Raw genomic sequence first — 106,286 nt, 5'->3', positions numbered from 1 at the left:
TGACTTTGTTTACTCGAAATTGGATTTTGTCTCGGTTGAATCTAATATTGCACTCTCGTGCCCTTGTCAACACCTTGCGTAAGTTCAAATCATGTTCTTGCTCATCTCTACCTCCAATGATGATATCATCGAAAATTGGTAATGCACCTGAAATATCGCCAAAGTGTTTTTTAGCCATTTTCTGGGCCACCTCGAGCTCACTAGCGCATGAAATATCAAATGGCATTCTCTTAAATCGATATCGACCAAAAGGAAAATTGAACACGCAGAGAAATGAGGATTCTTCTGTAAGTTATTGTAAATGAAGTCTCATTCTTTGCAAGCGAGGAGGTACTTTGAAAAGAGGCTTTTTGAAAATACTTTCTAGGAGCTTTTCTTTCAAGATCGTTAAGAGTTCCCTTGAGTTTGTCTATCAGTCTTACTGGTACATTCTTTTGTGGTTGAATAGTAGGGTGACTTCTCCCTCAACACAACCTAAACCTTTGAAAACATCCTGAAATTCATCCAGAAGGGTGAATTTTTCTTAAACTTCAGCAACACTAAGACCTATTTGTTCTACTTTGTTATTCAGGGTGACTAGCTCTTGGTCTAAACATGATTCTAAACCAAGGAGGGGTCTTACATTATCTCGGAGTACATAAAACTTCAAGGGTGTTGAACCCTTAGTCTCCTTTACCTTCGTATCAAGAAGGCATTTGACCACAGTATCTAGCTAGTGCCCCCAAATGACTTGAGTAGCATGTCTTAGTGCTTTTTAGACTAACAGATGTACATGCAGTCTGATTACACTCTGGTTAGACTGTTTACGGTTAGCTCTCACTAATGATGCTGGGTTTCGCCTGTCCTAACTCAGTCATTTCATTTCCGTATTCTTCGTTTCGGCCGTTTCGCGTGGGTTATTTTAGCGCTTTCGTTTCGCTCGTTTCGAGGTTTTGTTTCCTTGTTATAACAAGTTCCATTCACTTGGCGAACTATCAAAGAGAACACTACCTAAAAATAAATACTTCTAAACATATTCTACATTCGTGGTGAACATTTCAAAAGAAAGGGCTTCGATTCGTGTAAATATGTTCACTTCTTTACGACCTCTCACCGAAATACAATCCCGAAGCCATCACATCAATCACTTCAGTCTGTGTAGAGCGGCTTCCGTGTAGCTAATAACCTAATAACTATATATGTAAAAAACTGCTAAATAGCACACCAAGAATCATCTTTCGTGCAATACACGAAACTGAACTCAGAAGTCGGAGAACGACGAACCAGCAAATCAAGTTAAGTGTCATGTCATGTTGTCTGATTATCAAACAAAGGGCAAGTTGGAAAACGCGGGGCCAAGGTCCCGGGGTACTGGGTCCCGCCATGGTGCAGTCTCTTGATCCGTGTCTTCCCGATATCTGATCAGGGTTTTTGGCAGAAGTTTTCCCAGTACAGGCGTCCAATAAAGCATAACAGGCGGCATAAATTAAAGTGAGGCACGATTCGCCCGAATGGCCAAGTCACCTACAATTTTGAAATTGTAGGTTGCCAAAGATGCGATTTCACGCATTTTGGGGGGCAAAGTGTTACGAAAAATGAGTTGTTTACGATCAGAAAATTATATATAGCAAGTAGCGCTGTTTCACCTTTTTAATTGAAATACTGTTTTCTCCTTGAAACGTCTCAGTCTGCAAGTCTTTATTTATTGTTATATGTGTACAAAATTTAATGACCGGAGCAGGTGGCTACATTCGATTTTACAGCCGGTAGAATTCCGCCGTTCTACTGAGAACCCTGTGACTGATGTCAGTTGACATACCAGCAACTAACCATTCCAAGTGCTTGGAAACTGCAAAGTTACTTTTTAGAGTGACAAATAGCCATCCACCAAGTCTGTATGGGCAGGTGACACTTAGTCATCCCCCCCCCCCCCACTTTGGGCTCTCAGTTATGACTGATCCCCCCTTCTGTCATCCTAAATATCCAATGATACCCCACAAAATCCTCCGCCCCCCAGGCGATAAATAATGACCGGTTCCTGATGTACAATACGAAAGAAGTAATTATAAACCTCAGTGCAGTGTGATCATTTATGAATCGCTAGTGAGGTCCCAGTCGATAGTTAATGTAAAGGGAATAACAGTATGATTTCACTAGAACAACATTTTTTGGTAAACTCGTGTGTAAGGAGACACCAAAAACGAAATCCACATTCGTAAGAGTGGAGATTATTAACCGCGCGGCCATGGGCCGAGCGCGGTTCATGTTCTACCCTTGGTTTATTTTTTTTAATTTTTTTTTTGTCGGAGACCAGACGCAGATCTCCACTCGGCCAACTTTGAATTACGCAATCGGTAATGTTTACTCGCCAAACCTTGTTTCTTCAGGGTCAACAGAAATCTCAGATTACAAAATCACGCCGAACCTACACGTTGCAAAAAAATCGCTTCAAAACCCTGACATCGAAGCGATATATCACTTTAGCGTTAACAGCTACCTCATATCGGCAGTATTAAAATCTATTCGTTAACAATCCAGCTTCATCATATTAAAATTTCAACGAAATCGAACAAAACTAGAACTAAATATTATTAGATTTTTTTTGTAACCTAGCTTCATTGCGTGAGTCGACAAAGGAAGCGACGGTCGCCCATAGCCACCGAAACACATTAACATAACCAGTGAACCTACGTTTCGGTCAAAAAAATCCAGGATTATTGCCTGAAAGCTGAAAATTCAAGAGGAACATCTTTTTCGAACTTTTCTCAAGTTATTTAGACGAAAAAATGACCTCGGTGGACTCCAAAAGAGAACGAAACAAAAAACAGAACGAGACAGTGAGAAGAGCCGATAATTTATTCACCGCGTGGCCTTCGTTACGTTCACGTTAAAAAAACCTTACTTCTGGATAATTTCAGCCTTACAAGTCAGCAACTGGTCCCAAATTACTTTCTGTATCCTTACAAATGTCCTGACTTCCATCTCCGAAAGATTTGGTCGCAATTTTTTTAGCAAATAAACATTTCGACGACAGCAATCACCATTACGGTGGCTTGCAACTAATTCGCTAGCTTTACAAAACCCTCCCGAGGGGGGATATGACGAAAAGAGCTGAAAAATGATGACCGGAAATAGAGTAATTTTCTCAGCTTCCAGTGTGCCAAATTTGTTGGAAATAGGTTCAAAACCGATATTTTTTTTTCGTTTTTTTTTCTTCGGGTCACTCATGCTACCAAAACAGTTAACTTTTAAAAGCGCGGTTGTAAGATCTTAAAGATCTTGTTTTTTTTTTTTTTTTGTCGGTGACCAGACGCAGACCTCCGCTCGGCCAAACTTTGAGTCACGGAACGTGTGATGTTTTTCCGCCAGAAGCTGTTAAAACATAAATACACGGACAATTTTACGGATATTGTTTTCTTTTTTGTGGGTAAAATATATTTTCTTTTTTTTTTATCAAAGCGTTGGATTTAAAGGGAGTAATAAATACGGTGAAAAAAGGTATTACGTCAGCCATGGAATGCGCTGACGTTGCAGCTTTCACTTTCGCTACGTGACAAATAAGATCGTGTTTACTTTGCAAGTTTATTTCGGCAGAAGCGACGGTCATTAATTTATTTGTAATTTTGTGAGTATTTCTTGTGGTTTTACGCAAATGAAGTAAATCCTTTGACTGTTTCATCACATCCAGTTCACAGATCGGAAGGAAAATTAAATATTTGCAAGCCAAGCAAAGAACGTGTCAGAACGTGCAAAGATTACGTCATTGGTAGGGAAATAACCACCGTACTAAAGATAGCCGTAGATAACGCAATTCTTGAATTATGTGACTCGTGTGACTTCTTTGCTAACCCTTAACTCAAGGGAAAAAACAATTAAATTTAATCGTGACTTTAAAGAAAGAAAGCGGTTTGTAACAGTGTTCGTATCTTCATGACCATACATATCCCGAAGAAAGTTCCAGATTAAGACTATTACGTCATCGGAGATGTCACAACGGCTACGACTGATGGTGCGATAATAGAGTTTGTGTTGATCAAGTGCTGTGATGTCTACAGTAATCAATGAATCATCAAAGATTGCTTTGGAATATGCACTGCGTTGCGACTGTAGTACTAAGAAAACAGTTAAATTTTAAACGCGCGGTTATAAGATCTAACAGATCTTCTTGTTCGCGATGAAATTAACGCAAGCAACTGCAGTACTGTGCCGACTTCTGTTTTATTTGAAAGAACACCAGTTTTTATTTTGGAACTGGAATTTCAAGAAGGTTACTGTATTTTCTCGTTCAATAACCCTTTAAACCCCCTTAACTTTTGCTTCAAATTTGGCCCGGTTGGGCTGGGCATATTTTATTTGTTTTTTCCTTATGTTCTATGGTAATTTTTGTCGCCATTTCTTGAGGTCCTACTTGCGGGTAACCGGCTTTTAATCGAGCAAATACGGCAACTGTCGCTTTTCATGGTTAAAGATATTAAGTAAAAAAATCCTTATTATTTCGATATTTAGTTTTTAAAGTTAAACTAAATAAATCTACACAAGTTATTGCGAAAAATAAAATAGATGCCCGACGTAAGAGAAAACCACTGCACGGCACGTTGGCTCTTGAATGGTTTTCTTTCTCACGAAATGTTTGAGAAACGCGTTTCACGCCGAGATAATGAATTGATTTTCATTGCAATTTAAAACTAACAAAATTTCGACTTCTCATTTTCACTATTTTGGCGAAAAAAAATGGTTCCCCGTGTTTTTCACTTAGACCCCGTGTTTTCCACTAGACCCCGTGTTTTCCACTAGACCCCGTGTTTTCCACCAGACCCCGTGTTTTCCACCACATCGCGTGTTTTCCACCACACCCCGTGTTTTCCACCAGCCCAAGTGTTTTCCACACCCCGGGACCCCGTAGCTCGGGACCTTGGCCCCGCGTTTTCCATCTACCCAGTTGCAATTAGAAATTTACTGAACTGAAGGTAAATCAGTTTGGACGGAATATGACAATTTGACAGAGTTTTTCGTCCTGACCCCAGAGACACACAACAAGTATAAGTTTGGTGAACCCAGCACATTAATTATCATTACAGTCATTCATTTCAGTCGCTCTGCGTTAAATCTCAAGACGCTCAAGAGTCTTTGAAGTTCTCTCGTTTCGTTTGGTAATGTTCTGAACGTAAATTGCAAATCAACTGAAACTGAAAGTAAAATTGTGCGAGTAAAGCGTTAACTTATATGATCCGCCTACGATTCCGAACTGACTGCAAATAGACCACTTTCGATGTATTAAAATTCAGCTTGATTGTGAGGGTTAGACGACACAAACAAAAGAAATGAATAAACATGGTCATTCAGTTTCCTTTGTTTGTGTCCTCTAAGCCTCGCTGCCAAGCTGAATTTTAATATATCGAAAGTGGTCTATTGAAAGACTTGTGGTCACGAGATGACTGGATGGTCAAAAGGTCAACATGATATGTTCAAAAACAAAATTACAACTTCAGCGATAAAGGTCGTAATTCAGACTTCAGCGGGAAAAGTCTTCACAGCGGTTCACCGGTTTGTTGTCGAAACTTAAAATGTACAGCTGAAATGCTGCTGATCTCCTCATCTTCCGATTAACGAATAACTTTGTATCATCAGTGAAGATTCATGAATCAAGTCCTGAGACGGGAAAAACAAAAAGGTCAACCAGACATCTAGAAGTTTCCTTTCACTAACTTTAGCTGTTACAAAGAACATTGTTTTTCCTTCCTTTTATTGAGAATCTTTTAAGGCTTCCTCACAATTAGGCACAAACAAAAGTTTAGCTTGAGAAATTATCCGTTTGGGCGTTATGTGGAGCTCGCCTTGAGCCAAGAATGTTGCTGATTTCCGGCGCAGGGTTCACTTTTACGTAAACAATGATGAATAGCTTCACAATGCTTTACATCAGTTCACAATTTTTCATCGTCTTATACCAAGCAGTGATCAAATCTTGTAGTTCTCAGCAAAAGAACAATACAAATTTAAACATGCCGGTTGCCGAGGCGAAATGGAAAGATGAGGTTACGATCACCAAAGGAATTAACTTTGACACAAATTTTCCCGACTGGTGCAACACGAATGGTATGGAGACAAGTAAGGAGAGTTTGTAAGTTTATCGCCGGGCGGAAATTGAACGGATTAACCATTCGAACTCTTATCTGCTACTTTTCTGATAGCGCAGCAAATCATAATGATAGAGTTTTCTTTGATGTGTTTGCTGCTGGTTAAGGAAATCACCCAACATTGTGCGACAAAGATCGAGAGGAAGAGCACTGATTTAGCGGTTTATTGAGTACTGTAAGCTACAATTAGAAATTTACTAAACTGAAGGTAAATCAGTTAATTTTGATAATCTGACAGAATTTCCCCCTCTGATCCCAAAGAAGCATAACAAGTATGAGTTTGGTCAACCCGGCACATTCATTATCATACTAATGCACTGGTTCAATCAGAGGTCTAAAATTATTTTGATAAAATTTGCAAAGGGTTTAACAAATAAAACTTGTACGTACTTGCAGTCGCTCTGTGTTCAATCTCAGGACACTCCAGAGTCTTTGAAGCTCTCTCGTCTCGTTTGGTAACGTTCTTGACGCAAATTAATTGCAAATCAGCTGAAACTGACAGTAAACTTGTGCGAGTAAAGCGTTATATGATCTGTCTACATTCCGAACTGGCTGCAACTTGAAAGACTTGTGGTCATGATATGACCAAGAATCGAGAGACCACCTTCACGAGATTAATCCAACTGAATACGGGATTCCTGTTAAGTGTTTCGCAGTTGGAAAATGAACTATTAGTTGTTTTTTTTTTGTTTTTTTTTTTCTCTTTTAATAAACGTTTAAAAAGTAAAATGACAGTTGTACGCATATAGCGCAAGTGTCTTCTGAATTTCAGATGTGCTAAAGTCTGTTGCAAATTAAATTATGAGCAAAGCAGTCGATCATACTATGAGGAGAGTGCCAAAGGAGGCGGGGGAAGTTAATCCCATTTCCTATCCCACATCCCATTTGCGAGAGGACAAAATTTTATGTTAGAACTGTTTCGCGGTCGTTATTGCATAGCTATTGCCTCAGCAGTCGCAAATTATTGCCTGATGCGATAAGGTAAGGAATGCGCAGTGAAGATGTGACTGCAATTACTGAGAACCTGTCGGATACAAGCCTGGACACAAGCTGGTTGACTCACCCATGGTAGCTACTTTTGAGAAGCTCATAAATAATAGAAAGAGTGAATGGTGTCTCCCCCTACCCCCTCCTCCATGCCTTCCCGACAAAAATGAATTGTACTCCCTTACTGCAAAGAAACATTACAATTGCGTTTAATATTTTGCCTTCAATACACAACCGAAGGCTGTGTCAGTTACATTACACACTCAAAGGTTATGTACGTTTTAACTGACACAATAACGTTTCAACAAAGTGGATAAAAGATACATCAAATAACATCCTACATGCGCCAATGCCGGACACTTAAACCCCCAAAACCTCTAATTAGGAAAAAAGGGACCATGTATCCCCGACCAAATGCAGTGGCGCAACCTTTGGGGTTTTTAGGTTGATATACAAACAACAGAAACTAAGAGAAATAACTAAGAAAATAATTACAGCTTAATGTTGTACAGCTAGAGAACGCTACACACTGTCTAAGTCAATTGTATCATTTAACCGTCACGCAATTTTCTATCAATCTGATATGAATTTTAAAAACAAAAGCAAGTGTTGAATGCCTTAAGAAAACTTGATCATGTTTTCCTTTTGAAAATCAGCCACAAGCTACAAGGTAACCTACGCCATGACTGTGTGATAATAGGTTTTTGGCCTGGGAAAGCACTTCTGTAAAAACCTCGGGAAACTCTCTAGCTGCGGGGATCAGTACAGGAATCTGTTACGGGGAATTATCTTCAGAGACATCAACAGCACTCAGAACGTAGGTCTAACGATATCGTTTTAATCCAAGAACATATAACCAATGCGGGATAGTGGTATCCGGCGTCCCACCACCGGGGGCGTGACCGAAGAACAATTTACAAAACACCTGTCTTTATGCTAGGCTCCAAACAAATGATCTTATGTTTCGTTTAGATATTCAAAACCCCTATTGGCTGTCAATGAGTTCATTGTCGTTCTAGGCTATTCCATCATAAACAAGTCAGTTATTCTAACTACTTACAACTTCAGGTAGTTCTCACTACAAGGCGTTCCGCACGATAATACAGATAGACAGGTGGTTACCATGATGATTTTTTATAGTTAAGAAAATCGGCAAATTCTCCCCTCACAACGGAAGGCGATACAAACGTTAAAAGCGTTACTGTTTTGTAAACATGTTTAGTTTTCGTTTTATCCTTGCCTAAAATTTCTCTGTAAATTTAAGTGAAGGGCAATTCTTGTTTAATTGCCTGTTGGCAATTACCTACCTTGTTTTACATTATTGGTTGATCATTCTTTGTCATGTAAGAATGTTATGGTTCTTCCCGGGTGGTCCACGGCTCGTACCGTTCGAGAACCAACAGATGCCAGTCAGTAATTAATAGCAGTTTAAGGGGGTCTTGTTCTCCCGCAGGCGATCAAAAGGAAACCGAGATTTGAGCTTTGAGTGCGGAGACATATCATTTTTGTTCTTCAAACACCTCAGTTAAAAATTACACTTGAAAAAGTACTTAGAAGTACTTTTTAAATTCAGGAAGGTAACTTAAACTTATAGCCAAATGTATACTGATAGCTTGACCTATCTTCATCTGTAGTCATCACAACTAGAGTTTTATTAAGAGTTGAATCAGTGAAGATGACTGTTGGATGATATCCCACAAGATGTTGCTCATCCATCCAGTTGAGAACTGCAGTTGTGTCATCAAAATAGTGGCTGCTCTTGACCTCAGGTATCTTTGTCGTGACAACAAAATACTGCCTCAGTCCAGTGCAGTAACATATCCCTGTCACAGTGTATCCTACTTTGATCTGCTCATTTATTTCATCGCACATCTCGTTCCATGTATTACAAGTGAACCACTTTTGTTGTTTGTCCCTGTATTCCTCTGTGCCCTTTGTCATAACAATGTAGAATGTTGAACCCCGGGCGGCACATGAAGTGATCTCAAAGCTATCTTTCCATTTCTTCTTTATATCAGGTAAGTTCGTAACAATTGCTTGAGCTGTGCCATATTTGCCCATGCGAAATACTGCAAATCCTAAATTCTCATCACATGCAAGCGAATATATTTGTTTTGAATTTCCATTTACCCGATCCTCACTTTCTTTGACCAATTTAAGAAAAGAGTCATAGTCCTTTAGAATCACCCAGGAAGCGACCAGCCTAGGGCTGTACCTTTTTGAAGAAGCAAAACACCCACTGAAGCGTCCATTATAGAAACTTTGGCAGACCAAAATGTTTTGAGATTTGGACACATGGCTTTTGATAAAATCAAAGCTGTCAACGGCGTCATATCCAGTAGTAATCGGAAAATCTCTCCTGTTCCCTCCACTGTACATAGGTTCAGTTCTAGGACGTTGTTTTTTTCCAGTCATGAACAAAGTCAAATCTCCACCTTCGCCTAAGTAGTATTTGAAAAATCAGTTAGATAAAGTTTTCATAAATGCATTAGAAGCATTAGATAAAGTATTCATAAATGCCGTAGCTTATTTCAGACACAGTGATAACAAGAATATTTCAGGGCTGTAGGCAGACATTTATCAGAGCAGTGAGGCAAGTCTTGTAATCCCGGAGGACACAAGTCTCTAGAGGACTGTGACATATTCCTCCAAATCTCCGAGAAAGAAAAAAAAGAACAACGGAAGCTCTGAAGTGCTACGTTTTGACATCCCCCATTTTAAAAAAAAAAAAAACACAATGTTAGAAAAACATTGTTCAAATTATTTCTCGCTACAAGGCGCTAAAATATGTTGATGGCAATGCTATTTTTTGGTTGCGTTTCCTGTTATAAATCACTTTCTTCTTCATGTCACGAATCAATCTAATAACCGGAATTTGAGCCACTCTGGCTCAGTATTTTCCAAGATAAATATGAGATTAACATTCGTTCCTGATGAAGAGCCTATGGTTGTTACGTCAGATAGGTAATGACGGAAATTACAGTCGGGTTTGGATAGCTGCAAACTCGTAATTCAAACATTTGAAATTTTTTCCCAGCTTTCACAATTCATTGTGAAAAATAATGCCCCTAATCCCCCCCCCCCCCCCCCCCCACTCCCCAACCCTTTCCACTTTGGTCTGGCCGGTCAAGATTAAATATTCTACTACAGTGGGGGACACTGAAAGCGTTTAAGTTGCCTTGACTCACTTCAACCAGGGTTGGTCAAAACACGTAGCGAACTAACGCTTCGAAAACTTGAACTCGTGTGTTGCGTCTGGTTCTTTCACTAATGGACGGGCCATTAGAAGAGCGGATTTAGAATTAATCCGGTACAGATCTCTCAAGCTTAACAGTTATGTTTATTAAATTGAAGACTGTACAAACCTTTCGTATCAAAAGCTTTAGAATACTCCAGGCATGCTGCCAGGCAGTGGAAACCGGTGATGTTCTTTTCTAGGCAGAAGTTGGCCCAATGGCCACTGTAGCAAGCATCACTGAAGATCATTGGGGTGTAAGCTCCTTCAGGACGCATATCAAAAATTTCTTGAATACTGATTGTCCCATCAGCAAAGCACCAGTTTCCAGTCCCAATTTCTCCATGCCCAGTGTAGTACAGGATAGGTTTAACCTGGTTACGTCTGCATGTATCAAAAAGGCTCCTGATATGACCAGAGGCTGCGGACTTGGTTAGATAAAGATCTTTCACAGTGTTGAACAAATTAATTCCAACTGCAGCTTCCATGTTGGCTAAATCATGAGCAACACCAGAAAGAAATGTCCCGCCTTTGGCTCCAGGAGTGTCTCTGGTCCTTCTATCGGAAATGTCAATGCCGCTTGGAGGATTTGAAGCACCTGAGAGGAGTAACCACTTGGTCTCAATAGAAGTTGGTTTCCACCGTGGCCATCGGTCAATTCGACCAACATTGTGTCCCTGTACAATTGCGGAACCAGCAACATTACAAGGCATGGTTTTTGTACGGGGATATGAAACTCTTGATCCTGACATGACAGTCGCTATTGTCTGCACTTTTTCTTCACCTGAGATAGACAAAAACTGGTAATTTTTCACAATATTTCTAATTTTTTCTCAAATTACCTAATTTTGACCTGAGTTGTTTTTTCTGTGCACGGTTATATGCACATAAATCCACATTCCTGTAAGTTCTGTAAGGATACGAAAATGGCCACCCCGCTTGATTTTTGCAGGGGCATGTCACGGCCAGCAAACTGGTACCGTTACTAAGACATGTTATAAGATATGTGCGTATGTGAGCAGGCCATTTGCGCTGGATCTTTTTTTCCATTCAGTCACCGTACTGCGTAGGCTTCGCTATTTTGTGCTCTCAGCGTTGGATTTTGGTGAATTTAAACGCTTCGACGGTAGCATTTATCGAAATCTGAGGGAATTGTCCTTATTTAATTTATATGTTCACGAACACGACTTTGAATCGCCCTGGCTTGGGATGTAAACCACGGGAACAACTATATTTTATTGGCTGTATTTTGATTGCATTTATGGATATTTATTCGGTCGAGTATTGTTTGGAATCGGCGGAAAAGTACCCTGAAGGTAAGATCCATAAAAGTGAGCCTGACCCAAGGAACCGCAATGTAAACATACTGTCTAAAGAAAGTCGCACGGAGTTTGTCTACCATAAACGAGCACGCGAGTTTGCTTATATTTGTGCTTCCAGCTTAGAATAATGTGCGTAAAAAATATACTTCTACAGACATTAGCAGTTGATTTAAAAATATTTAGCACGAAATTTGAAGGCTAATGTAAGTATTTTAGTTCTATTACGGTAAGTTTGTGAGTCTACGGAAACTGGCACCGTCACGCAACGTATCAACAAACCAGTTTACTGACAGGGGACCTCCTAACTCGCATGGACTATATCTGTATGTAAAACCTCGGTTGTTGATGAAAAATGTTGATTTTAGCAACAGACAGAGGCTGAAAGTCAAATACAAATCGTTTTATCATGCTCGCGCTTGGCGAAAGAACATTTTTCCGACTTCCGAGCGCAAATTTTTTGCCCTACTGAAGACTAAAAACCTACCCTAGAAGCATCATGAAGCAGGGTCGTCTAAACAACTGGCTCCCCCTGCATTGTCATCAGTCTATAACGAACACATTGAAGACAACTTTTCACGTCAAGAAGTTTGTTTGTGCAAACGAACAACGCACAACACATTTTGGAAACTACTAGTACAGGTACGTGCTCGACTTAACGATGAGATCCCCCCCCCCCCCTCCCCCTTCACAATGTTTCGAGACGCTCAGCCGCCTCTGGCGCCAGTAAATTTATCAAAGGCTAACAAAAGAATCGGGCAATTTTTTCAAGTGTATTATTACGTTGTCGTAGTTGAATTCTTGTCCGAGGGAATTTTCCCTTGGTTTGTTTTCAGTTTCTTTCATGTGTGTGTTACATCTCTAGTAGGGAATGGATTCCACGAGATGTGGAGCGCATCGGACATATTATGACAGTATCGGTACATGTACTTACAAATTTTATCCTCAGACAACAATAAGGGTTTCCGGCTTCTTTGTTATATTTCTCAGAAATTGATTTCGTTACCTTTAAGGTTATGATTTTCAAATCAATGCAAACTCATGGAATTTGAGGCTTTCTAGCAATCAACAACAGGTCCGGCTGCTGGCCAAAAAAATTTGTACTGGCATGAAAATGTCGAGTTACAGGCGAAGTAACTTGAGAACACACTACTGAACACCAACGAAACCTCTTTAAAAGTAAAGCAAGGAAACCACCAGGTCAGTTCGATGGCATGTACTGCATGTAGAATCGGAAACAACCAAACAAAACCACCGAAACGAGCGAAATCAAGCGAGCGAAACGAACGAAGCGAAATAAGCGAGACAAAATCCACTTGCACAAGAGCAAAGAACCATGATTAGTGAGTGGCGTAACTTGTTACAATTAGTTTTGATAGAATTTGCAATGGAAGTTAAACAAGTAACTTGGACGTACTTACAACCGCTCTGTGTTAAATTTCAGGACACTCAAGAGTCTTCGAAGTTCTCTAGTTTCGTTTGGTAATGTTCTGAACGCAAATTGCTAATCAACGGAAACTGAAAGTAAAAATGTGCAAGCAAAGCATTGTATGATCCGCCTACGTTCCCAAATTGGATGCAACTTGAATGACTTGTAGTCACGAGATGATCGGACAACCAAAAAGGTCAACATGACATGTTCCCTCTTTCGCTTAGTCCGTCGTTTGTGACGCGAGAGAAAACAGCGAGAGAAAACCACGAGAAAAAAATGGCCTCGCGAACTCCTGAGGGCGAGAAGCACACGAAAGGAGGAGAAAGAGACCCATAATAGCTCTTAACGGGCGCACGTGGTTTTTCCGATCACGATTTTTATGAGTGAGAGCGTTTACTCAACGAAACTATCACCACGGAAAGACCGCAAAACTCAAGGCTGAAATTGCAACAGAAATTAACAGAAAAAACAACGGAGAAATTGGCACCAACTCCTGAGATAATCTCGGCACCCCAAACAATGGGCACCGCTGCCACATTTCACATTTCAAAAATCGACAACAGGGCCTCGGATCAAACTTTTGAATGAAAATCATTGAAGTCGTGCTCTCGGATTTTCATATATTGAAGGCTCGCAGTGTCTCGGTTAATCTCCGATTTTATCATTGCCCACCTCAAGACATTTAAGTATATTTCGTTTCTCTGTTTTTCCAAATCGCTTAGCCACTTTTAAATTGAATACAAAATTTAGTTGGAATGTTGTCACGATCCAAGGATATCCTTCTTCTCGAGGATGGCTTCTGCCATGATGCACATCAGTTATACTAGTGAGTAATCGCTACAGAATTAAACCATATGTTACTTCAGTTCAGTACATTTGAAAAATTTACTTACCAAGTTCAACAAGTTAACTGACCACGAGTTCAAAGGAAACTGTGGTCCGACAGAAAGCGCTCACGAGCCAGAAATGGGAAGAACCTAATGTAGCAAAGGTGAAACTCTATCACGTGGTTCAATTTGTCACGAGATTCACTTTGCATAATCTTGCCGTCATCTAAACAGGAAGTTCAAATTATAATACGAAAATTTTTCCTTTGTTGATCATTTCCCAGTCAGAGAAATAGGTGATGATGAATGACTGAACCATTAACTATTACCTAAATTAAAAAAGTAAAAGTACAGTTGTGCACATGTAGGACAAGTGTCTTCCGAATTTCAAATGCGCTGCAATCTGTTGCATGTGGACATGCATGGACGGTCGTCGCCGCCAAAAATATAAAGAATGCAAACAGTCATTCAGTGTGGGCGGTTGTTTCCGTCAAATATACAGACAATGCGACCGGAAAAGTCAGCGGTGAACAATCAATTCAATAAGGACAATAGAGAGTTTATGTCACGGACCTATGAGATGATAGTTGCCCTTACTGTTAGAAATCACGTTCTAAATGACCACCTCAGTGTTTTTTGAAACATTTATTTTAAATAGGAAAATTTTAAAATGTTCCTGGCTAACTATCAGCCCATAGGCCCTTAGTCTGTTAGAGGAGTTCGCCGGTACGAAGAACAGAGTGGAAAAAGGCTCGGGATATGGGGTGAGAATGGGCGCTTTCTTCCCTACATTCCCCTCGTTTTGGTGTTCGTTTCGTTCGCCTTTCGCTCATCTCCATGTGATAGCTTAGCCAATCAGTTTGCAGCATTTGCATTAGTGTATCGGTAGAATTCTACAAAATACATATGAAATTTTTATGAAGAAGCCAGGTAGTGCTTAACAAATATTTAAAATATGTATTGCATCTCGGCCACGTGGTCTGTCTTTCATTATTACTTGTCAGTCTCGAGTCATTCACATTTTGCTGACTAGATCCACCTTGACAGGCCCGTAGAGAAATTTACGAGCAGCTCAAACTGGAAACTCAGGTTTGGTACCTTTTAATAGGGCGATAGACGTCCAGGGTTGGGCTGAGAGCGGGAGAAAGCTGACAGTTCACTGAGTTCGGGTTTAGTTTATAGAGACGTATGCGTCATGAGTAGTGACGTATCCAAAGCTTACGTTCCTCTTGAACCAAGAAGCTCCTCAACCGAATTAAAGATGAAATATTTGGGAGAAACAGAGATAGGAGAAATAGTACTGCCCTATCTAGACCTATATACTGCCCATAGCTTTTAGTTATCTCACAGGCTGCCCCGACGTTGAATAGGCGAGTTATAATTGGCTTTGAGCCGCCTCCAGGAACAAAATGACGCAAACAAATATAAGGTAAGCTACTTTTGTTTAAATTATTTTCTACGCGTAGCACTTAGACTAATTTTCGAAGCATTCTCAGACATTTCCTTATAAACAGCTAAAATGGTTGGTAAGCCGTGGTTATTCCGGCTGGAAAGCCTCCGCATCTTGCGCATCCTTGTACGCATCTTTCTCTATTGAAAGACCACTGACGAAAAAATTCGCAGACTCTGAGGTTGAAAAAAATGGCGGCAGTCGGCGGCAACAGATGAAAACTGCTTGTCCTCAATGATCTTCGCCAAGCCGACTTATCATCAGCGTATTGTGCGCCCAATTTATTCCTAAGTTAAAACCTTTCACAAGAGTAGCAATTTCTGACGTTGAAATGTCCTCAAGACACACAACAACACGATCTTCTTGTGGTAAAATTCTCTTCGCAAGTGTAAACTTGCATGTAGCAGCTCTTTTCCTGAGCGTCTTCTCCCTTACCAAAGCACACGATTGCCATCGTAACTTGGAGACGGTATGGCAATCAGATGTGGGGTCATCTCCTGTTGTATCAAGCTCGTTAGTGGCAGATTTTAATGGTGATAACGTGAAAGATGTGTTGGTAGCTTCTTTTAATGGTCAGGTGTCAGTCGTAGATGGACGGTCAGGTCATAATCTTCCAGGCTGGCCAGTTACTCTTCCTGGAAAACTGTTATTTGCGGCACCTTTGTTGGTATGTGAAAGATTATCCAATCCTAAAACCTTAGATTTTAGCGTAAAACAGATAACCAAATCTCAACGCTGAATAAGCACTTGAATATGCACACTTACATTATTTAACTGAATTATTTGTTATTTAGACATTGCATGCTTCCTCTTTTTAGTAGATATTTTTCTGCTGATATATAGCTGGAATTTTTCTCAAACAGTGCACACTATCGTTGCATGGTTACTTCAAGGTCACCCATCATCTAACTAATGTCATAACATAACTAAAGCAAAGCGCACACTCTGACTGGTTAATTTAGCGTCTGCTATTTGCCCATGGGTGTACACTGCTGACGTGTGTGCTAATGTTTAGAAAGCAACTCTTTTGACAGACATTGTTTACAAAGTAATGACTGACATCCTTCAGCCAGAAATGCAAAACTGTCTTCACAGTTGTCTGAAGATGAAACGTTATCGAGTTACTGGTGTGCAGTCGGTTGTCATGAATGAATTTTTGCACGCTTGTTATCTCTTGTCATGTAAGACTACAGGAACATTTTTTTGTGATGTAGCTCAATAAAAGGACTTCTGTTATTCCAATGTCTCAATGTTATGTTATAAAACAAATGGTAAACGCCATAGCATGCACTATTGAGTTATGGATGCACTTGGGAGGTTTGCTAAGCACTCAAGAAGCTAGAGTCGCACTCGGCTATTGCCTCGTGCAACTCTTATGCTTCTTTCGTGCTTAGCAACCTCCCACGTGCATCCATAACTCAATAGTGCACGCTATGGCGTTTACCATTTGTTAATTAGTAGAATTCTACTAGTACACTAATGCAAATGCTGCAATCTGATTGGCTGACTAACGGCACATTATCAGTTATTTGTGTGCAGTGGCTGGAGGTCACCTGCAAAATGGCAATGCTTTTTATTTTTCCAAAGTTTTGGAGGGGCATTTTGATGTAATTTTTTTCTTCTTTTGTTTTAAATACCACAGCTTAGGTATGTACAATATTTAAATGGATGATTAAATTCCTCTGAAGATTAAAAGAAGGACATTTACGGTTTCTTTAATTTAAAAAAAAATGGAAATTATGGGAAAAAATGATGTGCATATGCACTCAACTGAAATTTCAAATGACAATTTAGTTCAATCGCTTTTTTTAAGGTGCAAAGTATTATACTTCGAGAAATAATTAGAAAACTTTATTTGAAGTGAATTTCATTCACAATTCTACTAAAACAATTATACTACATGTATAAGCTACAGATTTCTATTAGGTCATAGTTAATATCCAGTCCCTCAAGTCTCAAAGTTTCAATTGGCTTGCCTTGGGAAACATTGAGATTCTAGGGAAAACAGAATAAACTGAAGTATTTAGGCTCACGTGGGCAAGTAGGCAATTGCTAATTCTCATCCCTGAAAACTGACAATTCATAAGATACAAAATTTCTTTAAAATTGAAGAACATTTCAAAAGAATAGTTACATTCTAAGCTGAACAATAACAAAAACATGATAATAAACTGTACTGAGAAGTATTTAAGAATAGTTATGACTGAGGAGGATAAAAATGGAAATTTAAACTTTAAAAAAAAAATTGCCAATGTGTGGTCAGTGGTGTCCCTCTTTGAAATAAATTGCATGCTGTTGTAGTTGAAATTAAGGAATCAAGAATATGGATGAAATCTGTCACCTTGATCTTAATTTCACAATCATCCATGTGAATCCAATCCAATCTGGAATCTTTGTGTTTCAGTATGATTATGACAATGATGGAATGCGTGAATTGGTCCTAGCTACTGCTGATGGTGTTGTGATCTTTGTGAAGAATGATGGCTCTTTTCTGGAAGGAGAGACATTTAAGGTAGGGCAGATCATTACATTAATGATGTGAAATAACCCACAGAAAATATTTGCTGTACTTGGCAGCTGAATTCTGTCTATTAGTGCTGTCATCAACCAAGATATGATTTGAGAATAGAAGAAGTATAGAAATAACAAGAGCTGCAGTTGTGTGTTATGTACACTGTGCATGTTTTTCAAGTGTTCTGAAGACATCGCAGCATTGTAGCTAATCAGAGTGTCCACAGAATCCACTCTACATTATGACAAGGTATTGCCCAGAATTATCTCAATGCTCTGGAAAGTTACTGCATGTCTTGGCAATGAATATCTGAGTCACCGGATTCCATGGATCCAGGTCAAAATCACTTTTAATTTTTGCAGATCTCAAAAGGACATTCAATAATAAAATTAATGTTGTCAACCAAAATGTTAAAACACAAGTGACTGGCAGGTTAGCGGAATTGCACAATACCATGATTCAAGATTAAAAATCATCCAATACTTCAGTGCCTCCAGCCCCAATGCCCCCTGCCCCCCTTGTGATAATGAAACCATGAAACCACTGCTGTTTTGATATCCCTTGTTAGGTCCCTCCTCTGGTCATGAAGAAAGATTGGTTTGTTGTAGATCCTCAACAGATTGGGAACATTGACTATGTCAGTTCTATTTCTGAACCCAAAAAGGCAGCCAGACTTGCTTTCTTCTCGGAGTTTGACACTGACCTTCCACAGGTATGAAAAAATGGGTTTTGTGTGAAAAGATCATCTTACGCAAACATGGCAGTGGGTGTAGGTTAACATGAACTTCTGGGAGATGTTCATGCTGGCCAAGTTCCATGTTCCCAAACACACTTCTCATTTTTTTTTGGGGGGGGGGGAGGTTGGGATGTAATAATTGTATCTAAGAAATAGGAAATATGTACTGTATTTCTGTTGAGTTGTAGAAACAGTCAAGTGAAAGTTTGGAAGGGTGAGAAATGCTGTGGGAACACAAGCCAACAGATGAGTGTTTCCACACCTTTTCAAGTTCTCCCAAACTTCAATGAGGGCTCTAATAACTTGATAGAAGCACGGACAACATGCTTTCTTTTTCTTTGAGAAAATTCTGTGACAAGAAAAGAAACCAACTTGTTTACTTTGATTATCAAAATGTAAATTATCTTTGCTCGCACCATCATTATGTCAACAGCTTGAGCTAGTTCTGTGTTTCCATCAAGTTTTGTATAATAACCCAAATTATTCTCGCATTTTGATTGGTTCTCACCTATGATCTGTTAGAGGTCAGACACATGATTGACGTCATTATTACAAAGTTTTTCCCTCCGTTTTTTTAAAATGGCAGAAATTTTCAAGAATTTGAGATAACATTTTACGTGACTGGGTGAAAGACAAGGTACAAAAATGTCTTGTCTAGGCATTGAAGAGGTACGAGAAGCAGGAAGAAGAAAGAAAAAGCTGTATCGTTTTTACAAAATGACTAAAACAAATCCTTGAGCAGTCTCAGTCGGCGGTTGAGCCAGACTAAACCAAGCACAAAATTGGTCTTGAAATTACTTTAAGGTAAGAATCCATTGCTTTGTCTTGAATTTAACAAACCAAATAAACAAAATGTTTATGAGATTAATTTATTTAAAAAATTCAACTTTTCTCAGTCTCAAAATAATTGTTGGCACAGATTGACGTCAGGAATGAAACATCAAAACATCACTTCTTAAAATCTGTTAAAATAAATACATAACCTTTTTTTCCAACACAAAATATTTCAGGGCACAGCAGTGAGCAAAGTATAGCTCACTACAGGTCATGGCCAACTGTATCACAGCTATAAGGTGTTTCAGACACTATATCAAACTGATTTGAGAATCACCAACCACAGAGGACACAAATGTCCATTGTCACTAATACTCCTTTCATTCAAAACTCAAATTAAATGGCCTCCAGTGTTGACCACAAGCGCCAGTTTTCCGAGCGTATTTTTTCAACTTCTCCAATATTCAAGGTAACATCAAAGCTTTTCAGCTCACAGGGCTGCTTTGATGACAAAAATGGATCCAGCATTTTCTTTAAGATTTGTAGATTTCACAGTTCCATTCTGCTTTCACTAAAAGTTTTCATTCCATGCAAAGCGACGCTCAAGCCAAGTTTGACAGTGGCGTGATTTTCCTGGACCAATCACAATTCTTTGCCCACATAGCAACCAATGGGATTGCTTCATTTTTTAATGACAACAGATTACGTCAAATTGCTAATTTCATGTTTGCCCAAGAGGGCAAAGGCCGGCTTTCAACTTGTGTTGAAAGATTTTGAAATAATTAAGACTGCCTCTGCTCAAAGTTCGAGCAATAAGTGCAAAAATTATTTACTAAAAATCTACTTGTAGCAAGATAACTTTTGGAATACTGTTTAAAACAACTCACGTTAGTTAATTTCTCTAAGTGACCCCACGATTAAATTCTCAAGCATTCTCGAGAAAATTAAAGTCAAACCTCGTAAGAATGCTTAAGGGCATATATAACTTTTTGGGCCAATTTTCATTTTTTTGCAGGATCGAGCTAATTTTTGGCAGACTGACTTGTTTTGACATAAAAAGGCATGTTCTGTAATTGTTTTTGTTGATCTGTGCTTCATTTTCGACAAATAACGTAGTAAAAAAAACTCAGTTTTCCAAGTGGCATCTTTTGGAGTGAATCCTTCAAAGGTGGGTTTCTCCACAACTCAAACTTAAACGGTTACTTTTAGCAGCTTCAACAGCACTGTTTGTTTTAAATAGATGTTTGGTTTTGAAAGAAGTAGAGAAATAGACTGGAAAAAAAATCAACCGACCTTGTGTCAGACCGGTGTCACAACAAAACAAACTCGAATCTGGCCTGTTCAGCATCTTATTCGCTTGCCCTAACGAAGCAACAGTAAGAGATGGGCGTAATTATATGAATCATTAAACTTGTGTTGGTTCAAACAACTAGCAGCAAATGCCACACTTCGGTGACTTCATTGTTTAGCAAAACAAAAGGTTCCTTTTGTTTTTCGTTCAACAAAAGATTTCCAAAAGGTGTCCTTGGAAAACTGAGTTTTTTGCATATGTTATTTCTCGAAAAGGAAGCACAAATCAGGAAAAACAGTTACGGAAAGATGTTATTTATGTCAAAGCAAGTCAGTCCGCCAAAAATTAGCTCAATCCTGCAAAAAAATGAAAATTGGCCCAAAAGGCGATATACCAGTACTCCCTTTTTGCATGAAATCCTTCAATTTGAATTGTGGATGACAGGTTGAAAAACAAGAAAAACGTTTTGGGTTTGGCTTTAGCCTGATAGGACTTTAGGGTTTAGCAATTTTTGGTCTCATTCGTGTCTTCCTGTTACTGATATACTGAGTAATCCCTGGGCATGAAGTAGTTTAGCAATAGCAAATCCTTTATTTTTAAGTACACTTAGATGGTAGGCACAGTATGGTCACTGCATGACAGGTTTTAAATTAAATTATCAATTATACCCAAATGCATCCTTGTTACACAGGAAAAACAGTGGAATTCAAACACAAGCAGTTCTGCAGACACCTTTTGGTCCAAGTACCATGGAGGTTTCCGTCCATCAGGGTTATCATTAGATGGCACTAGTGTGTATATTGACCCACACATTTTGTCAACTCCATTCATTGCAGACTTCAATGGTGATGGATCAGAAGAAGAGCTTGTCATTGTCACTAATTTTTATTTTGAAGAAAAAAGGTGAAAAACTCAAACTAGATATTTTAACTCGAGTTTCCATGGTTTTCATGTGAATTGATAACACCTGTTTGAGTTTTGCTCCTGCTCCCATGATGTGTCCAGCTGGGCTACACTTACATACACAGAGCACATGCAGCACTATCATAAATATGATATAATAAATTATGATATGTGATAATTTAAACCATAAAATTGTGACAAGACATGACATACTGGTATAAAGAACAGTGATAACAGTTGGAATCAACAACAATCTAAACTTAGTAGTGCACTGCACCTTGGTTCCTCAAAAATGCTTTCAAAAAATTAATATGGGTAGTTATTTTGCATTGGATCTGCTATTAAGGAATCTTGGTCAAACTCTTTAGTCTTGGCATATCAACAGAGTTACCCAGAGTGCAAATAAGTTACAGTCATTTTATTAAATGTGTAATTAGTTAGAGTTTCACAAACATGTTGCACTCTCTACACAGTCTGTCATCTTCATCCGGTCAAGGTTTGCCATCAGAGGAACTTCAGAATTATCTTGGCAGTGCTGTGATAGTGTTCAACCTTGACAAAAAGGAGCTTGTTTTCTCTTCCATTTTGGATGTGTCCAGGGTAAATATCTTTCTGTATTGTTGATATTGCTCTTAGCTGGAAGGTTATTTAACAATGATACTAATGGTAAAACTGGCTGCCATACAACCAACTTGTTAAATGCACACATCTCATTAAAAACAAACAACAACAGCAGCAGCAACAATATTTGCACCCTTCACATAAGAAAAATAGATTAATTTCAAATTTAAATAATTACAGATAGAGAGAGTACAGCCACTTAGAAGAAGCAAATGTTAGTCATGCTAAGTGGCTGGGCTACTTATGTTAGTCTAAAAAATATATTGTTTTTGTGACCATTTAATACTCTCACTGTCATTTTTCACACTACACTACTTAGTATATTCATGTATATTCATATATGCATATGGTTCAAACATTAGGATTGACAGCCAAAATATTCTACATGTATTTTTTATTAAATATTTAACTAGGGAATGCTTTTTTTTTTTTACAAAATCCTTTGGTAAAATTTTGCCAAGCATTAATCTAATTTAACAGTACTGATTACCCCAATCATGTCCGCAGTTGTAATATAATCAGGCTTGCAAAAATGTGTCAGGTGGATCAGAGGAAAGCATTCACACTGAGCCACAAACTTGTAAAGACTGCAGTTTTGCACTGTGTGCATCAGGAAAATTACCCTTTTACACCGTAAAAATTGAATTCATTGTTTCCTTTTTAACCTGCAGGAATCCAGTCAGTACCCTGCCTATGTGCTGTCAGCTGCATCTGTTGTTCCAGGTGCTGGGGTTGTCATGGGGACATCATCAGGAAGGGTTTACCTTGTAAAGAGCTCAACGAAAGAGCCTCAATCTCTTAGTACCATGGACAGCATTCCTGGCCAAGTAAATAACTAGGTTGTAAAAGTAACAATTAATATATAGAGGATATTACACGGTGGTGAGAAGATATGAATTTTATGTTCTCGTGGCAAGAACAATATCTCACTCGTTCGCTTCGCTCACTCGTGAGATATTGTTCTTGCCACGAGAACATAAAATTCATATCTTCGAGCCAACATGTAATGTTCTTTTTATTATATGGAGAAACCAATTCAACAAAAGCAAAAGGCGGGAATCGTGAGGTCATTGAACGATATGACACTCACAAAGGTGACATACGGAAAATACGCCACTCGGGTCCCAGATGAAGTGGCGTATGGAATCTACGAGTGGTTTAGTTACCAGTAAAACACTCTTCTCCATATAATAAAAAAAAATCTATGCATTCTGTTGCAAATGGCGTCCTCTGATTGACTACACTACTCACTATCTTTTCTGTGTTTGTTGTCCGTGTTAACTGTTGTCTTTATTAGAGGGGTTAATTTTAGAGAAAATATATACTATTATGAGCTTTTTGTCAGGACAAACAAATCTGCCCGTTATATAATGGTGTCATCATTAGGTGGGTGTCCATAGAGTAGGGTACCAAGTTGTAAAATAATTACTTGCAAGATGCATAGTGAACTGGGATATCCTGCACAGGGCACTAGCATGTAGCACTTGAGAAGACTTGGTTTTTAATCCTTAATCTGGCTAATGGTGTTCTAAGCAGAAATTTGTGAAATCAAAATTTTGTTTTATTTATGGTACAAGGCTGAATTTCCTAAGCTTGTCTCTAACATGGCATGTGTATGTGGTTTTCAGGTCATTGCATCAGATGTTAATCAAGATGGTTTGTTTGAAATTCTGGCAATAGACAACAGTGGGAATATTGCTTGTAAGAGCCTTAAAGGGAAAATGGTCAGTGTTGAATTGTTAAATTTCCTAGTAATTTCTTTTTAGTGATTTAGCACAAAATTTAATTACAGAAAGTTTTTTGGTTCTTGCAAATAGTGTAGTTTCATGTAATGTAGGCATTTGCAACTCTTTTCAATAACAGTAAAAAACCACCTAAAAGAACCTAGTTTTTGTTTCAAGTTACACGATAAAGGTTCTTACCGGTATATACATTGTGCCTCCTGGAAATTTAGGTCATTCAGGTTCTTTACATTCTGCTCTAGATGCTGCTCAATAAACTGCATTATGACAACCTAACTAATAAGAACCTGTCTCAATTTTAAGCTGAACAGGTTCTAATCCAATAGGGGTTTAAATGCCAAAATTGTAGTCTACGGGGGTTTTAATTAGTAGGCTCTTATAAGTGGGTTTTACTATAGTAAATGTTGTAAACATTTTGTTTTGCTTTTGATACTTTATGTCAGGTGTGGGAGGCTACAGTTTCTAGTTCAAGTGCTGCAGGGATCCGTGTAGCTGATGTGGATGGAGATGGTTTCATGGAAGCTGTTGTTGCTACATTTGATGGGTAATTTACATAATGTATATTTTACTGTTTCATTGACTTGTCATGATCTGGATAATTATACTGAGTACAGTGTACATCAGGATGTGGTTAGGTATAAATTTCATAATTAAACAAGCTTGCGTTTGGGGTATGACAAAATAAGTCTATAACAAGAGGAAAGAAAAATCTCCTAAACTGGTTTGAAAAATGTGAAATCAAAGAACAAATTCAACCCACAACATACAATTTTTTCCAAAAATCAATCTAGAAAGTACCTTATACATGTAGTATGCATTGATCATTCATGAGTGTCCAAGATAATATTTGGTCCAAGGTTATTGTGATTTAATTTGTAATGATTTTGGTCATACATTTTTCAATTTTATGACCACTTCTTACCTTTGTCCAACAATTTTAATCTGCTTCAATGTATCCATTACTTTCTTTTTTCCTTGTTGGGGGGGGGGGGAGAGGGAGGAGGCAGTACAGATGAGGGGACATTTACACATAGTTAGGTTTGTGTCTGGAACGAGTGGAACTCAATAATGATGCAAACCCCTAAGTTTAGCCAATCAGAATGCAACATTGGACTAGATAAAATTTTAACTTTTTTTAACTTTAAATTTTAATGTATGTACCTTTGCCAATCATAAAATCAAATAGTAAACCTCCCATGATAAGAAAGCCAGAAGAATATCAATTCTCAGTCTTTTCTGTATCAACCTGAGTTGCTGCCAGCAGCTTTAGATCTGCACTGTCAAATGCATAAGGCAGATACATGTATTCTCCCAACACAGACCTCACTGGTCTAATACGATTCCTGCATTTTATATACACAGTCACTGTTAATTTTTTTAAAAAATGTTTAAAAAAAGAACATTCATGTACCAGGTATGTGTGGGTTCTTGAAGGAGATACAGGGAAGGTGTTGGAGGGGTGGCCTGTCAAGCTACCAAGTGAAATACTAGCAACTGTGCTGGTCACTAAACTTGTCCCTGGAGAAAGCAGTGCCTCAGATATTGTAAGTACATGTATTGCAAGTACATTGTACTGTAAGTGGTGCAGTGTATTAAATAAGGCAGCCTTAAGTAAAAACCTGTTCCATCTTTCACACATAAAGTAACAGAACAGAATCAAAACTGATTGCTGGACTTGAAGGTGTAGATGATTGAGGATTTGAAGTCATTTTGATAATATAATTTATAATCATAAGAAGAGACTAGTCTACAGATACAAGGGAATCACTCTTTCCTTGTGAAAAAAAAGAGTAAGAGTGGAAAAAAGCCACACAAAATCTGGCAGTCTTGTACATCATACAGCTGTCTTTTCATTTTAGGAATGCACATAGTATACAAAACACTCAAATACACCTACAGCTTTCTTCAGTTATTGGTTTGAACTCAGATACAGCTGTAAACATAATTATTTAGTGACTTGCTTCCAGGACCTGGTCAGTACACAGCCATACAGTGTATTCATACAGATTTCTACAAAAGAGTAATAGTGTAATTGAACTACCAGCACAACTTCAGGTTTGAAGCAAATTTGGGCATTCTATAAACTGAATCTCCAGCTTGGCGAACAAACTTACCCGCCTACATCCTGGTTGCTTTTTAGCTTTGCATATTAAAGGAAACCAGTACTGAATACTGATATACAGAACTAACAGTAAATTTAACTCTGACGTCATTGATTCTTTTAGGTTATTCCCCTTGTTGACGGCCAGATTGCAATCATCCGAGGTAGTGACCGCTGTACAGAGCTCATCAATGTTGGTAAGACTGTGCTATCTGGGGCTGTTAGTGCTGACTTGTTGCCAGGGCGACCAGGTCTGGAGCTGATATTGGGTGCCGATGATGGAACCCTGCTGTGTTTGGCGAATGCACCAAACACAGTTACACATAGGTAAATTGAAATTTGTAATGGTAAATTGCTACTGTGGAGTGGTTTTCAATTGAGTGTCATGAAACCAAAACCAAATCAATCACTCTGGCCAATGACAAATTTCACAGACAATCCAGTGAACCAATCAAAACTGGAAGCTAATACATGTAGCTGACCTGAAGTGCGGGAAAGTCAAAACGCGTGCGAACGAGTCACGGTTGGCCTTCGTTTTACTTCTCAGATTTGATGACAAAGAGACAAGAGTCTTTTTAAGCCAATCACTCAGCGCGGTCATTGAATTACTTTCGACACTCAATTCTAAGTTGACACGCATGATTGTTTGTAAACACTCAACTTTTTATAAAATGCCTTCGGCATTGCCTCAGTCATAACTTTTTTCTGGCTATGGCCCTGACTGTTTACAATTAAATTTTTATGTAAAAGTTATGACTGTCTACAGTGTACAATTTACAATTGATGTACAGCTCAGTGTTATCTGCCACTTAGTGCATGCCAGTTGCCAATAGCTTTATTACAAACACACCATTTACTTCTCCATCATGAAAGCCAAACTTTCATCTATAATTTCTACAATTACTCGTGTGTTGATTGTGCAGGACAATAAAATAATGTGTTATTCTAGAGTTATGGCAGTAACTAACAGCGCTTAATCAAAAGTAATCTATCTTGTCACTGTCAGATTTTGAATTATCGTGGAAGCTTAATGTTGATTGAAAATACCAAATGTTGCAAAGATTGCCGAGACATCATGACTACTGTTATCAGCATAACTATTATACACCGTCTGACTTGGGATTTATATTAGTCTTCCTGCAGATATGAATGAACTATTTTCCTGGCCAGCAGAGAATTCACCCTGCAGTGGAGCAACATTTTTCTCTGGAAAGGTAAGCTTTTCTTTATCAGCTTAAAAACAAAACTGATTATTGATTATTTTTTTGTTAAAAAATAATTTATTTTTCAATTTACCTATATGTAGCAGGCGAGAACTGAAGGTTAAGAAATTGAATTATTGGCGCTTTAAAATTCCATGAAAGTAATAGTTCAAAGTTGTACCGCTTGAAAGAAGTGTGTTATCTTTGCTGACATTTATAAATTTCCGTAGAACAATCAACACTACGATGTTTGTTGTTGATCGTCATTATAACTGAGTCTTGTTTTCATGAACAAGGTCGGAGTGAGGTTCACTCCAAACTCTCAGCAAAACACCGAGATAAGTGGGAGATCCTTTCCTGTGGAGTTCGAAATTAAAGATGAGCAGCCACAAGACGTAAAAGGAAAAGTTTACAACATCAAGGTATGTGTAATTCTTCAATAACTTCAACTGTTACAGAAGTACAATTTACCCGTCATTACAAGAAAGCTCGCAATAAGCTTAAAGCACTTTCACTTAAAGGAGGACGTCAGATCACTCCCGGGGAACTCCTCAACGTTCTTTGGTGGCGTTGTGCGGTCCAAACATTGAAACCTGTACCGTATTTCAGACCAAAATCTGTGATTTCAGACCTGAGCGAATTGACTGCCATTTGCGTAAGCATTTGAGAAGGGCTACAAATTTGCTAGTGTTGATGCGGTTGCAAACAAAATACCCAATACTAAGCCAGAGTTAAAACAGTATCCTATATTAGACCAAAATGGTCAAAATCTATACTATTTTTCACAACCTCGTTCCTTTTGGAAGATGAGAGATCCTGTGAAAGAGGTTGTATTTTTCAGACCAAAACCGCTCAAAAACCATACCCTCTGGGGCCGCACACAGCTATATAGCCCATATAAGGGAGTAGCACCCCCTCCTTCAGCCCCCGGGAGATCACTACAGGGTAATGGACTTCATGGATGTGTCACTTGTCGACCGACCAACCAACCTACTGACTGAGATTAATCTAACAATCAATCAATAATAGATTCTTACAACAGAACGTTTTTATAGATTATCATTGGAAAGCAGGTCATGGCTTTTAAGAAGAGCTACAAGTCTCCTGGAATATACACTGAACAAGTCATAGTACCATCACAGCCCTGCAGAGCTACTGTGTCGTTACAACTCACCACTGAACATGGACAGTGTTTCCACAGCTCTCTGCATGTAAGGTAAAAAAGCATTCTCTATTCGCACCAGTTTCTTACTAAGCGAGTAGAAATAAGAGCTCTGCATATCATTTCAGCCCAGTTTGCGTAAGAATCCTTTGGCTGTTAGCAGCTGCAACATGTTGTCTTTCTTTCTCGCTTGCTTCTCCACGCTACCGCGCTTCTCATCACCCCTACCTGCCTTTCCCTATCCTTTTACACTTCCAACTCACTCCAGCGCGGTCGTATTTCGCCATCTCTTATTCAGCGAGCGTGAAAGGGACTGTACCGAATAGTATGCTATTGTGAACAATAAGGGCATTTTCGTTTGAAGATACACAAACCAGATATACAAACCTTTTGGGATAATTGTTAGCATTGCAAATGTGATGTGCAACTTGAAGCAGTATTCTATTGTAAATCGACAGTAAAGGCTCCACGACCTGCACGCAGTATTTCAACGTAACACATTCCAACACTGTTGCGCACATGTTACAAAGGTTTGGCCGCCTTGCTGCGGCATCCAACATCTTGCAACAGGGTGGCCAAGCGCGTGAAACGTGTTGTGTGTAACGATGTTGGAATATGCTGCGCTAAAATGTTGAGTCCGTTCGGCCGCACCTTAGCACGACTTTGAAAAGGTTGGTAAAAAGCCCAATTTCGTTACGTTATAAAAATTCTAACATAACTCCAAGGTTTCGTTTAGTGGACTTGAAAAAAATGAAATCACATTGAGCCAGGTTGAGGGAGGCACGAGAAAATAATTTATTCTGTTTTAGTTCCCCCCCCCCCCCCCCCCACCCCCCGTTCCCCACAAGTCTTGATGCCATGTAAGAATTGTAATATATCGAAATTGGTCCATTAACTAAGAGCTTCACGAGTTTGTCCTCAGCGTACCGAGTCAAGCACGGTTAGCATAGTTTTGTGCTCCTGCTCGTTAACCCTCACTAGTTACGTGTCTACAAAGAAAATGTACCTAGAAAAGTTCAAGGGATGTGTCATTTTGGAAAATTTCAAAGTGTTGCAGTAATGAAATAAACACCTTAGTGAGTTTGGAGACTCGAAGGTCCTTATGTACCAAAAAGGCCCGTTTGAAATCTGGAAAGTAGAGAGTTATCTATAAAGTAATTTGGAATGCTGGAGATCAACCAATATTTTTTTTCTTCTGAGCAGAAATGGGGGGCCACAAGAGGTAAAGAAAAAAAAATATTTGGCCTCGGTTGGACCCACGACGTTTACCTTTCCACGAATTACCACCATGTTTACCCACGATATACTCACATCTGGCCTTGTAGCTCAGTCAGCAAGGTAAAGGTCGTTGATTCTCAGCAATCCAAATCACTTTAGAGTTAATTCTCTACTTCCCAGCTTCTAATATCAGCGCTGCCAAGCGTTTTAAATCCATTGTAACGGTTACTGAGTAGGACACACTGACATTTGCGTAAAAATGTCATTAACATGTGAATCCATTTGACTCGTGACAGTTTTAACCTGCACTTCAAAGACGACTTGGCGTGGCAACTGCTGGTGCCATTTATAACAACTGGATGTCTTCTGCTGGTTCTTCATGGCTGGACACAACTAGATACAGATATACTGCCAACAATAATGACCAAGAGAAAGAGATAGCAATCAACATCAAACAAACAAACATGGATGAACACAACTGAGTGCGGATATCTCTTCCTGCCAACAATAATGACAAGAGATAGAGTTAGCACTTAACATCAAACAAACAAACATGGATGAACACAACTGAGTGCAGATATCCTGCCAACAGTAATGACAAGAGAAAGTTAGCACTCAACATCAAACAAACAAACATGGATGAACACAACTGAGTGCAGATATCCTGCCAACAATAATGACCAAGAGAAAGAGATAGCAATCAACATCAAACAAACAAACATGGATGAACACAACTGAGTGCGGATATCTCTTCCTGCCAACAATAATGACAAGAGATAGAGTTAGCACTTAACATCAAACAAACAAACATGGATGAACACAACTGAGTGCAGATATCCTGCCAACAGTAATGACAAGAGAAAGTTAGCACTCAACATCAAACAAACAAACATGGATGAACACAACTGAGTGCAGATATCCTGCCAACAATAATGACAAGAGAAAGAGTTAGCACTCAACATCAAGTAAACAAACATGGATGAACATAACTGAGTGCAGATATCCTGCCAATAATAATGACAAGAGAAAGAGTTAGCACTCAACATCAAGCAAACAAACAGGGATGAACACAACTGAGTGCAGATATCCTGCCAACAATAATGACAAGAAAAAGAGATAGCACTCAACATCAAGCAAACAAACAGGGATGAACACAACTGAGTGCAGATATCCTGCCAACAATAATGACAAGAGAAAGAGTTAGCACTTAACATCAAACAAACAAACAAACATGGATGAACACAACTGAGTGCAGATATCCTGCTAGCAATAATAGCCAAGAGAACGAGTTAGCCAGCTCTGATTACACGATCATCAGTTGTTTCCTACGATTCGAGTCCGATTTTACAATAACATCTTTTCCAAGCTGAAAATGATCACGAGGGAGAGACAGGTAGTCAGAACCAGGCAAGGGCTAAACGACCGGTTATCCTTGAAGGAGGACGAATGTGAATTGAGGTTCGTAAACGAGGACTACTTAACTTGGAGAAGATTTCTAATAACAGCGAACCAGTAATTGCCCGGGATAGTAATGGCATGATGCCATTTCTGTCGCAAGCAGGAACGACATTGAGATAACTGACAGTGTACAAGGGCAGCATACGATAAAGATCAAGAACAAAGGACATCAAAGCCTCGATTACCAAAGTTATTGACCATGTGTCGCGTTTTCTCTTTCCTTTTGTTGTTGTTGTTGTTGTTTTTTTTTTTTTCATTTCTTTGAACATCTTTTACTGTAATCATTATCTGAATGCCGTGTAGATTAAAATGTCGTGATAGCTGTCTGACTGATAATTGAAACAAAAGGTGAAAAAGAGATACACTGTAATTTGTATTCAATTGATCCATTTCAGAAGTTGTCTTGGTAGAAATTATTTATTCATTTATTTAAATAAGAGAAAATATAAAACAGCTGAATTTGGATCAAGGAAGGAGTTTCACAACTCTTTAATTTCACCACAAACGGCAGAAGTGCATCCATTCCTATTTTCGGTCTGTATAGTTTGTTAGTTTGATCGATTGAGTCTTTAATTGTTTGTTTGTTTGTTTGCCGTAATTAATTCTTGTTAAGCTCTCTCTACCGAGTCCCCATTTAGAACTTCCAGGCTCAAACTATATGAACTATACCCTTTTATTCTGAAATGAACAGCTGCGTTCAACCCAGGGGGGTGGGGTGCTTTGGGAATTTCTGGGTGGGGATGTGCCGCTGGGACCCTGGAACCCTTAGCCTATACCAGAGCTAGATCAGCTAAATTTTGCTACCCTATACTAAACTCCCCAAGTCGCCCCCATCTATCGACACTGTTGAGGCTGATTTGCGTAAATTTAAACTTGCCGATTTGATTTTTTTATATCTTTGAGTGGAAATTCCTGGTTTCCTTAGTCTAGATAAAATCTTCAACCAACTTGTCAGTTTTGTGAAAAATGATACCCTTTTCTAGGTCCAAACGCTCTGATTTATATACCCTATCCTAGAGTAAACTGCTTGAAAACCATACCTTTCACAGCGGCACATACCTATATAGCCCATATATGGCAGTGCCCCCATCGCCCCCCGGGCGTTCAACGCTGGTTTCCAAAAATATCCACTGGTTGGTCTCTAACTAAAACAGTTTCATTGATAACTGCAAAACTGAACAGGAATTTTCGGTGCCATTTCTCCATAACGAAACGTACAAGGAAACATATACACGTTCCCTTTGTTGCAAGTCGTAAAGGTCTGTACAAGCTCTAAAGTAACTGTTAGTCAAAGATCAACAAGTCGATATCAGTGGCGGATCCAGACCTTGAGCTAAGGGGTGCCCGGTTTTGTTTTGCTTGCCCTGCTGGCTTTCTTCCTTCTGTGATTTCTTCTTTTTTCACCCAAAATTAGGGGGCCTCAGGGCCCCCGGACCCCTGGGTCCCTCCACTAGATTCCCCACTGGATATTTCAAGGAATGAAACTAGCGATTACTAAAGTCTTCAGAGCCAACATTTTCCTCGCACCAAGGCCCCGCCGGCTACGAAAAACGACATGGGGCCTTGGGACTGAACTTGATTTAGCATCAAATATTTTTCGCTCTTTGCATGAGGTGCGTGGAAGCTCGGAAGCTCCGCTTCTTCTTTCAAACTTTGGCTAATGCCGTGTCTACATTACAAGAAATGTTCCCAAACATGTTCCAGACACAAAATTTTGATGGTGGAATCTTATGGAGGAAAATTAGCTCACCTATCCAAGCGCCAGAAACAGCAAGCCAACTCTGACAAGATGCAACGTGTGTCTTTGACCATGCTTGGTATGTACATAAATTAGGTAATGAAAACTTTATGTTTTATTGCTACTTCTGAGTATTTAAACGGTCGAAAAGATTTTACATACTTTAATACATTTATTTAGCCAAAAATATTTCGATATCTCGTGAATTACAACTCGGTAAATCGAATGTTAAGAGCGGGGGGCGGGGGTGGGGGTAAGGGGAAGGGGACTCCCATGTAGAACCCCTATGAGTTACCAAGCTCCTGTTTTCTGGCCGTTGAGGTACCAATTGGCCTAAGAGGTACCAATTGTAAAACAACACATTAATTAACACTTACATAATTTTATTAGCGATAAAGACGATTCAAACTTTCTACTCGTAAAATTTATAGTCAAATATCCCCTGTCATTTTTTTTTTCGGCGCAATACCCTAGAAAGTACTGCAAAAGCTCCTGCTGTGGGCCTTTTGAGGCTAAACACCTTATGGGGCATCAAAACTGCTTTTCCCCCTAAAAGGAATGACAAACATTCCCATCCTTTTTATATAAGTTCCCCCGGGATGTTAGGCCACAGTGTTTCGAGTTTATAGAGAAAGTTCTGGCAGCCCAAAGGGCCACCAAGCAGAGTCCCATACTCAGACCAGAGCAGAGGCCCAGTTTCTTATGGCTATCATGGCTAGCGCTATTGATCATGGGCGCATATGCACGACAACAATGGCGACGGCAACAATGGAGTCTCGCAAAATGGCTGCCATACTCCAGCTAATAGGCTGACAGAGACATGCAGCTTTGGTTTAAAGCATCCTTCTTCGATATGGGACATCTATATTATGGTCAATTGACACCTGCCAAAACAAGGTACCCACTGACCAGTATCACACGACCATATCGGAGGCTCAAGTTTAGAGCACACCAAGATCACATGTTTTTTTAAGTTGTCTCTGTCCAAGTGCTGGTTTTTTTATTGGATCGCAGGCTCATGTCAGGTTAACTAGTTGTAAGCAGGACTGGGTTATTCGGAAGGTGGTTACCACCAACTTAGGACCAAAAGTTAACCAAAGCATAGACTTTTCTTGTATACAATGTTTTTCATTGCTTTTGTTTTGTGTAATTTAAGATTATTCAAACTCAAAACAGAAAGCCAAACAAATATACAGAAAACTTCACTGCAAAGTTACAAAACTCTAATCAAAATGCTTGCTTATCCTGGGTTAGCTTAATCGGGCTTTGAACAACCCAGCCCAGGAGTTCTGCTTTTAGGCTTGGTTAAATCTATATAGAGACACGTGGCAGATGGCTTCCCTGAGATGTTAGAGTGATTTAAATATGACAACAAACTTGGTAATCAAGTGATTAAACAACCCCATTATTGAATTTTGTTATCACAAAATAGTGTGATTTGTCAGTACCTCACAGATAGATTATTTGCCTCACAGATGAATTAGTTGCCTCAGCCTTAAAAGTGGTAGCTGGCTTATAATGTACATAGATTAATATATTTGTGACCTACTAAATTCTATAGCCTGATTTCTATAACTGTATTCTTTCAGCTCTTCAGCCGAATTTCCGTAGCCCTGGCGAAGCAAAATGCTGTGACTCTCCCAGACTTCGTATTATCCAAAGCGCATACAGTCCAACCCCCATCACATGTACAGTTGAAAATATTTACGATGTTAAGGCCTGGCTTCCTGACTTTTCATCAAAATTCCAAGGCTACAGTCATCCCCATGCCTTCCATTTCAAGTTAAATGATAACAGAGACATGGAGATGAATAACTGACCCTGGGCAAAAGCTGGAAGAAAGGAATGGCTTCATTATTTTATGAGACATTCCACCTGGGAAACTGTGAGAGAATGTCCAACCCTTAAAAAAAATGAAAGACTGTAGAAAAATGAAAACTTAGAATGTCAACAGTAGAACAAGAACGGTGGGAGAAAATGATGAGGGAAGAGGAGGAAAGGGTGACATTGTTGGATTCCCTAAATGAAGAGGATTATGCTGAGGCAGGGAAGACATTTGACCTGTTGGGGTTCAATTACACCATGCCAGACCCTGAACCTACAGATTAGGAATACAAGGAAAGGAACACAAACGTGCACCATTTGATAGAGAAGGAAGAAATCTTAATGCATGTAGGTTTAATTCCACCAGTTATATTTGTATAGGTAATCACTATACATGTATATAGAGAAAAACTCACTCCTGCAAGTTAATTCCAAATTGAACGAGAAAAACCGTATGATTACTTCTTAAAAATATAACCATAAAAAAATTTGCATGGAGGAAGTGCTGGGAGATGTTTCTTGAAGCCATTTTTTCTCATTCGAGAGGTTTCACTATCATTTTACGTGATATCACTGGCTTAGAAAATTTCCTATTGTCTTTCAGCCAATTATAATCCAGAATTACAATGTGTAATTTGCACTGGAGTTACACTTTTTGCATTGGTGTCACACTTTGTGCACTGGTGTTACACTTGAATTGCACTGCTCTCAGCCAATCAGAATCAAGTAATTTTTTCATCTATGTTTTTTACAATGTTAAAGTATGCCAACAGCAAGAGATCATAAGTAACTCGACAATATGTTTGTATCTCTCATCAGGGTAAACAAGAAACACATAAAGACGTGAAATACATCAGACATGGCAGGTTAGTCAGAGTTTTTCTGTATAGTCACTTTGAGGGACAGGTGCAGTGTACCATTATAGGATGGAATTCAATCTTGAGAAATCCAGCAGATTGCGTTTTTGACAGGATTGTTACGACGTTGAATGACGGCCGTTGGTGTCAAGATTATTTGGGAACATCCGTGCCCTTTTTGATTGGACAAAAAGACTTTTAAGTTTGTTTTTGTTTTATTTTGCAAGGATTTGTCAACTTAAAGTGGTGCTTCTTCTCCTTACAGCAAAGTCCTAGTTTCTTAGGTTATAAAATATTGGCCTTCATAAACTGAACAGAGCCTGCATGGCAAGCGTTCTGGAGCGAGTGCAAAAAAAATTTATTAAGCAGAGGGTGGTGGGACGAGCGAAGTGACGCTTGCCCACAAAGCTCACAATTCTGAAAAAATGCTCACTGAATTTTATGGATGAGTTCATGTATTGATTGATTTACAACTTGTCACCAATCGCTACCGTTATATTTTTTGGAAACCTTTAGAATGGCACTAATTTCAAATTGATTTAAACTGAAAATACACCAAGTGTTCGGGAAAAAAAGAAGTGCTTTCTGTTTAATGTTGACAAGTTTGACTGCAAGCTTTTCTAATTGCACAATCAGTACATTGTCAAGCAAACAGGTGATGAGTATAAAGATAATCATCAATAAGGGAATGTATATGAGAAAGGATGAAGAAAGCTTCACGTAGATGCAAAGACAGTGCGAAAAACGATACAAAGACTTTTTTGTTTTTTTTCTTTAAAGGATTTCTCAGTGACCAGACGATTGAGGGGAGATAAAGGCAAAGACAAGACACTGGAGGCAATATTAAGAAGACAGGACACTTAGGACAAGACATAGTATGCAAGGGACAAAAGTAGGAGGTGTAAAATAGGATATATTTTTTTGTGTGGACTAAACGTTAGGATCGGCGATGTTCTCCTTGCAATCAAATAGGACATAAAGGTTATCATTAAAAAAGTGAACTGGCCCAAAAAAATGATTTACAGTTAGGTTTTGCAGGAGATGTGTCATCAGCTTTGCTTTACAAATTTTAATTTTTCTTTTGTCTCTGTTCATGATGCGAGAACGTGGTGGATTGTGTGACTGACGTACGTGACTCTTGAGCATCAGTAATGCGGCGTTACACTTGCGGCCGTTGAGAATATGTTAATAAACCATTGTTCGGGAATTTGAATACACAGCATTGCAACAGGAGATTTAACTGTGAATTTAGTAAATAAAGATTGTGAAGTGCCTTTTGATATTCTGTTGGCTTGTTTAGACGAACGGCAAGGCAGCAGGGTAGCAAAAGAAACTTTATATTATTTATTTTCTGAGTTAGCAGTTAAAATACGGCAGCATTTTCTGGCGTTGAATAATTCCCGTGAAAAACTTTATTAACTTATTCTCAACGGTCGTTAGTGTAACGCAGCACCACTGTTGTTCAATAGTCACGTACGTTTCTATCGTATCATTCACCGAGTTCTCGTTTTGTGAGCTTCGAAAGTCTTTTATTTTCCTTGAAAAGCAAATCTTTGTAGTTAACCTTCGTGTTTAGAATCACAACTTTTCGCTAATTTTCTCTCATCGATCAATTTCTGATTGGATTGCCTTGTTTGTCCAAAATCTCTCATTCAACAGCGATTGTAAATTGTTTCCTTGAAACCAGAATTTATAAAAAATGTCGCTGCTATTTCAAGCGTATTACGTCCAGTTAGTTTTGTACAAAAACAATTTCTCTTGTATATTAAATGTTTTGCAAAAATTGTGTTGACTGCCTAAATTTACTCATAGGTAACCCTTGTCAACATTTTTAATTTTCCCGCCAAAAAACTTAGAAAAAATACGGGCGCCTAAAATACGCATGCGCCAATTTTTTTAATTATTATTTTCCGTGTCGACCCTTGTTGAAACTTTTTGTTTTCCCGCCAAAAAACTTAGAAAAAATACGGGCGCCCAAAATACGCATGCGCCGTTTTTTTTTAATTTTTTACTTGTGATAACATTTTCAATTACTTTCTGTTGTTCTTAACTGTTATTCAATAAAGTATTATTTCATCCACTCTAAAAGTAATAAAGACGACATTCAAATTTGTTTTGTTTTCTTTTGTTTCTTTTATTGACATCAAAATAACTTAAATTAAATAATGGCAAATCAATAACTCACAAGTATTGTTAAATGATTTTATTGAAATCCAATTAAATTAATTAAAAAGGTGTGATCAAAAATTTTGCCCTATATGTACTAAGACTTTTGGCGGGAAAATTGGAAAAAATTTGCACAGCGTTTCCCCTGACAACTCTTTGACAAAAATTTTAACAGGGTACCCCCTATAAATTTTCCCGCCAAAAAAACTCAACATATACCATCTTGAACACTGCCTAACGAAAACTAAGATTTTGAATCCAGTAAACATCTGTTTGTGTTCAAGATAGTATATTCCATGATGATATCTTGTTAAATAGTCAGCCGTAAAACGACGAGCAGCTGGAAACCTGTTAACAGAGATAGAAGAGTAAGTTAAAATTTCTACAACTGCAACGTTTCCAAACAACATTAGGAAGGTGAAAACATTTCTAAATCGGAGTATTTAAGAACGTTTATATAGCCGGGTAACTTGCACTCCAGGTACATAAACTCTCTTAACTACTGCGATTCTAACATGTCGCCACCTTCTTAAGGGTTGTGTAGAAACGTTGTAGTTGTAGATATTTTAAATGGCTCGTCTCATTTCTGAATATAGATTTCTAGCTGCCCGTCATTCACAGCTTAACTATCTAACGTGATATCATCATGCAATTATTTCAAGAAGATAGCAAAGGTAAGCCATGAACTCGATTATTCCTACGAAAAAATAAAGAAAACGCGAAAACTTCAATCTAGTCTTAGCGTTTGAACGATTATAGAGCTTCCGTCACTTTAGCCGAGATGAAAAAGCAAAACCCGACAACTTATAGGCCAATTTTTAAAAAATGTTCATGGCTTGCTTCGTTATCTTCCAGAAATTACTTCCAGCGAGGTGTTAAAGGTTAATGTCTGGTTGTCAAGCTTTAAAATGTATCACTATGCATCCTATGGCTCCTTTTTCATTTGCAAACGTAAATTATAACCTTTTAGAACAGACGATTGCAATAAAGCTAATAGAAAATGTTTGGTAAATTTTTATCCGTAGCAAACAATCGCGATAAAATTTTAGAAGAATCTGCAGACAATTGGAGTTGCGTTCGTGATAATAAATATAATTAGTGAATACAAACTATAGCGGTAAAATTTTCAAATAATCAGACAACTGGAGCTAAGAATTGAAAATCAAAGATGTAATGTCTGTCAGTTGCGGACGAAAGTTATTAGGACAATCAAACAATTGGAGCTACAAATTTTTGAAAAGCAACAAAGTTTGTGAATATTTTGGCTAAAAATATTTGTCAGTCCAAATAGTAGCTTTAACATTTTAAAATATTCAGACAATTGAAGCTACATTTCTAAAACACATTATATTTGATAGTTTAAATGAAAGCCGAAACAATCTGAAAAATCAAACAATGAGACCTACGTTTTTGAAAAGTGATAATGAAAAAAAGTTGCTTGATGCCAGACAAAATTCAATACAGCCTCGCTGAAAGTTAAACAAGAGGATATATTTGGTTTCTGATTGACCGTTTTGCACTTATTTCTCATCTGAAGAAACAAAATAGCAACCGAACGTTATCCGTACATAAATGTATAAGAGAATATCTGCCGATTAATGTAGTATTTTCAGGAAACGAAGATCAATCCAGAAATCCAATATCCTCTTCTAACACTACATATTTTCAAGGTGGCTCTGCATGTACACATTAAACGTCAAAAAGTGTTCGCGCTTTTTGCCACAGCGCATAAAACGAAAAAAAAACGCAAGAAACACGAGCTAAATAAAGAAGAAAGCACTAAATATGTTGTGATCATATCAACAAATGTTTCAAATGTTCTAAAATTAACTTGAATAAAGTTGCGAACAAATTCAGAGTTGCAAACGAATCGTTAACGATTCCTGGAATAATCTGAAATTTTTAAAATTTCAAATGACGAGGGAACGAGAGTAATTGTTTTGAGCAAGGAAAGTGCTCTTTCAAATAACATACACAATTTGCATCAGATGAATTTTCGTGAATTTTCCGGGCTATTCAACTGCCAATCGAAGAATCGATAAAAAAAAAATCGATAAAGGCACTTCTTTAATTTCGTAACTGAAAATGCTAAGATTTGAAAAGTAGAAATAATTCTCCGACAGCATAAAGTTTGATAGCTCGACTGAAACAGTTTTCCACGACAAGTTATTGAATTTTGTTTTTGAGCAAGGGCATTGCCCTCCAACAGACAATTCACATTATAAATTGAAACTAGGCCTTGGTAAAACATAGTGCTTAATGCAAGACAAATTAAAATGTTCAGGCTTCAATTGTCTCCCATTAAAACTGAAAACAGAATTTGCTATGATGATTGACATAATCACGTAAATGGTAGTTACTATCACGGTTTGATTTCAACATGCAGCGCCACCTTAAAATACTCTACAAAGGCCATCGCCTAGAAACAGGTTTTCAAACTTAGGAGAGTTGAGGGATTGTACAACAACTTGGAATTTTCCAAAACAAAATACTAGTAAGAAAAACAATACTAGACTTTGACGAAATGCACGTAGTAAAGCATGCAAAGACCGAACCGATAAATTACAAATTAATCCAGTTGAAGATAGCTCGAGCAAAGAAATAAAACTCTCCATAATTTGAAAACATGTACTTAATGATAGCAGAAACCAGTTTGAACCTTTCCGTCAAAAATGGCACAGTTAATATACAATCACTACCGAATTTAATTTTTTCGTGCCCCAATGTCACCTCCGATGCAAATATTTCGGCCGAGGAAAAACAAAACGATTTTGAACTCGATGATATCTCTTCTAGATTCAACACTGCCATTTCTTATTGGAGAGATTTCAATTTAACCGAATTCCCAAATGCTATTCTTAACTTTGTCTTCATCCTCCCCGCTTGAATCCTTTTAATCTCCTTGTGTTTTCATGACTCTCCTGTTTTCAGTCGTTTACTCCCTGAAAATAGAGAAGATAAAATATTGCGTAAGGAGCAAACTCAAGTGTGGAAAGAAACGAGTAAACGAAGAGTAAAGATTCACAATGAAGTGTTGATAGACGAGCGCGCATTGACAAGTACAAGACAAAGATTGACAAAAAAATGTTATTTTTATAAAGAAGGCCAAACTCTCGTAGAAAAATTCCGCTGCGAACCTAGCGTCTCGTGTCGTTCCAGAACTAGCTTCTCTCGTAAATTTTACTCTCTTACTATAAAGCATACGGTTGTTCTGAAGTTCAACATTAAATGTAAACCGAGTCCGGCAAGCGGACGTTGTAGTCAGACTTGGAGCCGGTATCTTAGGTTGAAATATTACCTTATAAAGGTAGAATGCAAAGAAATTGAGGCTAACCATTGGCAAAAATGGATGTCAACCGACTTCTCGTCCCCAAACATCGACGCCATTTCTTCTCGTGTAGAAGGGAACAGAACACATTTTACTCCGACGGCAGATACCTCAAAATGACAAACAAGGACCTCAGATCAGCAATAGTCATCATGAATATGGAAAATAACATTAGACCAATCAGCTAAAAGACATGCCACGAATTTTTAATGACAATACCCTTTGCACGCTTTCTCGGGCAAAACGTTGCATTTCCTTTGTTTATATGGAGCTCACGTGAACCCGTATGGACTGAACAAATAACTGAAAAGGTCATTTTTCAAGTATAATAAACCTTTTTTTTTTTCAATTCTTGGATGCGTATCTCTCCGGCTAGTGATGAATTTGGTAGCGTTCATTTTAACATTCAAAGACACAAAAACTAATTAACGACAAAATCATTACAATTTTTCTTTCCCACTATCCATTCATCCTCACGCTGCACTAAAACCGCCGTAAGGCCGAAGTACAATTTGTATTCACGAAAAAATAAAGGCCAAATTAAAAACCAAGGTAGTCTAAATCATTAACAAGGCGGAGTCTCAACGAAAAATCCTTGTTCTAAATTTAGCTATAGCTAGTTGTGTTTCGTGTTTGGCGGCAAATGCGACCTGTGACCACGTGACATTATCGGTGCTTGTCTAACTAGTGCCAGTCCCAGACATAGTCGCGCTTGCGGTGAAATTTGCACACAATTTTGATGATGAAGAAAAATTTCTGCTTTCCCCATCACTCTACCTGTGCATGGAGGGAACTCACCGGAAGTCGAGGGAAACGTGGGGGGATGTGAATAGCGGAACGCACGGAGAACGTGCGATGAAAGCTTTCATAGCTGGTGACGGTTTGTTCTGAGCCAGAATAGAAACATTAGAAAACTCAGGTTTTCGATCAGACGTACATCTTTATAAAATTTGTTTATTAGGTCCACTGTTGCCCTTTTTTACAAAGATTCGAGTTTATTTTGCTCTCGTTTGCACAAGCTGATCCACTCATTTTAGCCTATGCATATTGATTACCAGCTCAAAAGAAACGGGGACTGACGAGACGAAGGGAATGCTAGATGGGAACTTTACGGTAAGCCAGGTTTGATCGCTTATTTCTTGAAGTGTTTTTATTACTAAATAAGTTGAAGTAAAAAGGAAATATAAAAAATGTCAGTGTGAAACAAAAACAATATGAGTTTGACACGAGCATGGAATAAAGAAGAAAAAATTAGTTCCACGATCTGATGCGCATCTGAACTTTGCTTGGGTGCTTTTACTTCATGAAATGACAAAAACCACCTGGATACGGAGGATTCATAATGAACTTGGCCATTTACTGGGGTCATATTTACTGGGTTCAAAGGTTCTTTGAGCTATTGGCGGGTAATCGCGTCCACGCGAGACTGCGCTTTTGGGCTCAAATGGATCTTAAAAAAGGCGGATTTTATGTCACTCGCGTGACTGCTCTTTCAAAGGTTGCATTGTGTTGTACCGCGCTTTTCATGTGGTTTTACTTAGCGGCTAAGCTGCGCTATGGCCTCATGGTTAGTCATGCGCTGGTCTTCGGATCGAGCGGTCCGAGTCCGCGCCCTGGCCGGCGACATTGTATTGTGTTCTTGAGGAAGGCACCTTACTTTCACAGTGCCTCTCTCCACCCATGCGGGTGTATAAATTGGTACTAGCGAATTCAATGCTGGGTGCCAGTGGATGGTAACCCTCCCATCCCGGGCCTCCCATCCAGTGGGGAGTATAAGTACTCGTAGTCTGTTCATGCTACTGAAACCGTAGATAAGCTCAGGCCTGATGGGCCGCTTGGCTCGTATGCAGACGTTACCTTATCTTCACCAAAATGCCTTTATTTTCACGAGCGAAAATGCAGTTCAACTTTGACAACGCGGTTTTAAGCTTTCTTATGCTTCGTGTTCTACGTAGTCTACTTGCCTTAGAAAGGCTTCAATTTACACTACATCACTATTGAGATATTTACACCTCTCATTACCAGTAGCTTTTCAGTATCATGCACTTAACAGGCTTTTCTTTTTTCTTCATTTTAACGCCTACTGTCTACTACAAACTGTTTCTTTATTAAAATAAAATTCGTAATAAATAACTGTCTATTTATGGCGACGCCTCACAGGATCAAACCTAATGCAAAATAAGTAAAATCAGCAGCAGCCTGTGCAGCAGGCATTAAACGGGGGAGAGGACCTGGAGGAAGGGAGAGTAGGGAGGCGTGGGGGGAGAGGAGGAACATGTTCCTTCTCCTTCTTTGCCTCCCCTCACCCTCCCCTCCCCTGACCATCACCGTTTACGCCTACACCGCAGTCTTAACTCGACAGCTTATCCTTCTCATTTGTATTAAGTTCAGCTCCTGTGAAGCTTAGCATTTGATCCTGGCCTAACTATACCAATGATTTTCTACGTAAAAATGTATGGCTGCTCAATAATGTAAACATACAGCAGTCTACAGTCTACACGTGACAGACAGAAGCAGCTGAAAACGTGAAATGCTTAAATTATTTTTTGACACACAGTCAATTCATAATGGCCAACTGAAATTCGCTCTAAGTCCTAAAAGTAATATACAGTCAGATGTGTTGTAAAAAATTAACACGTCTTACAGACGGATGATGAAAACAGAGGATGTCATCAACTTAGAGATAAACATCTTACGATGTGCACTGTCACATCATCTTCTCTATAACAGTAAGAAAGTCACAATGTGCAATTCCAGAAAATATCCTTACTCCCCCACAGAAGGGATTGGCATTTCCTGGGGGGTGGGGGGTCCTGTAAAACCAAAAAATTCAAAGAAATGTATGAAGCTCAATTGGAATTTCCAGAGGGGTGGGGGGTCTTGAAAAAATAGATATTTTCTGGAGCTGCACAATCCATGACAAGCATTTGTGTCAATATCTCTCCTATGCAACACAAAAACAACTATGAGAAACACAGACACCACCAAAGCCAAAACTTACAACAAGTGTGTCATTAATGAAATATTTACAAATTAGCCTTGTTTCATGTATATCTATCTACAATCCAATTTCTACAGTCTCAAACTCGGCCTGTCTAGAGTGTTTTCACATGACGTCGCGGCAGACATACATGTATTGGTGTCCCAAAACAATGCAAAGGCGGCCATGATGGTGTCTCAAACCAATCTTGCAGGAGTTGAACTTTTTTCTTACGTAAGCAAAAAATGTGATGGCCACATCGGTGAAAACACTATAACTATTATGTCTGGTTTAGGACTAACACTTGCAGCTTATTTAATGATCAGTATATTCCACATGTCTTGGACCCTTCCTAAAGGGGTTGGTGAATGATTTGTTGGACCTCTTCTTCCTGTCTAAGGTTCCTAAGACAAATTAAAAAGGATTTTAAAAAATACAAAAAGCTCTAGTTCAGTAAAGTGTATTAACAATAGTTTTCTGTGATTTGGGTTGCCTTGCAACAACTTAGGTGAGAAGCTGGGCTGAGAAGTGGACAATATTCAGAGCAGGTTACTGTTATGTTTTTTTGTCTGCGATTATGTACATGAAACCATGTTTTAGTGATGCAAGCCAGACTTAACATTGTCAAAAAATGGCAAAGTCAGTAATTAGCAGAGTTTACAATTTCAATCAAAGTAAAGATGGCATTGTGGCCTAAATCCCTTGCAGATTAACTCACGATGCCAGTCTATCACAGGGTTACCCCCCAGCATTTAATGTGCTGGTACCCCGGGTACAACCAGGCGCTGAGATTTCCCAATCCTGAGCCAGGAGCTAGTGACACTCCTAGAGTAAGAGGAGGGGGGGGGGGGGGAGGTACTGAGAGAGTGAAGCGTCTTGCCCAAAGCTAATTTATTATGATGAATCCACTGATATGGAAACCACTGTGTTAACTGTAAGGCCAGTGAACCTATGAGCTAATCACAGGGCAGAAAATGAATATTTAATGGTTTTGAGCATGATACATAATATACCAAAGACATGTTAAAGAAAATCAAAAGAATAATGCAAAGCACAAACCTTCAAGAGTGGAGAGACTGAGTCGTTCCATTCTACAACTAATTTTGCCACCTGTTCAACAAAACAAGCCATGAGAGGGTTAATGAAATATCACGTTTACTTTGGTGGGGCTGATGTCAAACCTCATTTAAACAACTAGGCTTAGCTATACTATTTCAGATCTGCCAGGCAACTTAAACTTCCAATTTGGTCCAGAACCATACAGCCATACAATACAAAAAGCACTAAGGGTATTAAATGATTTACAATACTTTATCTTATTTTAGCCTGCTTACTAAGTTAAAATGGAGAACAGACACTTTTTGAGAGCCTAAGTGATGCACACTTAAGACACAAATCAAAACACTAATTCTCTACAGGTTAATGTGATTTTTAAAGTCGAGGACCAGATAGAGCAATGACTACCTTGCCACTAGTAAAACAGATCGAAGGACATCAATTTGGCCCCAAGTCTCTTACATCTGAAGTTAAGTTACAGTTAACGGGTTAAACAATGTTCTGTTCCTTTTTACTCTTTAAAAATCGTATGCCTCCATCCTTATATGGGTACATGTTTACAAAACACAATGCTGCTATGTTTAAGGACACTTGTGCATGTCTCTTTTAACCAGGTTCCACTACTGTATGTGATTATTTTTATCTTCTTTATTTAAAAAGCAATTGAAATATAATCAGATTTGACAAGCAAATAATATTTGGACTCACCTCGTCCATCATCACGGCAATTCCTGTTGATAAGTAGTAAAGAGAATGACAGTGTCAACCTTTGATAAAGGTCTTACTGAACACTATTTACTAAAACTAACTGTTAAAGTTTCAAGTCTGTCCTAGTTACAGGGATTATGCATGCTTATCACTGGGTATGCTTGTTACAGTGGGTGAAAGTTAATCTCAGTTGCAAATACACTCAACAGCTTTAGCATTAACATGAAACATCAGTTACGCTTAATGATTATCATCAGGTCTCATGTATTGTAATACTGTTTGTGACTGGTAAAATAACTACCTTCATTATCACTTACCCTCCAGGCTCATCACAAAGAACACAGGATTGTACCATAGCATCCATCATTTCTGCCTGAAAATATAATCAAAAACAATATTACAATAAGATCACAATATTGCCATGAAAAGAACAGCACCCAAGGCAGTTGATAAAAACTACAGTGAGTGTGCTTGTTACAAATATTCAATCAATTGACAAGTTTTTTTGCCACAAGCTTTTTTGAGCTTATACATGTAGAATAGTAGGGAGTCACCTTCCCCATAAAAGATCATGTGATATATTTTGCAGTTTATCTACAATGTAATGTTTCAGGAAATAACCTCACCACTCCCATGGGGAGGATATTTGGTTTGAACCCCCTCTCCCAATCCCCTAGTTCTGGAAATTCCAATTTTCATCATACATATATTCCTTTAAAAAGTTTGGCTTTTAAGCCACCTTCCCTCACTCTTGTAATTTCCAAAAACCCTCCTTGGGGTGGGTATGGACATTTTCTGGAACCACATTGTGTTGAAACATCAAGGGGCTCAAAACAGTTTCCTACAGAATTTTTTTAACCTTTGCCAAAAGTTGCATCTCATCATGCTTATTAAAATTTGATAAATAAAAGAATTAACTGTGCTGTTTTTGAATTATAAGTCCCTAAAGCTGTAACTAAGGGTGATTTAGCAAGTAATACTGTTGCTATGGTTACCTGTTGTGTCCCGAAAATGATAACAATGCGTTCACCAATGATTGGGCAGTTTTTTGAAACCATGATTTTTAGCATCAAGTGATAAAGAGTGGTTTATAACGACCCATCAAAATCTAATTGCTGGAAACTGTTTTGAGCCACCTTAAATGCATCTAATAGTAATTATTATACAATAGATGAAGATTTTGGTAACTTCTTGTGATCACTGAGAATAGAACTGAATTGTTTTCTAGTATACAATCCTAGAGCTCGACTATTAAACATGCTGAATTGACATGATTACAAAGAATCTTGCTAGTTAACTGGTCAGTAATTGTTTGTCCTACCTGTTTGGAGAAAATCTGCAGCCTTTGCGCTTCTGTTGGATCACTGCTACCTTCTGGAGGATCAAACTCCAACCAGAATGTGTCCATGCAGCCAGGTTCAAGAGCTGGAGCTGGGGTATAATCCCATGACAACTCCTCAAATGCCAGGCTCAAAAGAATATCCTTTACAAAAACAAAAAGAAAACAAGCAATTTTAGCATCAATGTTTACCTCTTAGAAAAAAATAAAGATATATATATAGCTAAATATCATCTTGAACTTGAATAGAATAAATCTTTGAGAGTGCTCAACCCTGAGAGGAGCGGTAATTATAATGGTCAATGGTAGTAAGATTCGTTAATATTGCTTGATGAGTGTGGTCATTCTTTGTCCATACGAAACAGCGTTGTCACAATAAAACGATGAATTGAAATCTTACTACCACTGACCATTATTTAAGCAATAGACCACAAGTTTTTATGGTTTATAGGCTGATAAACCCACACAGGATGTTGGAAGAACACAAGACGAATTCGTAAATCACGAGCTGCAGGCAAGTGATTTACATCTTCTTTGAGTGTTCTTCCAACATCCCACGTGGTTTATCAGCCTATAAACCACAGAAACTTGTGGTCTATCACTTTTATATAATAATTCAAAAGACACGTGAAATTTCCATGAGTTTGCTGGCACAATAAACCATAGCTGATTGACCAATCATAGTGCACACAATGATTTAATTATTATATAAAGCTAAATATCATCTTTATGTTAACTTTGTATTTTTGACATTGAAAAAGTTATGATTCTGGGAAACTCTAATGCCAAACAGTCAAACTAAAAGTTCTAGTTACAAAACATCACCCATTTCATGGCATCATCATGGTAATCACGTGATTTCAAGTGCAATTAAGAAAAAATTAGCACAGGTAAGAGTTTTAAAGGCTAATAAAATTCCTTACACCTGTAGCATGAGTGCAATTTGTTGTCTTTGGGTTAAGATTTACACTTGTAGTCATTTATTCCAAATTGCATGAGAATAAAAAAATGATTACTTGTTCATAATTGACTTGAAAATAGACTATTAATAAAAGGTCTTTGGCTAACCATTGTCTACTGAGCCAGGCTGCAGTGCCCTGGGCCTACCAACTATCTTCGAAAATTTCTGAAAATATTTGCAAAACCTCTGAAAATTTTGGAAAATCATCTTGAGGAGATCTTCAGCAATCTTTGGATGATCCTTAGAAATCTTTGAAAGGGTTTGGGTGATCTTTGGAGGCTCATACTGTATTCAGAAGGGATCAGGTGATTATGGAATCATTCAAAAAAGCTCTAATGTTATTGTCTTCTGTTGTCTTCTGTTAATTGTGCGGCATCTACATACATTTTTGTTGTCATCAATCACATGGACCCGCTCTCTGTTAATGGCAACTCTCACAGGCAGGTCGGAATTCCCCAAAATGTTTGAAAACACAGAAGACGAGGGACGTTCAATTTGACCTCGGAAGAAAACACTCCTGTTTAAACCAGAAGAGAATCAGTTAACATAAAATTTAACATAGTATTTAAAGTACAGTTTTATGAATAGCTATATTTTATATGTAAATGCTGATCGCCAGTTAATACCAGTGATCCAGTGATCACTGATTGGCCTTTCAGGTTAAATAAAGTCTTTTATTTCATTTTATTTAAAACATGATCAGTGCCAATAACAACTAGCACATGTATTATATGTGTAAATTTATTTAATATTAATATTAAAAAACCTACCCATAGAAGGAAAATCCCCAGCAATATTCCAAGAACATTTTATGGCAAGCTTTGACATCTCTCACTTTGTTGGAAACATCTTTATACTGCTGCAGGAGCTTGAGTTCCAGAGATGAACGAGGTGACCGACCACGAAACGACCATGTGGATTTGCACACCCAAGCTGGTAGGTAATCCGTCAACTTGCTCCTACAAAAAACAGATTGTGTCTCATTATGGAGCAAAATTTTTAACATTGTCATTGCTGTTGTTGATTCAATACAGAGGAAATTAAACAATGACACTAAAATAATGATTGTCTACTGAGGCCATGAAAACTATTCCATGTTATGTGTATTAACCGTTTGCAGATTACTTGTCAGATACCATTCATCTTTAATTCTCATGCTTTGTGCTACACATACATTAACTTTGCACTTTGAGAGCTTTCAAAGAAGGATTGAGTGGGAGTAAATGGGATAAAAGTTCATGAGGATGGAAAGGGCAAAAAGCAGTGTTCTCAAGATGTTGGTAACTACACAAAAATGTAAGAAAAATAGTGAAAGATAACAGAATATTTTGCAACTGGTAAAGCACAAAAAGAAGGGCCGCACTAGGGTGGGTGGTACCCACGCATAAATGTGACAAGAAAAGAAAGAGTTGGAAAGTTTGGACTCAGTCCTTCCCAGCCTTTAACCCTAACCTTTAAAAACACGACAAAAGTAATGCACAAGATTTGAACACTGTACTTAAAGCCATGATGTAACATAATAATTGTATGTCAGAAGTTGACAACAATAAAGATAAAAACTTACTTGAAAGCACCAGACGTGTGTACTTCAGGATCAAAAATGCCATTTTCAATGAAAGCAAGAATACCTCCCAGTGTCAGAGCATCTTTTGTGCTTATAGGATAGTTCCCACTCAAAACATTGTATTTAGCCTGGAAAAAAAGAATGAAACAAGAGAGTGTTCAAAGTAAAAGAAAAAGAAATCGAGGGGATCATGTATTTGACAACAAACACACATCAGTTGAATACTGTGCATGTGTGTTGTGATGCCTACCTAAAACTGATCATCCTTTTTCAAGCTTTTTATTAGTGGTGTCTTGCATTCAAGATATGTACATGCAGCACGTCTGGTTTAAACTACAGATAACTAAACCCTCATATCAAATTAAATCTTATAAAACTGGCTATCAAGCTATCCCAGGAATTTTGAATAAAAATGAGTTGTTGAATTTTTTATGACCTCTAAATCTGAGCTTCCTAGTCACCTTTTGAAATTTGTATACTGTTGTGGAGAGACGCACTGTGAGAGTTAAGTGTCTTACCCAAGAGCATAACACAATAATATTACCCCAACCAGAGCTACAACCCTGACTTCTCAATGTAGAATCCAGTGCACTAACTACAACGCCACAACTCCTCCTTAGTCATGTCATACTCATCTGTCTTTTTATTGGTTTTTCATGTAACATAGAACTACTATTATGATAAAGCCATGTATTTCACTAGCAAATCGTGCAGGGTTCAATGCAAAATTAAAAACTAAATTAAACCCATGACAAACACACTAGTTACCTCTTCAAACAATCTTCTGATAATTCTGTCATCCCTTATCTGCATGAAAAGAGAGCAATTAAGTACTCACTTATGTTGCTTCATACTCATGTATTCAGATAACAATTACAGGTATGTAATCTAATAATAACAATTAACAAATTATAATTTTTGATCATTTAGTTTCAGTGCTACTGCAGTCCAAAAGATAGGACTGAAATAAAGTAACAAAAACAGCACAACATGTATTTTAGAAATTACCACATAATCTTAAAACAAATTATATTTCTTTATTTAATTCAACAGAATAAAAATTATGAATTGGTAGTAATTGTTACTTACTCTCTTTTCCTCTGCAAGGGGAAAAAATGAATTCCTCTGGTAAGACAGAATTGGCTCATCTGAAGAAAGAAGAAATTGTCAATGGTAAAAATTAGTGATCATTGTAGGGTAATAAAATTCCAACCAGTTAGGTCAGAGAGAAATAAAATCAGAATGTATCCCTACAAGAAAAAAGTGCAACAGTTACACACCTTTTTCAGCCACCTCTTCAGGTGTATTGGTAAACTTCTTGAGTAACTCTGTCCACACCTTACGTAATCTAAACGGCCTGTGATGAGCCTTCAACTGAAGCTCTGCAATAGAACAACACAGTCAAAGCAATATAAGATACCTGACAAAAAGTCTGCAAGTCAAACTACATTAGAATTAGATTAGATACATAGATAAATTAAAGGCACCTTGTCATTCTTTCAAGTTTAAGTAATGTCCTTGAGGACTTGGCATAATAATATACTGTCAGAGTTGATAGTTAACTCTTTCAAATCATATTATTTTTTATCAGATGTATAACATAGTTTTGTATCTACATGTACTTACGTAAGAGAGGTGAAATAAGCCACACACAGAAAACCTGCGAGGCTACAGGAGGAAGAGACAGATTTTCTGACATGATTGTATTGATAGTTCCTGCGACAGTATTCTTTCCTTCCTCAAGATTCAACAGACGGCCTGACTTTTCCACTAAGAATACAGCCACAGTCAATGCTGAAAGAAAAGTCAACAGGTTTAAAATGCAGTGCTTGTATCGGCATTCCAGATAATTTTTTCAGTGTAGGGTGTCAATAATGAATTCCAACAAGTCAATTCCCACTATTCCCACCAATTCATTATAAATTTTCTATTACTTTGTCGGGTCATGTAGCTGACCTTGTTGGGGTTTAGAACTGAGACCCCTCACTTATCTGGAACACTGACTTGTATGTGGCTGGAACCATTACTACACTTAAGTGTCTGCCTTCAGGAGGTGTTTGATAGTGGAAGTTCATTTGTACATGTAAGACTGTGAGTTAAAATTGTTGAAGAGACCTTCAACAGAACAAACATGGCCAAATATTTTCCATTAGTGGATGTTCAGAACAACTAAATGATTAGAAGCCTCTGTTAGTACTAATGCTTTATAACAGATTTGTTGGTTTTGATTCTTGCAATTGTTCGAGAGATAATGCCTTTTTATGATTGTTTGACATGTACAAAATTAACGTACATTGTTTCCTGTTATTCTCTTTGGCTCACACATCACTAGATACTGTTTACATTTGTCAAAGTGCGGTATAATGAAGCAATTTTTACTCACGTTGGTGGGGAAGCGTTCCAACATAATCAGATCTGTTTCCCCATGAAATGGATTTCTTGATAGCAGTATTTGTCTTAGGCCTTTTCACAGCAGCACCTTCCTCAGAATGCAGCCTTTTGAAATCAGGATGCGCTATGTTTGCCTTGCCCACATGGGAAAGTTCTACTGCCTGAGCAGCCATTGTGGTCTAAAAAGAGAAGAACACAATTAAATGAGCCAATTTTCTATCATCAAGGTACTGTAACAAATGGAATGTTGAGCCTCAAATTTCTAGTTATATTACAAACTCATGAAAATCTGATTTTAGCTCAAGAATTCTAGAATTCTGACATTTGTATTGTCATGTAAATCATAGATTGCTTTTGAACAAGTGAAGTACATTCTAGAACACAAATATATGTTGTCAAGTGCACGTTACTGACAGGAAACCTTGTGGGATTGACTCCATTAAAGAAATCACTATAATCAACATAATTAAAAGTGCTTGCAGCCAAAAAAAAAGGCAACTTCAGTAACCTGGGAAATGGAACCTTGATCAATTGTTCATTTCAAAGTATGAAAATCATGATGTAATCACACAACTTTATAAGTTGCTGAAGGGATCAAATTATTGTTATCTTGCAAATGCATCTATTAATCAGTTCACCCTTGATTAAGTTTATTCTATTCTTGAAAGATCTGGGTCTACCCCTTAGGCTTGAGAATTCTTTCTTAACGAACTTTCCTTAAGCTGATATTGAAAGCAGAGTATAAGAATTACTGCACCTCACACAAGAGCAGTATCTTCTAACTTAATGCACCTAAACATTTTTTAGGAGAGTTAAGAGGAAGGTGGGGAGGGGGAATCTTATCACCAAGTCAAAAAAAAGTGTTGAAAATGAAAATTTGTGTTCACATTTCTCGAAAAAGTACTCTATAAATGTTAAATAGAATTATTTATGCTTCAATCATGATTTAGATTCATACATGTACATGTGGGTCACACAAAGGCCAATCACAAAGTCACAAAATAACTCACTGTCACTTGATAATAATGATAGTTTAAGACTTAATTTATATTTGTATGTGTGTAATAATTCCTGTATATTCACAGACAAATTGTAAATGGTTTCTATATTAAAGGGCTCTTTTCCATAGCAGCTGTTTCCCAGTTTCACTAGCAAATTACCCAAAATTTGTGCTTTCCCTAAGTTCCTTTCTTTGCTCTTTGATTTTCCCATACACTCATCAAATTTCAAGTCACTCTTGAAAATTTTCCACAGACAACAACTTGAGCTTTTCCCACATTGGTGGTTTGCATGGCCTTCTAAGAGTCGGAAAGATTTTCAAGCATAAAATTCTTGTCAGACCTTCATATTTCAACGTTCTAGGATTGTACACACTGAAGTTCCCATTTCTGAATTTATGCAGGATTCATCTGTAGGTGTGTTTTTAGACACCACAAGCAGTTGAACTTGTCAGTCAAAATTTTCTCCTGATAATTTTAGTCTAATAACAGAATATTGTTCCTTTTTGGGATAGCATAATCAGCATAGACAGAAAAATGCTGATACATGGTGGTACCTAAGCACATCCATTGAAAAAACCTAAATTACATAGCCAGACTGACTGGCAATTTCAATTTAGTATTTTAAGAGCCATTAATTACCAGTGCAACATCCTGTCGCACTTATCTTGGACAAGGATTACAGAATATTTGTAATCAATGCTTATATGTGTTAACAAGGGTATTTTTCTTCTGGCTAATGTTTCAGCTGCTTCAATTAAATTCTCAATAATTGACTAAGCTGAATACCAAACCACATTGTAAGGCACATTACATCATACCATTGATTCAAACTTTCAGTAAAGTTCCATGAACCATCTTGATAACAAGAGTAAAACCTGGTTCTTAAGATATTAAGTTGAAGAAACATTAGGTACTCGGAAAAAAAGGTTCGTACATCAATTGCTTGTCATAATAAGCTAGGCCAATAACCGTCAACCCACTGCACGGGTTGATCAAAGCTTATTCCAAAAACGCCCACATCTACCTACCATGATCCTTATACCTGGTGTTTCCACAAATTGTCAAAATTGGATCTACTCTTCTACTATTTTATACCGACAGAAAACGCGGTAAATGCCTATTTTTGGTATAGCTGTCAACGATGCGTGCGTAAAGGTGCAGACATGCTAATATCTTGACATGTTGTGTAATCCACATAGTGGTGAATTCAATATTTCTCAAAGGGGAGCTTTGCTACATGTACATAAAGCAGGCTTACAAGTATTTTAGATATTGGACTTCAGTTCGATGTAAATTCAAGTTAAATTTTTAAGGCTTAGCATGCTCTCCATGAGTCTTTGCCCCCTAAATATGAGCCCAAAATACGCGAGATACTTCAAATTAAGCTTAGAACTGAAAACTGACTTGAACTTCGTACTCACTAACGAAAGTCTGTCGACAATTCGAGACGACTAATGGCCTCGCTCAATGGCATTTTATGGTGAAGGCAACATGAATTTCGAGCAGTTTTTCGTCACTCATTTAAACCCAAAGTTTAAGAATAAGTAAGCACCTATTTTCGCCGACAAATCTTTCATGTTCCTGACTTTCAGACACCAGCAAATACAGTATACACAGGTATACAGGAAGCTTGAATCGTTAATATGTTTATACACAAAATTAACATGCAGATCTCTCCAGCTTTGTCATCTGAACACGATCGTAACACGCTAAGTACAGAACTCACCTTGAAGAGAAAAACTTAAACCACAATTTGACCAAGAAATAGAGGGAATTCTTCCAAATGTCCGCGAAGAATCAGCCGCTAAATGAGATGTTCCGTTTGGCTGCGGATCTTGAAGTCAGGCGGATACAGCACTCGTGACCTTTTGGGGCCAAGCACTATTTTGACGAAAATGTCACACCCCCACAGCTATATCAACTGACCATTACTCGTCAGAAAGTACGGAAAACAACTTCAGCCTTATGTTTTAGGCCAAAACAAGAATGCTATCGTCTGCTTCAATTTTGCGAAGGTGCTGAAATTGTCAAAGCCGTTTCCATACCCATAATGCCGTTTGTTTAGTGGGACTTCTCCCCTCTCTACCCGTGAGAAAAATGTTCGCACGTGAGCAATATTGTGACGGTGCTATGGTATTTTTCGCACGTTACATCACGGAAGCTCACGGAACCGGCGCAGGTACACACCCCTGTGTTTGTAAAATACGTTGAGTTATGTGCCTCAAGGGCCAAGACGTGGGCAAGATAACGTTTAGAAATCGATAGAAAGCTGATCCTATTTGTTTTGGCTAGCAAGCTTCTGGATATCAGTGAGCATCACACCCTCACCCTTTGGAACGTTGTTCTGTTAGACGCGGAAAATTAATCACAAAATGCATTTTTCGCAGTATATTTAAACGTTTACAAATTTTGTTGAATAAACCGTGCAGAACGGTTTTCTGTTGACTTTAATAACATATTTACACAGAGGTCAATACACCAAGAAACTGCCTCAGCAGCCCTCGCTCAGCGAAAATTCTTCCTCATTGCAAAAAAAAAAAAAAAAACGCGCTCAATGCAAATACCAGGAGAATATAGACAGCCATGTCATTTATGATGTTCGACACCGGAAAAAGACAACTGAAAAAGATGCAGTTATTAACATTTTGAGCATACTTCGTCGTGTTTCGCAATCATTAGAACTTCATTTAACCTGTGACGTACATAATGAGTGACGTCAAAGTCTAAACATATAAGGAAATGGCATGACCCGTGACGTATTTGAGTTCGTGACAGAACTTACTATGGTATGCAATATCAAATGTTTACGACATGCGATCTGAACGTAATGTTACGTAAGAGAGGAGAAAGCGGTTCAAAGAGCTAGGGATAAGACAGTTCTGCTAGAAGTTCATAAATCACTATGTACGTTATGTACTGGCTAATAATCTCTGCCTCAACTTTGAATGTTTGTTATTCATTTACTTTAATTTATCTAACTTCTTGTTTTTCCACGAAACTAGCTTCGGTAGATGTCTGTTCGCCAGCTGAATGGGCTAAATTTAACCAAAATATTTTCTGCTAAATATTAGATTAGGTGTATGAACTCTTTTCGACTCAGCAGGTTCTCGTTCACAAACCTCCACATTTTTCAAATCTCTGTTTATCCGTATTTTGTTGTGTATCGAAATAAAGAAACTTGAAGCTCTCGGAATTCAATTATAAAAAGATCCCCCAGCCAAATTTGAAGCTAATTAACTGAAACTTAAACCTCCCATCCTTCCTTTTGTTACATTAATTTTCTTGATCTAGATTCTTCCGACAAATGTAAGTTGCCCCGTAAGGCAGGTAATGAAAAAAACCTCAAACACATACACAACAGGGAAAGTGGATAAGGACGCGACCAAAATATTCTCACGTATACATTTTTTTTTTTAAATTTGCCATGCCGTGGTACTATAATGTAAACATCAACTTTTGCCAAAAAAGCAAAAAACAAAAAAAAAGAAAACGGGGGTCACCGTGCTCATTTTGAGATAACCCGCAATACAGACCATGCGTTTTAGAAGACATCGTTATTTTGAGACGATAATAATTTACAACTATCAGCAATAAAAGAAGCTACATAAGGGAAATTTAGATCAGGTGAACACACTCGGTTCAACAAAACTAATTCATTGGTTAAAACGTTTGCAGCTGATATCGTTCTTTGAGGAACAGCAGGCCTTGGAAATAATCCACATTGGTCTTGCCCGTCCAGAAGAAAACTTCGGTCGCACGAGAGCAGAAAAGGCGAAATATTTGTAACTTCTCACGATACCGATTTTTTCTGTTTACTTTTTTTATTATTAAATGGAGAAAATTAAGAAAGGACTGAGTGATCCATGAAAAGAATTAAAAGAGGGGTCAACAACCATTTAAGAGAGTAAACTGCAGGGGAAGTTAACGCAAACGGTGCGGCAAGCCTTTTACTTGCCTGTTTTCTTCATCCTCTATCCAGTAGTCTTGTTGCTTAGCGACAGTTCGTTAGTCAGTAGATTTTCAATCCAAAAAGATTTATATTTTAGATGAAGTATTACTGTACCCGAGAAGCATTTCTAGATTGAACGGCAACTATTTGGTAAATTAAGGCTATGAGCCACATACAATGGAGTTTCTGAAATATAAAATTGTTAGTGAATTATTTTTCTTTTAAATTCAAATTTTCCTACAGACGTATCGCACATAACGCTTCAAATTTAATCAAGTTAAAGGTGATAAAAACCGGAAATAGCGTTGTGATTATTCGTGTAGATTGCAGTGTAGCAATATCGTCCCGGAGTCCTCGATGGTTGTAACTGAAGAGGCAAAGATATACCGCGGAAGTTTTTATTTTTTGTCAGGGAGAGGGGCGGGGAGGTGGCACACGTTGGAGGGCTTCTCGCTCATTCCTCGCATCACTCGCTCATCTTCACATAGAGTTACTTCTCCGAAACGCAAATCCATGAAGAACAATTAATAAGGCGCGCACTTTTGATCTCTGTGGTGTGCAGATAATTCATCCCCTCTTGTACGGTGACTGGATAATTTGGTTCCCAGGGCACTTATTTACTTTCAGTAGCTGAGAGAGGGCACTTATTTTCTTTATTTTTTGGCATAAACATCAGATGCGAAAAAGCTTTTTGATGAACAACGATAGATAGTAGAATTCAAGAACTAGGCGTTTTCTGAGTAATGACTCCATTCTTATCATGCTAGTGCTTATCCAAAGACAATATGTTCAATATTACTCTAACATAAGAATGCAGACTACCTAATTGAACGTCTTCACTGTTACTTCCGAGATTGGACAGGGGGTACTTAAACAGAAGGAGCTCTTATAACGACACGGAAAAAGAATAGTTCAGTTTACTTTCAAACTGACGTCATCACCCTCAGTGCCTCTCTTCAACTAACCCAAGAGTGGCCAAGAGTATAAACTGGGGTTACCTGTAAATCCAATACTTGTGAGGGGCGAAAGAGTAGCCCTGAGGGAGTAGTGACACTCCTAGTTGGTCACTTGATGCTAAACGGAAGAAACCGGCTTAAGCTCCGGCGGATTTAAGTACCTGACTCCATGCCGTTTAACCCTTTTTTTTTAACTCTGAACAAGAGTACTATGTTAATTTGTTGAGAACTACTTCTTGTATAATGGCTGGGATCTAACCACTTCCCTTCACTGGTATGACAATTATTCACTTCCTTCAGCTTTGCTTACTTGCCCTTCTTTCCATTATTGACGTCACTTCCCACTTAAATTTATTTTTAGCTTGAACGGACATTCAAAGTGCACTGAAGTGGAAACGATACTAAAACTTATATAGAGAAACCATGATGCAAGACGAAGTAGCTAAGAAATGATCAATTTTGCATTACCATAGAACTAGCAATATAGTGCAATTGTTCACGAGACGTTCTTTTGTTATTAATCATTTTCTTGTTTATTGATTGATTACCTTCCTGCTATTAGCAATCCAGCTATTTTAGGCCGAGATTTCAGGAGGCTATGAAAATTTAAAAACTCTAAAAACCCAAGTATGACTGAAATCCGGTGTCACTAGCAAGGTGTTTCCATAGCAGTAACAGCCAAAGTATCAGAATAATTTCAGTTGTTCAGGCACGCAGCGGCTGTGAAATCCTTCTACGTACAGGGTTTACTAAGATCGCTTTTTCTTCACAAACCGAGTATATAGTAGATTTCATCTGTCTGACGTCAAAAATCGACCGCAAAGCAGGAGATCCGGCTGAGGAGAGGGTGAATATAAGCTAAATAAAGTATGTGTAGCGCCAAAGGATATGATTTTTGAATCGTTGTGGTCTGAATCGGGGTAAAGATTTCGATCATTTGGTCTGAATAATGGTATGGCTTGTGCCAGCTTGTTGGCCAGCAACATTTAGCTTTTCAGAGATCGATTTCTGGTATGCATAAGAGACGAGCCCTACTGTTGGTGGTTACTAACAACGTATTCATGTACGCACCTCCCATTAGTCTCCTTCAAAAGGCTAGCGATACATTCTCGACCCAGACCTCTTCTTCTTGGTGCATAATGAAGAAAATTGTACTAAAAACTAAAAACACATCTTTCATAAAATTATACGTACCGTTTAATATTGCTTTGAGTTATTTTATTACAATGCTCTATAAACTTCAATTTTGTAAATTTATATTACATTCGTCTTTCTTTTTCCGATTGATCCATTGATTTTTCTTACAGGTCTTAAAATAAAAAAAACATTTCATTCGGTGAATACATTTTATCTTTGTACAAAGAAAAGAATAGATGTTTAAGTACGTTCACTTCAAGATACTTCCCTTGAAAATGGAGCAGACATTTTATTAAAATGAATGACTTACTATACTGCATAGTCTACTCTTGAAATATCCTTTCAGGGGTCAGGCATCAAACGTCACAAAACGAGATAAGTAAAATCCAGCACGACCCCGTACTTGGACTTTCACAAACACATATGTTTGATGTAATCTAAACGAAAAAAAATATATTCAAACAGAAAAAAACCTTCCACAATTTAGAATTGACTTGCTCCAGTCGATATGGATAACTTTTTATTTCTCGAGAAGTTTCTTTGTTTGGAAATAACTGCACGAGGAAAGCAAATTCATATCTTAAGAATGAGTATACAAGTTTATTTTAACGATAGTGGAAAACCAATGTAAAAATTTGTGATGCTGTTTGATTTTTGCTTAGTTAATAAATTTTCCATGAAGTATAGCGCGTACAGATGGTGTGAAAATTAATTTCATTTGCTATGTGTCTATATTTCTGATTAACTTTCTTTTTAAGAAACAGTTGTACGAAAGAATCAAATCTGTATATCACAAAAAAGGTTTTGTTGCCGAGGCAACCGTTGCTTAGGAACAGAGAACAATGTTGCCTGTGTCGCTACCAATCAAAAGCAGTCGATTGAGTGGCAGGTAACCGAGACACGTGATACCACCGCGGAATACGTCACTGCTCAACTTGTAACTAACGTAAGGATCCTGTGTGAGAAGCAAAACAATAAGCTGTGTAAGCTGAGACAGAACTATAAATTAGTTGATTGTCAAATATCTCCTGTCGTATGTTTTTGGCAGTCAATGCCTTAAAAGTACCGCGAAAACTACCGCTGTGGACCTTTTGAGGCTGAACACCCATGAGGTAAACAAAACCGTTTTTTAACCCCTAAAAGGTATGAAGAACACCTCCATGGTCCCCCTCAGGGGACAAAAGGCAACTCGCAAATGGCCTGAACGCCGAAATGAATAACAATCTATGTATACTAAGCATTCGAGTGCTCCAAACGGAACTGCCCAATAAGACACAAGAATGGTACTCTTGATCGCAACCGTTACTTGTGACGTCACACAACGTTTTCATCATTGCGTAATACACAAAGTCAATAGCGTTGTGTGACAACCTAAACGTGACATTTCCCATTGTCACCGATCAGACGTCCCGGGAGAGAGATCAGTACGCGAGTAGTGGCTGTTAAGGTTGACAAGAAGGGCCAAGCTCTGCTATAAAAAATAACTTACAAACTCACCTCCGATAGATCCTCTTGTAAGTTGTGAACACCAATCCTGCCGCTGATACTGGCGGAGATCACCTGGTCACGCCACACCAGTAGGGAGGGGAGAGGGTCGTTAGGACCTGCCAAATAACAAGCAATTATACCACTTGTAATCCCACCCCAAGACAGCTCATTAATTCAATGGGTCACTACCGACTTCCCTCAATACACCGATGCACACCTCTTTCACTTGAAATGAATTCACTGAAATGTCTATTTCATGGAAATATGATTTCATTGCGTCTCATTATCATATAGGGGTTTATTACCAACTCGCAACGTGCCCAGCTTCCAGATGGTAGAGCACTGCATCAGTATCACAGAGGATTGGGTTTGAATCCCGTTTAAGCCTGTATTTTTTTCCAGGCTGTATTTTTGCAATTACTTAGTTACTGCTGAATATTCCCGTAGATGGTGGTGGTAGTTACTATCCCTTTTAACGCGTTGGTGGAGAGAGGAACTTGTGAGAGTATTTAAAGTGTCTAAAAAGGCAAAAAATGCTCGAGCGCAAGATGAACAAAGGATGATGTCTTTGTTTGAAGATTACGATCTCTACATCAGTGTTAAGGCTCACTAAGTGTTTACCTTTAACTGCCTTCAGGCGTACCCCGTCATCTTTCCACAACGACAATCCCGAATCAACAGAAGATGTTATAAAAGACGTGCTTGAAAAGGCTTTGACCTGCAAGAAAAAAGCTCAATATGTACCATAGATTTTCTGAGCTTTTTTGATTAACTGACCAGCCTGAGAATCTACGAGGTCTACCGATAACATTTCTAGAGTTAGCAGCATTTTGTCATGAAATGAGATCATTTCTGTGAAAACTGAGTGGAACCAGAACAAAAATGGAGCTATCAAGAGGCTGTGAACAAACTCGAGCCCGCGAGCAAAGTCTCTTGTGATTTCTCGAGGGCGGTAACCGTAATGAGCAAGCTTTTAACGCCTTTTTGGTGGAGAGAAGCTTAATCAAATCAAAATTCAGCTAACATGTATGAAAATAAGTGTAGTGGATGTTCATTTCAAGGACAGTTTTCAACAAAATTTTATCGAATAGCTTTAAAAGATCTTAAAACAAACACAATATCTTCCAATTAATCGTTTTCCTATGCAGAAAATAATCTGGCTCACATCTTAGAAAGGGGAGGAAAGCTAAGTAGAAAGGAAAAGAGCTAAAATAGGATTGCGGTCATAGGGAAGGACCTTAGAACAGGAAAGGACACAGCATCACCTGTTAGACTTGTTATACCTGAAAGATGTCGCCTGTATGAGCCCGCCTCTGACTACGAAGCAGTCCACCCCGAATATCCAGCACAGAAGCAAGGCCGGTTGAGAAACCAAAAGCGATCCATCGTCCATCAGGACTACAACAAACGTCACGCACTGTGCCTGAGAAGTCAAGCAGAGAAAATAAAGTGTTTTAAATACATTTGTAGACGTAAAAGTGGCAAAGATTTGAAGATAATCTTCCTGTCTGTTCGGGGATCCCCCAGTTAGGAACAAGTCAGATTATTAAAGCTGAAGACACGCAAGACTTCCTCAAAAAACACCGTTATGTGAGTCACGCAATCTCCTCACAAATTTTAGCATCCCAAAAAGTGCCTGAGAAGTAAACAAATGTAAATTCCATTTTGATTAATGTTGGTCACTTAACTTCAAACGAGTTCTTCAACGTGAAATGTTGTGTTGCCTAGGCTTATCTAGCAACAAATTACTCAATTTTAGAGCGAAATACTTATGCAATCTCAAGTATTTCTATGAGATCATAATAGAAGAGAGTGACACTAAATAACATACCTGGTACACTACTGGTCGTAACTTTCCACTCCATAACAAAACTATGCTGACGAACGTCAAGGAATCTGGCATGACAAATTAAGAAATGAGAAGAACCGAATCTCAACAAATCTAAACATTTTGAATCAAACCACAACCAGGTAACAGACCAGGAAATTTAAAGCGTGTTTAAGAGATAACTGATTACAAGTCACATCGCCAGCTGTGGCTTTCCGTGTGCGAAAACGTTTCGGAACCTTCGAGAAACGGGTCTCAGGTCACCTCCATTCCGTACTTTTCTCTTATCCTTACCTGGCAGTTCCTTCAGCCATGGCTGCCACCACGCATTGACTCGGCGCTGGTAGTGTTGCCATAGCAGCTATGGGGTTGTTCCTTGCCTGGTCAAAGACTCCGAGACAACGACCAGAGACTGCGTCCCATAACTGAAACAAGAATTGATCTTGAATGAGGTGAACGGCGATGATACTGTTCAAAGAAAGACTTAAGCGCGGCAAGTGAAGTTAATTACTATTAAACTGGTTGATAAGGGCAGAGGAGGGACAGAAGGTGAAGAATAAGAAAAAAAAAAGGCAGCTGTGAAAGAGATAAGAAACAAAAGACATTAGAAAATAGCCCAAAGAAAAACCGCGCGCTGATTGGCTTCAAATCGTGTTTCTACTAAACAATTAGATTATGAGCTCGAGATTTCTATTGCGTGATAGCTGACGAGGACGCAGCCCTCGTCAACTATCACGCATAGAAATTGAGAGCGAATAATGTAATTGTTTTAGTATAAATCTACTAGTCGTTCAAAACTTTATCTAAATTCTCTTCACAGACACTTCGAAAACGCCAAGAAGCGGCCGCCAATTTGTTAACAAGCGCTCACTGCTAGGTTACTCACAATCTACAGCGCAATAGATAGTGAGTAGCCTAGCCAAACAGAGAACGCCATTCGTGATGGAACGCGAGTAGATTTATGCTAAAACTCGACAGAAACACGGTACATGCTTTCTATTTCTCGACGAAAAATGTTTAGGTATATGACATATGATCTTCTCTCTCACACACACACACCGTCCACCCTCTGCGACAAGCTGAGATATATCGGGTTTAAAGAGTTTCTACCTTAACCGATCTATGGATTTACATAAATAACTGCGCCATGACGACACATAATGATAACATACATGAAGGCTGCCGTCACATGACACGCTTTGCCGCACGGACTCCACCATACCCACGTGGAACACGGGTCGCGTATGACGGTAATATGTCCACGAGCTTGCCGACTGAGCGGTGCCATCACCATGGTTGCTTAGTGACCACAACTTGACAGTTTTGTCTTTGCTGGCTGACAGGAAACAGTGTTCACTGTCCTGTACATACACTGAACGGACTGGACCACTGTGACCTGCACAACAACAAATTATGCGAGTGTTAACCTGAACCCATGCTCAATGGTGTGGATATAGTTTATACTCCAACAAAACGGCTATCAATATTGGGCAAAATTTGATATAAATTAGCGCCTTCGTCTGCATTTTCAGAATGGTGCAAGGCCTGTCCACAACACACCAGAGGAATTTGAAGACGGAGATTTCACTCCGAGAACACATCAAATGTTTTCGTTCACACTACGTCGGAGGAATTTGAAAACGCAACAGAAACCGGTCATTTAGGATTTGTATTTAAGGTAAACTCGGCCAGAGAAATCATATTATTATCGCGATGTCATCGTTTTCGAAAAGCCCCGTTTTTGTTCGCACACTAAACCGCAAAGCCGGCGTTTTCAAATTCCTCGGGTTTGAACAGCGCTTTCGAAGAGCTCCGTTTTCGTAACGGATTAGCGTGGATGGTAGGCCTAAGGTAAGGTAAAGTCTGCATGCGAGCCAAGTGGCCCATCAGGCCGGAGCTTATCCCGGTTTCTGTAGCATGAAACGACTGGGAGTATTTTTACTTCCCCCTGGATGGGATGCTAATCCATCCCAGGGTTACCCCCAGCATTAAGTTCGCCGGTACCCATTTATACACCTGGGTGGAGAGAGGCACTGTGAGAGTAAAGTGTCTTGCCCAAGAACACAACACAATGTCCTCGGCCAGGGCTCGAACCCGGACCGCTCGATCCGGAGACGAGCGCACTAACCATGAGGCCACCGCGCCTCCCATATGGTAGGCCTAACCGTAGAAATAAAGTTGCGTTTCCAAATCCTTTTAGCATGGTGTGGACGGGACTTGAGGGAATAAAAACGGGAGAGGACGGAAAAATACAACAATGTGGTCATATACAATTACAACAAATAATAAACAGTGGGAAAACGATCTCAATAAAAGGGATCTCTGCAATCTGCTGCCGAGAAAAAGAACAAAACAAAAACATGAGTTCGACTCCCGTGTACAATTATTTTATGGATTTTCTTGGGGTACTTCTTCAATTAAATGTAAAGGGTCACTTTCAGTTGTAATATGACATGACTTGTTCAAGACGATAAGCAGCTATTCACGGGAAACTTACCAGTAAATGTCTGCAGTTTGACTTGTTGAAGACTGAACTTGTTTCCTACCTTGCCCTTGACACCTAAATTAAACAAAGTAGCATTGGTGTAAAATTTTGAAATGTGAACATATTTTCGTATGCGCATCGGGTTCACACAATCTTTCTCATTCTTCTAAACTCGCCCAAGCATGTGATATCAACCAATTTAAGCGCGCGCTTACGTTTAAATTACGAATACTTATACGTACTGAGTTGGTTTTCCCAGTGAGTAAGCCAGCTACCACGGAGATATTGGTCCGAGGAGGAAGACGAGGGCCTGTCAAAAGAATAAGAATTCCAAATGATTTGACACCGGGCAAAGAAGCTGAACTGGAAAACTAGGTCGGCGCAGCAAGCTAGAGGACTGTAAAGTATTCTACGACGTTTGCAGACAGAGATTCCCTTATCTTTCAGCTCGTCTCTCACCGAGTACAAAGAAAAGGGAATCTTGCAGGGTAAGGCTAACTAGCTTCTTAAACTGAAGGTACTCGCCAGAAAGAAGAAATTCCTTTATGGCTGAGATCCAGGTTACAGGAGTTCAGTCACACGACGGCAAAACTACTAGAGATCAAATGGTTTACGATATCGAAAGGCAAACGGACCTTGGGTGGGTCTAACGAAATTGGTTTAAAATTACAGTGATAGGTTACATGTATAGCAAGAAATGATTATTAAGCTAAGAAAACATCTTTAACGTTTTTTCCGACCTTGACTGCACATAAAGTACATTGGGAAGACCCGGTGTACTCCAGCGTTCATAAGTACAAATCTTCGGGTTCTGTAATCTAATTAGTGAATGAAGCAAGGTGAAGGAGAGATTACGCTGTGGCTAATTAGTTACAAATTAGCGCACCTGTATCAGTTTTTTTAAAAGTATGCTCAGTTTAAAAAATGCGGCAAGAGATCATCAGGTTTATGTCCCAAAAATCAGTTCCTACATTCAATTATAACAGCGTTAGAAGACACGCATTTGAAACTTAAGTAATAGATTACAGTAAGAAGCCACGAATCTGAATAGTTCTTTCGTGGATTTCTGTTTCCTGACAAGACAAGATTGTGTGAATGCTACCCTTGAAAGGAAAATTTTTGGTTTTTTGAAACCTAACTTTTGGAGGTTTATGACCGTTTTGTTTTGTCGTTAAAAAATTACTTTCCCAGTTCTGGTTTTCTATTAATAGTAAACCCCATTAACAGTAAACTCCGAACGATTTTCATTTGAGTGTCGTAAAACCAAAACCAATCTAACCAATCACAAAGGACAGACAATACAGCGAGCCAATCAAACTCAAAGGAATTACATGTAGCTGACGCAAAGCGCGGGAAAACGCGTGCGAGCGAGGTACGATTGGTTTTGGTTTTACTTCTGATTGGATGAAAAAAGCCAATCGCGTAACGTAGTAAGTGCAAAACCAACCAGTATTCGACACGCAAATGAAAATCAATCTAACCAGCAGATATGACACATCTTGCAATTATCTGTGGCATTTTCTCTTTTAACAGAACTTACAAGTTAGTTGGCACGTCCTTTGCTTTGGAAAGTCTTCTGCCTATAAACCACATGGGTGGCTTAGGCTTTTTCCTGATCTTTCCTCCTTCTTTGCCTCCTTTCTTTTCCTGTATTCGTTCATCAGCAGTGTTATCCAAACCACGTGAGCCAACCGCAGGAGAAGAGTCCACTTCAGATACTTCAACACCAGCCATGTGGTTACCATTCTCCTCTCCTTCCTCCTCGTCCTCGGATGCCCTGGTATCTTCACAAGTGGGGTGAGACAGCTGGACATCATGACTGCAGCACAAGTTCCAGATGAGGTCGTGATTATGCAGCGAGCTCTCCATGTATTTGCTTCCCATGATGCCGCACAGGGGAACAAAAGCGTGATGAGCTATCGCAGCAGAGAATGTCTGGCATAATTCCTCATAAACCGGTGTGTTGTACAAGTCATCTTGAGTCTCGTTAGCGCCGTCGTTTTCCTCCACGCCTAAAAAAGGAAAATATTATAAATGCAAGTTTAGTGCGGTCAGCAATGTATTCTGAAACAAAATTGAAAGAAGTGAGGAATTCCCATGTTTTTGTGGTTCATCTGCTTTTTCAGAGTGTGATTTGATTTCATTTTCACTAGCTGTAACTCTCTTCCTCAGATGACGGATGGTACTTTTTCCCCCTTCTGATTTGGCTCAGACACACATTCTTTTCTCTTCCCATTACTTGCAAGAATCAGGAACCTTATCTGCAATGAAGAGGTCAGCGGTTACCATTCATACTAACAAATCACGCTATATACACTCACCTGACGTGTCCATCTCATCCCTCCCCTCTGTAGCTCCTTTGAATTCCTCTCTATCACCAAAGGCTGCTTTGCGCTCCACAGGCAACGATTTCCCTTCAATCTGATTCATCGTAATCGTTCTCATGCGCTCCAGCTCAAAACACGAGAAAAATTGCTGCAAAGGAGCGGTCATGTTCTCTCGGGCGAGCTCCCTTTCAAGTTTTAAACACACTACTGTTAGAACATCTATGTAGCTCCGACAGATTGCCTGGCGTGCTGTTACACCGCCTGGGAATGTCAGGGTGTAGGATGACAGGATACGGATGACTGGCTGAAAGACACCAGTCATGAGCTGAGATTCAGTGTAGCTGGACAGAGTGTCGCGAGATAGATAAGGAATGCAGTACTTAAGAAGCGACAGGACCCCGGCAAGGGCAGCTTCTCCTCTTTGTGTCACCTTGGTTTGTACTCCTCTGATCTAAAGAGATTTAAAAAAATATATGTTGACGAACAAAATCTGTGTCTCATAACCAAGGCTTTGAATTATCAATCTCTTAATCGATGACTGTTAAATCTAAATTACGGGAATAACGAAGAACGGCTACAACGAAAACCGGATGTAACGAACTAAATCTTTGGAACCAAGCAAAACAGAGATGCGCTGTAGCATGCTGTCACAAATCTCATCACGATGGCGACGGCGAGAGAGCTGCTGATCTATTCAGTTAGTTTAAAAATACAGGGATATCGTGCAGTTCCAATTAGAATATAGATAGTTCCCAGTCGTGGATGAAGCACGCATACAATTTGGTAATTTCACATTGTTTTTTTGGCACAGGACGACTGCACCAAGATAATATACCAGGATATCATAGCGTTCGTGCACAGATATTGTTTTCGCGTCTCTGTTTTGTTGTTGCCGTCCTCGTCGTGGCTTGCGGGCACGCCCTAATGATACCATCACTAACTACTTATTAACCGCGAGTGAGGTCTTCACTGGAAAATCTCAAACCTCGGCCTTGCCGTATCGACCGAACGATCTCTCGTCGTGGCTTGCAGGCACTCCCTAATGATACCATTAGGTACTAACTATAGCGATCATCATACGAAACGATTCTTCACCTTCAAGTATTTAGCGACTCACCATTTTATTGATATAAGGCAGGTATTGATTCAACATGAATGCTTCTCCATAAAGCGTACAGAAATTACTCAAACAGTACAATAACCACTTGGCATTCCTATCGTTGACCGTTTTGGCATCATCATCATCGTCATTCGACCCCACGTATCCCATGTAGCAGTGCGGTAACATGGTCAACAACTGACTGGCAATGTACTTGGATGTGAGGACAGGTCCCAGACGAGGGGCCAGCCACACGATGCTCTCCGCTGCGATGCCTGATATGGTTCCAGGTGTCAGCTCGTCGTGTTGTTTTTGGGCCTTATTTTCCTGCTGAATAATTTTAGATTTATGGGAATTATAGAATGTTTTTATTTGATAGGCGGACGGTTGGTCCTTTGTAACCTCTTCGTCTTCTGGATCTAAAATCACATTGCTTTGTGGATCATCGTCGCCAGAATAATCTTCCCCGTCTTCTTCAAAGGCCAGATTCTCCTCGACCGGTAAGCGTATCTGTTCAAGGCCGTCTTCTCCACTGCCCTCTGCTTCTTCAATTTCCTCATTATCATCTTCAGTGAGCTCGTCTGGATTTTCGTCCTGACCATCTTCCTCGTTGAATTCACCCCTCACTTCTTCTTCGTCTTTCGGCTTTTCTTGCCGTATCACATTTCTTGCCAACATGTTCACTCCAATGTCGTATCCTGTCTTCTCTGTTAACGATTCAAAGGTGTCGTTTTCCTTCGCGCTTGATGCATCGAACTCTTGCAATTCTACGTCTCCATTTCTCACATCAAGATCTCCCTGTTCGCTAGGCAGCACGTGCGTTGCTACAACATTGCCATCGTCGCCTTCAAACTCTACAGGCGTTTGTTTCTCCTGAATTGAACCTGATGCGGGATCATTCCCTGACTGAAACTCTTGGTCGTCAACGTCAACAGTGTCATTATTGTCGGCGTCGCCACTGCCTACACCAGCAGTGGTCGAAGTAGAACAGTCTTCCCCGTCAAGCGATGTATCACCAACACCTTGTTGTTGAGTAACTACATCACGGATGTTGTCCATGCCGGCAACCTTGCTTGACCGCCTTCCGTCATCAATTTCATCAGCGACAGGAACATCATCTTCATCACCATCTGAAATGTGTCCCTGGAACAATCGTCCATCCCCTTCCTCGTCTATAATGCCTCTGGGTAAGAGCGTCACTTGCTCGACAATCTCGTCATCTCCAACTTGATCCAGATTTTGGCGGGTCACTGCGAATTCTCCTTGGGTGTCAAGATCTTCGATATTCATTAATCCAATTTGAACGTCTCGATCTTCGGATCCTTCTCTCAGGAAGTTGCCTGGCAAATCCAGATCGTCCATGTCCAGTGTAACATCTTTTGCATTGTACTCCGTTTCTGGAACAGGAATCTCTGAGGTAACTCCCTCTCCACTGAGGATGGATAGTCCATCCCCCCTCCCAGCTTTTGACTCCATTTTGGCCTTGAATGCCACAGCATCAACAACGAAGGTGATAAAATGTTTCAGAAATCCGTCCAGTCCAAAGCGAACTATGATCTGAGACAGAAACGTCTGTTTCGTGATAGCCTCGTACATTTCCAGGGCGTAAGAGTCGAACAGGCTAAGCAGGCATTTCAAGAATGTCTTCACTGTGTTCTTTGGGCCAAGTGCTTGCGCTAGCATGTCAAACAGCTGCGTACAAGCGTGGAGGCGCGTCTCTAAACAAGTAAATAACGGCTCCAAGTGGTACAGAAGTAGCTTGATGCCTTCATCATCTACAATAGGAAGCAAATCAGGAAGAAACGACGCGGCTATGTCCACTTGCTCCACAGTGTAACCAACTTCATTTCTCAGAAATGTCAAACTGTCCTGTGGTTTCGATTTTTGAGCGTTGCCATCTGCTTTTCTCACGGAGTGGTAGAAAGCTGCCAGGAACTCGTGCAAAGCGCTGAAGTATGAAGGAAAAGGGAACAAGCCTAGATGAGGCTGCAGCAGCAGATCAGCTGTCAGAGGAGGTAGCCATCCATCATGGGAACCTGTGTCACCTTCAGCGGAAGAACAAACGCCTTTGAAAAGAGCGTGAACAGCAGCTCGAGCAAACCTAATAAAGACAACAACAAGGTCGATGGCATGTTTGAAATCTGACACTGACTCTGGTCAGTACTTATAAAACGGAAAATAAATAAAAACGCTTTTTAAAAGAAAAAACCTAGATTATCAACTCGACAATACTTAGGGTAAACTATGTTCTGCGTCAGTATTTGACAAGCGGACGTTTTGAATTGACATGCACTCCAGAGTATAGAGGACCAACATGAAAACCAGCCAAGGCTGATGTGACTTCCTCTCTAAATATCGTAATTTTAACTTAAGGTTAAGAAAATCCTGAAAAGTTAAGTTTATGCACAGAGTATTTCACTAAATGACTATCGTTCGTCTAGTTATCAGCTTATAACTTGGTTTGCCACTGCTCTTGTATAAAAGTTTTCTTAGAACCCTCTCATCGATTTTGTTAGTTGAGCTCTTCCAAACCTTCAAAAATCACAAGCAGCGAGGTTAGACTTTTGCGTTCGACCAGTGTGAACGCCCACATGACAACAAAGGCGATCCTGTTGTAAAATATCGCGGCATCCTCAGTCGCAATTAGCTTTAGTGACAAAATGTTTTCGGCTCGATTCACAAACCTGGGAAGAAGTTTGCTGTTTGTTTCACAAAGTTTCACAATGGCTGTTTCCCTCTGTTTTCCTGTCAGACCACACGTTGATAGCTGTACTTTGCCAGGCATACACATCTCCACTATCGCACATCCGAGGCTAATCATGTCAGCTTGAACCAGTTTACCAAAATTGTTCTTCTCTGCAGGCTGTTACAGGAAAAAAAACAGTGACATGAAAAATAGGAATCTCTAACATGTCTTCTACGCTCTTTGACGGTGGCCACGAAAATTCAAGAGTGATCTAAACAACATTTCTTCGTATCGTTTTTAAGGATACAGGTGATGAGATAAAGAAGACCGTCAATGGATGTACATCCTGATTCTCATCGCTACCATTGAAAGAAACGTATCTAAATCAGTAAAGAGAATATGACGAGTCTGACGAAAACAGAAACTGCTTCCTAAAAGATTTCTACTATTTACACTTGCTAAGATTGTTGCCAGCTCAAAGATATTGTAGAGTGTGTACTAGTCTAACCTGTCCTTCTTCATTGCTTCCACCTGCTACACTTCTGGGGCCAAACTGGTTCTTGAACTTTTCAAGAGCTTCAAACCTTTCCAACATCTCTAGCGGGTTGTAATTCGTGGGGACGATTACTGCCTCAAACTGTGCGCCTCTCGACACCTCCTCCTCACTGATAGCCTCTTTACCTGGCACTGCTGCTGCTTTGCTGTTATGGTCTTCTCCATTGTGTTTCTCTTTCGGCTGATGGCCAAGAAGAAAATCATTCTCGTTGACACTTTCAACAGACATGACAGAATCCTCCAGTGCGGAAGACTTCTCTGCCGTGTGCTCGCTGTTAAGGCGGACCAAGCTTCGTATGACCTTGCCATCTACCATTTCATGGTCTCCTCGTCCAAGGAACAAAGTGCTCGAGTGTGGCAAACGAGGTTGCGCTCTCTCTGGGTGAGGCTCTGTGAATAGCTGCACGACGCCGTGATTGCTGAGGGACTGATGTTTGTCAATGAGATGGAGGTATACATTCTTAGCTTTCACCGCTGCCTTACCAGCAAGTTTGTACCCAAATGTCAGATCAATCCAGTGATGGAGACCAGCAGACACTGCGTCGCTTTCCAGAACAGATCTATGCCATTGAATGAACTCCTCTGCAGATGTCGTCCATGATGGTAGTTCTAAATCAGGAAGGTCGTCATGAACCGACTCGAAGATAGAAGCATCAGAAAAGAACTGTGGAATGCATTCATCTGGTGTCCAGTGGTACAACCTCTCCATACTGGATGGATACTCATTGGCAACCCAGTTAGATCTCACGTGATCGCAAAGGACTGATTTAGGAGTTCTTCGTGCCAGATACACGTGATACGTAATGTCAGACAGTACGTCCGACACGTGATGTGGAGGCGCGCCTTCCTGGCTGTCCAACAGCGCAGCTTTGTACGTTACATCAAGCTGCCTGTCTCCCTTGTTGAGGCGGAATTTGGACTTCTTCAAGTCTCTGTACCCTCCGTCTCGCACAGAGAAGTCCGTCACCCATGGAAACACTGGATGATAATTTGGATCTCCGAGCCGACGCCCAACTAAGAAGTTCAGAGCCATCAGGTAATCAAAGTTACTAATTTTACCATGCACCCATAACTCCACAAGATTAGGCAAATCATCTCTAGTGTAATTAGAAGCCAGTGAATCATTTAGGCCTAATTGTGGCTTCGTGGCAGCTTTACCGCACGACCCGACTTCACCTCCAGATAATGAAAGGTCCGAACTGCAAGTGTGGAAAAAATCAGGTGACTCAAGATAAATCCACAGTCCTTTACTGACTTTAATCTTGTGAAGGGTTAAAGCACCGTGGGCAATTCCACGGCTGTGGTACCAGTGAAGAGCATGAAGAAGCTCGTAAATCATAAACAAAGGCCTGATGTGTGAGCCTGACAACACAGATGGGCTGAACGTTACCATGTTATGAAGGCTGTGTTGATAATACGGTTCCACAAGAAAGTAAGCCGATTGTCCTTCTAGAGCGCAAACAAATGGAACTACATTCTTTTTCATTACAAGCGATAATGACGATCCCTCGAATTCTTCTTTGAAATCGTCAAACGCATCGCGTTCAGCTGATGACCCAAAATTACCATGCTCTGAACTGTCTGGATCTGAGAACAGATGTCTTGCAGACAGACCATATGCATGAAGCAGCATTTCATCAAGAACATTCTGCAACAAGGACACATTAAAATAAAATTCTAAGCATCAAACAAGAACATTAATTTCCAAGTAAATAATGTAGCTGCATTCGTTAGTAGCACCCAAACTGTTATTTTGTGTCTGAAGAATTCCAAATTTTGGGCTAAGCACATAGACACGGAAAATCAAAGTTATTTCTTCGCATGCTAAAGTACTTATAATGAATCTGGGGACTTGTGAATGCCTGTAACCCTAAAAATACAGTTGCTTTAAGCTTAGTGCTTTGCGTTCTTGTGCTGCAGGAATTTATTTTAAGCAATAAGACCTCAGAATTGTTTGGCTTTTCACTCTGAGAAAGGATACATCATACTGGAGCAAGTGTTCTTGCTACCATCTTGTTAGCAACTATGGAATGACATGCTCTATAAGCTAAGCAATCAAAATTGACAGGTGTTTGGTTATGGGAAGTTATAAACACGGTGTTTGTATGTGGTTGACAACATGAGTATCATTGATAGGGCCTTGATACTATGGGTGAACTTGGCAGTTGTTGTTGAAAACAATTTTATGTCATGTGGAATGACTTTAAATCATGGTTAGTAAACCATACCGTAGAATGTGGCTTGCTTCATTGACCAACCCAACACACATAGTAACTGAGTGAGTGAATGAGTAATATGCAAGTAAATGGCAGAGATGTACAAAACCACTTCTGAACTACAAGCTTTCCACAGATGCTTTCACTCAAAAACTAGGACTTGCTGAGAGAGAGAACCCAGTGGCAGATCTAGGGGAGGGGCCCAGGGAGCACGGTGTCCCCCTTATTTTGGGTAAAAAAAGAAAAAATCACAGAAGGAAGAAAAGCCGGCAGAGCAGGCAAAACATTTATACTCAAGACATTCTCATCTACATTGTATAGCCCAGAACTATTTTAGGCAACTTTTTGATTTGGTTTCATAGTCACTCTAAGAACTGACTTGAGCCAAGTCTAGATATAAATGTAAACAGATAGGGATATTCTAGGTAGTGTTACCTTATCTGATGTTTTCCCCACAGGAGCTGGAAGGACACAGTGTGCAGCCCAAGGATAACTGTCCAAAGCACTGTCCCAGCTGTGTCGGAGATTATGGACACCCACACACTGCATGAGCTCGGCAAATGACAAGACAGTACCTTTACCTCCATCATCCAATCCTCTTTCAAAAGCATCAGGAAAGCTGAAATTTTTAAGGATAATTTGATTAATAATATTAATGATTAATAATTAAACTTATTAACAACTCAATTATGAGCTGATGATTTCTATGAAGTGATAGTTTAAGGCTGAAGGCCTAATCAACTATCAACTCTCATAGTTCACCACTAAATTTTTTCCGATTCTTATTGGTGTGTTCATCCACAGAAAGACACTATCAGCCGACAGTACCCATCCAAGGAAAATACCTGGATGGATTAAAGTGGTTGTCTGTGAAAATGTTTCTGTAAACAAGCAGGTTTATAGAAAATAAACAATTGAAATTGTATTTAGAGCATTTTTGCCTGTTTTCATTTTCAAATTTTACATTTGGCTTTCACTGCTTTCATCTAAAAAAAAGTTGAAAATAATTCAATATCATTTTTGAACTGGTGCGCAGAAGAAAATTTAGTGGTGAGCAATAAAGACAATAGAGTATTTATGTCTCGAAACTATCCATCTGATAGTTGCCTCCTGAAAATTTGATGTTCTTAAAACTAGCATATTTGCCCTCAAAGCTTCACTTCTCAGGCAAATATTTCTTTTAAGAACATCAAATTTCCGTGGGGCAAATATCAGGCAATAGTTCCTCAACAGAAACACTCACTATTGTTTAAATGGAAATCAAGAGCGAATTATCTAATTGTTTTAGTATCAGTTCTTACTTAAATTTTTTTCAGCTAACCATTTCCAATTGTTTCTGTACATCATATTTAACTTTACACTTAAGAAAAATCATGCAGACTGAATTGTTGTTTGTAATTTCCTGTTGTGTATATGCACACATCAGTTTTTTCAACATGTTTAATTTTTTTACAGTCACAAAACCATGAATGCCTTCAGTTAAGTCTTCTCCAGAATTTAATCATCCATTCTTCCACAATAACAAGAAGATGTCACTATTTTACAGACGACCTCCAGCCACTGCAGTGTAATGGCTGATAGAATACAAGTAGCCCAGACAATTAGATTGCAGCATTTGCATTAGTATAATATTAGAATTCTACCAATAAAAATTAGAAGTAGGTGCCTTGATCTCTTTATCATGCAATCAAGTTCAAGCCCTAGCTCAAGTTGTTGTGCTGTGTTCTTGGGTAAGACACCCCACTACCCAAGTGACTCTCCCTGTTCAAAGCCATTCATGGATGGGGATCTTGCAACAATCTTATCATAATGTTCTGCAAAGATCTCTGCTCGGATCCTAGAATTTGATGAGGATTTCACCAGGATATAAAAAAATTCTTTGAAGGATATCCCACAATGATCCTTGATTATCCCTGTAAATCACTGCAAGGTCCTTAAGACTGGTGAAGGATAATCACATAAACCTTGAGAAACCTTAACCAGTTTCTTTGGAATGAAGCGACTAGGAGTATTTCTTCTTAAGAGGGAGTAGAAACCCTGGGGGGTAACCCTGCTGGTCCATTGCAGGGTTACCCCCCAGCATTAAATTTGCCAGCACCCATTTATACACCTGAGAGGAGAGAGGCACTGTGAGAGTAAAGTGTCTTGTCCAAGAACACAGCACAGTGTCCCCGGCCAGGGCTTGAACCCAGACCACTCAATTTGGAGATGAGCCCACTAACCATGAGACCACCTCACCTTCATTTGAAATGGAGAGCACCTTTTGGAGGAAATTAACAGTTATAGTCTATTTCTGTCAGAGACTTCTGTAGCCAAGTATAATACTGCTTACAATAGGGAGTTTAAGAAAACCACGATGGCAACGGCAACGGGAATGTCGCTAAACAAAAGGTTTAATGAACAGAACAATGGCTCTGCACGTGCATTATAATTCTTGGTACATTTCTTTACCGTCCTCGGCAAAACAACAACACAAAATGACCAAATTCTGCATTGTCTGGAGAACGTGAACCACGATGGCTAATTTTTTAAATTTTTATTTCAAGTTTACAGCTGTGTCCCAGATTCAGTTTCATGAAAGTTTTGTCAGTGATAAACAAAGTAAATGACTTTAGAGTATCTCGAGATGCGTAGGTAAAATATAAAGTCCCTTTTTAATCGACGTTGTCTTCGGCATCGCCATCGTGGTCACTTAAACTCCCTAATATTGCAAGTAAACCTGAATTTCCACTTAAGAGTGCCACCAACATCTTTTTTTGGAAAGTTACTCAAACAATTTACCATTAATGAATGAATATCTCCTCCATACTGAGAGACATAATGTTAGTATCAAGTGTCTTGTCCTAACTCACAATAAACATAGACTAAATGGCCAGGGAATCATGATTCATAATCCAGAAACCAACCAATTTTGGTTGTCATGCCTCCCCCATAAGAGAAGAGGAGATTACAGAATGATATTAACCTTTTCCTTAATGGAGCCTTCCTGATTGGCTTCTTAATAATCTGGATACTGATTCTGATCCAAGGGGCTGCTGGTTCAGGGTGTGATGGCTGCAAAATGAGCTGATGTTCATAGGCACTCCATGGTGACACATGTTCAGGCTCCTCCTGCAATAGGACCCCTGCTATGTACCTCTGAAGCCAGCTCTCATGGACCTGGATAATAAAAATTTGAGTTTGGAGAAGACATATGAGACAAATGAGGCACCTTCTGCTTTATTTGATCAAACACTAACAACATTTCTTCCTCCTTTTTGTCAGGGAAATGCAAGAGATAGAGGTGTAGCATGATACTGTCTTGGGCATTGTGAAGAGAACTGTGCATTCTTCCAGATGACCCAAAAATCAGTACCCTGTTTCAGACCAAAAGAGGAACGATTTCCCGTTACCATTCCAGGCCAGTGTACAAGACTTGCTCAATTTCAGACTAAGATGGTGAAACTCCATAGCCTATTTCAGACTAGATTTGTTCAAAAGCCATACCCTTTGATGACACAAAAACCTATATGGCCTCAATCAGTAAGTACCCCTCCACCACCACACCACCACCCCATAACTCATTGACACCTGCATAATTTCTGGAAACTATATTTATTTAAAAGGAACTGGATATTTAATTATTGTACAATAAATTCAAAGATCTATTCCTTGAAATTTAAACTTCACTGAAGAAACTGAAAGTATAGTTATCACTCAGGAAATGTGTATTTTTTTAAGAAATACACGTGCCTCTCAAAAATTATTTAACTGATAGAAATTTTGGGCCTGTCATATGTAGTTCAGGTAACGTCTGTAAAACCTATATCATACAGATCGACATTCAACATAAAAGCCGGACTGTTTCTCAAAATAAATAATTTAAGTCCTACCTCAACTAATCCCTCGTATAGCAATTATGTGTGAGGTTTTACCTAACCTGACAGAGGCTTTCGCAAAAGTACACACAAAAACCGAAATTTGTTTTTACGGAAGAGAAATCGCACAAGATATTATTGTTCATCTTCACATTCCATGACAAATCACGCTAAACGAAAACACGAAAACTCACCAGACAGCAAACACGGCTGTCACTTTCGTCCAAGCAGTGTCGAATACATGATCGTTCTATACCAAGTTCCTCTCCAACCAGTCTGCATGCTTCCTCTGTGCTTAATTTCTTCTCCATAAAACAGAAAATAAATTATCACATTGTGCATTGAGGACAAAAACAACACGAAATCTGTACTTTCATCATGGCTACCACCAAGGTCGCCCCAGTCTTTTACGGAAATAAGTTGCCGGGTTCGAGACCGCAGCGAAAGTTTTATAGACAAGAAGAAAAGCACGAATTTAGACTACTTCATTTGCAAAAGTGGAAAAATGCCTGATACATGATGAATGCTACCCTTTACTGCTTCCAATATATTGTTCTGGTTAGAATGAACAGCTGTTTTTGCTTCTCTAAACAGATTTAAACAGTGACCTCCGGTAACAGCACTGGTTGCAGTGACAAAGTCACGCAACGTTTTTCCTAATTTAGCTAGACTGCGTGACGCAGATCAACCTCAGAAAATGTATTTACCAAGTACTTCCGCTGTGTTAACTGTGCCTGGTGCTTAATTAACAAAAACCACCAGAATTTTCTCAACGATTTTAAGACATGTTTTTCTGCGCACCCCTCCCCCAACCCTCTCCTACCAAAAGTCATCGAGTGTGAGGAAAAGAACCAGAACAGGCGCATGTCCACTTGAAATGTGAAACACATGTTGTATTCAGGTTAGCCATTAATTTTTCTCTGGACTTAACAGGATGTTGTGGGGAGCTGAGTAACCAGACAAGCGCTCATATCTTATCAGTTTGATTCTCAGTCTAGGATTCATGTATCAGTTGGGAATGTTGCTGGCTCTTTTTACCAGTATAAAGTATTTGTCTCATGAAAACCAGCTTTTCCTCCCTAAAAAAGGAACTCAATTTTTGTTATGTGATTGAAATTAAGACTATGACCTACACATTCAGTCCTTCAATCTAGGAAAATGAAAAGAACAAGTAAATCAGTATCAGTCGCTGTGCACTTGGTAAGATCTCTGCAATAGATATTGCTGTATCAGGAAGCAAACTGATGTCTGTTCCAAGCCCATGGATCACCACAGCCAGAGGGCTCATTAGTAGCTGTTCATTACTCAGGATATAGCCTTAAACGATAAGGAGAAACTGCTACTGATACTCATCATGAGGGGTTGCCTCCAGAATTTTGTCACAGTTAAAGGTGCCTTGATTTGCTGATGTCAATATGTTGTTATGAGTGGAGAAAGGAACTAAGAAAGTCAAGTGCTCACGTCTTGCCAAACAACAAAACAGAAAGACCCCAGCTCAACCACTGTGCCTAAATTATATCAAATAAAATAATCAACAAGTTCCCATAAAAAGTAACATCCAACTATCAAAAAGGCAGAAATCATGAACCAGTTTTATAGGAAAATTTTTTTAATATAGCTTTGACTCTTCAGGTGAGTTTAACTCTGATACATATGAGATAGCTTCTAGTCAGTTACTGGGGGGGACAGTCTAAATGGTAACACTGGTGCCATTTCAGTCACACCATTCAGAGGTTAAAAAACATGTAATAATCAGAGAATGTTTTAGGGTTCTCAAAAGAAACTCAAACTAACTGATTTTTCAATAGATCGCTAAAGTTGCCTGATGACTGTGGTAATTCTTTGGCCATAGGAAACAGAGCTGTAGCCATTAAGCAATAAGTAACATCTGAAGATGGGATTAAAATTAAGAAAATTATAGTTACTGCTCTTGTAAAGTTGAGCTCTCTCAGAAAATTGTTCTACCCAAGTATCCAGAATATAGCAAAAGATCTGTATGTAACCCTCTTATACTGTAATGTAGCTAAGATTTGAGACAAGAGGAAATATATTCACTATGGGCAGGTGCTAACAGGGAGAAACCTTCAAAATCTACTCTGTGTTCAGGCTTCACAGCAGTTAAATTCATGCCAAAGCCAGGTATTTCATCCAGGTCCTGGTGTAATTAAACAACAGTGGAACCTTGAATTAATGAACCTCTATTTAACAAAGTCTTCAGTTTAACGAACCAATATTCTTTGCCCCAGTAATAGCAGAATATATGGAAAGAAAAGAACCCCAGTATTACAAAACCTCATAATAGGGAAGATATTTTTCCAGTCCCTTGACCCTTCATTATATCTAGGTTCCACTGTGCATTCCTGTTATAGGGTGTTTCTTGCATGCAGAAAATCCTAACCAAGTAACATTTAATGAATCACTCAGAGACATTAATTTTGAAAGATTTAGAACATGAGACGCATCCATTTCCCAGTCAGCAACAAAAGTGGATGAACCACATAAATTTTTACTTGATGAGAACTTAAGGTATTTTCCCTCCCTGCTAGCACAACTGCAACTGCATCTATAGGGACGATTTTATGAAAACCCAAGCATTAACTTTAGATATAATTTGTACACTGTGAATTGCATTTTGCACACACAATCCCATGCAGTATTTGTACATTTATTTGTGGAAGGGAGGGAGACAATTTGTGCAATTTAACAAACAGATTCCATGTTGCCATGTGTCTGTTCAATGATTGATCACAGAGCATGAGATCAAAATGTGATATGAATCAAAAAGTGGCACAAGAGGTCATAGTTGAATAGGAGTCTGTCACTTACTTTCTTACCACAGTTTGACATCTTCTGCGATCTATTACTGAACAGATACACTACAACATGGAATGTATCTGTTTTATATAATAATTGAACCTGGGGACATGAAAAAGGCCTACATTTCTCACTTAGCAGAAGTCAGCATTGTTGTAGTTTTGGCTTGTAAAGTCTTTCATAAACAAGTGTCCTATGGCACATACATTTAAAAGTATGAGAAGAAAGATGTCATTTCAGATAAATTAATCATTATTTTGCTAACTGTCTTTACTATGAACAAGTCTTGTAAGCTCACGAACTTGAGCTGCATTAGTGTCTACCAAAAGTTCCAACTCCTTGACTTGACTTTGCAGTTCAAGTAATTTTTCATTTTGCTCCTGTTCTTTCATCTCCTCCTTCTTCTTTCCTCTGTTATATTCTAGATACATTAGCGTAGCTGCCACACCAAACACCAGTGTTTCTCCTAGGAGCTCAGCACCGACATCAATTGCTGCTTGTTCACTTAATGGCTGCACTTTATCTGGACCTGAAAGCCCCATTATGCGCATCTTGACATTTGTCTCGAGCCAATGATAGCCTGCCAAGAAGTTCAAACATGTCATGAAGGCTTCCAATATTATCTATTTAACAATAAATTATTAGACTACAAGCTCACGTTTTCTATGAGCTGATGGGCAGAGAGGTGTAACCCAGTTGACCATTACTCGTAGAAAACTAGTGAGACAATCTCAGATAGTGCAGAGTGCAATTGATAGCTCTGGAACGGTAGTCCCATAAGTACTCACCCCTGTTCAGTTCACTTCTGGTTTGTATCTACCTTGGTAGTCTGCTAGGGCTTTTTCCCTCAGCAGTGTGCACGTTTCAAGGTTGTATTTTCATTCAAGGTCCGAAAATTACATACAATTAGTGTTTGTCACAACAGCTTTTAAATTTTACTCTGGTGTTTTATGATGATTTTCGTTCATTTTAAAATCAATAATATGTTGAACAAACGTCACAGTTTAGCTCTTTGTGCCAACTTTGTAACTTGATACTTTTCTTTTCCTCACAAAGGTATGTAACATGAATTCTTGTTTTTTCCAAAACACACGGAAGATGAGCTTGTTTTGGGGGGATAAATGAAAGAAAGTTAAATATCTGACAAAGAAATGGAAGAGAAACGATATTGTTTTTTCTAAAAATGCAAATTTTCTTATCACAGATGAACAAGAACTAATCTAATTATCAGACAGTCACAGAATACCACTTTCTTTTTCTGTTGCCACCTTTAACAATAAAACAATTCAAAATTAATACACAACAATCAGGATTGATCCCACTGGGAAGCATTTCAATGAGAAGTATTGAAGGTAAACAGTGCTACTTGGCCGATATTATCCTGCATCAGTGAGCGGGTCTCCTCAAAGACTGATTAAATTAATTTGCGCTTTCATTAGGTGCCACAGAGTCTGCAGCAACATTTTGAGCACTTTCCTGGTGTTTTTTTTGTCACAAATTTACAATTTGCAGAATATTAAAGCCACGAACTCAGGAACTTTTTGGTCTCTCTTACAGACGCAATTAAGGCAAGAAATAAATAAGCCACTAATGAGAAGCTACACATTTCCCTTCTTTATTTAAACCCTGACAAACACACTATTGTACCTTGAAAACAGCAGATGATATTTGTTAAACTGACCTGTGGGTAATTCTAAAAGATACGCTTCACTTTTGCGCTAAAAAGGGACAAGTGGCACTACCTGACATCACATGACATATAAAAAACCACATGGAAACATATACAACAGTTACGATGCTAGAAGGCACGCCTCTTACATGTTGGGCTCTACCATAAGGAAAACCACTCAACATTTGTGTTATCCCATATGCAATGTGTCCTCCACCTAATGTATAGAAGATACGTACACTAACTAATCTGCGCATGCGTTTAGAGCAAATTGGTTTTGTTCTAAAGAGAATAGTACCACAAGGAGAGCAAGGGGTTACTTGAAACAAATATATAGCTTTGCAATGTTTACTCTAACTAAGGTAGATGTAACATGTTTTACGTAGGGTACACGTGTACCTTCCCCCCCTCACCCCCACCGTTTCCTTGTCTCTAGACTAATTAATTAATTGAAATTAATTAATTAAAGTGGTACTGTGATCAAATTTTCACCCCTTGATTTTTTTGGTTTATCACATAGAATGGCACGAAAGAATAAAAACGCCGTTTACCGTTTGCAAATATCTGCATTCATTCCAGAGATATTTAAGTTTGAAAAATGTGTAAAATATGCAAATGAGATAACTGATGACATCATATACTCAACCCAATATTATATCAAGTATATAAATAGAGCTATCTTGGTCAATTTCCAGCACAGACCACTGAAACTTGGTAGGCTAATAGTTCTACAGATAGCACACCTACGGCAGTAAAAAATTCTGTTCCCATGGCAACTCACTCTTTTCCAGTCCCCACCCACTTGATTTCAATATCTTAGGGATTTTCAGCTCAAAAAATATTTAAAAAGGCCATGAACTTGACCTAACATATTCATATGCTTGCTGGATCATGCATATGAGGCACCATTAGCAGATATCAAAATGGAATGCCAAAGGTGGCCATAAAAGCCATTGATATTGGGGAGGTCTGGAACCCAGTATGTTGCCATGGTAACAAAACTGATAAGCTCATATTGTGGAGCACATTTAGTAGAATCTTCCTGCAAAGAATCAAACATTTCTGATACAAATTGGCTAAGATATCTTTCTTCATTATATTTGATGAAAATTTGGTTGAGTGTATGACGTCATCACTTGGCTAATTTGCATACTTTAAAAACTTGAATATCTCCGGAATGAAAAGAGATATTTGAAAATATTAAACAGAGTTTTTCTTCTCATACAGACTACTTGTTTATGTTTTAAAATGGCTTAGATAGGAAAGATGGGATTTTCGTCATAGTACCACTTTAAACAAACATTAAAGTTTGCACCTTAGCGCATCCCAATAGTGAACTCTGCATTAATGAGGGTGAGTAGCCTTATTGTTTTAGTAGAAACTCTAGGGGATTACAACACAAAACCGACAATTTTGTGTATTTTTACACATAAAATTAAGAATAACTTTAAGTTTTAATAGCAACTGCACACAACTAAGTAATTTCTTGATTTATTATATGACTGAGAAAATTACTTCATTGTGATTGGCTGAGAGCAGGCCAATTTATCGTTAATTTTTAATTTGCACTGCAGTGCAAATTAATGCGCGCATGTTTGCAATTTTCCCAGTCATATAATAAATGAGTAATTGTATGAAAGCTCGAGCTATTAAGGATTTACACCAAGGGTGATATTTGAAAATATTTGAGAGAATTTTCAAATATCCTGAGTAGTGTAAATCCTTAAATGCACTTACATTCATACAATTACTTAGGGCACTTTCCATTCAACCAAAAATTCTGGCGTGAATTTCCAGAAATTTCCTGGGACGAAGGGAACAGACTTTCCCGGTTGACTGCACCAGAGTGGAAAACAGCAAGCCCATATTTTTATTCACTTAGAATTTTCCAATAACTTCGAGGTTTAAATCGCAACAGAAGCAAACAGAACACTGACATACATCAAAATCGTGACTTTTTATAGACCACAATAGCAGGGAGGTTATACAAACCACAACAGCAGCAAAAACATCACAAACAAAGGGATAATGAGTGGTTCAGTGGTTCTACACATTATAAATCTTCGTACATTTCTCAGGCAGCCTATGCAAAACAAACTAGTACACCACTGCAGCATATTGTTTATTGAAATTGAATACTTTCTTGACGAATTTAGCTGAAGTTAGTATTTATTGACAGACAAGTGACAAGATTCTGAAGTAAAATATTGATCCATCATCTTTGCATGGGATGTCCAACTCCCTGTTATCGCGGCCAAAAGAACAAGCGCTGAATAGACAATTGCAAATTTACATGATTTCAAGAAAAGAGGACAACCTCCCAAGGTATACCTAAATTTTCGAAAAATTTTTTCCTGGAAATTTCCACTCCATTTGATTTTCATCCCAAAATTTCCAGAATTTTCGATTGAATGGTTGGCTTTTCGGAAATTCGACAATTTTCGGAACTTGTCCCCGTTTCGAAAATTTCGGAATTTTTGATTGAATGGAAAGCGCCCCTTCCGCCCCTTTTCTAATCCCTGGGATACGTCCCCAGGTCCCCGCCTATTCCACATATTGCATTATAAATCAACACGTTTTGGTTGAAACCTGTGATTTCAATCGTGCAACTATCTAAACCAAGAAATATGAAGATTAGAGCTTAACTGAATACCATTAAGTTTAACGCTTAACTCTTAAATCTGAGCTGATGAAATATGATGCAACAAAACTAGATAGAAGCTGATAGAGGCTAATAATATTTGGCGTACCTTGACCAGACCAAACACAGACATACTTCTTAAAGAAATCACTTTGCTTGGCTGTCGTCTTTAAACTATTAGCGATTGGTTTGGAGATTTGCTTGATGGCTAAACTTGCCAACTTGAACAACGGAAATGCACCGACCACCATGGCGCGAAGGTTTGGACATTTACTGCTTCATGTACACTGCCATGAAAATGTCCCAGGTGATGTTTTCGATCCCAGTCCCAAACAGGGCAACGTGTTGCAATCTGAAGAGTTACAGCGAGAGATGATTGGCTAGTAATTCTGCGAACTGTTCAAACAAACAACGCATTGAAATATAAAATAAATACAAGTAGAGGGGTTTATCAGGTTAAAAAATATTCTCTATGCTTCTCCAAAAACCGCGCGAATGAAAAACTGCACAGAGCTAAATCTTGGCGAGGTTGTTTATATATCAATCATCTATCATATCTCAGATCCTTGACTTAATTCATTTAATGGTTTACGATTTTTATTTTTGATGGCGTGACAGTGTAAACCAACAAGTAAAAAAAGTAATTGGTGATAAATTATAAAAACCTGGAACTGGTTTTAACCACCTGTTTTTTCAACCTTCAGCATTAAAAAAAGTTTTCAGCTTTTTTGTTTTCTACACTTTTGGCATTTCTTCTGTCTATTGCAACATCATAGAGTGCCTTCATAGCAAGCTCCGACTCTACGTATTAAAACACTTTTCAACTCTGACACTGTTTCCCTTTACTAGCTCCTCTAAGTTTTAGTTGGCTTGATGGGGCTTTATTTTCAAAGTTGCCAGTTCCAGGCCTTCCGTTACTGCGCCACAGCTTGGTTCCAAGCGCTCCGAGGCTGGGGCAGATCTAGGCGAAGGTGGGGGGGGGTCTTCGGGGTTTCGGTCGAACTTCCTAAATTAAAAAAGGTGAGACATTATAATACGCTGACTTGGCCTCAGAATGCCAGAAATCCTACATCTGAGGACCTCCATTTAGGGCCTCCATTTTCCGGGGGAAGGATGCCCCCGGCGGTCCCCCTCGGGAGAGGACGTCTTCGGCAGTCCCCTTCTCGAACTCTCTTCTCAAAACTCCTGTATCCGATCCAGCGATGAAATCCTGGTAAATGGAGCTCGTCAAATCTCATACAGAATTTACTTTCATGATTTTTGCACACTACATGAAGCTGTTTCCACCAGTAAATTGGTACATAACGGGACAGTTTTTCGGCGGAAAACTAAACAGGCAATCGCATGAATGCACCAAGCTGTGACCAATCCAATGACAATGAACAAAATCGAGAATTAAACTCAGTTTTTAACGATAATTTTAAGTTACAGTCAAAAACCGGAAACCCAAAATTTGAGACAATTTCATTTAGATCGTAAAGAAAATCTCAAAGTTAAAAATTTGACAGCTGAATATAATGAATCAGCTTAACAGGTATTCATAATAATTATAATAACAATAACTTTATTTAAGAGTTCACACTAAGTAATTAAACTCTTAGAAATATTAATCGCACTGAGTGAAGTGGAAGAAATTTCGATATTATTAATTTAACAACTTCAGTCTTTTAAGCAAAAAGCCAGTAGAATTTTCCATAAGTGGTAAAAACTGTCATTAAAAATATTATTTACAATTAACAGCCTAAATTCAAATTGAAACTCAATTCATTAATAAACAAACATATCAGGTTAGTCATCAAATACCAATTTGATTCCACTGGGCAATAAGATGCACCTCAATCGAAAGTTAAGTGCTAAAATAGCCTGCAGAACAGGCGGATTAGCGAGCTCTTTCGGATTCTTTCGGATTCATTCGGAATCCGTATTTATTGCTGGGGAAGTAAAGACTTTTGTGAAGTACAGATGTAACCACCACGAAAGGCAGTTAATGCCGAAAATGACAAAAGATATGATTCACAGTGATGTTTAGCAATATTTTATTAATGTGTTAAGTAAAATTTGTAATGGCCCGTGTCAATTGTCAATTCTAGCTGGTTATTGACGGGCCGACGTATATAATCTTATCAATGTTTTTTAGCTGAAAATCGTAAGTGTTCAAAGAAATACAAAATTACTTGTTTCTTCAATCGAAAATTTCGCTATAAAAACCAGAAATCAGAAAAACGTTTCTTCTAAATCCAAGACAGTTTCAGCATTGCATTTAAGAAATTTAAAACTGTTTCATTCAAGCATAAAACTGAAGCTGTGGTAATAAGGCTAGACAAAAACAACATATAAACGACAACAGCTACAGAAACTCAAATTTCACCTTTCTTTCGAGTCTTGCCAAAGTTTCACTAGTGTTTCCACGGTAACAAGGAAAGATTGTTTTTTTTAAAAGTCATGTAAAAGAAAGCCGGAAAAACCTTGAAAGCTATAACTGAAACAAAGTTTGAAATTTCAAACGTTTTGTATTGGTTTTCAACGAAACCAGACAAAGCTATTTATTCAAAAACAAATATATTCCTTAACAATTGCGTTTTGCTAATTTAGTAAAGTTCTATATAGTCCTTTTCAAAGCTATAAAATTTAATTCATCCTTTCGACCTAATCTGTGAATCAAATTTTGAGCCCCATAGATTGCTTTGCCTCTTTTGAATGCAAAAATAAAACAACAATACAAGCTAATGGAAGAAAGAACCTATCACGTTTTTGCGCAACAAGGAAAATCATTTTCACTCGGCATGAACTCGAGTTTTGCGCTTGACTGTCTGAGTTCATTGACTATAAAAGAATTTATTTATCTAGGAAACCATCAGGAAATATTTGATCATTTATATCTACCACTGTTTAGAATACTTGTGACAAAGATCCACTAATTTGTAAAAACGATTCACAATATTTAAGCGTCTCCTTAAATCATAATCTTCACCTAATTTTGTGGTAGTTCGTTTTACGATTTTACATAATGGCCGTTTGAAAGCTTTAATCCTGAAGTAAAATAATATAACACCGTCAGTGAGATAGTTAATCAAGTAATCTAGAACATATTGAACCAACGGAACAAGAAACTAGATATTGTAATGCAAAACAAGGACCACTGATTCCTGGCTGGCAAGAATGACTACATCTGAATAACGTAAAGCATGGGTCGCCTAACGATCAGGAAAAGTCCTTCGGTTTAGGTCTTTGAAACATAAATAACTCGTGTGCAATTACTTAGTGTATATCACACAAGCGTGTAGTGTTTTCACGCGTTCTGATTGGTTAACTCGAAAATGATAAGCAACAACAATTCGCATCAGTCCCTTACTTAAGCGAGTATAAATAAGAGCTCTGCATCTCATTTCAGCTCAGTTCGAATAAGAATCCTTTGGCTGTTGGCAGCTGCAACATGTTGTCTCTCTTTCTCGCTTGCTTCTCCACGCTACCGTGCCTCTCATCACCCCTCCCTGCCTTTCACTATCCTTTTACACTTACAACTCGCGCTAAAATCCAACTAAAGCAAATCTAGAATTTAACTCCATTTTTAACGGTAACTTTCAGTTACATGCAAAATTGTTTGAAAAGGAAAAAGCTGACAAAATTGTATTACCCAATAACATGTAAAACCGATTTAGGAGAGATCCTGCAAGAAATCCCCTCCGTTGTTAAAAATTGGACACTTGAATACAAAGTAGTTCAATACAATAAAAATTTCCGCATTGTGTTACTCAAACCAAAGAACTGATTTTCTCCTATAAAGACCTTTAAGCTTTCTGTCAACTTTACATTTATTTAATCCCTACTTTCCAGGCCGGTGCCTTGTAAAAGAACATCAAAGGATAAAATTTCTCAACTTGAAGTAGCCGGCAGCGTGAGTTTGCAGTATTGTAGGCGAAAATTGCGGTGAATCATTTGAGATCCTACGTTTCAATGTAGAAGAAAGATGAATTCCACCTCTACCTCAAACGTTACTAAAAACAGTTGCAAAGTCTTTCTCTTGCCAGAGTACATCCCACAGTTTTTTCTTGGTGATCTGGACGTTTTCTTTGTCGTAGCAGCTGTCATTGAATCGTTATCTTGTCCTTTTACCGTTTTGTTTAACGCCTTGGTAATTGTGGCCGTGAAAACCAAACGACGACTACAAACACACCTTAACATTCTGTTGGCAAGTTTGGCGCTTACTGATCTGATGGTGGGTCTTGTTGTACAACCTCTACACATAACCACCACTGTTTTTCATCTTCGAGGCAAAAGCGCTAACGATGTTTGCAAAACAATGTCAGCATTTCTCATCTCCTTTCTCAGTTTCTCCGCTGCATCGCTGTTCCATCTGGCGTTAATTAGCGGAGAGCGGTATTTGGCCATTAAACATCCTTTTATTCATGGAACTGTGGTCACTAAACGTCGCCTAATGACCGCTACCATCCTTGTGTGGGGTGTCGTACCATTACGAGTCGTTTTAGTAAATTTGCGCGCCATTTCACTTATTTTTCAAGGAGTAATTGTTTTTGTGATCGTCTTGTTTCAAGTTCTTGTCTACCAAGAGGCCCGTCAGCACGAAAAACGGATTCTCTCTCAACAAGTTTCCTTAGAGGCTAGAACGAAATTTGAAAAGGAGAGGAAAGTTTTAAAGTTAACGACCACAATAATATTAGCAATTGGCTTGTGTTACGTTCCAACATTCATATTAGTGTTCATTACAGCTCGGTTAATGCATGGTGTATCATATGCTCTGGGAAGTTCTTTTTATCACGTATCCGTTCTACCGATGATTTTCAACTCACTTCTTAATCCGGTCATTTACACAGTACGAAAGAAACAATTTAGAATCGCTTTTATCGAGTTGATTTTGAAGAAGGATTTTCAAGGAGCTAAAGAAATGGAAAGAAGATTGTTTGGATCGCCAAATAATGTTGAGGAGACTGATGTTACACGACGAAGCAGAGCATGGCAGGAACAGACCCCCTAGGGAGTCTCCTCAATCCACGATCCAGTCCTGTGAAGCTCTCTTCACTGATGCCAATTCACTATAAAAAAAAAGTCTGTGAACATCATTACCTTTGGGCCATAAGAACACGTCGGAAAGCGAAGCAAGTTTTTTTCCCTGGCTCCTGTCGCCAACCTAGTGGTCCATCTTTGCCGCTAGCATATGAGACAGGGAAGTCTATCATAGCAATTAAAAGTTATCCCCTCAAATGCACGCAACGGTACATCTAAAATGACAAAGGTAAAAGGTTATTTTCAAGATATACTGGAAAGGGCGAAAGAAGTAAAAAACTTAAGATTTTCTCGTTCACTCATAGGGCGAGTCAAAGAGAACGCATTCAAAGAGAAGACATTCAAAGGAAACATCTTACCTCGCACACACGAGAGCTTTAATACATGAAATTTGTTCTTTCGTTTGGGTGTATTTGCAAAATGGAAAATGCGTTTTATCCTGTGTTTTTACAAAGCCAGTTAAGGCTATTATGCATCTCCTCGGCCTGGGTCGCTTATTTATATAGGCTAAATTTTTTTGGCAACTTAGAGACTGGACTGTTTCCTAAAATTTGATCTGAATTTTGATAGAAGGTTACTTGTAGGTCCAAGACCCTTATTTTTTTTCTTCTTACATTTGAAATTCGCTGTGTAATACTATAATCCATTGCTGGGAAAGTAAAGATACTTTCGGAACACTTGATGACAAAGATCGACTAATTTGCACAATTAACGAGACTCATCATATATAAAGTGGCTTTTAAAACAGCTTTTGTCCTGAAGCAAAATAATATAACACCGTCAGTAAGATAGTTACCAGGAATCTAGATCATATTAAACAGAGGGAAGAAACCAGAAATTATAATGCTGAATAACTAAATAACGTTATTGTAGTCAGGATAAGTAGTTTACATGTGGAAATACTCAGTTATTTGTAGAAAATAGAATCCATGTTTTAAACATTTTGAAAAAAAGTAAATGTTGTACTTTTCATCATTGTTACTCGCTAAGATTTCGAAAGTCGGCTCTTGTGCAGCGGTCGCATATCAGCAGTTTCTCTCATTTTTCATACATGTAACCCCTGAAATATTTTTCACGAAAAATTGATCTGCAGTAAAAAACTAATTTGAAAAGGGAGTCAAGCAGTTGTTATATCGAATAAACAGATAACCTTTTTTAATATTGTTTTAGTAATTAGAGTTATTGGTCGATTTTGAGGTATCATTTGATGGACACCGAAAAACATTTGTTCATTTATGAAAGTTATTTTTGAGCATCTTTCAGAAAGATCCGCCGTGTTGTGAGAGTTGTCCTCCGGTGTAACAGTTTTAGAAACAAAGGTACGAGCTTGATACCCAAGTTCTTTCTCTTTGTATGTCGCCTACTGCAATTACAGACTTCAGATAATAGTTCCAATTTAAATTATTCAACTGCTTATGTTTTATTATGATGGTGCAATACGCCTTAAAGCACTGTAAGGTGTGGAAATAAGGAAATTGTTAATATTATGTGGGATCATCCCGATTAATGAACAAATCTCAAACAGATTTCTCTAAAGACGCCAAACTTCTAACTCTGGGCATTTTAATTTAAACAGTTTTCATGTGCAATCGTCGATCTTTAAGTGGAATTATTGCAAAAATTCGATAAAGCAAAACCAGGTGTGTAATTCTCACCGTATAAGCAAAAAGTCATAAATATATAGATTTAGCAAACTGAAAATCGGAGCTTTTTCGTTTACAATCCGTGTAAAACTTCTCCATCCTTGACCATCCTTGTTCTTTCATGTTTATTAGTATCTCGTAAGTGTTTTCTATCTTAGTAAACTATTGTTTTCAGGTTTCCTTCAATTTAAATGAAATTTTGTACGTTGCCAAACTAACCCAAAATACCATGACTGAGCTCCTTTAAATACTTAAAAGTGGCATTAAGTAAGCGATGCCAGTGGCGGATCCAGACATTAAACTAAGCGGGGGGGGAGGGGGTCGGTTTTGTTTTGCTTGCCCTGCCGGCTTTTCTTCCTTCCGTGATTTTTTCATTTTTTGCCCAAGATAAGGGGGAGGGGGCCGGATGCTTTTAGATGCAATACCGTAAATCGTAACGCCCCCCTCGAATAAGCGCTCCCTTCGAGTAAGCGCCCCTGGTATCAGCCAAGATTTAAAGTAGGCGCCCTGCCCCCCTCGAATGAGCGCCCCCTCCTCCTGCCCTTCCCCCCGTTTTTTAGACGAGTAATGAGACAACAACGATTGTATAGTTTTCGTCGTGTGGTATTAGATTTGCACATTGTTTCAGTTTGTGAACACGTTAAGTTTGGAAAAAAATTACAAGTGCTAGCGCCAACGGTGCCGCGATTTGAACTTTAGGATCAGCCTTTTATGTCGATGAACAGTTTATGTTGTTGTTTACGCGCGGATGAAGTTTTTTCCACGATTTGGGAAAAATGAAATGAGCGACCCCCCCTCCCCTCCCCCTCGATAAAGTGCCTCCCTCAAATAAGCGCCCCCCTTCCTCTCCTAAAGACTTCCTGAGGGAGGATTTACGGTCCGTGGGTCATTCGTCCATTCAATTTCTGTTTAAAGTCAAAAATTGAAAATTGATGTCAATTTTTGATTTTCATGACTTTTTACAGGAGCCATAATCGGGGACGGAGACCGTAAGTCTTGGGATCCGCGCGCACCTATGACAATTTTTCTATTTTTAGAACAAATTGCGCCATCCTGACGTCATATATCCGCGCGGATTCACGCACATGTCCGGGGCTCTCGCGTGGATGTTGTCACGTTGCGTGATCAAATGGTGAGAGTTGAGAGATTCTCTTGCGTATTTTTCACAGCGATGGCGGCGTCGACAAAACCTGGATCGGATCGGACCGGATCACGGATCGGATCACGGACCGGATCACGGATCGGATCACGGATCGGATCACGGATCGGATCACGGATCGGATCAAGGAAAAAAAAATTCAAAATTCAAGATTCAAAATTCAAAAGTTTGTTGAGCAAATTACACTAGAGTGACTACTGTGAGCAGAACGTTTTATTTAATTCAGGTGTGATATTCCTTTATTCTTTTATAATATCAAGCCAACTGGGAGCTGGTCACAGATGAATTTTTTTCAGGCTGTTGGGTTTTGATTGCGATGATCAATCATGTCTTCATATCTTTCTCCGCAGTTCAGATAAATGATATTTCGTATATTCGCTTGCATCAAAGGTAAACTGTCATAAAACGCGTCAGCATGGTAATAATAGGACGAACGTATGAATCGAAACACAAAAACTAAAAACACTAATAATATTAAACACCTGATGATTTCAAACAATTTCCGTTTCTGAGACAAGTCTATACTTTTACAAGATGTGAGTTTGGAATACGATATTTCGTACTGGAATAAAAGGAAACAGACCATTTGTATTTCAAGGAAATATAGCTGTTTTACAAAAAAATATAGGAATAACATCGATAGTGTGAACGATAACGCAACCCGAGAATAGACAACATTTTAGGAGTTACGTCACGATTTTTGAAGTCATTTTTAGGGTCGTAAAGAGTTGCCTTTATATGGAATAAAACCTTAAAATGATCGTGTTCTAGGATAGAAAGCACTTAAGAGGCAAGAACAAATCAAAACGGAATAAGGATCGTTAAGGATGGCAAAGATTAACGAGGACTACAAATGACGAACTTGAAAAACTAGGCTAGTTTTTTCAAGATGCGCAAATCGTGACGTAGCTCCTTTAATGCAAGTCATGTCCTTAAGCTTTCGTACGTAAGCTTTCTCATTAACTGTAACGCTAACTGTAACGTTCACATTTGACACGAAAAAGTAGCCGAGAATTAGCTACTGATACTAACAACAATTTCAAAAACGAGAATGGGAGGTTCACGTAAGTTTCAAGCCAGCTAACGATCAAATATCACTACATCTGCCTGTTCATTACAATTTAAATTCGTCGTAAATCAGGCGCTTGTGTGGCTTTTTAAATGACCTCTTGTCATTCTCTTTACTTAACATGTCATTGCGTCAAATTCGGGATTCTTATTTTTATTCAACATATTTTAGTTTTCCACTTTTATTTTTTATTTATTATTATCTTATAAACGATTCGATTTTTTTTTTCTTTAAAACGTTTTTTTTTTTTCTATGATCCGATCCGTGATCCGATCCGCGATCCGATCCGTGATCCGATCCGTGATCCGGTCAGTGATCCGGTCCGTGATCCGATCCGTGATCCGGTCCGGTCCGGTCCGATCCAGATTTTGTCGACGCCGCAGCGATGGCAGGGAATAAGGCAGGGAATACGAACCAAGGCACTTATATGTAGTTTTATGCTCAGAACTAACGGAAAAGGTGGGTTTTTCAGGGTAGAAAACAAGACTTAAATCTCGCGCTGGAAATGAATAATAAGATCTGCTCACACTAGTTGTAAGCTTACGCGTATGTTTTTACGTTTGTTCTGACTTAAGAATATAGCAAGAAAACTCTGTACTCTGGTATCGAGTTAATTTGTGAGTTTCTCAGACAATGGTTAATCATAACCAAAACCTGTTTTGATGGTTTCTTATTGTTTCTGCTTGTTTGGTGAGTTTGCAAAAGTTCAGTGAAAGGAAAGTCTGACGCGTACAATTAGCTCATTTGCATAGTGCAGCTCGTGCACTTTCAAGTCCGAGTCGGTGTTTTCAATTGTCAACAAATCTTGACAAAGATTTCTTTCGTTATCTTTTGTGCTGAGATGCTGCAACAAATTTCACGAACGCAAAAAAGGCTACTAACATCATGTGTGTTTCTTCAACATAAGCATAGTGAAGTTTTACACTGCAAAAATGAAAATAGACAAGGAGTTTTGATAACTCGATCAACAAAATCGAAATCATTATTCCAAGTTGATTAAAGAAAGCGTAATCGTAACTTTGGTGATTATTTCTGCTTTATTCACATATTTTCAGCTCAGCTAAATATGTTCTCAAACATTTATCAATCTTAAACACATTTAAAAACTATAGAGCTATTGTTTGAGTTCGATGTACGCTCTCACACGAAAGTGCGATGGAACTTCGGTGCAATTTGTCATGTTTACTGGCTGCACAAAACACGCATCGGCGGGCGCTCTCATTTATCGACAACAGAGAATTTACTGGATTTTTGCACGAATAAAACTGAGCAATATCTACGGACGTAAAGTTATTAAGCCTTGATGAAACATCAAGCGCTGCTTACAATTCAAGCGAAACTCAAACTAGCAATTATTTTGTTTTACTTTTCGGTCGCGATAGACTGACAAATTCCTTGCAAGCGCGTGGCAAGAGGAGCTAGGAAACTATGAAGTCCTGAAGCTCTGCTATATCTAAATATATCTAGCTAGTTTTTTGCTGTGTAATGGAAAAGCTGTTAATCTTCAACATATGTGAAATTTAAAGTGGAGTAATGTACAGCTCATGTAAAAGAAGCATCCGTCGGAACACAATTTGGTCAGTGATATATATAAGCTTAGAGCGGAACATACCTAAATTCGACACTGTCTTACTTCACTCAAACTGGAGCAGCTTACGACGAAAATACTTAAGCAAAATTCCAACAGACGTAAACGCGTTGAGTTGTGGGCCAAAAACATGAAAAATTTCGGGAATTTCGGACGCCATTTCCCCCGCGCGACATCCGCAAAAATCCTCGCAGCATGTACGCGCGTGTGCCGCAGGTGATGGCGCAATTTGTTCTAAAAATAGAATTATTGTCCCATATCATGGGGACAACCCCAATACTTGAAATGGCGCGCGCTTACGGTCTCCGTCCCCGATTATGGCTCCTGCTTTTTATCGTAAAAAATAAGAAAGTGCCAAATCGAAAATATTTGACTTTTTTCCTTACCGTGAATGATCCCTGGATCATTCACAGTAACTTACAAAAAGCCAATGAATGGAGGTTGTGACGCAGTGATATGTAACAGTTGAACGCATGCGACGTGCCCAGTGGCAAAATCACCAGTTTTCAACGCAATGCTGGGGAGCTTAGACCGAAGCATACAGCAGGTACCAGTTAAACGTCACAGGTCGCTGCGCATTCAATGAATCCGTTTTATTATAAATAATAAAATAGCACTGCGGGCGCACAATGAGAACCTCGTGCTAAAGTTTCTCATCAAAACACAATTCCAAATTCGAGATTTTTATGAAAGAAAAACACTCGTCAACAAAAAGTTGATTTCATTTTGAATCAGCGTAAACGTGGATGGATCTTTGTGTTTATGACAAGAGGTGTTCCCCGAACTAGAAAAGAAATATCAATCATTTCGCTGGTAAGTCAATTTTGATTGAAATTGTGTGGTTTTGCCCAAACTATAGTTTTCAAAAACGGTCTTTGAGAGTCGTTGGTTTTATGATCCACAAAAACCAGCGAGCGAATAATTATGTTCTTGTAAATATGTTTCGCTTATGATTCGTAGGCTTAACAGTTCTTTAAGGTAAACCTATTTATTTTGCGACACAGTATTGATCTAAGCCTAACAAGCGTGAATGCACTTTTATTAACAAATAGCACCTATTGCAAAGAGTAGCCTAAGTTACTCACTGTCGATAAATATCTTAAAACGGGCAATAATGAATTTGCTGACAGATGAAGATCTGAAGACGATAATTATTTAGAAAGCGGTGTGATGTACACTACATGCGTGTGTTTAGAAGATCCAGGTAGACATTTAATTTTACCGGTCGGACCGGTTAATGCCCAGTTAAAGTATCTCAGTACACCTAAAAAAAATCACTTAAAATCAATTTAAACAATTTACTTTGCTGAGGAGCTCAGTATAGGCTGACTAAGTATTTGCAGGTAATGGGCTCCTGCTATTTGTAGTTACTAAATGACTCGCGATCGATCTTATTCGGATATGTAGCTAAACTGGTTTGGTTACTTGAGTTGTACCTTGTGAAGCGCAACGATCTATATCAAGGAGAGTAATCATTTTAAATACAATCAAAGAACGTCCAACCTCACGTTAACGAAACCTTATTAGGGGGAAATGGGTTTTGAAATTAACGTTATCTGAGGATACCGAAGGAATCATACCTACTCGGCCCGTTACACTCTTTCTTTTTTATAAGAATATATTTTATAAGAACATGGAGGCTGAAATTTGCGAAATTTTAAGAATATTTTAAGAATAAATCTGAGGCTGAAATTGTGAAAAGAATATAATTTCGTGCGTTGAAAATCTGTAAATACAATACAAAGATATGTCTTTACTTAACTGTATAAAATTATTCCTTTCGCTAAACGGCAAAACTGGCCAACAAACAGAACACTCTTCACTAGCGATAGCCAAATGTTCAATGATAAGCGGTACATTTAATGTATTTGTGCAACACAAAATATGTACAATGCAAAAGACATGAACTAAACACCAAACACTTGTAATTGATACCCCTAAACATCCTTAAACGGAAATGTCATATGCTATAATTTAAAGAATACCACAAGAATATTTTCAGCCTAAAATCGGCAGAAAAATAGGAATATTCAGCCTGGGCCGGAAAAACAATATTCTTATAAAAAAGAAAGAGTGTATGGGAAGTGTCCTCCTTGTGACATTTAAGGCTACCAATGAAGAGTTCGTGTTACCACTAAAAGAACTCAGTGATCCCTCACGAGAGGTGCTGCAATAGTTCGATTCAGGAACCATAAGCTTGAACTGTGACTCCTCTTCGACTGTATAGCTGGAATCTGAATTCATTCTCGTTAAACAAATATACAGCTTAGAAGAACCAGAAATTCACAGATTGGTAAGTTTTCGCTCGATGCCGTTTAAACCGTCAAACGTTTCTAATCATGATCCGAGAACGCTAGGCTTTAGGAGAAGAGTTCTGGTCAAACCTCCCGGTCAAACCTGTGATAGGAAGGAAAGCTGGACAACAAAAGAAACGTGAAAAACCGACAGAAGTCGAGCCAAGAAAAGAGAACCAGTTAAGGCAAAAGCGCAAACCTGACGGAACTAATAGGACAACCTTCCGGACATTTGTAGGCCGTGGAACATTAATCCACAACGTTTCATTCATAATCGTCTTTTGTCGGTTAATTCACACTAGGTAACCAAGTCGGCAAATGGTTATAATTTACTGAGATCCTCGAGGAAACCACGAATAATTGTGTACCATGTCTGCTGTTCTAGCGCCATTTTTCGATCATCCCTGTGATGCAAATAAGGTCGATTAAATTGAAAATGACGAGTCGAATTTCTCCTATAGCTTTGCTTATGGACTGGACTTGCTAAAATGTAACTAACTAAGCACTACTATGGTGGTAGGAAGTGAAAACCTCTTTTACCTCAGCGCCCGAAATCTAGTTTAAAATTGGACGAGTGGCGGGGTCGAAAGACAATACCTCCCTTGAAAAAGAAAAACGTACGACATGCCACATTGAAACCGAGCGCTGTAATTCATTTAGAAGACTCTAACAGCTAACTGTTTTGCTTTCCATATGGCAAGTAATGTATTGTATTGTAAGAAAAACATTAATAGTGGTGTAAATAGCTCGTATTGAAAGTAATGTATGTGTTTTGTCATTTTTCTTTAAAAAAAAACTGTTTTGCTTTCCTCGTACAGATTGAAGGAGGCCCCAAAGAGAGAGGGGCGTGTAATGAAGAAGGGAGCGACAGGGGAATACATCAAAGGCTGCTTCAGACCAGTCCGTGTTCTTTTTCTGTTTCTTCTTATCACTACACTCGCTGTCTTATTCAAGGAGCTTTGGAAGCGACATGAACCCGTGAAGAAACCAGCCCAACCAGCTCTTGACTTGGGCTGCCTCTACACGGTGCAGCCTCCACAGGGAGCGCAAGCATGGCAGCTTATATCGTTCACCATCAGTCCAACACCCAACGACAAATGTAACGTTGACGCACGAAATGCCATTCGTGACAAAGGAGCGGGAGGCTCGAACTTTCGCCTCCAGGCGTTTGGCTCACAAGAAATGGTCACGGGCAGCGTGACTCACATTGGTGATGACATTTACAATGCTACCCTGCGGTTAACATTTGCGGATGAGTATATAATCCTGGTTATCTTAACCTACGTTAATAACGACAGTCTTGAGTATCGATATCATACGAAGGCCGTTCTGCAACATGTACAGAACAGCCCCTTTGACCTACCCGTTACTTCAGGCCCTGAACCCCAGGGATACACCCGATACTGCACTCAAGAAGAGAGCGGAATTGCCCCAGGGAGATGGGTTGAGTGTGGTAGTATTCCAGGTGTCGAGAGATGCGGCCAGTGGCAGCTTGATCCTGTTTATGATTTTGATCAAATCCACGGTTTTCACTGGCTGCCTTACTTCTGCCAGTTGCATCATTACAGTAGCGACGAGATCAAGAAATGCTTTGCCAGGCAAGGTTGGTCAGAGGTCGTGTTCACTGGTGACTCGCACATGCGATATAGAACATATCACTGGGTGACGCGTTTACACGGCTCGTGTCACGGCTGTACTAAGACGCACATCAAGATGGTGTTTGAAAAGATCCCACGCATTGAGTGGGTGTTCGACGCGCGTGGAACGCGTTGGCCCCTCACCTTTCCCAACATCTCAATGCCTCACGAAGTGTACGTTCACCCGAGAACCAGACGGTCTATGTTCTCTAAGGGTCTACCTTCGACTGTATTTAGCGGCAAACTCTTTTTTATGAACTTTGGACATTGGGTTTTGCGAGAAAGTACAAAGACATCATTCATGGCTGATAAAATCCGCGCCTTTACACAGGCAATTCAAGCAATGAATCGCTCTGAAGGAGGGGTCAAGCGATTTCTCTGGGTGAACACGGTTAGCTTACCATGGAGAGAGGATCGCGCCATGATCGAATGGCTAGAAAATCCATCCCCGGCTCGCGTGGCACAGTTCAATGGTCTGACAGACCAGGCTATCAGGGACAGTGGTGTCCAGATCATTGACGCATTCCAGATTTCAAACAGTCGAATAGGCGCCACCCATGATCAGACACATTATGCCAAGAGGATGGAGAGAGGGGACTGCGGAGGAGTGGTGGAGAATGCTATCAGTAATGTAATAGCTAACGCCCTGTGCAATTACGACCCTTGGTAAAACCTTCCCTAGTTTCTAGGCCTAAAACTTTCACCGTAGTCGGTACATTCGGGTCACGTGGTCCGAACGAAAAACAGTGAAAGGTTTCACTGGCCATTCGTCACCGAAATGAAGTAATCACGAAGATCTGGAAACAAAACAGACTTCCAGACTTAAGAAAGCTTGAGTCAGTCGTCAGCCAAAAAGGTACAAGTAGGCATTTACCGTACCCAAATTCGGCCACGTGAGCATAATATCGTAGCCATATCTGGTCAGTGACTTGATATCGCAGGATATCAGGACAGTAGACATGGCTTCTGATAGGCTTATTGCGAATTTAGGTACGGTAAATATAAATACAATATCAGTCTTGCTGAATGATATATAGTGATCAATGACTATTCTGGATGCTCCTCCTGAACGATGACGTCAGCTGTTTTTCAGGTGAAACCTCGTGATTAATGACGTCATAACATTGTTAACTTGTAATTCATAATCAATGGCATTGAATTATTTTACCTCCACGGGAAAAAAATGACGACGAAAGCTAGTATAATGCTGGATGACATTGAGGACAAATTTTTAGTTGTTTTTTTTTATTTCGTTTTATAAAAGTAGAACAGAAAGGAAATAACTGCTTTCTAACTTTCACTTAATCCACGAAAAAAACTTTTTTATTCGTTTTCGGGAGTTATTTAAACAAAAAGAAAGGTTGTGTCAGCCCAGGAAAGTATAAGAACGCCTTGGAAGTAAATTATTTCACTCTATTCGGACTTGACCCTGGCCCACTAGCGGGTCATAGTTTGAGGCATTTTTGTCCTGTCTTCGCATTTCTTGTGCCTTTTTGTTATATATGAAAGAACAGCAGTAATGAAATAAAATGGGGCATATTATTCTCAACAATGTTAGCTGTCAATCTATGGTCCCCTGTGTCCATATTTCAAGGTTATTTTAAACGGTGACCGTAGAAGAATAAGATACTTCTCACTCTACCTCCACGATTTGGTGTGGGGTTTTCGCGTGTAAAGATCCATCTCTCATTTAGTGACCACTAGGGAGCCCCACACTCAAATCGTCCCACCTTCATATATACCGTCTCTGATATAACTATTGGATATCTCTCTTTATCCACTAAGCGAGGAGGTACCGAAACTGGTCTCTGGGGCTTTTGTTCCTTGGACTTCTCCGTCTTAGTTCTACATCTGCTTCTACTACTAAAGGCGTTTCTCCTCAAGAACCACTACTTGATTAACAAATGTACACGTACTTAAATAACCTATCGGTAGCTATGTGTGGGCCACATGGGACGAACTGACCTTGGAAGAGTAAACATCTATTTTTAGAATATTAACCCAAACACTATTACACGGCTTTCAGAAGTGAACTAAAAAGTTCTTGAAACAGCTAATAGAAACTAAAGTTTAGAGAACAAGAAACCTAAACAGGATCTTTGTGGGAGATTCAGACCAAGGCCAGTAGACAAACCCAAACATGACCGTCGATGGGGTATTGTTCGGGGGTAAGTATTCTTGATAAACTAAGATAAACAACATGAAGTCACGAGACTCGGTGGGTGGGCAGTCGGGTCTTAGAATCACAAGACTAATGTGGTATCTACAAAATGATAAACAATCGGTAATCACATATCAAAAATGCTTAATTCTATACAAGTTTTTGAGCTTTATGACATAACTGCTAGCTTGGACTTGATTTTCTGACGATTTGAAGACAAAGTGATTTCCTAGCTGGAACTTTGCAGTTGCATCGCTAGGGAACTCTTTTCTTTTCTTATAAATGGTGAGGTCTGGAAACGAAGCCTGACTGTGTTCTACCCGACGATGATGTGTGCCTTGCGTACTATTTCTTCACGGTTTCTTCTCCATAATTCGAAATAACGTGGGAGAAAATTGTCCAAACATTGCTTTATCTAATTAAATAAATACAATGTATGGTTTTAGACAACGTTATTGAGCAATGCCATGACATCATATGACATGTTCAATTTGTAATTTTTGAAGATCAATAACCATGGTAGCAATTACGTCATGATTAAGATATGAAGGAACTCTGAAAAGGAACTTGTCTGGCCCGCTGACCCTTCTCTAGCAACAACGACAGTCGTCAAATTATGTCCTCAAAGCACACGTTTTCTTCTAATATTTATTTATAAAGGTATCACTTCTCATGGTGTATTTCTCGAATGAATGCTTTTATAAGAGAATTCAAGAGCGGGTTAGGAATCCAGTGAAGTTGCAATTTACTTTAGAAACGAATCAAAGTTATTAATGAATGGATGCACGAACACGTTTCATAAAAAATCCGCCTAATCCAGGGTAGATTTTAATTTTGTTTTTTCATGCGGGAGGGAATGTGCCATGTTTAATATCAATCAGGCTTTTAATAATCCTTTTTAATCCTTAACTTTTATAAAGCTCTTTAGAGAATTTAGAGCGTCAGAAGGGCACATGTGAAATGTTTAAACAAATTCCATGTTGCATTTTTTTTAACAATTTTTTTTAATTAAAAAATCTTGACTATTTGCTGATACCTGATGGAACAGAATTGAACTCAAGAATAGTTATCTCATTTACATAGTCGATTTGTAACAGACCATAGCCGATATATTTAAGTCTCTTTTGAAACTGAGGGACAAAAGAAACCAAAAAAATTGCAATTGTGTCCTGAATGCCTTGGAGCCATGTTGACCCATGTTAAAACGTTGATATAGTAAAAGTCGGCCCCAAGATGTAGACCAGTATTCTCGGGTTATAAACCGTTATAAAACTTAGGTTTATATACAAATTAAAAAGCTTAGTTAGGATATCTTTCGGTCGGCGGGGAGGCTTATAACTGGAGTAGGTTATACGGGGGGGGGGGGGGGGCTAACAAACGTTTTGGAAATGGTCTGACAAGAAACGACTTGAGGCTCTGATGAGCGCTATATCTAATTCGATTTTACGACTCAAAATGTTGATCTGTGCTCTTTCCTTGAAAACCTATTTATTACTTATTTTCAATTGGTGTGCTAAGTAAAATGTTTTGTGAGGACGATAGTAACTTAATATGAATAAGCTGGAAGCGGTTACTTATACCTGGGGGTAGGGGAGTTTTCAACCGGAATATTTTCATCCATGTTTGCAGACAGATGACCTCATGCCATCGACAAGAAGGCTGGAGAGTCCATCTTGCCTTAGCTATTAGTAATGCTAACAGTTTTGAGGGTAAAAAGACTATTTCGAAATAAAAAATTCGCAGACATGTTTTTGTTGTTTATATGTTAAACTAGCTACTGTCCAAATTTGAGGGCAAAGGAGCAAATTCAGTTCCCTTTGACTTGTAGCTTCCAAAAGGTTAGCCGGACGCTCGCATTTAAAGGCCGTGAAAAATTCGAAAATTCATTTAATTTTGAAATTAAAATAGCCATAGCTCTATAGGATAGAAATTGATGTAGGGATTTAGAAGGTATACTATAACCTAGCACATTGATGTAATCGAAATATCGTGGTGAGCGGTACCTTGCGAGCAGAGCCGCTTCGATCTGCTCTGCTCAGCAGAGCAGGTGAGGGGAAGATCATGCTGAAAATCGACGTGTACTTATTGGTTCTCAGATAACATTTTGTGTGGGAGGGCGATATCGCACAATTCCGAAGGCCAAAGGAGAGTCAAAATAACATTGCAAAGTAACTGGGTGTATATCCTGCGTACTTTTTCGTAATTCAAGTACTTCAGTTTATTTTTAGTGCCAAATCCACATTGATAAACAACAGTGTTGTCACTAATAAATAATGGTAATAGGAATGAGTGGAGTCCAATTCGGTCTGTAATCATACGAGTGATTAACAAAACCGGACGACCGCGAAGCGGGAGTCCGATTTGTTAATCACGAGCATGATTACAGACTGAATTGGACGACACGATGTTCTGTTACCAATTAATCAAAACTATGACAACATTCGAGAACCGAACAAACCATCGATTGATCGCTGAACGATTACACGTCGTTACGAATGTTGAAAAACACAGCAGTTTACACAACAGAGTGCACCGCAACAGCGCGGGCAAAATGACGCGTACTGTCCAATTACGAGCATGACGTGTACACTGTCCAATTAATGCTCAAACCGGGCTGCTGATAGCGAATCACGTTCGAGAATTTTGTTATAGTTTTGATTAATAGAGAAATCTATGTAATCGATGGGTAATCGTTGCTCAGTCACCCATTAATTATTACCCATGATCAATGAGTAATCGATGAATATTCCATAGGCCCAAAAATTTTCGGTCATCAATTAGTCATCGATTGCATTGATGGTACTGATGAGATATTGATAGAATCTCGTGGCTACGCAAATAATACCGGTATGCCAGATCGAAAATAAAGAAATAAAAACAAGTTCTTCAATGTATATGTACAAATCTCCTTTGCCTATTATTATCGTCGCGAACCCTTCCCGTAAAGAAAAACGGGAAATCGTAATAGATAGATGTGCAGTACACAAAATATATGTAATCAATGAGTTTTCAATAAGTAATTAATTGATTGATTAATTGCTTGCTTGATCGCTTGCTTGATTGATGATTTGATTGATTGCTTGTGTAATAATTTATTGAGGATTGATTAATTGATTGATTCATTTATTGCTTGATTGAATAATGATTGATTGATCATTGATTGATTGATTGAACAATGATTGATTGATGATTAATGATTGATTGACTGATTAATTGATTGATTGATTGATTGATTGACTGATTGATTGAATAATGATTTATCGATTGATTGATTGATTGACTGATTGATTGATTGATTGATTGATTGATTGATTGATTGATTGATTGATTGCTTGGTTGCTTGCTTGGTTGCTTGCTTGGTTGCTTGCTTGGTTGATTGATTGATTGATTGATTGATTGATTGATTGATTGATGATTGATGATTGATTGCTTATTTGTTTGATTGATTGACTGATTGAGTGAGTGAGTGAGTGAGTGAGTGAGTGAGTGAGTGAGTGAGTGAGTGAGTGAGTGATTGATTGGTTGGTTGGTTGGTTGACTGATTGATTGAGCAATGATCAATGAGTAATCGATGACTAATCGGTGACCAATAATGTTTTGGCCTGTCGAATACTTATCAAAAATATCGATTACTCATTAATTATTCATTGATGCTTTTATATAGTGATTACCCATCGATTGCTTACAGTAAAAACCCGCGTGTAAGAACCTACATTTTTTGAAGTCTGGCAAAATAGGTTCTTGGATTTTGAGGTACTTATTGGCAATTAAGGCTAATTTTGATTACCAGAAAAATAAAAAAGCTCTGGTTTGGTCCTTAAATATGAAGTATTTATTCACAACTGTATTATAGTAAGCCTAACACAACTGATTACATATTGTATATCTAGAGTTGCCTCTATAACAAGAGTTCATCACTTTACACTCTTTTTTATGTAAGAACGTCTAATTTTGGTGCTGGGGTTAAACATTCTTATATTTTTTTGCGATTTGAGGCTGAACATGCTCTTAAGATGTTCTTAAATTTACATGGCATACAAGGTCAACTACTTTGATAATACTTCAGACTTTGTATCATGATCACCTGATGACTTTGATGGTGTGGAAGTTATTTTGGAACAGTTGTAAATAAGGTTGCTGATTATTACAAACCAAGATGTGTGTCACGCAATAAGAAAACCATTGTTAAAGTTATACGAAACATGCTCTTAAGTATTTGTGTTAATTTTACATTTTTTGTTACCTATATTTTATGCTTGACATTTAATACATTGGGATTAGCAAAATAGAAATGTTCTTAATTGACTCTCAGCCTCAGTAATGTTCTTAATACGTTCTTAAACGTTTTCAAACGTTCTTAACACGTTCTTAATGCGTTCTTAATACGTTCTTAATACTTTCTTATCTTGGTTAATCTCAGCCTCAACGTTCGTATAAAAAAGATTCCTATTTAAACTAGTGAGACAACTCAGATAGTGCAGAGCGCAGTTGATAGCTCTGGTACAGTAGTCCCATAAGTACTCACCCCTGCTCGGTTCACTTCCGGTTTGTGTCTAACTTGGTAGTCTGCTACGGCTTTTCCCCTTTGCGGTGTGTATGTTTCAAGGTTGTATTTTAATTCAAGGTCCAAAAATTACGCACAAATTAATTACTACTGGTGTTTTACGTTGATTTTTCGTTCATTTTAAATTCAATAATGCACTGAAGCAGCAAACGTGACAATTTAGCTCTTCACGCCAACTTTGTAACTTAATACTTTTGTTTTCCTCGCAAAGGCATGTAATATGAAACCCTTGTTTTCTCCAAAACATACGGAAGATGTCCTTGTTTTTTGGAGATAAATGAAAGAAAGTTAAATATCTCATGTAGTGATGAAGAAACGGAACAGAAACGATGTTGTTTTACTAAAAATGCAAATTTTTACCGATGAACAAGAACTAATTTAATTATCAGATAGTCACGAAATACCACTTTCTTTTTCTGTTGCCACCTTTATTGTTAACAATAAAA

General features: G+C 38.8%; 7 protein-coding genes across 14 annotated transcripts; 3 read left to right on the top strand and 4 right to left on the bottom strand.

The window, feature by feature from the left end:
- Nucleotides 1–7,919: 7,919 nt before the first annotated feature.
- Nucleotides 7,920–14,022, bottom strand: LOC145483492 (uncharacterized). Of its 4 annotated transcripts, none has more exons than XM_081462011.1 (4): nt 13,980–13,999; nt 12,142–12,202; nt 10,466–11,119; nt 7,920–9,541 (listed from the first exon to the last, which is right to left on the bottom strand). In XM_081462011.1, the coding sequence occupies exons 3-4, from the start codon at nt 11,085–11,087 to the stop codon at nt 8,670–8,672; spliced, it is 1,494 nt and encodes a 497-aa protein (XP_081318137.1). In that variant the 5' UTR covers nt 11,088–11,119; nt 12,142–12,202; nt 13,980–13,999; the 3' UTR covers nt 7,920–8,669. The 4 variants fall into 4 exon arrangements, with proteins under 4 accessions (XP_081318137.1, XP_081318135.1, XP_081318136.1 ...); XM_081462009.1 differs by lacking the exon at nt 13,980–13,999 and adding an exon at nt 13,072–13,912; XM_081462010.1 differs by lacking the exon at nt 13,980–13,999 and adding an exon at nt 13,076–13,912.
- Nucleotides 14,023–15,534: 1,512 nt separating this feature from the next.
- On the top strand, nt 15,535–39,440 carry LOC145483488 (uncharacterized). Of its 5 annotated transcripts, XM_081461999.1 has the most exons (17): nt 15,535–16,030; nt 17,768–17,875; nt 18,444–18,587; nt 21,368–21,579; nt 22,053–22,179; nt 22,872–23,027; nt 23,829–23,924; nt 24,386–24,486; nt 25,357–25,486; nt 26,168–26,370; nt 27,176–27,257; nt 27,542–27,667; nt 28,301–28,461; nt 29,922–32,696; nt 32,788–32,900; nt 35,465–35,511; nt 36,283–39,440. In XM_081461999.1, the coding sequence occupies exons 1-14, from the start codon at nt 15,695–15,697 to the stop codon at nt 30,064–30,066; spliced, it is 2,127 nt and encodes a 708-aa protein (XP_081318125.1). In that variant the 5' UTR covers nt 15,535–15,694; the 3' UTR covers nt 30,067–32,696; nt 32,788–32,900; nt 35,465–35,511; nt 36,283–39,440. The 5 variants fall into 5 exon arrangements, with proteins under 5 accessions (XP_081318125.1, XP_081318124.1, XP_081318126.1 ...); XM_081461998.1 differs by having other exon boundaries at nt 29,922–32,900; XM_081462000.1 differs by having other exon boundaries at nt 29,922–32,917.
- A 2,276-nt stretch (nt 39,441–41,716) lies between these two features.
- Nucleotides 41,717–55,341, bottom strand: LOC145483496 (putative FERM domain-containing protein FRMD8P1). The gene is made up of 14 exons (XM_081462016.1): nt 54,723–55,341; nt 51,988–52,174; nt 51,231–51,398; nt 50,885–50,986; nt 50,694–50,752; nt 50,373–50,411; nt 49,605–49,732; nt 48,811–48,999; nt 48,425–48,557; nt 47,062–47,223; nt 46,058–46,113; nt 45,741–45,763; nt 45,036–45,086; nt 41,717–44,380 (listed from the first exon to the last, which is right to left on the bottom strand). Exons 2-14 carry the CDS (start codon nt 52,166–52,168, stop codon nt 44,292–44,294), a joined length of 1,380 nt encoding a protein of 459 aa, XP_081318142.1. The 5' UTR covers nt 52,169–52,174; nt 54,723–55,341; the 3' UTR covers nt 41,717–44,291.
- A 3,873-nt stretch (nt 55,342–59,214) lies between these two features.
- LOC145483482 (WD repeat-containing protein 81-like) lies at nt 59,215–77,977 on the bottom strand. Its single transcript, XM_081461987.1, has 17 exons — nt 77,774–77,977; nt 76,688–76,881; nt 74,158–74,341; nt 71,460–73,154; nt 70,950–71,128; nt 68,284–70,366; nt 67,161–67,617; nt 66,380–66,851; nt 65,082–65,149; nt 64,852–64,914; nt 63,527–63,750; nt 62,649–62,779; nt 62,358–62,422; nt 61,810–61,949; nt 61,148–61,244; nt 60,536–60,642; nt 59,215–59,993 (listed from the first exon to the last, which is right to left on the bottom strand). Exons 1-17 carry the CDS (start codon nt 77,888–77,890, stop codon nt 59,865–59,867), a joined length of 6,405 nt encoding a protein of 2,134 aa, XP_081318113.1. The 5' UTR covers nt 77,891–77,977; the 3' UTR covers nt 59,215–59,864.
- A 1,093-nt stretch (nt 77,978–79,070) lies between these two features.
- On the bottom strand, nt 79,071–84,956 carry LOC145483498 (optic atrophy 3 protein homolog). Its single transcript, XM_081462018.1, has 2 exons — nt 84,813–84,956; nt 79,071–80,973 (listed from the first exon to the last, which is right to left on the bottom strand). Exons 1-2 carry the CDS (start codon nt 84,952–84,954, stop codon nt 80,654–80,656), a joined length of 462 nt encoding a protein of 153 aa, XP_081318144.1. The 5' UTR covers nt 84,955–84,956; the 3' UTR covers nt 79,071–80,653.
- Nucleotides 84,957–88,670: 3,714 nt separating this feature from the next.
- Nucleotides 88,671–89,696, top strand: LOC145485531 (uncharacterized). The gene has a single exon (XM_081464190.1). The coding sequence runs from the start codon at nt 88,671–88,673 to the stop codon at nt 89,694–89,696; it is 1,026 nt and encodes a 341-aa protein (XP_081320316.1).
- A 7,721-nt stretch (nt 89,697–97,417) lies between these two features.
- Nucleotides 97,418–100,881, top strand: LOC145485318 (uncharacterized). Its single transcript, XM_081464000.1, has one exon. It carries the CDS (start codon nt 98,331–98,333, stop codon nt 99,783–99,785), a length of 1,455 nt encoding a protein of 484 aa, XP_081320126.1. The 5' UTR covers nt 97,418–98,330; the 3' UTR covers nt 99,786–100,881.
- Nucleotides 100,882–106,286: the final 5,405 nt, after the last annotated feature.

This window comes from Orbicella franksi, chromosome 4 (genome assembly GCF_964199315.1).
Source record: "Orbicella franksi chromosome 4, jaOrbFran1.1, whole genome shotgun sequence".
Lineage (NCBI taxonomy): Eukaryota > Metazoa > Cnidaria > Anthozoa > Scleractinia > Merulinidae > Orbicella > Orbicella franksi.
Note: the sequence above shows the minus strand (reverse complement) of the source record. Positions and strands in the feature narration are given on the sequence as shown.

Bases quoted from the DNA above. Each gene is read 5' to 3' on its own strand.
- LOC145483496 (XM_081462016.1), bottom strand. From the start codon at position 52,168: ATGGCTGCTCAGGCAGTAGAACTTTCCCATGTGGGCAAGGCAAACATA. The intron at 49,733-50,372 runs GTAACTAGTGTG...CTTTTTTTCCAG, and splicing joins TCAGAAGATTGTTTGAAGAG to GCTAAATACAATGTTTTGAG. The intron at 45,764-46,057 runs GTAAGTGATAAT...ACTTATCAACAG, and splicing joins CTTTGTGATGAGCCTGGAGG to GAATTGCCGTGATGATGGAC.
- LOC145483498 (XM_081462018.1), bottom strand. From the start codon at position 84,954: ATGGTGGTCGGTGCATTTCCGTTGTTCAAGTTGGCAAGTTTAGCCATC. The intron at 80,974-84,812 runs GTACGCCAAATA...ACTTCTTGGCAG, and splicing joins CTGTGTTTGGTCTGGTCAAG to GCTATCATTGGCTCGAGACA.
- LOC145483492 (XM_081462012.1), bottom strand. From the start codon at position 11,087: ATGTCAGGATCAAGAGTTTCATATCCCCGTACAAAAACCATGCCTTGT. The intron at 9,542-10,465 runs GTTTGTACAGTC...AATACTACTTAG, and splicing joins TAAAGCTTTTGATACGAAAG to GCGAAGGTGGAGATTTGACT.
- LOC145485531 (XM_081464190.1), top strand. From the start codon at position 88,671: ATGAATTCCACCTCTACCTCAAACGTTACTAAAAACAGTTGCAAAGTC.
- LOC145485318 (XM_081464000.1), top strand. From the start codon at position 98,331: ATGAAGAAGGGAGCGACAGGGGAATACATCAAAGGCTGCTTCAGACCA.
- LOC145483488 (XM_081461999.1), top strand. From the start codon at position 15,695: ATGTCCTCAAGACACACAACAACACGATCTTCTTGTGGTAAAATTCTC. The intron at 17,876-18,443 runs GTAGGGCAGATC...ATCCCTTGTTAG, and splicing joins TGGAAGGAGAGACATTTAAG to GTCCCTCCTCTGGTCATGAA. The intron at 21,580-22,052 runs GTGAAAAACTCA...CTCTCTACACAG, and splicing joins TTTTATTTTGAAGAAAAAAG to TCTGTCATCTTCATCCGGTC.
- LOC145483482 (XM_081461987.1), bottom strand. From the start codon at position 77,890: ATGGAGAAGAAATTAAGCACAGAGGAAGCATGCAGACTGGTTGGAGAG. The intron at 71,129-71,459 runs GTTAGACTAGTA...TTCCTGTAACAG, and splicing joins GAAGCAATGAAGAAGGACAG to CCTGCAGAGAAGAACAATTT. The intron at 63,751-64,851 runs GTAAGTTTCCCG...GTTGTTGTGCAG, and splicing joins CAAACTGCAGACATTTACTG to GTCACAGTGGTCCAGTCCGT.